At 47.0% G+C, this 144,179-nt stretch overlaps 3 protein-coding genes across 3 annotated transcripts in view; all 3 read left to right on the forward strand.

Moving 5' to 3' along the window:
- Window positions 1–244: 244 nt before the first annotated feature.
- LOC142792641 (vesicular glutamate transporter 2-like) lies at window positions 245–93,018 on the forward strand. The gene is made up of 11 exons (XM_075885654.1): window positions 245–1,330; window positions 25,226–25,341; window positions 26,206–26,320; window positions 29,704–29,791; window positions 44,465–44,542; window positions 50,924–51,057; window positions 54,380–54,511; window positions 74,129–74,288; window positions 82,982–83,080; window positions 87,317–87,447; window positions 90,155–93,018. Exons 1-11 carry the CDS (start codon window positions 1,211–1,213, stop codon window positions 90,398–90,400), a joined length of 1,419 nt encoding a protein of 472 aa, XP_075741769.1. The 5' UTR covers window positions 245–1,210; the 3' UTR covers window positions 90,401–93,018.
- Window positions 93,019–96,965: 3,947 nt separating this feature from the next.
- Window positions 96,966–144,179, forward strand: part of LOC119169665 (vesicular glutamate transporter 3) — a 230,896-nt gene continuing 183,682 nt past the window's right edge. The window contains exon 1 of the mRNA XM_075887091.1: window positions 96,966–97,093. The gene's annotated coding sequence lies outside the window, so the exon portion shown is untranslated. The remainder of the gene's footprint in view (window positions 97,094–144,179) is intronic.
- On the forward strand, window positions 131,461–134,350 carry LOC142786656 (uncharacterized). Its single transcript, XM_075884287.1, has 2 exons — window positions 131,461–131,747; window positions 133,639–134,350. Exons 1-2 carry the CDS (start codon window positions 131,477–131,479, stop codon window positions 133,806–133,808), a joined length of 441 nt encoding a protein of 146 aa, XP_075740402.1. The 5' UTR covers window positions 131,461–131,476; the 3' UTR covers window positions 133,809–134,350.

Below are 144,179 nucleotides of genomic sequence, written 5' to 3' on the forward strand. Positions count from 1 at the left end.
AGATCTTTAAAAAATGGTGGTTTTTTAATCTGCCGTAACATATCATACAATGAAAATTGTTTTGTATAGTATCAACTGATCGGCTAGCAGATCAATTTTGTGCGATAAAAAAGTTTTCTTAGCGTTCTTGGCTTTCGTAGCTTGTCATCGTCACAGTCACGGTTAGCAGAAACAAAAAACCAACTTCTAAAGCACTGACATTGCACGTAGAGGTGCATTTTTCAACGGAGCGGTGCAAAAATGCGAGTGTGCCGCCGCTAACCCGTTGGGTGCGTTGAACCGAAAGCCGTTTTATCCCACAGTTCCCTGCGATTGTCCATATTACCTGTCACGTATTCTCCGCTGGGAATCTTTGTCTCCCAACCTCTAAACGTTTTGTTAAGCGCTATGGTGTTCTTGCGGCTGTCACAATCGAAAACCACAGATCAAAGGCGGATGCCAAAGCCTACACGGTACTGGCAGCCGGTCAGATTTTTCAACGATTTCTGCTTGTGAAAGAAAATTACTGCTCGGTATCAATTGGACAGCACCGAGTGCCAACTTGAATGTCACGCGGAAGCGACGTCCAAGCCTGTCTGGGCCCAGCAAGCGTGTCACCCAGTTATTATACCGACGGCATTATTGGCACCGCTGAACATTCCCTACTTCGCGAAGCGTGACAGGCTGCAGACGGGCGCGACGTATGTGGTGAAGAACAAGACGGGCTCAACGGAAAAAGAGCCCCGGTTTTCGTCAAAGTCACGAGGGCATGCAGGCGCTGATGCGTGGCCCGAACGGAGACATACAGTCACACGAACTTGCACCTCACATGCAGACGGCGGTTCACAAACACAGCCCCGAACGGAGACGTCAACATTGCGAAACCAATGTATGCGATCTAGAACCAGTGCTGATGTGCTCACGCTGCATCTCGGTGGCATGGCCCGCCGAAAGAAAACGGAACAAAGGAGCCGCAACCACGATGACGAAGTGCAGGACCAGAAGCGCGTGCCTGTCGTGAGAACTAGATTGGGGAGATGAGGGCGCACACTCAGGTAGAGTACAACAATGCGGCGAGGAATATGAATTATACGTAGCCGGGCCTCTTCGCGTGTTCTGTGTGCAAGCCGGTGGCGTACGCAGATGGAAAGCCGAGTGTCGACGGGACTCGCTGGTGCTCGTGTGTGCCGTTGACGGACGTGTGTCGCACGTGCCCGGAGAGCAAAAAGCCATGAACGACAAGTGCAGCTGCGTCTCCGTGCCAAAGCGATATTTGATGATGGCCCTCGTGATTATCGGCGTCCATGTGGTCCTCTGGCAGACCGTCAGCTACACGGCGTACTGTGTCAAGGTTTGGGACACTTTTGTTTTCTTACTCGCTTTGAGCTGCGTGTCTCACGGGATAGTACACGCACGTCACCGCAGGGTCGCCATCGAAGGAGTTGAGATGCACGTCTTCTCGACACATACTGTATTTGTTGGTGGTGTCATGCTGTTATTCCCGAAGATTGTCAGATGCACATAGCGACAAATCATGTCCTTAGCCTGCATAAATTGAGAGCAAAGGTGACATGAAAAAAGCAGCACATGGATTAGACTTCAGTCATCTAAGCGCAGGCGAGAAAATGACGGGGAATCAATGACATTTGATGGAGGCAAGCGATTTCTTGACGCTTCACTTGTGCAATCAGCTGGTTGATTGTACGTATTTTTGTTGCTTGCACGGAATGCGATCGCGGGGCAGTAGAATATATATCGTTATGCGTAACAACAAGGTGCAATAACATAGCGTGAGTCCCGATAAGCTGTTTCGCAGAACACGTGCACGATGTAGGACACAAATGCCGAGGAATGAAGCATTTAATTTTGTTCACGTTTTTCTCCTAAAACGAGGCTATCGGTGCACGCACTTACTGTGATTAGGTAGCATCGCGTCGATGACGTCTCCTGGTGACAGCATAAGCACATGAACCTCAGTGAAATCAATTTAACGCCAGCCTAAGCCGTTCGAGACGATTAGCAGTGGCTTCCCGAATACCATCTAACTATCTTGTACACCGAATAATCAGCTTTTCGATTGCTTTTTTTCTTTGGCCAGCAATAGTTTACGCTCCATTAAAGGTTCATAACAGTTACGTCTTCGGCCACGTAAAAATTGAGCGATCCCTAAGCCTCGCCTTTAAAATTTGAACGTGATAGCGATATTCTGTCCCAAGGAGTACTTGAACGTCTTGATGCACACTTTTTATTGTATGATGTTACTCGAGAAGTTTACATTGCGGATTACTATACAATTTAATCGATGAAGTTGAAAGTGGCTTGTTCAGTGAAGCTTTCGCATATGGCTGCATTCAGTGTGATGGGTAGCATGCCTTAAACGACGAGTAATTAATTATGCTCGTGAAATGTTTTTCAACTTGCTATGCATGCACCAACGTTGCCCTTTGCATGGTCTAAACAGAACGCCCGATGGGTGTGTACGCTTGTACCACGAAATATTACTGCGATATTACGTGTATTGTGAAACCTATATGCATAACGCATGTGCTTATAGAGCATTTGTGTTAAATTCACTGAATTTACAAGCGTAGGATGTGCACCGCTATGGTGATCTAGTGGCTAAGGTACTCGGCTGCTGACCCGCAAGTCGCGGGTCAGCAGCCGCGACTTTACTTCCATGATGGAACCAGCTACCACGGCCTTTGTGAGATATCACTCTCGTTATATGTTGTTCGATATTTTTGTTCTGTTCCCCGCCGCGGTGGTCTAGTGGCTAAGGTACTCGGCTGCTGACCCGCAGGTCGCGGGTTCAAATCCCGGCTGCGGCGGCTGCATTTCCGATGGAGGCGGAAATGTTGTAGGTCTGTGTACTCAAATTTGGGTGCACGTTAAAGAACTTCAGGTGGTCGAAATTTCCGAAGCCCTCCACTACGGCGCGTCTCACAATCATATGATGGTTTTGGGACGTTAAGCCCCCCATATCAATCAGTCAAAAGCGTAGGAAGCTTTTTACACTGTATTTTCAAGCATGCAAGATTACGATCCCTTGATCCAACGTTAAGCTTACAGCTTCCAACAAAAATTCGACGAGGTGACGCTACTGCTCTGTGCAGACTATGGTTGGGAGTCGCGTTTACCCGTGCGTACGCGTTCCGCATAGGGATGGCCGACACCGCCGACTGTGCACACTGCGGAGATGAAGAAACAGTTTGACATATCCTGTGTGACTGCCCGAAATACAACCTAGAAAGACAACACCTTTCTAATACACTAAACAGGTTAGATGACCAGCCGCTGTCAGAAGAAAGAATACTGCGCCATCATCATGACTCATCGTCACAGAAGAAAGCCGTGCAAGCGCTACTGGGCTTCTTGCGAACTATACTGGCCTGTCGGAACACCTCTGAATGGACTGATTTTGTGTGTGCGTGTGTGTCGGTGTTTTTCTCTTATTTATTTTTTAACTCTCTCTTTCTCTTTCAACTCCCTATTCCCCATCCCCAGTGTAGGGTAGCATGCCGGATACTAGCATCTGGTTAACCTCCCTGCCTTCCTTTTTTCTCGTTTCTCTCTCTCTCTCTCTCAAGCAGATGCAGGGCTGTGTGGTAGAACACCTGCATGCTATAAGCAAACAGCCGGGGTTTCATTCTCACTCGGACTCAGAAATTTTTACTTATTTTATTTGCAGCTCTCTCGATTTCTTGCTCGCGGACAAGATGATGATATTTCACTCACGACCAACGACGCCGACACCGACGAAGACGCCGGAATTTCTTCGACGCAATATTTCTAACACTGTCACGTTAATACTAAAATGACAGCTACACCTGTTCGTTACAGGCTTGGTCATATGCCTGAACATGGATGAGGGGTCAAAGACAGGGTGGGGGTGGCTCTAATTACCTGAGATTGGGGGCAAGGTTTTATTAATATAAATGAATGTTTTTAGTGAAAATGGCGGCCGAAGACGGGTGGTTGTCTTCTTTTCCTTTTTTAGCCCTTCTGCTACCTTTTCCACACAAGTCATTTGTTATACTCGTGTCCATGTGTTTCGAGTTGTCGATGAATTCGCCCTCGAGATGTCAACAGCTAGATTTCTGGTTAGCCCGATGGAAAGAGCAACCGCCGCGCAAAGGCGTTGGCCCCAGGATCGAACTTCAGACCAGGACGAATTGTTCGGCAACTAAGAGGCTTTTCTTTCTGAGAAATCCGTATGGATTTTCTCGTGGCTTCGTGCTACGAACGGGTGGGTGTGTTCTTCCCCTTTACCAAGTGCTCAGGCACAGACAAGGAATGAATGGAGCTCATCACCTCGAAGAGAACAACCAGTTTATTTATTCACCGAGGTTATACAAGAGTTTCTCAGTCCAGACACATTGTAGTCAGTAATACGCAAAGAAACCACCTCATAACGAGGGAAGAAGAAAAGAAAATTCTATGGAAATATTACACAGAAAAGGTATTAAGAGAAAAAAATAGCATTGAAGAAAAGACTTGTGTAGAGATAACGAATATGAACTAGAGCAAACACTTTAAGCATACGAAACAAAATGCGCTGAAAAAATATAAAGAGAAAATTTGTAGGTACTCATCACGAGATATTTTAAAGAGCGTGTGTAGACGTGTGGTTGCATGCGTTTGTAGGGTCTTCAAGCCAATAGCTGGTAAGAGCTGAGTTGCCACATGGGACGTTTCGAAGGCCGTCGGTGCAATAGCGTACCTATAGAGTTTACGGAGCACCAAATTCTACGAAACTTCGATACCAAACGAGCAATCGACTGTTCTGCGATTGTGTGAAACACGACGCACACAGTCGGCGACTCGAACAGGAACTCCATACGCTAGATTGCAAGCGAACGTTTACGTGGGAGAGAATACTAGGCCCAATGCATGTTAATCTGAAATAAACTGCAAAACAATGAAGGTGCTGCAACGTTTTTTAGAAGACGCAAATATTTGGAACATTACTAAGCAGAGTAAGCTGATTGTGAGCGTGGTGTTTACGCATTTGTTCTGCCGAAATGAGAACTTTTGGAAATACCTATGTAGGACTGTATGGGTTTATATACGCTATTTTGTTTTTTAATTCTCTTTTGTAACAATCAAGCGGAAAGGGTAGCCTTCGCTAAGTAACGGTGACAACAAATCCTTCAGTTATTTTTTATTTCAATAAAAAAAAACGGAAAGGGGAACAGCGCTGATGTGCCCTCTCGTACACATTTTGCTCGTACTTGGAGATAAAAAAGAGAGCCAGGAATCTGGACTGTGTGTTGTCATATTCTGTTTCTATTTCTTTCACTTTTTGATAGAGAAAATGCAACCTATATTTCGACGATTTCCATAAAAACTACGTAATTCTTGGCCAATCCTCCACTGTATTTGTGTGCCACAAGTTAGAGGATCTGCTCTATATACTTTGAACTGTTCACTCGTGTCCGCGCAGTCCCGCCTTGCCTTCTTTCATGATGAAACCAAATGTTCTCCACGGCAACTATTCACGAGGAAGAACAAGTGAACTAGACCCTGACAGTACCTATTCTAATCGTTAATCAAACTGGACCAGTACAAACAAAAAACGACCACCAATAAAGTCGATGAATGTGAAAGACAGGGCGAATAGAGTGCTCGAGATATAGTGTTGTCTGACTTTGTGGATAAGGAATTAGGAACGAAACAATATAAAAGCTATGAAATCATTGCCGTCACACCTTAGATCAGTTCACAAGTACATTTGCGACTCCAACTGAGCGCTCGCTATATAGAGGCCATGCCTTGGAAAGGCGCTAACACAGTCAACCTTGAAAGGACATATATGTAACCACTTTGACCGCTTTGAGAGGCGGCCACATAGTTCTTTTATTTTTGCCACGCCGCACGCGCATGCAGGGAAAAAATCACAGAATATGCACGGAGTGAATGATGACGAGTGGGGCGAAGCGTCCATCCGTCCGTGATTCCATCACGCCCCCGAGGGAAGATGCGGGTGGCATTTTTATATCACGTCTAAGCATTCGTAGCGTGCGTTTTGTGTGGGTGCAGATCTCTGCTTTGATTATCAACTACCGCCAACACGGAAAAGCGAGTGTTCAGAAGCACGCGGTTTTATTTATTAGAGACGTAATAGGCGGTTCGGCGAACGAAATGAAAGGAACAATTGTATCACAATCGAAACTACAATTTGGCTTATCTCAAGATACACTGGCCCAGGCATAGCTCCGTTCTGTAATGATATGAACGGCATGCGTATTCAGCTTTTGGCGGAACAATGGAACTGAACGGAATACATGCAGGCGGCAACACTAGTCGCAGCGTAGTTACCTTGAAAACTGTTGAGGCCCTTGCCTGTAGCAGTGTAGCAACGCAGCGCAAAAGTGCTAGCGCCTTTCGGAGGCACCTGCTACATATGATCAGTTGCCTTCTTCAACCTCGGGCTCGCTACACATGCAGGTTCTTCAACGTGAAGGAAATCTGATGCGGTTTGCCTAAAAGACTCGACGTTTGCGCGCACAGCGCGCAACTTTATTTCCGCTGTTTCGCAAGTGAAATCCTTTATGCCGATGAGAATAAGGCGGTCTGTGGCCAGTACCCTTTCGCCTCCGACGAAGCAATGCGACCCGACATTACAATCAAGGAACGTCAGCACAGCCAGCACACGAACTTTTTCAGGATTTGCGAATAGATCCTTAGAATAAAAAAAAACATTCGAGAACCATACATGGAAGCTGAGATGGCGGCATAAAAAGTAGGGTTTATATAACGTGCCGAACTAGAGTTGTCGACGATGTCTGAACTGCCCCTGTGTGAAGCGCCGACGTCTGAAAGACGATAGTTATAGCGCGAGAACAAAACGACGACACAGAGGCAAGAAGGACACGAAAGACAGGATTTTGTCTCTGTGTCGTCGTTTTGTTCTCGCGCTGTAACTATCGTCATGCCATACCAACTAGCCCAAGCTGCCACACTTATAAGTCTGAAAGACCTTTCAAGCCGCTATTTTCCCGAGTCACCGTGGCCGCGGACACTCACACCCCTCCTCTATCCTGAGTTTTTGTGCCACTCTTCTGCGACGACGCGCCCTCTTTCACCGCCCTCTTTTACCCCTCCGACGCCTTTGGCTCTTGCAAAAGCTTCCTTCTCCCGTTCTCAGTTGTCACCGTAGAAAACTCCCGTGGCTCCATTTATATAACGAACTCGCTTCCTTCCCAGCCATATTATTCTGTGGCGAAGTCCTCGGTCACGTTGAGGAAATTGATTCTGTTTCATCCAGTCACCTACCTGATGACTTGCCATCATCTCACTTGAACACCATTACCTCTGATACCACTCCCACTTCATCTCCGGAGGCTTTTTCCCCAATTGATTGACCCTCAACTTCCCGCTGCTCAGCGCACCCAACTCCTGGCTCTGCTAGATCGCTTCAAGATGTATTTGACCATAGCCAACCTTCATTGGGTCGCACACCTCAAATCGTTCACCAAATCGACACCGGTAGCCATGCACCTTTGCACCAGCGCCCATATCGAGTTTCTCACGCTGAACGCCGTGCCATTGATGATCAGATGAACGATATGCTTCGACGTGGCGTAATACAACCTTCAAACAGCCCTTGGGCCTCTCCGGTTGTACTGGTAAAAAAGAAGGATGGTAGCATCAGATTTTGCGTTGATTACAGGCGTCTTAATAAGATCACGAGAAAAGATGTTTATCCACTGCCAAGAATCGATGACGCCCTCGATTGCCTACAAGGAGCAGAGTTTCTTCTTTAGACCTTCGATCGGGCTACTGGCACGTTGCTATGAATGAAGCCGACCGCCCCAAGACTGCGTTTGTAACGCCTGACGGATTATATGAATTTAACGTGATGTCATTCGGCCTCTGTAATGCGCCTGCCACCTTCGAGCGTCTCATGGACAACATCCTTAGAGGCTTTAAATGAAACACATGCCTGTGCTATTTGGATGACGTCGTCGTTTTCTCGAAGGACTTCGACTCCCACCTCAGCCGCCTCGCAAGCGTCCTGACTTGTTTTTCGGACGCTGGACTGCAGCTGAATTTGAAGAAATGCCACTTCGCTGCCCGCCAGCTTACCATCTTAGGGCATGTTGTTAGCAAGCATGGTGTTCGTCTTGATCCAGCCAAGCTTAGCGCTGTCGCCGACTTTCCCAGGCCAGCTACACTAAAAAAACTGCGCAGCTTCATCGGCCTCTGCTCATACTTTCGCCGTTTCGTGCGCAATTTCGCCACCATAATCGCACCCCTGACGCAGCTACTAGCCGACAACCAAGACATCTCGGCGTGGTCCCCAGCATGCGATGAAGCATTCGCCTCGTTACGACATCTTCTGACATCACCACCTATCTTACGCCACTTTGATCCAGACTCTCCAACCGAAATCCATATGGACGCTAGTGGAGTAGGCCTCGGCGCTATTCTTGCTCAGCGTAAATCTGGCTTCGATGAGTATGTTGTATCTTACGCTAGTCGCACCCTTACTAAAGCGGAAAAGAACTATTCATTCAACGAAAAAGAATGCCTTGCCATTGTTTGGGCAATCACGAAATTCCGACCTTACGTATATGGCCGCCCATTTGACGTCGTGACTGATCACCACACATTGTGTTGGTTGTCTTCATTAAAAGACCCATCTGGTCGCCTAGCTCGCTGGGCACTACGTCTCCAAAACTATGACATTCGTGTAATTTATCGGTCAGGCCACAAGCATTCGGACGCCGACGCTCTTTCTCGCTCGCCACTTCCGCACGATTATGTTACAGCGTCTGTTTCCCGCTACGAATGTTCTTCACTTGAACATGTCGACATGTCCTCTGAGCAACACTAGGATCCATGGATAGCGTCTCCCTTAGAGTACCTGTCTCAGACGTCTCCAAGTACCAACAACCGTTTACTTCGACGAAATGCTCGCCATTTTACCATCCGTGACGGTCTTCTGTACCGGCCAAAGTACCTATCTGATGGCCGCAAATGGTTGCTGGTGATACCTCGCCACTTACGTTCTGACGTCTGTGCCTCCTTCCACGCGGATCCGCAATGCGCCCACGCAGGTGTAGTGAAGACGTATGCTCGCCTACGAATTCGATATTACTGGCGTGGAATGTACCGCTTTGTTAGGCAGTACGTCCGTTTATGTACCTTGTGCCAACGCCGGAAGAGCTCCCCCCGCACAACCACAGGACCACTCCAGCCACTGCCGTGTCCTTCTCGGCCTTTCGGCCGCATCGGAATCGACTTTTACGGTCCCCTACCATACGCACCAAATAGAAACCGCTGGGTCATCGTAGCCGTGGGCCACCTTACGCGTTACGCCGAAACTTCGGCGCTTCCCGAGGCCACTGCGCGTGAAGTCGGCTTGTTCATTCTGCACAACCTCGTCCTCCGGCATGGTGCGCCCAGTGAGCTTCTTAGTGACCATGGGCGTTCCTTCTTGTCGGAAGCTGTAGAAGCCCTCCTACGTGAGTGCAACATCGTGCATAGAACAACCACCGCATATCACCCCCAAACCAACGGGATGACCGAGCGATTTAATCGCACGCTGGGTGACATGCTCTCCATGTATGTTTCCGATGACCATACGAACTGGGACCGCGTACTGCCATTCGTTACGTACGCTTACAACAGCGCAATTCAATCTACAACTGGATTCTCCCCGTTTTTTCTTCTTTATGGTTGGGAACCTTCATCGTTCTTGGACACTATCTTTCTGTACCGCCCAGACCCTTCAGAATCGACGACTTTGGCCGAAGCCGCCACATATGCCGAAGAATGTCGGCAGCTCGCACGTGCGCTTACTACGCACGATCAGGCTCGCCAGAAAAACTCCCATGACCAACGCTCATCTCCATAGTCATACGCGCCTGGAACAATCGCGTGTCTCCGCGTGGCATCGTCTGCCCCAGGCCTTTGCTCAAAGTTCACACCCAAGTATGACGGTCCGTACAGGATCTTGTGCCAGACATCACCAGTCAACTACATGGTTGAACCTATTCAGCCACCTACAGATCAACGGCGCCGCGGGCGTGAAACTGTTCACGTCGACCGTCTAAAACTTCACTACGACCCACCAGTCGTGTCTGTGCCATAGGTCGCCAGGATGGCTCCTTTTGCACCGGGGAGTCAATGTAGTGACAAAAATACGGGCTTGCTAGAGACGACGAAGAAGACGTCTTGTGTGGCAGAGGCTCGTGCTGCTGCAGCAGCTGCTGAAACCGCTGGCTGCTGTCTCGCTGCTGTTCGGCCCATTAAACGGTTGCATCACCCCGGCGTGGCCTCTAACAGTATTCTTACAAATCATTATAAGACATACCACATTGCAAGCATATATCGTGATGTGGTAAGAAGCTTGTAAGGAACAGCAAAAGCCTTTGTGCTTTTGTACAATGTATCGTCTTGGTCAGCTACATCAAAGAAAGGGGAAGGAAAGACAGGGAATCTAACGGAGAAAGGCTCCGGTTTGCAATAACCTGTACTTGGGAAAGGTAAAAGGGGTCATAGAAGGTTGAAAACGAAATCACAGCATATCCACAGAGTGAATTATGGTGAGTTGGGTGAACTTCGAAGGGCTTTATCAGTAAACCGTGAATTATGCACTGGCCGCGTCTATCTGTCTGTACCTATGTCCACCCGTTCGTTCATCTGTCTGCCTGTCCGTCCATCCGTTCATCCGTCTGTATTCTGTCTCTCTGTCCGTCTGTCTGCCGGCCTGCCTGCCTGCCTGCCTGCCTGCCTGCCTGCCTGCCTGTCTGTCTGTCTGTCTGTCTGTCTGTCTGTCTGTCTGTCTGTCTGTCTGTCTGTCTGTCTGTCTGTCTGTCTGTCTGTCTGTCTGTCTGTCTGTCTGTCTGTCTGTCTGTCTGTCTGCCTATTCATCCGTCCGTCCGTACGTATGCGTGTCCGTCCGACTGTCTGTCTGTATGTATGTCCATCCGTATGTCTGTATCCGTCCGTCCATTCATATAGTGAACCATCTAAGTACTGCCATCTCGCATCTTTCCATCATATATTCATCATAAACAAGTACTGCCATCCAGCGGAAAATCTAAGGACTAAAACTAGAGGTGGCTATTACATACAAAAAACGGACGACCCACACCTTAAGGAGCTTCAGCCCTAAAAGAACAGCAGGAACGTAGCCAAATTTTTTTTCGGGTGGGGTTCAAACCAACTTGACAGGGAGGTGGGGGGCAAGATTCAGCTTTTCTCTGTTAGGTCGCTATCAGAAGTAGTTTGACCAGATTGTGTACATGTACTGGTATATCAAAGTTATCAGACTCCCTCCTCTCTCCCCATGGGCATGCTTGCGAAGAGATTAAGTAAAATTAAACTAATCACACTGAAATACAGTGAACGACATGTGATTTATTGATTGATACGTGGAGTTTAACGTCCCATAAACCATCATATATAATTTTGAAAGATGCTGTAGTGGAGAGATTCGGAAATTTCGACCACCTAGGGTTCTTTAATATGAGCACATGGGCCTACAGCATTTGCGCCTGCATCGAAAAGACCTGCGGGTCAGCAGCCGAGTACCTTGGCCACTAGAACACCACGGCTGATGCAAACGACAGGTAGAGTCACGGTCGAAGCGACTGCCTCTCATTGCACCATTGAATGAACTAGTCTTCGAAAACGCATCATTACAATGACCCGCCCGATCGGAGAAGGCATTATTAATCGTTAATCTATTAAGCGTAGATGGCATAGTCCTCGTCATGGCGAAGTGCGTTTCACAAGACGAGGACAGCTCCGCTTACAACGATGAATAAGAGGTATTCGCCGCACGTTTTTGTACATTCATAATTACATATTGGTTTTGCTTACTTTGCTGAGCGAATCATTTCTTACTGTCGATGTTTGTGTCTGCCTGCCTATGAAAATGATTTTTATGGTAAGGTGTTAAGCTCTATATGCCAAGCAGCCCTGACGGAGTGATAGCTTTTAGTCAACATTTTGTACTTCACTGCGCGCACACAAGCATGCTTGGAAGCAACTTTTTGTAAGTTACGCTGCACGTCGGCAAAACGATTTCACACGCGTTATTGTTCGGGCACACTTTCTCGCAACCTTGGTTGACATTACAGTTGCTGTGTGACTTTTATAGCAATGAAGTACTCCAATGGTATACGTTTTATCGAGCAGCCTGCAAGGGCAAGGTACTCATTGTTGAAAAAATGTTCAGTTGGTCTCAATCGAAAGTGCACCTGAGACCAGACAATACCTACTCACAAAGTTAAAGCTTGTTCGCTGCGTATGAAACAATAACATTGGGGCAAGGTGTTTTTTGTTGTTAGCAAACGTGCAGCCATCATTTCCTTTTACGTCAACATATTCAGAACTGTACAGAATATTTCAAACAGTGAAGCGTGAAAAATCACTGGTTCTCTTGGCTGCTGCACCACGATCGCGGGCTGTGGCGCAGCAGTCGTCATCGTTGCCGCGGTCGAGGTCATGGCCTTGGTTTTCCGAGCCTTCTCTTGTAGAGGCTCGTACTCTGGAGGTAAACCCTGCTGCCTCTGGCTTGTTCGGCACTCGTGGCTGGCGTTCGTGTCTTCTTCGCGACGTGGGCTGGGTTCAAGGCTTGACGGGGGTGTCCGGTACATGAACGAAGCAGCACGTCCACCAGATGTCATGGGGTCATAATGTTAACGAACGGAGCGGAGTCCACGTCAAAGAAGAAACTGTTTATTCGGGCCGCCCTTGTGGCCACGCAAAAAGAAAGTAAGACATTGACACTGATAGCAGCGAACAGACCGTCGGCCATCGATCAACTGACAAGCGGCGAAGCGTGTCGGCATTAATACCCTTGCCATCGAATATTCTAGCATTATCGCTAGCGGCGGCGTAGGTTCTCGAATAATTTGTGATGTTCCAGAAGTGGGCGTAATCTTAACAAAACGATCTACTAAAGCATCGAAGCTTCTCTAACATCGTAGGCGTGGTTTGCGCTGAACGTAGTGTAATGGGGCGATAACAAAACTTGAGGAAAGGAGCGTGGAAGTATGGTGGTTTCGGGACGCTAAACACCACATATAATTAAATCAATGAGCTTTATGACTACCATATTTTTATTTATCAGTTTAAGTTACATAATGAGTATATTAGTAGGCTTTTCTAAGGTTGTGATTGGCCTGTACATTTGCCTGTATTGCACCTTCGTCATTAAACACTTCCGAGTGCTTTTAGCCGTTAGAGCATAGCAAATATATGTATCAATATATTCTTCACTCGCATACAAGCAAAGCCTGGTGGATGAGCCAAATATTCTGTGCGGTGAATAAGCTAAATATACGGTGGATGAGCCAAATGTGTGCGGGCGTGTGTGTGTATGTTTAGATGTCAGCAGAAAGAGTGAAAGTTCAATTGAAATGTTATTCTCTGGCTTGAGTACATCTTAGCACACGTACGAAGAGTCAAACTGTAATATGCTTGAACGTGGCCACGCAGGCCATAGAACTGTGTCTGGCTTTTACCATTAAAATGAATCTCTACCAAGTGAAAATCATCGTTGTGATCGGCTCGGGTGAGCTCTGTTCCGGCGGGTACACGTATGACCACGGTGTTAGAAGTAGACCACCACTGCAGTATTAATCCCGTCGCCGAGCCAACTAACAACAATCGTGGCCAAAATTCCTGCTCAAAATCTCAGAGTGCACCGCGACACGTTTTCCCGTGTGCAGACATCGTAAAAGCACCCAGGAATGATATTGTGACACTATAGCATAATCTGGTTTCTAGATCATGTCAACGCGAAGCGACGAAAGAAAATATGGGGAAATGGCAGTGGGAAAATTCAAAGGGAATTTACCCCCCCCCCCCCACCCTACTCTGGCTACGACACTGAAGAACAACCTTTTGGCGTCGATAGGGGACCAAACAAAGTCATAACTATAGCACCGTCTAAGTACTGCACAGCAACAATGCCTATGAGCAACGAGTTTGTCATTGAGTCCAGTTGGATGAAGAAACCGCAACATCCTCAGAGCGGCTGGTGTTGAAGACCAAGTTAGTTAGAGTCCTTGGATTTTGTTCTCTGTGAGAGGGCGATTGTCCAGCTGACTTAGTGCGGCTGAGAGCCGCACTGAGGGCCGCTCTTTTGAAGTTTAAGCGGGTGTTCTCATTGAGATTCGCTAAAGAACGCTACAACTGCATACATGATGGCGCCATTTAATGCATAAATGAATCGGTATTTGAGGTGGCCACTCCAAGCCACAGACGCACCAACAGGGTAAAGTCACGCTGTTTTATGCTGTGCGGGATACGCAGTGTGGAAATCATGGTCTAAGTTATGCAGCCGGGGGCTTGTGTTGATGAATTGCCCAAGTTCAACGTTATAATGACGGGCTATCACATGAAGTTCTTTAGTAGCGTCGGATCTTGAGAGGGGAACGACGACACTGCCGAGTGCCGACACAGTCGTGAACAAATCGGGCAGCTGCGTCCGCATGGTTATTTACAGGAATGCCAGTAGGAGTAGGCAGCCACTGGAATTATCAGTAATACGAAAGTTTATTGTGTACATAAACCAGACAGGCCCCGCAGGGGCGCCTGCGCAAGCAGGCGTTTGGTGTGTAGCGACACCACGGACCCGAGCTAACGGGGGAGTTTCTACTCCCTCCCACGCCTAGCCGTGCGTGGCTTTGCCGTGTCCGGGAAAGGGGGATCCTGGGGGTTGAGCCGACACTGGGTGATTGGACCTTTAAGGCCCCCCGGCAGAGTCAACACACCCCTTTAGCACCGGCTTCACGTAGACGGCAACCCTGGGCTGACCCACCCAGGGGAAATCGGCAGTCGCCTTTTCCTATTTCTCTCTCTCTCTACATCTTAGTCTTTTCTCGTCTTTAATTCTAACCTGTCTTCTTCTCTCTTCCATTTACTTCCGATTTTTCCTGGCGGCAAGGGTTAACCTTGTGTATGTGCTCTGTCTTGGGCACAATATATTTGGTTATAGCGGCTGTGTACAGCTGACGTTGGCATGCCTCATATAAATTTAGGACTTGTCACGTCCCCGTGTTGGGCTTCATGGTGGGCGGCTGGCATGGCTGCCGAACTCATATTTAGTTTATGGCTTTTTCTTCCCTCCCTTCATTGCACGATCGTCCTCTCTCGAAGAGAGGGCGCACCGAAGACTTTTGCAATTATTTCAGCAAACCGAAAGAAACCTTTCCCCGGTACCGTGTAATCCATTCTGAAACTGCTGAAAAGAACGCCAGAATTATTTCGCCTTTCGTTGTTTCCAAATGCCTCACCACTACACTTGGACCAGGTTACCAGGCTACAAGAATGGCCAGTGGGGATCTTCTCCTCGAGGTAAAAAGTCAGAGCCAGTATGAAAACCTCTCAAAACTAGAATCGTTTGGAAACATACCCATTTCAATTACACCACACCACTCACTCAACACTTCCCGAGGCGTTGTATCTGATCAAGACTTGCTTGGCCTGACTGAAGGGGAGCTCCTCGAGGGCTGGAAGGACCAGCAGGTGACACACGTACAAAGAATCAAAATTAGGCGTGATAAGAAGGAAATCCCAACAAAACACATAATTGTGACATTTTGCACCAGTACCCTGCCTGAACATCTCGAAACAGTATACTTGAAGTTGAATGTGGGACCCTACATTCCCAACCCACGACGTTGCTTCAAATGCCAGCGTTTTGGTCACGGCTCTCAGAGTTGCCGCGGCCAACTCACCTGCGGAAAGTGTGCCACCAGGGGACACGCCACAGACGAGTGTAAGGTGGAGGATGGGGCCCACTGCGCAAACTGCGATGGTGCCCATCCCGCATACTCCTGAACCTGTCCAACATGGAAAAAGGAAAAAGAAATTGTTACAATCAAAATCACACAAAACATTACTTTCCGAGAAGCCCGTCAACAAGTATCTGGTCTTTTCACAAACAAACCATCGTTCGCCGATGTAGTGCAACGGGGGGCAGCACTACAACGGCCTGCGGCAACTGCCCATGCCAGGCACAGTGTGCCCAGGTGGTTGCCAATGCCCCCAACCCACGGCGGGAACAGCCAAGGCTGCCCTGCCACTCGTCCTCACGGCGACAACCACGGCCGCTGCAAGCTCTTGCAGCAGCCAGGGTATCCCAGCACCAAAGGAAGTCCCTTCGATCTCTAGCCCAAAAGGACCGAAGGTTTCGCCCCCCGAGGTGAAGGAGACCCCAGGGTCGGCCGATATGAAGGCCTCGTCTCACCAGGCGAGGCCCCAAGCCCAAAACATCAGCTCGCAAATGCGGGCACGCAGTGCCTCTGAGGAGGCGATGGACACCACGGTACCCCTGGTGCCGAAAGATCGACGTAGCTCCCTGGAGCGCACCAAAAGAAATAAAAAGCCGCTAACGGGGCCCGGTGACGGCCCTGTTCTTTGAGTCTTAACGTTTACCTTAAGAAGCAGACACACCCATTTTTCCTTACACACAGCACTACGATACCTCCAATATGGCAACACAAATAATACATTGGAACGTCAGAGGACTGCTTAGAAACCTCGATGATGTTCAAGAGCTCTTTTGCAAACATTCGCCGAAAGTGCTGTGTGTACAGGAAACTTATTTAAAATCTGAAAACACGAATTTTTTGCGTCGGTATGTTCTCTTCCGAAAGGACAGAGATGATGCTGCGGCATCATCCGGAGGTGTAGCCATTATTGTTAATCAAAAAGTAGCATGCACACATTTACCGCTGCAAACAACACTAGAGGCAGTGGCTGTTCGAGCAGTTCTTTTCAACAAGCTCGTCACCATCTGCTCTCTGTACATACCCCCACACCACCGTCTTGGAAAACGAGAATTCGAGTCCTTAATAGATCAACTATCCGAACCTTATCTGGTCCTTGGTGACCTGAATGCTCATAGCAGTCTATGGGGTGATTCTCGCTGCGATGCACGAGGTCGTCTCATTGAACAGTTCCTTTTTTCCTCCGGTGCCTGTCTGTTGAATAGGAAAGAGGCAACATATTATAACCTTGCCAACAAGACCTACTCTTCCTTCACTTGTACCATTGCTCCAATGGAAAGTTCTAAATAATCCCTACGGAAGTGACCATTGTCCTGTCGCTTCGAGTACACAAACATCATACGAATGTCCTCCACGAGTTCCCAAATGGCTTATACACAAAGCCGACTGGGAACAGTTTCATAACAATGCTCAGTTATGTTGGACTGACATATGTGGGCTAAGCATAGATGAAGCTGTGCAGTACTTCACAGCTCTCCTTATTAACGCAGCAGCCAAATGCATCCCACAAACATCTGAATAGCCCGGCAAGCGACACGTCCCATGGTGCAACACTGAGTGTCGTAATGCGCGAAAGGAGCAGAATAAGGCATGGAGGTTGCTTCGGAACTCCCCGACAGCCGGAAATCTTGACACCTTCAAGAAAATAAAGTCTCAAGGCAGGAGAACGCGTCGGCAGGCCAGAAGAGAAAGCTGGCAGAAGTTTTTGTCAGGGATCAATTCAGACACACAGGAGGCTAAAGTCTGGAACATGGTTGCACTTACAAGCTGCTTCTGCAAAGTCTTCGAAAAAATGATAAACTGCCGACTTGTACATTTCCTTGAAACAAACAATTTGCTAGATGCTTCTGCAAAGTCTTCGAAAAAATGATAAACTGCCGACTTGTACATTTTCTTGAAACAAACAATTTGCTAGACCCATTTCAGTGCGGATTTCGAGAGAGTAGATCCACCACAGACCACCTCGTTCGTATCGAGGCACAGATCAGAGACGCTTTCGTCCATAAACAATATTTTCTCTCTGTGTTTCTCGATATCGAAAAGGCCTATGATACAACATGGCGCTTTGGAATTCTAAGAGACCTGTCCCACCTTGGCGTGCGTGGTAGAATGTTTTCCATAATCGAGAGTTACTTGTCTAATCGGACATTCCGTGTCCGTGTGGGCAGTGTTCTCTCCCAAACATTTGTCTAGGAAACAGGCGTGCCACAAGGTGGTGTACTTAGTTGTACACTTTTTATTATCAAAATGAATTCCTTGCACCTGTCCATCCCCCGCAATATGTTCTATTGTACATATGTTGACGACGTTCAGCTTGGCTTCAAGTCATGCAACTTGGCAATGTGTGAGCGGCAGGTTCAGTTAGGTTTAAACAAGGTCTCCAAATGGGCAGAGGAAAACGGATTCCGACTGAACCCACAAAAAAGCACGTGTGTTTTGTTCTCCCGAAAGAGAGGCATGCACTCAGAACCCGACATTGAACTGAACGGTCAACGTCTGTCTGTAAATGCGGAGCATAAATTCTTAGGCCTAATCTTGGACAACAAGTTGACCATCGTACCGCACATCAAGTATTTGAAAACAAAATGTTTAAAAGCCATGAATGTTTTAAAAGTGTTGTCACGTACTACGTGGGGTAGTGACAGGTAATGTCTCATGAATTTGTATAGAAGCCTCATTCGCACCCGCTTAGATTATGGGGCCGTTGTCTATCAGTCTGCGACTCAAAGTGCTTTGAAGATGCTGGACCCCGTGCACCATTTGGGCATCCGCCTTTCGACGGGTGCTTTTCGCACCAGCCCCGTAGAAAGCCTTTACGTTGAGTCAAATGAGTGGTCGCTTCATCTGCAGAGAACTTACATGTCCTTTGTTTATTTTCTTAAGGTGAAAGCAGACAAGAAGCACCCCTCATACTCTACTATTATTGATTTGTCGAGCTCCATTCTGTTTCAAAACAGGCCTTCGATGAGGCAGCCCTTCTCACTTCGCCTGAAGGGTCTAGCTGAGGACACTGGAGTGTCACTTGAACACAGTTTAATGGCTCCTGTAGCATACCCACCACCGTGACAGTGGCAGACTATAGATTGCGATGTGTCTTTCCTAGAAGTTACAAAACATGCGCCTATTGCCCATATTCGAACGTACTTCCTGGAACTTCAACACAAATACACACGTCCTGAGTTCTTTACAGATGCCTCCAAGTCCAACTCCTCTGTGTCCTACGCTGCTGTTGGCCCTTCCTTTTCGGATGCTGGCCCTCTACATCCAGGCACAAGTATCTTCACTGTGGAAGCTTATGCGATACTTGTGGCAGCTAAACACATCAAACAATTACAAATACAAAAAGCAGTAATTTATACAGGCTCCCTCAGTGTGGTAACGGCTCTGCACAGTCTTAAAAACAAAAAAACCCTGTCCTCGTCTCACTTTACTCCATTTTATGCACACTCTACACACTCAACCAACATGTTGTAGTGTGCTGGGTGCCAGGGCACCGTGAGATTCAAGGCAACGTAATGGCGGATCAGCTTGCTGCATCCGTCCACGAAATCAGTGCCACTACACCCATATCGATCCCGCCCCTTGATCTTAAGCCGTCTCTCAAACGAAAGCTCAGGCACTACTGGCAGAGCAAGTGGGATAGACACACACAAAACAAGCTACACGTTATCAAGCCACACCTTAGCCATCGGCCACCAGTATCAAAATCACGTCTAACAGAGGTAACACTAACAAGACTCTGGATAGGACACACATACACGACACACACACGTCTTTTGTCTGGTGGCGATCCACCATTGTGTGACAAATGTGGTGAGGCATTAACTGTTCTTCACGTTTTAATCCAATGTAAACAATTAGACACTCTAAGAAGACAACACTTTCCATTACCCTACCGACAACATATACCATTACACCCCGCAATGTTTGTCGGTAGGGAACCACTTTTTACCCACAAATCATTGCTAGCTTTTTTAAGAGATGTCGGTTTTTACCATGTAATATACCCAGGCATTGCGTAACGTGACCTATCAAGAGAGGTTGCTGCTACAGTGACTATATTTAAAAGCACTTGCCTCGCAGCTCTTGGACACAAGGGCGCTGATGAGGCGCTTGTGCTAGTGCCAAATATTTTTACATGTTTTTATTAGCAAAACCTTTGTCACCCTTTTTAATATGCATATCACGCCACTGTCATAATCTTAATACTTATGTTTTTACCCGCATTATCGCGAGGAATTTTAAGGCACCTACACAGCCACGCAACATATCTTTGTCCGCATCTCTACTCATCGAAATGGCGCTCTTTGGCCATCAATTGGCCCTTGCGCCACAAAGCGCCACACATCATCATCATCATCAACCAGACAGGCTAGAACTCCAGTGTCCTGTAGGAAATATACAGTGTGAAAGGCGTATAATATGTCCGTAAGGGCGGTGCCCCTATTCAAGGTACCCACTGGCTCGAGCCATCCGTTCAGCTCTGTGGACCAGTCACACTTGATCCATGGATCGAATGCGACTGTCTAGCCATCCCTGGTGCAACACGGCTGGCTAGACAGCAGCGCCAACCGTTCGTCCCACGTTCTATTCGGGCCATGCTCTTCGTCATGCTCTGAACACACCCATGTAATGTAAGAGTGGTGGGGTAGCTCCACACCACGGGCATATGTCTCGATATGCCGTAGGGTAGATCAGGTGGAAAGTGTGCAGATTTATATAAGTGTTTGTCTGTAATCTTCTAGCGCGGTTGATTGATATCTGGTGTTTAACGTACCAAAACCACCATATGATTATGAGAGACGCCGTAGTGGAGGGCTCCAGAAATTTCGACCACCTAGGGTTCTTTAACGTGCACCCAAATCTGAGCACACGTTCCTACAACATTTCCGCCTCCATCGGAAATGCAGCCGCCGCAGCTGGGATCTTCTAGCGCGGTTGGGACTCCTGTTGAAGTACTGTCAGTGGAGTGATGCGTGATGTCAGTGAACTAAGCGCGGTAAACGAGCCTTGGCTGCAATATCGTACGACAAGGAGGCAAGCCATGTATGAGGTAGCACCACCAAATTTCTTCGCTATCTTTTGTATGAGGTGCATTGTTTCTGATGCCTGCTGCTTGGCACTCTTGACCCAAGACCCTGAAGATACAGTGGCGTGAATTTTCAGGCCAAGCACACGAAGATCTGAGGCTCTCAGTAGTGGTTGCTGATCCAAAATTAACTGCCGAGGCCAGAATTCCAGTTTATGACGTCCGTACTTGTTCGCAACCGTCATGAACTTCGTTTTTTCTTTGGAGATTTCGAGACCAATCTGGGTGCACCAGTTAAGGTTAATGTTGAGTACCTCTTGCAATGATTGTTCTTGACAGCTGATTTCTGGATGCACTCTCCAAAGAGTGATGTCGACTGCATACATAATGTATTTTGCGTGGTGAACTACCGCTAGCGTCCATGTCATTGGGAGGAGGACCACGTTAAAAAAAAACTGGTGCGAGCGCAGATCCTTGGGGGACACCTCTATAGGAAACAAATTTTCTAAGTGGCTGACCAGCTAGGCGAATGGAGAAACGGCGATAATAAAAAAAGGCTTTAATGAACGTGCACACTCTACTGGAAAATTTGAGCCAGTGGAGAATTTCCACGATAGCATCATGGCTCACATTATCATATGCTTTACAGATTTGCATAGAGAGAATGGTGCGAATCCGTCGAGATAGACCTCCAACGAGAACCATGCATGAGAGGAAGGCAAGGCCATCCTCAATGCCCAGATGCAGACGGAACCCAATTTGGCCAGGATGATGCCAGGAGTATCTCTTGAGCCACCACGTAATGCGTGTCGCTTGCATACGCTGTGTTATTTTGCACAATGTTGACGTGAGAGCTATCGGATGCATCTGTGTGATATTTCCTGGAGGTTTTCCTGCTTTAAAAATGGCAACTACTTCTGCATGCCGCCAAGAGTGAGGAATGTTCCAGTAGCCCAAGCTTTCTTTATTACCTCTAACAGGACAAGTAGAACCTTGCCTTCCGTGTCTTTGTAAACTTCACAAGGTATGTTATCTGGTCCCGGTGCTTTGCTCGGTTTTGATAGGTCTATTGCTGATAAGAATTTGTCCATAGTGAAATCAGCCTGTATTCCCTGTACATCGGTAAGCGTGGGAAGCATACCTGCATACGCTGGCAGGCAGTTCTGAGCCGTGAATGGAGGTGGAGCCATGTCTAACGCAGGAAAGAATGTGTGGGTGATGATGTGGGCGACGGTGTCGGCGAATACGGCTGGAGTCTGGCCGGATGCTGATAGTGCGCAGGCTGTGGGGTCAGGAGGCCGCCGACCGCGTTCCATGGCTTGGAAGGTGTGCCATATAGAGGCACTAGACGCCGAAGGCCCAAGTGAGGAGCACCAGTTCATCCAGCTATCACGTTCCAGGCGGTGTTCATGGCATCGAGCTGCTGCTTGAAGGCGTTGGGCTTCCAAACTAGTGGCAATTGCTGTAGGGTCTCGTTTTGACGCTACTTCTGCTTGACCCCATAGACGCAGAAGCTGCAAATCGGGAGCAGGTCGTGATTAATCCACCCACCAAACACTTGTCGCCTGAGCTAATGTCGCACTTATGCAATCCGAAGGGTCTGAAACAGAGCGAGAGATCGCGTTTTCTGAAATCATTCTGTACTGGTCCCAATCCACCACTCGAGAAGGCAGGCGAAGACGTCGGATTCTGTCCGAATGTGAGCCGAGGTGAATTGGGTGGTGATCGCTACCCCAAGGGCTCAGGAGATCGCAATGCCACCAAGATAAGTCCGGTGAATGAGGCAACGCGTGAGGGTGGTCACGCCGACAAGTGGCCACTGATACATCATTAAGAAGTGCAAAATTTGCGTCCGTAAATGTACCGTGCACACTTACACCACGTGAACTGCAATACGCATAACCCCACGTAGTCTGAGGCACCTTAAAGTCACCTGCTACCATGATGGGATATCCAGAATGCTGTCGTCTTAAGTGCGTCAACCAACCGAGAGGCATCCGAGCCGCACGACCACTGTACGGACGGGCGTAAAATGAAACAGTGATGACATTGGTGCGTCGTAGACCAACTAAAAGAGCCGTGACTTCCTGCCATGAAGTACACTATCACGAAAGTCCATATGGGTTTGATGAAGAGTGAATCGCACATAAACTGCAACCTTTCCAGGGGGAACATCCTTCGTAGAGCACCGGTGATCCAACATTGAAGGCGAAGAGTACGTTACATAACCTGATATGGTTGGCAGGCCATTAGATTCCTTAAGAAGCAGAGCCCAAACACGCAGCTTCCCATTTTTGAGACGCTCGCGTAGCTCTCCCACATTTCCGGCAAGACCATGGCAGTTTCATTGCAGAATGCCTCCTGGTCAATGTGATTTGGAAGCCATAATGAATTGAGATTAGCCACAAGCACCGCAGCCAGATGCTGAAGTTGATACGCAACGAAGTACAGCAGTACTTGGGGTGAAACAAATTTAGACTCGGGTGGCGAGACAGGAGTTTGTGCCAAAGGGGCAGATGTAGACGCCGACAGTGTATGCAGCGAGTGCGTACCGTTTCGCCGACGCTGTAGCAACGCACGGTGTTGATTGAGACGCCGGCTTTCCCTTCCAAGGCTTGCAAGACGGGAATCTATCTCAGACTCATCATTTACTACAGGAAGAACCTGGTCTTCCAACACTGGAGGAGCGTGTCGGGGGGGGGAACTTGAAGACGCAACCACGGCACTAAACAAGGTGTGGCCGAATCTTGTGTCGTGGTTCCGGGAGCTACTTCAGTATAGTCGCTATTTCGCGAGGCTAGAATGTCGTAGTGGTTGTGTGTGAGAACCGGGTTCGTGGTTCAAGACTCCTTAGTCCGTAGCGATCTCTGAGGCTGGCGTTGCCGAGCTTTCTTGGTGGCTTTTTGTTTGGTTGGACATGAGGCAGAAGTGATGTCATGATCATTTGTATGGCATAAGCCACATCGAAATGATGCTAATGCTTCACGTTCCATGGTGTCATCCTCAGAAGAGTAAGGGCAGGAAGATTTTATTTAGCCTTCTTTAAAGCAGGAATGGCAGTACACAACAGACGGCTTGAATGAACGAAGACCTTAAACGCAACTGTAATATAGAATACGTTCTTGAGCGAACGAGGACGTTGAAGAGTGATAAGACAAGTGCGATCACTGCCCACGTAACGAGCAGCCACGACCTCATGGGTAGGACATGACAGTTCCCACAAGAGCGATTCAGGTTCCTCATTAGGGCCAACGCCGTTAACATCATAGCACCTTAAATCAGGGCCACTGGCGAGGTACGCATAATTCTTGGGTACCTGCATCTGATGCAGGTCCTTAAGCGTCTCCCCCCCCCAAAAAAACATGACAGGAAGCCATACATGTATCTGCACAGGCTCGATTTATTGTAGCGCAGGCTGTAGTACGGTCCCTGTACGGTCTGCGACTACACACACTGATTTCTCTGCGTCTGTCTCATAAGGCGCGGCGTCAGCGAATCTTGCCACGTTCATACATCTTGTCATTTCATCAATGTATTAGGCCTTTGCCTTTATTTTCCCAGCATGCAGAGTAGGATCCATGTTGCTTGGTATTGGCGATATGTACAATCTCTAAGTTCGCTTGGTACCTGTTAAGTTTCTTGTTGTTTTTTGTATCAATGTAGCACGCGGTAGTTTTGTTAGGACGGCTCTGCCAGTTGGGGTCTGGAGGAGGCGATTTCCTTGCGCTTGTAGCTGAGCCTCGAATAATTCTTCAATGGTGTTATGGAGACAAAGTGCCAGTAGCTTGTCGTTTGAAGCATTCCGCGGTAATGTTAGGGCTGTCTGTAAGCCATTCTTACTTGGTTTGCTATTTTTTTTACTGTTCATATTGCGTACGGAAGTGAGTATGTAACACGACTGATGACAAGACTTTCGGCCAGTCTGAGGGTATCTTGTTCTCTTCTGCCTTCACGGTTGTGTGTTATACGCGAGATCATGCGTGAGGTCTGCTGTGCCGTTGCTTTGATTTAGTGTGCAGATACCTCTGATTAGATAGCAGCCACATACCTAATATTCGTACGGTATCTTTCTCCAGATGATATTTCTGTTAAGCCTGACTTCCGGCTTTAGGCTCGGCTCCGTCCTTTGTTTTGTTTTTCTCTTTGTGAAGCGAATGAGCTCCGTTTTTTCAGATGAGCATTATTGACCCCGTATCCTTGTGTATTCTTCTATGGTGCTAGCTACCTGTAGTAATCTATATTTTTTCTCCGTTAGGGTGCCTGTGGTTGTCCGTACTGTGATGTCATCCGCATATATCGCATGTTGTATACGGGAAATATTTTTGAATTTTTTTGCAAGGCCTGTCATGGCTACGTTGAAAAGTGTATGTGAAATGACCGCCTCTTGTAGTTTTATTTTGTTTGGGGTTCGAACTATGTCGGATTCGTCATTCCCAGCATGATTATTACTTGTTTGCAGTGGAAAGACTACTTCCCGTACGAGCAGAAGGAACCTTTCGTCTACTCCCACCTGGTGGGCCTTCTGCTCTCCCTGCTGCCGGCATCACTGGTCAGCGTCGGATACGGTGCCAACAGGTGCGTATTAGATGGAATTACCATGCTTGTCTGTCTGTTCGAAGATAAAGCTTTTTGAGTGAAAAACATGAATATAGGCACACAGTATACACCATAGTAACCTTGGTGTCTACTATGTGCCTCTCTGAATGTTTTTCGTAACGCTGCACCCCCCAAAAAGGTTGGCCATGAACTGGCTCGCCCAAACTGAAGTTCTGCCAGTTTTCTAAGAGATGTTTGGTAGCACAAGTCAGGTGTATTTTTGTATTTTTATTACAAAACCATATCACATGAGCATTTCCTTACTCGGCAGTTATGTTTTGGATGGTAAATTGTTCTTTATCATGCTTACGAAAGCTGAAAAGAAGGTGCACGCACTTACCACGACTGTGTGCTTGGCAGTGGGAGTATGTTTCCTACTCACACATATTTTTATGGAAGGGCTGAGGACGCTTGATGGATATAATGTAGCACCACAGCTCTCGTGGTATGTACTATGTCTCTCTCTTGGTGCTTATATTATAGCGCTGCACCCTCAAAAGTTTTGACGCCAGAAATACTGGTAATACATTAACCTTTGCATCCATCGGCCGACTGTATAGTATCCCTGTTTAGTACCATAAAACGTCACATAGGTGATTGGGTGTTCACAAATAAGCATTCACAAGTTATCAAATGACTGTTCGGAGGGTTCCCTAGGGAGCTAAGAAACAACACCTCAGAACGACGGACGATAGACAGGAGCGCTGTATATAGTCTCTCTCTTGACCACTCCCAAGGGTGTGCTTATCCTACCAAGTATGCGCCAACCAAAGAGGCTTGTGCTAACCAACCCCAAACGACGCATAGTTGCCAGAATGTTGATACTGATGATGTCTTGTGCAGGGTGTTTGGAGCCTCGGTGTTGACGCTGTCGGTGCTGCTCGAAGTGTCGCCTATGGCCATCCACCTCGGCATACACGGACTGGCGGGTGCGCAGTTCCTCAACGGAGCAGCTGAGGTTGGTCATCGTGATCACGTCTCAGATGTCACTGCCGGCATTTTATGGTTGTGCTTGTTTAACTGACGTCATTACTTCTGCAATATGTTGCATGCATTCCATACATCTATTTATGACACTGAAAATAAAAACTTGGAATATTGTTGATTGTGTGCTACACTTGAAAAAAAAAACATGAGCTGAGCCGAACTCGACTGTACACGGACCATTCCTAAGAATAAACTTACGCGAGAAAAAAGAAAACGAAAGAAAGAAAAGCAAGAAAGCGAGCGTCCTACATTCACGTTTCCGCTACCTTGGTCGTGTTAAAAATCAAGTTCTTCCCAAAACAAGTTCGACATACGGCCACAAGCAGCTTTCACGTGAAAGCTCTCCATCATGCGAGTCTGAGAAAAACACAAAGTTTTAAGATGTTTGCCCTTGCTCAGGCTTTGCATTCTGTATTTATATATCGTTAAACGGGACAGAAAAAGAAATGTCAAGACTTTCCACTTTGCGCAGTCGACGCACCTATGCGAGCGCGAGAGCTGCGATTTGTATAAGAGAGAGGGAGAGAGACAAAGAAGAAAACTCTATGCAGAAAAGTCGGAAAATTTGGCCAACGTCTACATAACAGCTGACATGCACTCTTTACACGGATGGAGAATGACATTTAAAGATTTCAGAAGAAAGGCAAGTGAATATTAATAAGAATACAAAGAAGTAATGGAAACGAAAATGGGCTTCAGTCGAATGCCTCGAGATGTGATTGAAGCAGGGCGCTAATTAAGGTCATGATCATGCATGGCGATACTACAATGGTCTAGCTCCGACATAGACTGTGTATATACGTTGAAAACGAGGTATCACTTTTTATCGAGGGCCTCCGTTTCCCAGGTTTTTGAGGTTCACGGGACGGTTTCTTGCTCTCCCATTGTAGAGTACTAAGTACTCTAAATCGTTTACTACTTTTTTCTAAACATGCGCTGCCAACCACCCTAAGACCGTGAAGTGTGGGGCCCACGGGCTTGCTTAACGCTCTCCCATAGTAGAGTACCAAGTACTCTAAATCGTGTTTAGAAAAAAAAATGTGTAACGATTTCGAGTTCTTTGTACTCAACTATGGGATAGCACTGAGCCGTCCCGCCAAAAATACTACTGTCGCTGAAACAGTTGCTGTTAACCATTCTTTCTCAACACATGTCTACTAGGCAGTGCAGTAAAAAATGTGGCTCTGTAATTTTTGTGAATGTGCCCTCATCAAGTGTGAGGCCCACGAGACGGCTTCATGTTCTCCCATAGTGGAGTATATAGTACTCTGAATTGTTATCCACTTTTTCTAAACACCCCTTATGCCATGAGTGCAAACTTTTTATTGATATGATATAAAGGCATGTGGGCGCAAAAATTAAGCACGCGCCACTAGTGTTCAAAATTACATACCAATTAAAATTAATCAAGTAACCAACAACATGGGTTAAAACATTTGTGGTAAACGAAAACAAACATGTCTTCTTAACACTCACAGGCTGCAAGATGAATTAAAAAATTATACGATTAATACAGTCACGTAACAAGAATCTACCGTAGCATGCATTTGTGGCATCAAGTTAAGATGCAATGTGACAGTCATCATAACGTAAGCAACAAGACAAAGTGGCGTTAAGATATATTGAACATCAAAAACCTTCATCGGTCACGGGTTTATAACAGCTAACAATGCAGCTGTTTTCTAGAAAATGTCCTAATGATATTGGTCAGCATTATCAAGGCGCTTGTTGCCCTATCATTGCCTCAAGCAGAATTTCAATAAAGCGGATTTATGTCGCCGCTTTTTGTATGTTGTTTTGAAGGTTGTTTGCTCTAGATCGATAGATAGCTGTTTGTGCAAGAGGCTAGTAGCGGGCAGTTGACACGATTCCAAAATCTCGCCTTCGCACTCATTTAATAAGTAAAGAAATAAAAAGAACAATAACCTGCGGCGTTTCACAAAGGCGTTAATGTGTGACTGCAGCTATACTGGTGCTAAGCTATGCATTCATGTATGCAGATATCATAAAATGCTCTGAATTACTTGAGTGTGCCATTGGCTTAGTAAAAAAAAAACTTTAAAAAAAGTTTTTAGAACAAAAAAAAAAAAGAACTCTTCGCTAAGGCTCTAGTAAAAGTTTATTAACAAGCTTTTTGTTAGGTAATTTCCTGAAATTTATGTCCTCCGCAGCAAAACTTAGATTTTTTGCGTAGAAAATTTTGTGTTATAGCGCCGTACTTGATGTACTCATAGTGTTTAGATAAAAAGATCCGTGTATATACAGAGAGAAAAGCAAATGAAATCGAGGGAGCTGGACCAGGTTTCAATAGGTTTGCTACACTACATGGAAAAATCTGTAAGGCGCTAAAAGACTCTGTGCGTGATTGTTGGCTCGACTATGCGCCTGTCCCGGACTCCAGAAAATACACCTCATTGTGTGAAATTACGTCGATGAGCAGCTGGAAACATGGTGAAGAGGCTTTTTTTTTCGACGATGGCACGCACGCTGCTGGGACAGCTGAAGTTTCCAGTTGTTCCGTCCTAGCGAAGCACCCACTCTAGTAAGCATGCAGGCTTGACATTCTCTGCAATGTGAACGATTCGATCCGTCTTGTTGTTCTTTTAACTTGTCACATTCGAGTACGCAGAGATAAAGTTGTGTTCTAGTGCTCATTTGTAAAATGTATGCACTGTTTTTACTTCTATTTTTTGTTTCGTTTATTTATGTACAAGCTGCATGTACAATGAAGCTTCTCTTCTTCATGCGCATACGACCAGTAGCGTACATAAGGAGGAATTTGCTGAGTTCCTCTCTCTAGGTGGCGTGAGTAAGCCCACCGCCATAACCATGGTCGTCAAGCGATCCGGCGGATAATATATATTCTGATGCTTGGCGGCGCTGCACCTCCTCTACGACGTTTCTTTCAAAGAACATCGAGACAACTCGCACTGCCGAAAACATTGGTTGTAGTCTAATTACGACGCACGTGCACGAAACCAGGAAACTGCCGCGCTAAATGGATGACGTCATGCGAAAATTTCGCGTCTTACGTGTTTTCAAATGCAATTTCCATAGGTTGCTGTGGTCGTGTCCGCTGTCATTCTCATGAGCTTGCGCTTCATAGCGGACGCCGTGTCGTACCATTCGCCTCCCCATTTATAATCATCATAAAAAAGTTTAATGACTGTCTTTACTGGAAGCACGCATGGGAAAGGAGATGGACGGCAGCTTGTCGGAAGGACTGTTCTGATTTTTTTCTTTTGTACTTAAAAAGCTGTCTAGGTCAAGCTCGTGAAGTTCAATGTCCGCATATACCTACTTGCGGTCGCCGGTTGACACGCTATTTTCTTTTGTTTCCTTCTTGTATTCCAGGGGTTCCTGGTGACGTCCCTGTACGGCGTGCTGGCCGACTGGACTCCCGTCGACGAACGAACGACCATGGTCGCCGTCCTCGCATCCAGTATGTTCATAAGGTGGCTATATGCAGATGCACATCGTTCACACTAAACACTCGCTATTGATGAAAGCAGTTTTTCTGTCACGGATCATTAGTCTACTGAAAACAATTAACTATTCTCTCTTTCTCTTGTTAATCCCCCTTCCCCTATCCCCAGTGCAGGGTAGCAAACCGGACGCTCATCTGGTTAACCTCCTAGGCTTTCTTCCTCTTGCTTTCTCTCTCTTGGGCCGAGAGTTATGCCTTTGGCTGTGGTTCAAACATACGTCTTTTTTACTGGCTTGTCGCAGTTTTAGCGTCGCTGGACAGAGCTTCTGGGAAGGACTATCTGTCGACACGTAAAAGCACTGACGCGCGCTGTCATTGATTCTGGCAGTCTCTCTTTCACATCTCCTTTAACCGAAAGAAAAAAGTGGTGTGCGATTTCTTCGGGAAAGCAGCATCTGTTTCGAACATCACTGACTCGCCTGACGAGGCGTCGGGGCTTCCCCGAAATGCGTAGTTTCTCTCTAGCTTCCCGCGTGCGAACAGTACAATAGCTTTCTACCCGTTTATTTGAAATGATACACGACATTAATCGAAAGAAGAGAGCAGTCTGCTGAGGACCACCGGAAACGCTAAATTGAATAGGTACCGGGCACAAGACGAAAGCAGCGTTAAAGAGAGGGAGACAACAACATAATTAACGTCTTAGAAATAGGAATAAGAGAATTGGAGGGCCAGTTTTCCCATTTTCTTGTAATGTCTCCAAGGGAACTAAATTTTAGAGGAAACGAATGGTTATGCTTTTTTAACGAAGCGCGTAAATGATGTGAAAAAAAGAGTAATGAAAGTGGAAAGAGAGGCGATTTCCCGCAGGTGAGAGCCGAACCTGCATTTTTTCTCCCGACTCGTACGTGTGATTCTTTGATATTAGGCTACCACGCTGACAGTTGGATTACTAATCAGTCAAGCAGTTAAACGATTGCTCGTTGTAGACATCGAGTCACTGAGGAACTGTACAACACACTTATCCAACTTGGCTAATTGAACAGCACAAAAGAGCAGTCCCGTGGAATTGTAAAGGTACGCGTGTATGTACGAGTACTCCATCAAGTACGCTACAGGAAACTCCGGCACTAGTGTCTATGGGAGCAGCAACGCACGGCGTTTCAGCCAGCATGAGAATGATAGTTAGTGCATGGATATGTCTAATTCTAGTTCTTTCGGGTTCATTCGGCTTCGCGTGGCCTGAATCCGCTTTGCCACAAGGCGACGCTCAGCATAGGTTCAGAGGTTATGCTTTACCACCATCACTTTTTCAAGCTCACCATCAGATTGGCTCACAAAGTTTCCAATGGTACTATCGTTTATACGAAACAAAACCAACACACAACGATGAAGAAAACCAAAAGTGCGTTGGAAGCCCGCAGGCTCGAATACGATAGGCAAACTTATTGCCGTGTAGGCTGAACGATCGCAGCGCCAGAGTTCTCTCTAGTGAATATTTAAGGAAACTGTGATCTAGCCCCGAGAGTGTTAGCCAGTGCCACTGACGGCCTTGATTGTGTATGTGAGCCAAACTATCAGTCGCTCGCTTCGTTGAGCAAGTGAGCCCGGGAGAAGCTGCTTTTACGGCAAAATAAGATGAAGCTCCCCGCGCTTACAGAGCAAACGATACTGTAGAAAGCCGCGGTATCTCAATGCGTGGCTATGGCGTCCAACTGCCGAGCACGAGGTAGTGGGTTCAATCACGGAAGTAGGCGCCAGCATTCGAACGACGCGAGAATGTGAAAGGGCTAGTGTAGAGAGGGGAGGGGACGCCGATACGCAATGGGGAAGCGAGCGCAGGCAGGTGGTAGGAGAGAATTGGGGAGAGTAACGCGCAGCTGTTGGAGAGAGAGAGAAGGAGAAGAGTCGCGCATGCGTAGTGTGAGTTCGGACTACGGACGCGTGACGTATACCCGCGAGCAAGAGATGCTCCGCATCTAAAAAAGTGACAGCTTTGCCGCAATGGCGAAGCAATGAACGCGATGGCAACAAATGTGAATGTCATACGCAGAATGGCAAGTAGATTGAAACATGCCCCGCGTTTTTCACGCACAAATGACCCACAAAACGTACTCACAGGTACAGATGAACGCGAATAATACCCCTGTCGCACGGTCACCACCAAACTCTGTTATGGCCAAACCTCATAAGCGCGAAAATGCACGCGACAGCGGCGAGCGACGCTATGAGCGACGAAACAGGGCGTTCGCGCGACGTGTCGCGTGCTCGTTTTCGCGCGATCGCTTGGTTCTCCAGATTTAAGCCCAAACTCCATAAGCGCGAAAATGCACGCGACGGCGACGAGCGACGCTATGAGCGACGAAACAGGGCGTTCGCGCGACGTGTCGCGTGCTCGTTTTCGCGCGATCGCTTGGTTCTCCAGATTTAAGCCCAAACTCCATAAGCGCGAAAATGCACGCGACGGCGACGAGCGACGCTATGAGCGACGAAACAGGGCGTTCGCGCGACGTGTCGCGTGCTCGTTTTCGCGCGATCGCTTGGTTCTCCAGATTTAAGCCCAAACTCCATAAGCGCGAAAATGCACGCGACGGCGACGAGCGACGCTATGAGCGACGAAACAGGGCGTTCGCGCGACGTGTCGCGTGCTCGTTTTCGCGCGATCGCTTGGTTCTCCAGATTTAAGCCCAAACTCCATAAGCGCGAAAATGCACGCGACGGCGACGAGCGACGCTATGAGCGACGAAACAGGGCGTTCGCGCGACGTGTCGCGTGCTCGTTTTCGCGCGATCGCTTGGTTCTCCAGATTTAAGCCCAAACTCCATAAGCGCGAAAATGCACGCGACGGCGACGAGCGACGCTATGAGCGACGAAACAGGGCGTTCGCGCGACGTGTCGCGTGCTCGTTTTCGCGCGATCGCTTGGTTCTCCAGATTTAAGCCCAAACTCCATAAGCGCGAAAATGCACGCGACGGCGACGAGCGACGCTATGAGCGACGAAACAGGGCGTTCGCGCGACGTGTCGCGTGCTCGTTTTCGCACGATCGCTTGGTTCTCCAGATTTAAGCCCAAACTCCATAAGCGCGAAAATGCACGCGACAGCGGCGAGCGACGCTATGAGCGACGAAACAGGGCGTTCGCGCGACGTGTCGCGTGCTCGTTTTCGCGCGATCGCTTGGTTCTCCAGATTTAAGCCCAAACTCCATAAGCGCGAAAATGCACGCGACGGCGACGAGCGACGCTATGAGCGACGAAACAGGGCGTTCGCGCGACGTGTCGCGTGCTCGTTTTCGCGCGATCGCTTGGTTCTCCAGATTTAAGCCCAAACTCCATAAGCGCGAAAATGCACGCGACGGCGACGAGCGACGCTATGAGCGACGAAACAGGGCGTTCGCGCGACGTGTCGCGTGCTCGTTTTCGCGCGATCGCTTGGTTCTCCAGATTTAAGCCCAAACTCCATAAGCGCGAAAATGCACGCGACGGCGACGAGCGACGCTATGAGCGACGAAACAGGGCGTTCGCGCGACGTGTCGCGTGCTCGTTTTCGCGCGATCGCTTGGTTCTCCAGATTTAAGCCCAAACTCCATAAGCGCGAAAATGCACGCGACGGCGACGAGCGACGCTATGAGCGACGAAACAGGGCGTTCGCGCGACGTGTCGCGTGCTCGTTTTCGCGCGATCGCTTGGTTCTCCAGATTTAAGCCCAAACTCCATAAGCGCGAAAATGCACGCGACGGCGACGAGCGACGCTATGAGCGACGAAACAGGGCGTTCGCGCGACGTGTCGCGTGCTCGTTTTCGCACGATCGCTTGGTTCTCCAGATTTAAGCCCAAACTCCATAAGCGCGAAAATGCACGCGACAGCGGCGAGCGACGCTATGAGCGACGAAACAGGGCGTTCGCGCGACGTGTCGCGTGCTCGTTTTCGCGCGATCGCTCGGTTCTCCAGATTTGGAAACCATCACTCATCGCCCGGAAGTGCTGGGCTCAAGCAGCCAATAGCGAAAAACCGGAAAAGACAAAGACTACATAGGTGCACGTGACCCTGCCCGAGTCACGTATGCGCAACAAGAAACGCAATGTTTATTACGCATGCGCATATAAAAAATGCTGCAAGGCAATAATAAACACTTTCCGTTCCATTACACAACAATATATCTTATTTTTATATTGGAAACCGCTCGATACGCGGTTTTTTTGGTGCGAGTTGACGGCCTCATGCCAGCAACAGTGGAATTCGCTCGCCGAAGCCGTCGCGTGAATGAGGTTTGCCTGCGCTAGCGACTGATCGCGCGACGCCGATCTACGTCGCGTCGCTCGTCGCTGTCGCGTGCATTTTCGCGCTTATGGAGTTTGGGCTTTAGAAACCGTCGCTCATCGCCCGGAAGTGCTGGGCTCAAGCAGCCAATAACGAAATACCGGAAAAGACAAAGACTACATAGGTGCACGTGACCCTGCCCGAGTCACGTATGCGCAACAAGAAATAACTCAATGTTTATTACGCATGTGCATAGAAAAAGTGCTGCAAGGCAATAATAAACACTTTCCGTTTCATTACACAACAATATGTGTTATTTTTAAATTGCATACCGCTCGCTACGCGGTTTTCTTGGTGCGAGTAGACGGCGTCATGCCAGCAACAGTGGAATTCGCTCCCCGAAGCCGTCGCGTGAATGAGGTTTGCCTGCGCTAGCGACTGATCGCGCGAAGCCGATCTACGTCGCATCGCTCGTCGCTGTCGCGTGCATTTTCGCGCTTATGAGGTTTGGCCCTTAAACTCCGCTAACACAAATCTACCCTAGGGAGTACGACGGAGATGGAGTTGTGGCAGTGCCACACAGCAATAACAAGGTTGTAATAGTTGTCGCGAGGGGGCTCTGCCGGCACTGTTGATTTTCGCAGAAGTATTCTGATTCCATCTATAGTTGCTTTGTTTAGGGGGAATCTTCGTTATGTGGTTAAAAAAAAGATGATAATTGCTACTATTTGACCTGCGCAGTATCGCTCAAGTCAAGTAATGATTCTTTACTATCTATAGTTATAGTGTTTACCTACTAAAATACAAATACATCTTAAAGCATTCTTATACAAAAACTGCAGATAATCCGACATATCTGTAAGGCACTATCGCGATACTATGGGGCAGTATTTAGCGTTCTATCATAAAAAATGCAGCATATCCACGGAGTGAGTGATGGATAGTGGGGCGAAGCATCCGTCCGTCCATTCGTTCTTGCTTCCGTCCGTCCATGTGTGTGTCTGTGTGGCCGCCCGTGCGTCCATCCGCCCGTTCGTGCGTGCGTCTGTTCGTGCGTCCGCACGTTCATCTGTGCGTCCGTCCCTGCTTTCGTCCACTCAACCACTCCTGTGTCCGTCTATGCATCCATCCTTCCGTGCAGCCATTCGTGCGTCCGTCCATGCATCTGTCTGAGTGTCCGTTCGTCCACCTATTCAACACTCCAAGTACCACCATCTCGCATCTTTTCTTCATATATTCCTCATATAGAAGCACCGCCATCCAGCGGACATTCCGAGGACTGAACGAGAGGAGGCACATGCACACATTGTTATGGCTTGCGCTTCGTGTCTACTTCCCACCTTTAACCACCTCGAGTTCATGGTATATACTACTTCACTGTATTCATGGCACTGCGGCCCAACGCTCGCTAAACCTTTCTAAAACCTAGGAGGTTACGCCCAGCGAGTATAACGTAGCAACCCTTTCTTGTCTTCTGTGTGTTGTTGAACAATGAAAAATTCGCTGCATGCGCGTTAACTAAAAGCCGAATTATCTCTCATTCCCCCTTAGCAGCCATTGGCATGTACATTGAGCACTATCTTTTATTGTTCCACTACGCACAGAAGAAATCTCTCACCGGCACCACCTTGGAGGTCAAAAATGTTATACTTGTTACACACTACAACGGCTACGAGGGACGAATGGGTGCCGTTATAAGGAGCTTCGCCCCTAAAACACAACATTAGGTGGGTCTGAAGCAAAGATAGCAATAAAGCTAGCTTATTTTAAATGAATATGCATTCGCTCTATGTAGTGATGCTGGCAGCGACACTGGCCACCATGCGCAGGGTAGCGAACCGGCTGCCTATAGGCTAGTTAACCTCCTTGTCTTTCTTTTCCCTCTATTTTCCTTCCTTCCTTGGGCCTAACGCTATGTTTGTTTGCGATTGCGCCGTGCTCGACGACTAGTTGTTTTTCTAGCCCGTAAGTTACCCTTGAAATAGATTGGGTCGCATCACTCCTGCAGCCGTCGAAGCAGGTGACGATGATGCAACGCTGTCAGTCATTCCTCCCTTGAGCAAACGCAAGCACGGCGACAACAACAACCGCACGCACGGACGAAATATCTTTAAATACCAGCGCCCGACAATCTAGGCACGGTGTAGAGGGCATTGGTGTGGAGCGTAGCTGCACTCTGGTGGGCGTATATACAGGTAAAAAAACACACGTTATAAATGAGTACTGTAACAAAAGAACGTTGATTATTGCCATAATGTATTATTGTTCTCACTGTGGCAACTTAGTGCTCAAAATACTTTTCTGACCTACATATATTGGGGACGAGAGTACCTCGTTCCGCTGCAAAGAGAGATCGTCGAATGTCCTTTGTAAAAGGCTCCGTTTACCTTCGTTTGCGCACGGGTGGCCGTGTGACACGGGCCGCATCTCCCTTGTCATAAGGACGAGGGAGTTAAACGGTGTTCGCGGGCACCCGTGTGCCATGGGGTATAAGCTTCTCAGTTGTAACTTCGCTGTGTCTGAAAAGCGCGCCTTTTTCGCAAACGGAGACTGTGCAACGATTGCAGTGACCTTTGTGCGCCCGGTAACTACAATAGAATTGTTCCAGTGAAAGCCCAGCGCCAGCCAACACGTACGATCCTCCCCACCGCGAGATAAGGGTGCGCGAGTGAGCGTCTATCCCCCTCCTCTCCGCGGGGCGAAGTACCCATGGGAGATGAGAGCGCGCACCGCCGCGTCGTGACAATGTGGCGACGCGCGCTCATTGCATCATCTTGCTGGTAATGCTAAAATACAACGGTCCCTCGGTAGTTATAAAGAGCTGCTGTTTGAACATTGAAGGAGGTGCTCCTTCGTAGCTCATTGGTTAACGCCTCGCACTCACACCTCAATGGCTCCACGTTCGACTCCGCGCGTCGGTGTCTTTTTCTGAATTATTAAATACTATAGTCTTTCTCGGGGTATTTCGAAGCAGAAATTTCCGTCTGTCTGTCCGCACGTTTGTCAATTTGTCCACCGAAACGATACCCAAAACGGCCAAAATCCAACCCCACTCGCAGCGCCTACTAATATTGCTCAAGTTTCAGCGTTCGTACTTTAACGACTGTCAATTAAAAAGCAATTATGGCGCATATCTGAAGCACTACAACAACACTACAACAAACGGGCTAGTTGGTGAAGATTTATAATACTACAGAAGGTAAGCATAAGTAATTCTAAGTACCGGAGCGTTTATCACGCTGCGCTGACAATGAAACGCTATGCACAAAAAGGCAAGTGTTATCCAACGCTCTGCTAAGACGACATCAAGAAGGTTTACAAAAATATTACTTTAACCTCCTTGGACGACACAGTGGTGGCACCTACCCGCCGCTTTGCGTTGTACACCTTATCGCCTCCAAGACAGGCGCGCACGCCGCGCGCTGGCTATATTCAAGGAGGATTGAAAAAAAAAAATTGCTGGAGTGGAAGAAAAAAATATGGTATGAAGGAACACAACTTACTTCGTTTAGTCCAGGCTTTTGTAGTCAGCCGCATCGTGTACGTCACATATATTAAACAACACGCAGCCGAACAGAGCAAAATAGATTGCATCATTAGGAAAGCATATAAACAAGCAATAGGTCTACCGTTAAATACCTCGAACGACAAATTCTTGGCTCTAGGGCTACATAACACGCTCGCAGAGCTAAGCTAATAGAGGCCCACACAATAGCAAAGTATGATCGGTTAACCCAGAGCCCTACAGGCAGGCATATTTTGGACACAATTCTCGTCACGTACAATGTACAACATGGGGTAAAAAAAGACATTCCGTGGGAGGCAAGGGGGCATATTGTGGTGCATCCATTACCTAGAAATATGCATCCTGAGCATCACCATGCTGTAAGGATAGAAAGGGCGAAAACCCGAGATAAAAAGTTCGGCAACGCCCGGGACGTGGTCTATGTAGATGCGGCAGAATACGAGATGGCAGAAACATGGTAATCGTATCTACGAATATTCAACGGTATTCAAAAATCAGTGGCAGTGTACTTACAGATAGGGAAGAAGTGGTGGAGGAGGTGGCTATAGCACTAGCACTAGCCTCCACAAAAGCCGAAGTCGTGATCAGCGATTCCAAAACTGCTGTTAAAAATTATGCCAAAGTAAGGATCTCACCGGAAACGTTAAGAATTCTGGCTAACTTTTGCGACGAGCGGGTAGTCCATATTTTATGGGCACCTGCTCACTCCTTCCTTTCCGGGAAAGAAATCATGCGTGACCTGGCTCGAGAACTGGCCGGCCGAAAAGGCGCAGCGCGAAGTTCGGGGACGGAGTGGAACCGCATGATTAGTTATGAAGAGATCACAATACACTACAGGCTAGGCAGGGTCCGATTCCCCCTGGAACATACCTCGCTCAACAAGCAGCAGGTGACGGCATGGCGCCTCTTAAAAACCATCACTTTCCTGAACCTGGTAACTTTTCACTACCTCTACCCAGAGTTATACTAAGATTTGTGTAAATTCTACAATCAAAGGGTGGATCTCAATCACATACTGTGGGCTTCCCCTCAGTGACAGGGCAAAGTAGTGCAGTAACGGAGATCAATGGGAGGCCGCACTGCTAAGCGCAGACCCAGAGGTGCAACTCGACGTCCTTCAATAAGCCGAGGATGCCGCCAGAGTGCAAGACCTCATGACTGCCACCTAGGGGAAAGAGACAATGCTTCCACATCTTGCCGTTTTTTTCATTAATAAAGTTATTTCCTCCTCCTGGAGTGGAAGCTCCCGCAATGCCTTGCCAGCAGAAGTGAAGCTAGCTTTTGCCACTGCCGAGGTGGCGGAAACATGCTCTTCTCTGGTAGAGCCCACTTAAAAATCAAGTGGCTTTGATATGTTAATGTAAATGCTACGTTAGTTCGGTATGAAAAGATAGTTGTTCCCGATGAAATAACACACAGAAAGGAGTATGGGTGACTGAATCTCCAAAGAACTTTGCCTCCAATTAGAGGCTTACTATAGAAAATCAGTAACACTAAGACGTACTTGGAGCACTATGTGACCCGAAAAAAAGTTTCCACATTAAACTCGTTGGGCATGTTGCAATTACGATTGACGGACATGACGTCATGGCATTGGTCGACACTGGCGCGGACTTCGAAATAATGAGTGAGAGCCTGGCAGACAAGCTCAGGAAGGTTAGAATAGAATGGACAGGACTACAGATAGAAGGAGCTGGAGGGCAGCTACTCACACCTACCGGAAAGTGCACCGCAAGAATGAAGACAGGGGATGCATCCTTCGTTGCAACTTTCGTTATTCTTTCCGAGTGTTGCAAACAAGCAATCCTAGGGATGGATTTCTTGCGTGAATATGGTGCCATCATCAATATAGCGGACGGTGTGCTGACCTTTTCAGCGGATCAAAGCGCAGCGCTACACCGAAAATCTCTGCGAGTCATCGACGATGTGACCGTACCTCCGTTATCGTGCCGCCTTGTTTCGGTCACGTGCAGCGCGAAGCATACAGGAGAAGGAATTGCTGAACAAGCATTGACGCTTCTACTCTCTCGCGATGTTGCAATTGCCAGAAGTATCGTCGATGTTGTGTGCGGTGAAGTGGAGGTTCTGTTGACGAATTTTACCAACGAGCGACGACACATTACAGAAGGCACTACAGTTGCCTACTTCGACGAGATCACCGAAATCCGCGAGTGCTGTGCAGTGCAACAGGACGAGCCGCAAGCCACGTCAGCCCCACCACCTATTGACGTAAGCACGGATTTATCACCAGCGCAGAGACAGCGTCTAGTAGATCTTCACCAGTTCAAAGACTGTTTTTCATCGACCTCTAGGATCAGTCAAACGCCACTGACGAAGCACCGGATAATAACGGATGAGACGGCAAGGCCAATACGACAGAACCCATACCGCTTAGCACCGGAAGAGCGTGAAGCAATTCAGGAACAAGTGAAGAAAATGCTCGATGATGACGTCATCCAGCCGTCAAGAAGCCCTTGGGCATCACCGGTAGTGCTGGTTAAAAAGAAAGACGGAAGCTTGCAATTTTGTGTCGACTACCGCAAGCTGAACCATGTGACAAAGAAAGACATGTACCCATTACCACGCATCGATGATTCACTCGACAGGCTGAGGTATGCACGCTACTTCTCGTCAATAAACCTCAAAAGTAGGTATTGGCAAATTGAGGTCGACGAGCGAGATAGAGGAAAAAACGGCTTTCGTAACGCCTGACGGTCTTTATGTATTTAAAGTCTTGCCCTTCGGATTGTGCTCAGCCCCCGCAACATTTTGAGACTAATAGATACCGTTCTGTCAGGCCTTAAGTGGCTGACATGTCTGGTCTATCTGGAAGACGTCATTGCTTTTTCAAAAACATTTGAGGAACACCTGAGCAGGCTGCTATTGGTATTCAGGGCAATAAGGTCTGCCGGCCTGACACTGAAACCCAAGAAGTGTCATTTCGGTTTCAAGGAGCTCCAATCTTTAGGCCATGTGGTGAGCCATGAAGGTGATCGACCTGACGCCGATAAGATTGCGGCCGTCAAAAAATTTCTGGTGCCAACAGATAAGAAAGCAGTCAGGCGTTTCCTTAGCCTATGCGCATACTACCGAAGGTTTATTGCCAATTTCTTCCTCATAGCCTCGCCGTCAACACGACTTACAAGAGAAGACGTTTCGTTCACATGGGGCGACGATCAACAAGCGGCATTTGACGATCTCCGACAACGCCTGCAGACTCCGCCTGTGCTTGCTCACTTTGATGAGGATGCTCCTCCCATGGTCCATACAGATGCCAGCAACGTGGGTTTAGGCGCTGTACTCGTCCAGTGGCAAGACTCAGCCGAGCGTGTGATCGCATATGCTGGTAGGACGCTTTCCCGCGCCGAGTCCAACTACTCCACAACGGAAAAAGAGTGTGTTGCTGTCGTGTGGGCGGTTATGAAGTTTCGTCCGTACCTCTATGGTCGTTCCTTTCACGTAGTCAGCGACCACCATTTCCTCTGCTGGCTGACCAACTTGAAAGACCCGTCTGGTCGGCTCGCATGGTGGAGCTTACGCCTTCAAGAGTTTGATATCACGGTCGTGTATAAGCCCGGATGGCAGCCCGCTGACGCCGATTTCTTATCAAGGTCACCGATAAAGCGCGATGACGACACAGAGGATGACAACATGGCATTTGTAGGAGTCGTCGACACCACTACGATTTCGTGCAAGCAGAAGGAAGACAGCGAGTTGCTTCCCTTTATTGAATTTTTGAATGGCCGGACAACAACCGTTTCTATAATATTTGCAAGGAGCCTGCCGTCATTCTGCTTATGTAGTGGTGTTCTCTATAAGAAGAACTTTTCTCCCAGAGGAATCACTCACCTACTTGGCGTTCCGACGTCAATCCGTGAGGAGATACTTAGTGCTTGCCACGATGAGCCAACGTCGGGTAATCTCGTATACACACGCACATTGGCCAGAATCCAACAGAAATATTACTGGCCAAGACTTCCAGCTATTGTGAAACACTGCGTGCGCACGTTCCTCGATTGCCAACTACGAAAATTGCCCCCGTTAAAACCAGCTGGACTATTACAACCAATTCAAGTGCCCATGGTACCATTTGCCCAAATTGAAATGAATCTCCTTGGACCATATCCGACTTCCCAATGCTGGCAACAAGTAGGTAATAGTCGCCACTGATTATCTTACGCGCTATGCGGAAACAAAGGCTTTGTCAAGTGGCACCGCCGTTGAAACCGCATGAGTATTCGTAGAAAATATCGTCCTGAGGCACGGTGCTCCAACAATCATAATAACGGATCGAGGTGCCGCTTTCACGGCCGCGCTCCTGAAGACAGTGCTTGAGCTCAGTGGAACAGCCCATCGGAAAACCACTTCCTATCATCCACAAACCAACGGCTTAACAGAATGCCTCAACAAGACTCTTGCCGACATGTTGAGTATGTACGTTGACGTGGATCACAAGAACTGGGACGACATTCTACCGTAAATCACGTTCGCCTATAATACAGCGCAGCAAGAAACTACACGAAGAACGCCGTTCAGTCTCCTTCATGGCTGCGAAGTGACGACGATGCTTGACGCCATGTTACTGCACGACTGCAATGACATCGATTTGGACGCTGCATCTTTTACTGAACGAGCAGAAGAAGCGAGGCAGCTTGCACGCGTCCGAATCAACCAGCAGCAAAATCACGACGCCCAACGTTATAATCTGCGACACCGACATGTCGTCTATCAGCCCGGTGAAAAAGTCTGTGTATGGAGTCCTATCCGCCACCGGGGACTGTCTGAAAAATCGCTGAAGAGGTATTTTGGCCCCTACACAGTTTTGCAACGCCTGAGTGACGTTAATTACGAGGCGGTTCCTGACAACCCCTCGACAACTTGCCAGCAAAAACCAGAAATCGTGCACGTTGTGCGAATGAAGCCCTATTTTTTGGACTGATTTGCACCATACATCTACTGCACCGTTTTTTATAGAAGAACATCGGGATGCTGCTAAATCGTGCACGTTGTGCGAATGAAGCCCTATTTTTTGGACTGATTTGCACCATACATCTACTGCACCGTTTTTTATAGAAGAACATCGGGATGCTGCTCTCTGGAGGAGGGAAAATGCCACATGGAATATGTAGCACCAAGAGAACAACGAAGAACACGCGCAGCGAGAGAGAAAGACGAGGTTCTCATCCGGTCAGTGCATCGCTCCCTGCTCAGATATACTCCTTTTTCGATTTTCGGCTTTTCTTTCTATATATTTTTTTCAGCCCAAAATTACGTTGTGTTTGAAAAACCATAAGCCTTTTAGTTAAGATCCTGCCGCCCGATTCTTGGCCGATCCCCTTTGTGGGTGTATCAAGAATCATCATCATCATCATCATCATCATCATCATCATCATCATCATCATCATCATCATCATCATCATCATCATCAGTTTGCCAGTGTTCTGATACAATTAAAGCGAGTTGTCTGGTATTCAACTGCTGCTGTTTCTGCATTGTGACTATATATATATATATATATATATATATATATATATATATATATATATATATATATATATATATATATATATATATATATATATATATATATATATATATATATATATATATATATACGGTATGTGACGGTGACGACGTGACATATACCCGCGAGCAAGAGATGCTCCGCGACCGTGGAGCACTCTCCCGCTGGCCGGCCGTAGTGGACAACAGAGATCAACCACGCACCTTTAACAAAACTAGGCCGCTTTTTAAACTAAGCCAGACAGACTTTCCCCTTATACTCATGACGTTAAATAGAGCACAGGCACGGGTTCGAATCCTTGCTCGGCTTTTGTACATAACATTTCTTAGCACACCTATCCAAGTAGATTGCAGGCACTGCAACGAATTCGCTAGGTTAGACCTTGAGCTTTGCCCCTCGTTACGAGGCGTGGACCCTATCAACGAAAACAAATGGCTATCCGCTATCAAGAGCCCCGATGTCAAAGCTCAACTGTAGGCTGTTAAGAGGGCCCATGATCCGGCATTGAGGCATGTCCTGGCTGTCCCAAAATGGGAGCGGCGCATGCGCGGGACGTTGTCGTGCACCTCAGGGTTATCAATAAAGGTTTGCATCCATTCATCCATGGGTTACTACCTTCAGTGAGCCTTGGCTTATCATCTATGAGTCCACTTAAACAGACATGTTCATTCTCTTTTGTGTCCTACTACTCTCCTAAGAGTCTCTAAAGGGAGTTAACGTGTCTCTAAAGAAACTCATGATCGTGGCAAGCCAGGGCTCACAAAACTGAATCAAGGAACTATTTTATTATTAATAATCTTTTGAATGTACGCGGCGTGCATAAGAATCATATTTGGGAACGTATAACTCCTTAGTTATTTTTTTACAGGATGGTTCTACAAGAGGCGATTTGTAATGTGCCCCTATAAATGTCATCTTGTAGGCTGAAAATACCAGAACACGATGACATCTTTTTTGTCCGACGGGAGTTACACAGGTATTGTGTTTGGATGACTCCCATTTGATGGAGAGTTCTCGTACACTCCAAACGATCACACGCTTTGGGACACATTATGTTTATCTTACAACAAAGATCTGCATATATTTTCGCTTGCCTTCATTTTAAAGAACGCTGCATGTCGGTTACTTCCAAGTTCTGAAAGGTGTACTATATGCATTCCTAGCTTTGTGTGACTTTGATGACATGAAGAGTAGTGATCAGAGTGTTTTAGAGAGGTCTTAAACTCGCTGCTGAATGCTCTGATTGATGTTGACGAAAGTGACGAGAATGGCGACCGAGTGTGTCGAACACTGCAGCTGCTCGATAGAAAAAAGAACTGCGAAGAAAGGACTTTGTACGAGACGCTTTTATCGAGTATTCATTTCTCTCTTACATGTAAGCTACCCTGCTTGGAGGCCGGTGCATGTTTGAAGTGGTTGAATTCGATTTCGTCACGTCACCTGTGATATACGCAAACGGTAAGTGAATTCACTTTGGAGTCTCTTATGCACATTTATTTATTTATTTATTGAAAATACCTTACAGGCCAGAAGGCATTGAGTAAGGGGGGTTACAGTGAAAAATCGCATGTAAATTTCAAAATAAAAACGGTACAATGTCGGTTAGTAATAACAAAAAAAATTAACAAAGCAATAAGTCAGCAATACGTAAACATGGCGATGAAGTATATAAGAACACTCCGTAACATAAAAACCCCCGGAAAAGAAGTAAAAGAACGTCAAGATGAAATATTAAGGAAATGCGTCTGAACTTTTTGCCGAAACGTGTTGGGGTTGCTATCAGAGGCGATATCGTCGGGAAGATCATTCCACATGCGGATGGCTTGTGGTAGTGCGGATGTGTTGAACGCGTTCGTGTTTCCAAAAATGCGAGTGAAGCTGAGATGGTTATGTAATCTGCGTGACGTGTAGAGCGGGCGTTGAAGGTGCAACGACGATGTTTTGTTACTGTAGACGTACTTATGAAATAGGCATAACAAGGACACGTGACGACGAACATTTAATGCTTGGAGGGAATGATGGAGTTTAAGCTGAGTCACACTGGAATTGATGTCATAGTTTCTAGAAATGTAACGGGTGGCTCTGTTCTGGATTGTTTCCAGCATGTTAATTTGATACTGAGCGGAAGGGGACCAAACAGATGAGGCATATTCAAGTTGCGGGCGGACGAAAGTTAGGTAAGACATTTTGCGAATGTTAGTGGGACAACGACGAAGGTTTCGGCGTAAATACCCCAATGTTTTGGAGGCTTTTGCACAAACGTTAGTGATGTGATCAAACCAGGAAAGCCCTGGTGTAAGGTGGATGCCAAGATACTTGTAAGAAGTCGCCGTGGAGAGCCTGTCACATTGCATATGGTAAGTGAAGTTAGATATGACCTGTTTACGTCCAAAAGAAACAACTTTACACTTATTAGTATTCAACCTCATAAGCCAAGTGCTGCACCAATTAGAAATAGTGTTCAGATCATCTTGAAGGATGGAGTGATCGTTAGGACAGTTTATAGGTCTGTAGAGCATGCAGTCATCAGCGAAGATTCTGATATGCGATGATATGTTAGTTGGGAGGTCGTTGATGTAGATAAGAAAAAGTAATGGGCCAAGAACGCTCCCCTGTGGGACGCCAGAAGAGACATACGAAGAGGGAGAGGAAGAATTATTAACGATTGTGAACTGCTTGCGAAGTGACAGAAAATTGCGTAACCAAGATAAAGTGAGGGAGTCTAATCGGAGGGCAGATAATTTTGAAATAAGGCGACAATGGGCGACACGATCGAATGCTTTGGCGAAATCAAGAAATATGCAATCAGTCTGTAGGCCATTATTTATGTTGTAATGAATGTCTGTAGTGAATTCTAGTAACTGTGTTTCGCATGACATGCCCTTTCTGAATCCGTGCTGGTTTGAAAAGAAGAATTTGTTAGTCTCGAGGTGACTGTATACGTGGGAGGCGATTATGTGTTCGAGGAGTTTGCAACATATGCATGTGAGCGAGATTGGGCGATAATTTTTAGGTGAGTTCTTATCTCCGGATTTAAAAATGGGTACTACTTTGGCTATTTTCCAGTCGTCTGGAAGTTTTCCAGACGATAGCGACTGTCGAAAAATGTGGTATAATGTAATGCTAGATATGGAAACAGTATTTTTAATTACCTTAGAGTTGATATCATCTATACCAGCTGATGAGGATGCCTTAATCTGTTTAATTCGACACGCGATACCCTCCACCGTAATTTCAATAGGCTGCATGTATTGGAAGTTGTAATCAGGGATATGTGGTACGTCAGAAGAATCTTCTTGGCTAAATACAGATGAAAAAAAGGTATTAAAAGTAGTGGAGCACTCGTAGTCTGAAAGCGGAATGTTGTTTTCATTAAGTAATGACAACTGGTTGGAACCGTGGTTAGGGGATATGAGGCGCCAGAATTTTTTTGGATTATTTTGCAGAAGAGAAGGTAGGTCGTTGTGAAAATATTTTTCTTTGGCGTTGCATATTGCTTTACAGTAGTCAGTCAAGTACTGCTTGTATTTTTCCCAAGCGGAGGGCGTAGCACTGCGTTTGGCATTGCAGTACAGGCGTTTTTTCTTGTTTCTTTGCTTACGGAGGGATTTAGTGAACCAGGGATTAGATAGATCATTAGAAACAGTGATAACAGGGATATATTGGTTTATCAATGAAGACATCTTGTCTCTAAAAAGCACCCAGTTTTCATTTACAGACCTGTTGTAGAATGACGGAAAGAGGACATTGCTGAAAAATTCTTCGAGCTGTGCACTTATTTTGTCAAACTCTGCTTTGCTGTAGTCCCGAATTTTCTTTTTGGATATTCCTGCAAATGGTACAGGTAAGTCCAACGTTACCTCGATTAAATTGTGATCACTGAAGCCCCTTAGGCAAGAGACTGTCCTCACTGAATCAGGAGCATTAGTTAGTAATAGGTCTAACGTATTTAAACCACGGGTTGGTTGATCAATGACTTGCGAGAGGTTAAAGTCCAAGACTAAGTTAATGAATTCTGTGGAAAGGCAGCATGGTGATGAGAAGTTTGTCCAATCAATCAGCGGGAGGTTGAAGTCACCGAATAGGTAAACTACACCAGTAGGGCAAAGATCTTTGGCATTTTTGATGCTATGACGAAGATCACGTACAAATGTGTTATTATAATCAGGCGGGCGGTAACAATTGCCAACCAGAATTTTAGCGTGTTTGGTCACACACATTATCCAAATTATTTCAATGGGTGAGTCAAGATTCAGTACATACGAAGAGATTGTATTTTTTACACCAAGAAGTACACCACCACCTCTCCTGTCGACGCGATCTTTGCGGTATATGTTATATCTTTCACTGCCAGCAAGAACTTCGTTATTTGTGATTGCAGGGTATAGCCAAGTTTCCGTGAGCACGAGTATATCTGAATTGTTGTCTTCCAGAAAAGAGCAGATTGTATCGCGCTTGGGTATTATGCTTCTAATGTTAGTAAATGATATCAGAAAAGAAGGGGTCGCCAAATGTGATTTAGGTTTCTGGTGGTGTTTAGGTGGACATGTTTTGGTTGCGAGCTATCTTTCTGATAGAATAATGGTTTTGCTGGCATGATCAAGTATGTAGGTTTTGCCATCCATGCGTAGCCTGTCAACTGAGAGCTTAAACGGTTTTCTTTGCGTTTTAGCGAATTCAATTAGGCTTTTTCGTGCCTGTCGCGTAGCTAGAGAAAAATCTTCTCCGATAGAATATTTTGACCCTTTTAGTTTTGGAGCTGACGCAGGAATTTGCTGCTTATCTTTAAAGAAAGTCAGTTTGGCTATTATAGGTCTCTGTTTGCTGTCTCTGAATTTCCCCAGCCTGTGCACACGCTCGAATTGTGCGCCAGTCAAAGAAATGTTGAATTTTTCGGAGCAGAATTCGATTATTCTATTTTCAGATGCTGCCCATCCCTCCTTAGGGTCATCTTCTATTCCAAAAAAAAAAGCAAGTTAGACCGCCTCTGTCTGTTTTCGGTGTCGTTACACCTGGACGTAATCTCGGTCAAATGATCCGAAATTTGGTGCAGGGAGTTATTAGGCGTACCGGTACCAGTTGCCGAACGTGACGCGACAGATGTTTCAAGCGCTAAAATGCGTTCAGTCAAACGAGCCACTTCGTTCGTAGAAGCCGTCAGTTTTTCAATGGTCTCGCTCAATTGCGCTGACAAGGCTGCATGCCCTTCCTCTAATTTCTGTATGGTTAACATAGCTGCGGCGAAAGCCTCAGACTCGATCTTGCTCATAGGCCCTGGGTTCAATTCAATATCACCCGACAGCATGAGCAGCATATCAAAGATTACCAGACAGAAACGAGATATTCGTGACAAAGATCGTTTCAAAGCATCACACCATTCGGCTGGGCACGACACCGCAATCAAACAGTAATTGCTACTCCTAACACAGACGGCGTATTTGTAGTCACTGACCTGCAAATTGAGCGGTTGAAACACATGCATCTCTGGTGCGGTGCCGTGCCCGAGGTGATCTGCCGGTGATTCCCTTAAATATGCTGAGCCGGTTCCGTCAGGCGTAGTCGTCGATGCCCCTAGCGGCCAGATGTGCGTCCAGATTTGCTTGTTCAGCGTCGGCATGAAAAATGCAGACGCAGGCCAAGCCGGTGAAGTGCCATCGGGGACCAGTGCGCACGTGCCAGCAAGGTAGGAGCAGACAGCCCAGGTAATCGTGGCCTGCAAATTGAGCGGTTGAAACACATGCATCTCTGGTGCGGTGCCGTGCCCCATTGGAAGCAATCTCAAGTTGAATTCTAATTCTGCAACAAGAAACATAAAAAAACATGGTTGATTCCTCCGCCATAGAAATCGGTATAGCACGAAAGTAAAATGTCTCTTTACAGAAGTATAGTTTAGTGTTTACTCTACATTCACGTAAGAGAGCTTATGGAATGCCTGTGGGTGTTTGACAGCTAAATAAGTGTTTTTCATAACACATGTAGACGCTTAGCGATATATCTCCATCGCGAAGACTAACGTCCATGATTATTTAAAGATTGACTATTAGGGCTGACGTCGCCTACTCGCGGCATGTGAGTGTTAGTTATCGACACTGTTTAATTGAAGAGAAGCGCAACGCGCACTTTATTTTCCCTGTTAACCAGACACGAGTTTTCGAGGAGTGAGCGTGAGTGGGGAAAGTTGAGTTATATTCAGGCGAAGAAGGCGCGTTGCAGAGCTATTTTTGGTGTGAATGGATGTCATGAGCCATGCCGACGCTTTGGGTAATGCCGCTACCAGGTGGTGTGTTAAGACGATCACAAAACTGTACTACTACAATTGGGAGCGCGCCGAATAGGACGGAGGTGTAGAAACGACCCGTTAAAGGAGCTAATTATGGATGTCATGACCATGACGAATTACTACACTTTACAAAAAACACACTCAGAGAACAATGGTAGATAAAAAAGGCGGGTTCTTAAAGCCTACGAAGTGTGTGAGTTAATAGCGTGCCCGGAATTTCTTGTCGCCGACTGAGGTGTAATCGGTTCGACTCACGTTGACAGAATATCTTTGGTTTTATTTTGATCGTGTGTATTTTTTGACGTCATTTCTGAGACGGAAATACATCACAGAAGTCTTGGTGGATCCCGGCATAATACACTTTCTGTAATTAAAAAGTTCAGCCCGTTGTTACATGAGCTGAGTGTTCGTATAGAGTCAAAGGTCTCCTATATAAAAACAACGAATTTGCCATCAGCATACTTTATGGGGAATCATACTTTGGCCGCTCGAGAAGAAAACAATGTATATAGTCTTGGTGTCGAAGAGAATAATAAAAACTAGAGGCACAATTTATCTTCCCTAGAAAGAAATTGAAGCGCGCGGCCAGCGCATGGCACTCTTCGCCCCGTATGTTTTTTAAGGCTTCGCGACTGATTGTTGCATTGCTAGGTTTTGCTCACCCCATTTTTTGTTTGTTTTTATGAACGTTTTCTCGAGTAAGCTGACCAGACGCGACTGTTTCAAGAATCGTTTTTTCGTAATGCACCTCAGGTGGTCACATTATGATGAAACTTAACCGTAGAGCAAACTTTCTATGTTTCTGAATAGGCGTCTACATTTCAGTGATTGTAGGGAACGGTATTGATATGTTTCCGGAATGCTGGCGTGAAATACCCCACACAGAAAACCCCCATATGAGAAATAAGAAAGGTCTTTCAAACGCCGGTTGACATTCCGTTTTCCACAACTTCAGGGTCCCGGCCCAATACGGGACTAATTTTTGTGACTGCGGCCCGCTCACTGACGTTAGTCTCAGATCCCTGGTCTATGGGAACTGTTACTTGTTTAAATGCCGTGTCAAGCCCTGCGAGCCCATCATCTCCCTTTAGTTTTGAAATACAGACGCTCATTGCTGACTAAACGAAACATAGCGGAAATTTTAAAAGCTTGTTTTTCTCTGTTAGACAGAACCTTGACGATACCCAACAGGCAAGGAAGCCAAGGAAGGGATAGCAAACGTCCGTTGTACTATTTTAAGGACATCGCGATAATTGTGATATATATGTGAATAAATCGAAGTGGCGCGTCATCCGAAGCTCATGGATTCGGTCCATGGCGGGGGCAAGTATCCTTTTCGTCCACTTAGAGTTCTTCACGTTTATGTCATGATTACTAAAACAAACTTAAGACTACAACTAGCGTCCCCTGCTCTTTCCTTGGCGTCATTGTCCGTTGGTCTTCGTCGCTAACTGGTGACTGCTGTGAAGAAACACTGCAATTTATGTTGACGTGTGCTCCCGCGAGCTGCCTTCACCTTACGTGTATAACGGTAATGCACATTCGGCTCTCTTCGGCAGTCACTTTGGGTCTCGCCTGGTTTGGACTTTGGTACCTGCTGTTTTTCGACGATCCCTACAACAACGAGTCGGTTACTGAGGACGAGCGCCTTCGCATCACCGAGGGAAATGGCCGGACACTGTCGAACTTGCAGGTAACGAAACTGGTGGTTTGGTGAGCCGTCTGTTCACAGAATCTGTACAAAAAATAGAAAGAAAAAAGAACAAAAGAAAAGCCATACACGAGTGGTGCGAAGCTGGGCAGCCTTATTTGTGTCCCTTCGGTTTTGCTTTTCTTTCCTCCTCTTTTTCTTCCTTTTCCCATTTCCAGTTTGTTGTGTATTTTCTACTTCTATTTATATTGTTTCTGCACTTTTTTCTCTCTTTCCATTCCTCGCGTGCTTCTTTTTTTTTTCATACGTTGTTCCGCCTCCGTTACGCCAATTAAGCGATGACAGCATCCGACAGTACGGGCCCCAAAGATGCTCCGGACCAATGCGGCTGAAGAAGAGGAAGAAAAGTTTTGCGCGAGCGCGCTCTCAATATACTTGAGATAGCTACGCCGTACGTGTTTTTGCCAACGCTACGCCAAGCTACACGAGACAATGACAGCATATGTGACAGCGCACGGCGACCCGGGCCCTTAAAAAGGGTCCTGCAACACTTTTTGAGCGTGGTCAGAAAACGCTGCCGATCAGTAGTAGTGCCTCCCGACAAAACGCGAGCGAAATATTATAGCGCGGCACACGGCCTGGAATTCACAATAAATTATCAAGGTCAGCTAAAAATAGCTTTCTCTTCCCTCGACAAATCACGGAATCAGCCCAAAAATCACTCGTAGTGAGCCCATCTATCAGCCATTGGTTGATTTGAACACGGCGCGCTTGGTTGTTACAGAGGTCGCCGCGAGAGGCCGTCACTTATCCACGCGTGCGCGCGCGATCGCACTAAGGAAGCCGCGCATTTGAAGAAAAAAAAAAAAAGGAAAAAAGTGCTGAAGCTCACGATGCGCGAGTGACGTTTTTTATTTGCCCCTTCCATTCCTTTCTGTTAAGCTTCCAGCGCTTTCGTGGTTACGAGAGAAAAGAGAATGCGATTGCAGCGTGGGACAAATCTTTGCAACTTCGCTTGTACCGCACGCATTATTAAAATTTTTGCGTCGTTGAATTTGTGAGGTAATACGCTTTTGCAGTGAACTAATTCCATGGTTACTCAAAAAAGTGTTTCAGGGCCCCTTTAAAGTGCCCAGCACCTAAACGAGTCGCTCTCTTCGTATACATTGCGATGGCGCCGAGTGTTGTAGTGTGTGGGGGCAATTGAACACCACACAGCCTGTCACAGCCACGCTTTCCCCTCTCTTCTCACCACTTGGCTGGATGTACCTCCGCAAAGACACTCCCGCCCAGACTCACAATTTGGGTGTAGATACCCGTTGCTGTGCTCTTAATCACGTGCTTGTGACTACAAAGGCAAATCACTCCCAATTTCTTTGCCAGCGCTTTGGCCTTTCTGGAATGGGGTGTTGCGAAAGTGTTTATTCCATTTCCTTTATTTACCAGAATGATCCGGATGATCTTCAGGGCAAATAAAGTTTTTTCATTCCGTTCAAATAAAGTTTTTTTCATTCCATTCTATTCCATCTTCAGGACTAAAAGGTAGCAAAGCAGCCTGACGTGATTCCCGAAGACCCTACATTGACAGCATACGGCGTTCACTGTACAAATGAGTGAATGAGATTTTACTATAACATACATGAGTAATGCTCGGAATTCCTGTTAAGATTACATCAAGCAACAGAAAATAACATACGAAGATTTACCATAGGATTTGCATGAAACATTTTGTATAGCGGTGGCAGCTTCATATGATAAAGAAAGGAACTATACTTGTAAAAAAATATGCAAACACCCTTCTTTAAACCTTAACGTTGGCACGTTTCTCAAAGAATTAAAGCTACGAAAGTTTCGCAGAATAAGACAACTCGTAAAGACAGCAATATACAAATAAGACGCGAAAGTCACACGAGTAGCCTCCACGTGCGACTTTTTGGCGGTCGAAGCAAACATGTCTGTTGTGAATGCGATTCCTCTGAAAAAAAAAAAACAACTGGCAAAGTAATTATAAGAAATAAATTTTCAGGCGGCACTGAAGTGTTGGTGGTGGTGGGCGCTCGATATCACCCTGGCAACCACTGATGACTGTCTAGTTAGTGGGACGCTACAGCGGAGGAACGAAAGGATGCAGGGACCGTTGGCTAGCACGTCATTTTCTGCGTCAGAGCACGCGCTCAGTGCTTTTTGATTTTTAGCGCGCCGACTCTACAGGAAGATCTACGCTTACAGTGTGGTCGCATAACAATGTTGTGCTTCGCGATGCTGCTGTCGAAAGTTTGATACACAACTGAGGCTGTGACGGATTGACCGAGCAAGTGCGTACTTACTAAATGAACAATAAAGAGGAAAGCGATTCCTATTGTATTGTTAAATTGTTCTTCCACAATACCAAAGTCACCACGCTTGCCACAAGAACTCGCTTGCTAAGCGAGAGAAAGTGCGAACTAAAAATCCGGGTGGCGACGTCACCTTTATATTCCCGCAGGAAACGTCGTGATGTTATCAAATTTGGTGCTGTGTAGCAAGACCCACGTACAGTTCTTAATAGGTAATAATAAAGTACACTGACCTCTGATGTGCCAGAGTCTTAACGTGCAACGATTCAGGAAATGATGTCGAGCCAATGCCGCCAAGTAACCAAAGAGAACGCCCTATGATACGTGACGTGAACGGAGATTCGTCGCTAAATTAAAGAATGACACTTGGAGCTTCATTTTCTTGTGCAGTAATGAATGTATGATGGTAAAGTGAACGTAATGAGAGTTATCAGAATGCAATTTATCAATGTAGACCTACTAATTGCTTCACTTCAGTGTTACTTTTAAACTACTGGCAATAAGGTACTGCGTGGCAACAGGTACGCCGACTCTCAGAGATCATGCGATGGGAATACTTCCAAGGAAGGTGAACGGAGTTGCTCCACGGAACGTTGGCTGGCTTACACTGGCTGCTTGATGTAATGCCCTTTTTGTTGTTCTTGTGTGTTCTTCGCAAAGTACCTCCATGAAAGACGAAACGTTTTTGCTGGTGTGCCACTATACGTCGTTCGAAGTGGGACAAGCACTGCATACCTGCAGATGTACACCCAGGAATCGGGAAGATATGCCAAAACTTCCGAGTGTCGTCATCATCATTACCATTATCATAATTTTGGGCCTATTTAGGAAAATTGCGGTACGAAGGGATCGCCCAGTGATCTTCAGTTCGTTCTATCTTCTGCAGTCTCCGTTCATTCTATTTCCGCGGGCCTATTGATTTATATATCCGCATATCTCGCTTTTTCCCATGAATGTCTATACCGAAGCGTCAAACAGTGAAGTGGTATTGCGGATCGCTCATTGTACCTTCTTCGCTACACTTGCAGGGGCACTGTGTCCCATGGCACCAGATTCTTCGCAGCACTCCCGTCCACCTGGTGTGCCTGTGCGTGGCAGCCGGCATGGCGGAGCAGCGTCTTGGCAAATACAACTACCTCATGTACCTGGGAGGCGCTACCGTGAGTGTCCAGGGTGCTGTGTATTAGTAGTAGCGCGCACCCTATCCTTTCTAAGGGCTAGCAACGCTGATAGGCTCATATCACTGGTTCATGAGAGAATACTATGCCAAACAAACAAACAAACAAACAAACAAACAAACAAACAAACAAACAAACAAACAAACAAACAAACAAACAAACAAACAAACAAACAAACAAACAAACAAACAAACAAACAAACGAACAAACAAACAAACAAACAAACAAACAAACAAACAAACGAACAAACAAACAAACAAACAAACAAACGAACAAACAAACAAACGAACAAACAAACAAACAAACAAACAAACAAACAAACAAACAAACAAACAAACAAACAAACAAACAAACAAACAAACAAACAAACAAACAAACAAACAAACAAACAAACAAACAAACAAACAAACAAACAAACAAACAAACAAACAAACAAACAAACAAACAGACAAGCAAACAAACAAACAAACGGCTTTCAAATTGCTAATTCTGTTAGAGGGGAACTCCGGCATCATCATCATAATAATCAGCCTGACCACGTCCACTGCAGGACAAAGGCCTCTCCCATGTTCCGCCAGTTAACCCGGTCCTGTGCCTGCTGCTGCCAATTTATTCCCGCAAACTTCCTAATCTCATCTGCCCACCTAACCTTCTGTCTCCCCCTAACCAGCTTTCCTTCTCTGGGAATCCAGTTAGTTACCCTTATTGACCAGCGGTTATCCTGTCTACGCGCTACATGCCCGGCCCATGTCCATTTCCTCTTCTTTATTTCAACTATGATATCCTTTACCCCCGTTCGCCCCCAAATCCACTCCGCTCTCTCTTGTCTCTTAAGGTTACACCTACCATTTTTCTTACCATTGCTCGCTGCGTCGTCCTCAATTTAAGCTGAACCCTCTTTGTGAGTCTCCAGGTTTCTGCTCCGTAGCTAAGTACCGGCAAGATACAGCTGTTATATACCTTCCTCTTAAGGGATGATGGCAATCTACCTGTCATAATTTGAGAGTGCTTGCCGAATGAGCTCCACCCCATTCTTATTCTTCTAGTTACTTCAATCTCGTCGTTAGGCTCTGCGGTTATTACCTGCTCTAAGTAGACATAGTCTTTTACAACTTCAAGTGCATTATTACCTATCTCGAAGCGCTGCTCCTTTCCGAGGTTGTTGTACATTACTTTCGTTTTCTGCAGATTAATTTTAAGACCCACCTTTCTGCTCTCCTTGTGTAACTCCGTAATCATGAGTTGCAATTCGTCCCCTGAGTTACTCAGCAATGCGATGTCATCGGCGAAGCGCAGGTTACTAAGGTATTCTCCATTGACTCTTATCCCTAACTGCTCCCATTCTAGGTTTCTGAAAACCTCCTGTAAGCACGCGGTAAATAGCATTGGGGAAATTGTGTCCCCCTGCCTTACACCCTTCTTGATTGGTATTCTGTTGCTTTCTTTATGAAGCACTATGGTAGCAGTTGATCCCCTGTAGATTTCTTCCAGAATGTTTATATATACTTCGTCTACGCTATGATTCCGCAGTGTTTGCATGACGGCTGATATTTCTACTGAATCAAACGCCTTCTCGTAATCTATGAAGGCTATGTATAGTGGTTGGTTATACTCTGAGCATTTCTCTATTACCTGATTGATAGTATGAATGTGGTCAATTGTTGAGTAGCCTGTTCGAAATCCTGCTTGTTCCTTTGGTTGATTGAATTCTAATGTTTTCTTTACTCTGTTAGCAATTACCTTTGTAAATAGCTTGTATACTACAGAGAGCAAGCTGATCGGCCTGTAATTCTTCAAGTCCTTGTCATCTCCTTTCTTATGTATTAAGATGATGTTAGCGTTCTTCCAAGACTCTGGTACCCTTCCCGTCAGGAGACACCTCGTAAACAGGGTGGCTAGTTTTTCTAACACAATCTGTCCTCCATCTTTCAGCAGATCTGATGTTACCTGATCCTCACCAGCAGCTTTGCCTCTTTGCATGCTCTCCAAAGCTTTTCTGACTTCTATCATTACTGGTGGGTGTCATCTGGGTTACTGCTAGTTCTTATAGTATTAAGGTCGTGGTTGTCTCGGCTACTGTACAGATCTCTGTAAAACTCCTCCGCTATTTTAACTATCCTATCCATATTGGTAGTTATTTTGCCTTCTTTGTCCCTTAGTGCATACATCCGACTTTTGCCTATCCCAAGGTTCCTCTTCACTGCTTTGAAGTTTCCTCCGTTTTTCAGAGCGTGTTCAATTCTCTCCATGTTATACCTTCTTACATCGCATACTTTACGTCTATTATTCAACTTCGAAAGCTCTGCCAGTTCTATTTCGTCTGTTATACTTGACATTTTCATGATTTGACGCTTCTTAATTAGGTTCTTCGTTTCCTGGGAAAGCTTGCCAGTGTCCTGTTTAACTACCCTGCCTCCAACTTCCACTGCACACTCCGTAATGATACTCGTCAGATTATCATTCATTGTATCTACGCTAAGGTTGGTTTCCTCACTAAGAGCCGAGTACCTGTTCTGCAGCGACACTCTGAATTCCTGTACTTTTCCTCTCAGTGCTAGCTCATTGATTGGCTTCTTGCGTATCAGTTTCTGTCGTTCCTTCTTCAAGTCTAGGCGAATTCGAGACCGTACCCTTCTATGGTCACTGCATCGTACCCTGCCAACCACTTCCACATCCTGCACGATTCCTGGGTGTGCAGTAATTATAAAGTCTATTTCGTTCTTATTTTCGCCATTAGGTCTCCTCCATGTCCACTTGCGGTTTTCTCGTTTTCGGTAGAAGGTATTCAAAATCCGCAAATTATTGCGTTCTGCGAATTCTACTAGTAGCCCTCCTCTGGCGTTTCTAGTGCCGATGCCATAATCTCCTACTGCCTGGTCTCCAGCCTGCTTCTTCCCTACCTTTGCATTAGAGTCACCCATCACTATAGTATACTGTGTTTTTACCTTACTCATTGCCGATTTCACATCCTCATAGAAGCTTTCAACTGAAGCGTCATCATTGCTGGATGTAGGCGCGTAAGCCTGTACTACCTTCATTTTGTATCTTTTATTCAGTTTAATTACAATACCTACCACCCTTTCATTAATTCTATATTATTCCTCTATGTTGCCAGCTATGTTTCTGTGAATTAGGAACCCCACTCCCAGTTCTGTTCTGTCTGCCAAGCCCCGATAGCAAAGGACGTGCCCATTCTGTAGCACCGTATAGGCCTCATCTGTGCTCCTAAACTCACTGAGCCCTATTATATCCCATTTAACACCCTCTAGCTCCTCGAATAGTAGAGCTAGACTTCCCTCACTAGATAAGGTTCTAGCGTTAAACGTTGCCAAGTTCAGGTTACAATGGCGGCCTGTAGTACAGAGATTCTTAGCACCCTCTGCTGCGTTGCAGATTTGACTGCCGCCGTAGTCAGTTGCTTCGCAGCTGCTGGGGACTGAGGGCCGTGAGTTATTTGACGTATGCATGTGGGAGGTAGTGGCCAGATACTGCACCAGGGTAGCCAATCCTTGTCTGGTGAGGGAGTGCATTCCCGGCGGTGGTTACCAGTGAGGCCGCACCCCAGGCCTCATAATGCAGTTACATCAACCCGCGGATTCTTTTTTGTTTTTTTTCCCGGTTGGGAACTGCGCGGCACCGGGATTTAAACCACGGACCTCTTGCATGCGAGGCGGATGTTCTAACCACTACGCCATCGCAGCACCCGGATTGTTATGTTCTAAATGTAGGTTTCAGCGGTGGATCAGTCAAGTTTGTGGCTATTTTATAAAATGTTTTTTTGAAATGAGATTTCTGGTGATTACCCCCTTAATTAAGGGTCTAGAGAGGACGGAGTTGGGCCTCTAATTAGCCTATGGGGTGCTGTTTATTAATATATTAGGCGGACAAAATTTAAATTTGTTTTTTCGGTATTCGTTTTTTCGATATTCGCCGATTTCAATAAAACTTTGAACATGTGTTTGCGTTGGTACCGTGGGGATATGTGTCAAGTTATACAACCATAGGTCATTTAGTTTTTTTAAAATCAAATTTTAACATTGGCAGCCGATTCTGGAATCACACTTGTACACGCGGGCCACCCTGTGTACATGACGTCAGGGCCTACTCTTTTTTCAAAAGCCCCGCCTTTCCCAGCAGACGAATGCAGCGCACGTTTATTTTGTACGAGGTGACGACAAAGCGAGCACAGTTGAGTTTTGTCAGCTCCGTACAGCGTGTTAGTATTAGTTGACGTCGGGTCTTACAATATTGAGCAGCGAGGAAATCGATTCGGGATACGTAAGGTGCTTCAGGCGCCGGAGGGTCGAAATAATAAAAAAAAAACGATGCTTCCGCGCTCAGATAGCAGCTGCATTCATCCCTGAACTTGTCACTGGTAAGTTCAGACGAGCGGCACAGCTTACTTCCGCGTCAGATGACATCGTGCACTTGCTTTTTGCGCATCAGAAGATCGACGAACGTCAGCTATGTTTACTCTCTGGCCAGCCGTGGCGGGGTTGATTGATTGATATGTGGGGTTTAACGTCCCAAAACCACCATATGTTTATGAGAGACGCCGTAGTGGAGGGCTCCGGAAATTTCGACCACCTGAGGTTCTTTACCATGCGCCCCAATCTGAATACACGGGCCTGCAGCATTTCCGCCTCCATCGGAAATGCAGACGCCGCCGCCGGGATTCGATCCCGCGACCTGCGGGTCAGCAGCCGAGTGCCTTAGCCACTTGACCACCGTGGCGGGGCCCGTGGTAGCGTGTAGCGGATCTCGTGACGTCATCGGCCACGGATTCTTGTGACGTCATGGGATACCCACCATGAACAACAGAGCTGCTCCCTGTTTCGGTTTCTGTCGTTTTTTGCGTAATTAAAATTATTGACGAGTGCCTGGGCAAAATGAAGCACCCCAGCTTTTTCAGGACTGTAAATATTATTATAAAACTGCATTATCTCAATATGGATGAAAATGCACCAGAGTTCCCCTTTAAGGCATCGGTTTTTCAAAGCGAGAAAACGATGTTGCGAATCTATCGTCACGTCGCATTTCTTGGACAACACGTTCGAACAAGAGACATCAACCTATGAGTCATATGCATTTGCATTTTACAGCCGCTGGAAACAGTTCATCGATCTCGCCTGTATTGTCGGCAAGTCTCCTGTGAAACATAATGCGTGGAGGCTTTAAAGGCGGACCGAGAGAACAGCCCTTCGGCAGCTGTGCGAGCCCAGAACACGCGCCACTCTCGATAAATCAAATCAGCGTTAGCTTCCGGCGTCACGTCACGGGCGCCTAACGTTATCAAGAACTCGACTACACGCGAACGCTAACGAGTGATTGACGTGGGGAAGTCTAAGAGAGCAAGAGAGCGAACAGTGACTGGCACGCTGCCAATAAGCTTTCTTAGCGTCAAGAGACGCCAGAAACTTGAGAGAAAGGCATCGCAAACATTGCCCATAAGCCTCGGGCGAAGTCGACCGGGTTCTACGCGAATAATTTCTCTTTTTATTTGAAACTCCGTGCCATTAGGGCAGCTTAACGCGAAACGTCGAAAGACTTTCCTCTTGTATACCAGCGCAGTTTGTGTTTATGTGTACGCACGGCTATACGAAGCAACGAAAAAAAATAAAGAACACGTCAACAGTTTGTGCGCTCGTATCACGTTAACGAGGTAGAATGTGGTGGCGTCTCTCCGGTGTTTGTGGGTGAGAATCTGAGCTCGTGCACACGCTCAAGTTATTTACTCGTGCCTTGCTTTGACGTCGCTGCGTTAAAGTGCACGGAGCAATTACCACGACCCATCCGTCAGCGCCGACATGATTGAACGTATACGGTAATGCTCATAATGTGTTGAGCTTCCTATTTCTGTCACTAGAGAAGGCCGTAGCGCTGCGATCGTCTAGCGGCATGGTGAGTGCCGTGTATATAATGCGTAAATTTGGTTGCTGCCTTTGAGTATGTATTTAGATGCTCTTGAAGCTTGGTAATTGCACGCCATTTTTTACAGTGTCCAAGCAACTGTGCTTTTGCAAACTTAGCCAGTTTTACAATTATAACCGAATATTATAGGTTTAAGCGAATTAGCTTGCAATGTCACAAAGCATTTGGATTAACCCAGGGAAGTTTATTGGATACTAATAACAGACTAACAATAGTTCCGGTGAGTACAACAGCGCCGGGTAACAAGATGGCTTCAGTGGGACGTACAAAATAGAGCGTAGGTACGATGCAGCTTAAAGCCCTGCAATACTATCACATAACACTCTTTAAAGAAAGTTTTCTTTTCCGAAAGAATTCTACATGCATACACAGAATTCCTTCATCTGGTACAGTTGCGTACACAAGACATTTATAGTACACCATAATATACATGCATATGTACAATGAGAAATGTTTGCACGTGTCAAAGAAATTTCTAGCGTGCACAATGAAAACTACGTGCAGATGTACACACACTTCATGAACAGGAACAAAAATACATATATTATGCTAAATACAAGTTTCAGTGAAAGGGCAAAGACGGCTATACCTCTCAGTAATTAAGGAAAGGCATGGTCAGTTTGTTCTTTTTAAGAATAAATCGTGTTAACCAGCGCAGGAGGAATGCTTATTTCTCCAAAGTGACTAGCTCTTCCTTCAGATGTGTCAACATCAAGGCTCCTAAAGGATGTAGCAGAATAAACATGGCTCTCTGCGGCCGACCCCGCAGGTGAGCCGCTCCCCTCCGCTTCTATACAACACAAAAAATCACAGCATATCCATGGAGTGCATGATGAAGAGTGGCACGAAGCATCCGTCCGTTTGTTTTTGCTTGCGTCCATCTATCCGTCCGTCCATCCGTCTGTCCGTGAATCTGTCTGTCTCTCCGTCAATACGCTGCCGGCTATTGGCCCTGCGCTTCCTGTTGCGCCTCGTACAAGGAGAGAAATCCCCCGCAAGAACTCTGGCATATTATTTTCCAGGCACTCACCTTCGGTATTTAATGCCTAATGTGCACCTTAATCGGGGCCCACAAGCAGTAGTACTTCCCTCGTTTTATGTTTTGTGAAACAGCTGTCGCATTTTTTCGTCATATCCAGTCGACTTGCCCTGGGGTAGATGTGTTGGACTATCCAATCGTTGACACAGCAGCCGCTTTGTTGCTCCCATTAGTTCCTCTGGCAAGCCGCACCCGCTCAAGTCGTGTGTCTTGGAGCACGCTGACGGCATCATTTCTGCCTGGCCACCACCGGGACTTCATGTGGCGGCTGGAGTGGGAAGAATCACTCTTCCTACTCTTGACCGCCTCGAAAGGTGGAGAACGGTCCAGTCACCAACATGTCCGAACTGCTCCCTACGGGAAACAAATGGGCATGCTTTAAGACAACGCATCGTTGCCCGTGTTTCCTGGAGGGCTGTGCATGGAGGATTTCATGGCCTCGGAGTGAACCGCTTTGTTTCTTCTGGACGTTGTTCTCGAAGCCGCTTCGCCTGCCTTCTCGTTGTTGCTAGTGCCTACTCTCTTTGGCCGTTGTGAGGCTGATGCAGCAGGTCGTCGCCACCGTGCTCTCTTCCTGATTTTGGAGTGAGTGTACAAAGAAGTTCTATCTGTTTTGTCGGAGGAACTCTTCTTTCTGGGCGAGGAGGAATTCCTTCGACACTGGTCCTGCCCTTTTGTGTTCGTCTGCGAGAGACGTGTAAGGCTTGTTTTCATGCCTGCCTGGTATTGGTAGGTTATTATTTGTTTAATACTCCCACAAATACCTTGTAAATACTATGTAAATATCTGACATGTAGATCTTTACATTTCATTTGTGTGTTCTTCGTTTACCATGTATTGTGCAAATGTAGACATATATTTTTGTAACACTTCTTGTGTATCTGTGTATGTTGTGTTCCGTTTACATATGTAAACATATCTTTTTGTAACAACTTTCGGTGTGTCTGTGGATGTTGTGTTCTGTCGCGATGTTCTGTTGGATTGTAATTATTATTCACTGTCCACGAGAATAAATTTCTTTAAACAGCTTCGCCCCTAAAAAATTGGCAGATCCCACAGTGGGAATCGATGATATGCGAAGCACGAATGCGAAATGTTGATATGCCACTTTAAAATCAGCACAGCGTTAAAAAATGGAGGTAAATGATGCCTTACATGACTTCCGTGTCATGAATATCATGTTTGGATGTGTGGTTTACATTCGTCATCTATTCACCTGATGTGGTACCAATTTTAGTATATGTGGAGGTAGCGAAACGGCCTCGAGCATGGTATGAACGTGGTATGTTGTCATGTTCTTACATGACACGCGTGTCAGGATTATCATATTTGCACCAATCATATATTTCGTCATCCATTGAAGTCACGTAACACCAAATTTGGCATATGTGGAGCTAGCAAAACAGCCGCGAGCGCATCAATAATGGCCCATTATACTCCAATCTAGCGTTGACGCGAGCGCACGCTGGGCACAGTGACGCTACGTTAGCAAAACGCAAGCACTCTATTGTCTGACGCCAGGCGCGATCAGCATCCGTCGGTGCCGAGCGACGGCAACCGGCGCGAAAGGCGACATGCTGCGTTTCGCACCGATGCGTTACCCAGAAAACACTGCGTCTTCCTATATTCGTGATGGAGAGACACCGGACGCACTGAAACGCACCTGCGTCTAAGTAACGCAGCGCTGCGCGCACATGCGAGTATAGGGCAGGACCGGCGCCTGGCGTGGCAACGCCGACGTGACGCGACGAAATGCATTGGCGCCTTGACTGTGGCATGTAGTCATGTTCTCACATGACACGCATATCATGATCATCATGTTTGCACCAGTCACATATCTTCATCATCCAATGTCGTCAAATTATACCAAATTTGGCATATGTGAAGCTAGCGGAACGGCCGCGAGTGCATCGTTAGAGTGGCATGCAGTGATGTTACATGACACGCATGTCGTGATTATCATGTTTGGATATGTCATTTACCTATGTCGTCCATTCGCGCCGCGTAGCACCGAGTTTGGTACATGTGTACGGCCGCGAGCACATTATGAGCGCAGCATGTAGTCATGTTGCTACATGACACGCATCTCATGTTTTTCATGTTTGCACCAGTATCAACACTTCGTCATCCATTCACGTACTGTAATACCAAATTTGGTGTATGTGACGCTAGCGAAACGGTCGCGAGTGCATCATGAGCGTGGCATACAGTCATGTTGTTACATGACATGCATGTCAAAATTTTCGTGTTAAGGTCTGTCGCTTGAGTTCGCCATGCAATCATGTAATACCATACCAGTTTTGCAACATATCATGTGAACAAAACCACCGCAAGAGCAGCAAGACCATGACATGTAAATCATGACATTTATGACATTCATGTCATGATTTTCATGTTAAAACTAGACAGTTATGTTCATAATACAGTCATGTTTTATCATACCAAGTTTGGTATTGATACCATTATCCAAATTGCCAGGAGAGCTAAAAGTCGTAGGTGGCTAGATAGATAGATAGATAGATAGATAGATAGATAGATAGATAGATAGATAGATAGATAGATAGATAGATAGATAGAAACACTCAATGTCGCCGAAGTTCACTACGTAATGCTTCGCATTTAAAAACACAAAATTTGTGTTTAGAGAAATATGTTCTCACGAGCAGTGAACGTCAAATACGACGCAACAGAACATCACGATAGAACACAACATCCACAGACACACCGATATCGACCAAAGTAAGTGCTAGAACCATCGTCCACATACTGGCCGAACAGCGACTAGTCGCAGCTCCCGTGGACGCTATTGCTTGCGCTGGTTACTGCTATTGAAAGCATTCAGGAAAACTATAGAAGATGATTCGCCGTCGCCGCGAAGTTCCGGATAAAGACCGCACCATTCACGTCGCGTGGTATCTTATGTTGCGGGTACGAGGGACAACACGCACGTTTATCTGAGAATATTGGTGGTGTAATTGCACGCTGCCAGTTTTATAATCCTCCGCTGTAGCCCGGCGACGGCTGCGAATGTCTGTCCTATAGCGTCTGAGCGCACACGAGACCAAGGCACAACGTCTTGGAGAAGAGAGTTTGAGATATGGGGGCCCAAGACCCTGGGTCTCCAAGCTGAGTTGCGTAGGTTGCTCTTGCGTTCGGAGGATCAGCTGAGTTCCAGAGTTGGGCCAAACGCAGACAACATTGGGTCAAACGTATACGGGGTGCCACACGTGGGGAAGTTTACACTGGCGACGCAAGATTCCTGGGACCGACGCTAGTTTTCGCTTTCAGGGGCGAAGCTCCGTGAGCCGTGGGTCGTGCGTCCGCGATGTATGTATGTATGTAGTAGTAGTAGTAGTAGTAGTAGTAGTAGTAGTAGAAGTAGTAGTAGAAGTAGCAGTAGCCACACCTACTCAGCCGGAATAGAGGAGCGCCACGCGCTCACTCTTTTGAATGGAGGAGGAAACCCGCGCACGTTAATCATAAATAAAAATACAGTTTTTTCAATTAAATAGCCTAGCGAGACGAGTATAGGTAACATAATCTACCATAAAATTTGCCTAGTAGTTGATGCTTACTAAATGAAAAAAAAAACTGCTAACAGAAAAACGTACTTTGAGCACTATCTGACCAGAAACGGTTGGCACGTTAAACTCGCTGGGCGTAACCTCCTTGATTGTAGCGAGGTTTAGCAAGGGTTGGGCTGCAGTGCCATGAACTAGCGGCAGTTAAAGATGGGAGCTAGACAGTAAGTACAGGCCGTAACCCTTATTTCGCACTGAAGCATCCGCTTTCTACAGCGAGCGAAATTCTACTGCCGCCGAAACGCAGAGTCGTTCGCACTGGACGCACCCCGCGCCGCCGAACATGCCATCTACCACGGGGCGAACGCGGGATGAATGCGCTGTCTCCCGGTTGTTGTCGCGGCTCGCAAACGCCGCGAGGCTATCCGGTGATCTAGTCTTTGATGATTCTCGTACGCAGGAAGCAAGAAGAAGCTGTAGTGCTTACTTTGCTCAGCAAGTGGCTGTCTTGTAATGCATGAAGAGTAGGAAAAAGCACTGACGCCAGCGGCGTTGGTGGTTTCGTCTTGCCTTGGAAGACTGCGACAAGCTCGGTCACTTCTACAAAATACGACGTGAAATAGGCACAGAGTGGGTTAAACTCCCGTTGGTTACAACGTACAGTTACGTGCACTGCGACATGACAAGTGAATAGGGCTTCGCCGCCAATTTTCGAAATTCCTTGACTAGCAATCCCATTGGTCCACCGCCACCAATTCGGCGGCAGACGCTGCAGAAATCGGTCCGAGAGCGATCGGCACGGAGAGGGCCCTTTCGGGGGATTTGGCCACTGCCGAAAAGGATTTGATGCACTTTCGGTGACCGGAATGCTCAGTGTGAACGCGCCCTAAGAAAGTGCGTGCGTTCCGTTGCTCCAGCAGAGTCTCCAGGTGCCACCGAGCAAACAAGCGAACGGTCACCCCAAAACAAGCAAAAAAAGTGGCAGCGCTTCTACGAATAAGACCAAAATAAGCGGAAGGTAAACAAATATTCCTATTCTTGAAAATTGCGTTGTAGTACAGAAGAAAATACTACGAATACATCTGAAAGTTTTGCAAATATTTTACATACTGAGAATAGGTTCATGAATAAAGGTAGGCATTTTTCTAGCCTTGCACTCATCGTGTCCGACATCTGGCAGATCAGGATAATTAATCCATGGCATTCACGTTCGCAGAACCATACATGTTTTTTTTGCGTTGAATAGTTGCATCATTTTTGCGGCCGGTTGAAAGCCTCGGCAGCGAACACCACAGAACTTAAGGCTATAGCGAACGTGGAAGATGGCGCTCAATGGAAGAGTGCATGCAGCTTTAACTGGACGCAACCAATCCTGCAGCTGACGTTCCTTTTCCCACTCTTTTTACAATACTTCTTTGTCGTAATTTGACTACTTCGAAGCCTTAGCAATGCACTATGACGACACGGGGACACAAGAAAGGAACACACCTGACCAGTGCAGACGGACAACTGATCTTTATTCACTAAGAAACCACCAAATATACTCTTTTTCCACCCCTCATGAACATTGCGCGTGAGCAAATCGGCATCGTAGAATCATTCAGACAAAACCTTACCGTAGAAGGTGTAATCTTGCATCTTAAGGGCGTCATGTCTCATAAGGACATGTGCGTCAGTCACTCTACGGTCTTGCTAAATGATAATGAAACTGAATGGCCGAACAAGATAGGAGATTCCACGGTCCACAGCGAAGGTCTTATCAGTTCATGTGAATGATTGTAGGCTGCCGATTTGCTCACAATGTGCGTTAAAAAGTATATTTTGTGGTTTTTCAGCGAATAACGATCAGTTATTACGCGCTGGTCCAGCGTTCTCCTTTCTTGTGTGCCCTCGTGTGTGTGTGCTGAAGTTGCAATGTGCTAGAAGCACCGACTGATGTAGGGAAGCGTAGTTTCGCCACGTTTGATAACAAATTGCGTGCTGGGCGATGAAACATTATTTTCCGAAAGAGCAAAAGTAAGCCCCCCTCCCCCCGAAAAAAAAAAAAACACGACACGCGACCATAAAAATTTGCAAGCGTTTCGCTGAAAAAACAAGCCCAAATACGCTTATAATAAGTTGAATTGGCAACACTGTCCTCAAGTCCAGCCGTATCACCTCTCGTATAGTTCTTGGATTGTCCGTTGGATGGTGGTACTTTTATATGATAAATATTGGCCATGAGGACCTCCACTAGAGAGGCCAGCCAGCGTTGCGATCTTTTTAACGTCACAGATAGGATCAATGCGTGCGCTCGCCTTGCTGCATAGTAATTGAGGAATACGGCAGCCTTGCTTTCGCGACACCACTTGCATTATCCCCCATGACTGCACCGGTTCTTATTCGCGATTTGACGATGCAAATAAGACACGAGAGCGGCACCGGGGATCCCGATCCGTAGTTTGCTTGGCCTATTATGAGGTCTTATCAGTTCTTTAAGTACTGGTCTTCAAAACAAAAGGAAGCACGCATGGTGTCCACAACAAGTGTGCTGTAAGTGTGGTGTTCTAGTAGAGAACACAACCCGGCATCCTATGAGTGATGTCATCACGTAGGTGGCGCCACAGTGTGTCCTCGAGGCCAATATGATGAAAAGATGCAAGATGGCGGCACTTGGAGTGTTCACAAGATGGACGGACGGATGGAAAGACGCACGGACGGACAGACAGACAGACAGACAGACAGACAGACAGACAGACAGACAGACAGACAGACAGACAGACAGAGAGATGCACGAATGGTCAAATAGACGGACGCGCAGACGGAAGAACGAATGCACAGAAAGACACAAGGAATGACGGACGGACGGACGCATGATAGAACGCAGGGACAGGCGCACGGACGGACGCTTGAACAGGCACTTGGACGGACGCACGGATGGACGCAAGGGCGAAGGCACGGACGGATGAAAGCAAAAACGAAAGGACGGGCGGAAGCGCGGACAAACTGATGATGAGTGATGCTTCGCCCCACTCATCATCATTCACTCCAAGGATATGCTGTGATTTTTGGGCCTTCGATCAACACGAACGCAGGAGCCCAAGATTGCCTTTAGTTCTGCACGTGCGCTCTATAACGTCGCAAACTTTTTGAGTCCCCAAGCTCGTTGTGGCCCCAATTATCAAACTCTCTCTATATAATAGAGAGTTTGAGAATTAGGGGCCCAGGACACTGGGTCCCCAATTCATGACCACATGACCACATGCGCGCGGTGTTTCCCACGCGCCTAAGGTTTCCCGAAATGTGGTGGAGCGAGAGCGAAATAGTTTTTAGGCAGCGGTCATCATTGCTCTAGCATTGTGGCAGTATATCAACTAGCATTGTGGCAGTATATCAACTATGGTGTAGTTCAGCAGGTACATGATCTCACGCTATTAAGCTCTACAGGACACGGTTTCAGCTGCTGGTCACGACGGCTCCAGGGGCTAGAAACAAGGACACCAGTGTATATTTAGGCGTGCCCTTGCGAGGAGGGGGGGCAAGGGAGGCCATTACTTTCACAGGCAGCTTAGATCAATGAATGAGGCAGATTTTGTACCCCAAAGTCTGCCCCACACGTTGACCTAAGTATGAAGGGGGGCGGCGCTGCGATGAACGTTTGCCCCCCCTTTTTGTGTGAAACCCAGCGCACGTTTGTGAATGCGTATACTTAGATTTTGGTGCAAGTTAAAGAACTGTAAGTGGTGAAAATTAATCCAGAGTACACTAAAAAAGGCGTGCTTCATAATTATTTCGTAATTTTGCTCCGTAACACCTCAGAAATCATTATGATTGGTCATTATTGTGACAGTGAATGAATTCTCGAGGCCCTCTTGAGTTGCTCGGAGGATTTCAAGCTGAACGGTTGCGCCGCCCGCAACCTCCCACGCCATCTTAGCTCTTGCCGACTGGTTCGCTCTACGAGATCTCCTGACGCCGTGCAGCTTTCATCGTGTGGTGCCCCGTCCTCTGACTTCTTAGACCGGCTCCCAACTTTCCTATCTGCTCTTTTAGGGGCGAAGATCCTTATAGTGGCACCCATTCGTCCCTCGTAGTCGTAGTAGTAGTCGTAGTGTGTAACCGGTTTTACATTTTGACCTCCAAGGTGGTGCCGGTGAGAGATTTCTTCTGTGCGTTGTTGAACAATAAAAAAAATTCGCAGCGTGTGCGTTACCTAAAAGCCGAATTCTCCCTTCTCTCATTCCCCCTTAGCAGCCATTGGCATGTACATTGAGCACTATCTGACAAGAAAGGGTTGCTACGTTATACTCGCTGGGCATAACCTCCTTGGATTTAGAAAGGTTTAGCGAGCGTTGGGCCGCAGTGCCATGAATACAGTGAACTAGTATGTACCATGAACTCGAGGTGGTTAAAGGTGGGAAGTCGACACGAAGCGCAAGCCGTAAGAAAGTGTGCGTGTGCCATTTCTCGTTTAGTCCTTGGAATGTCCGCTGGATGGCGGTGCATATGCGGAATATATTATGAAAAGATGCGAGATGGTGCTACTTGGACTGTTGAATAGATGGACGAACGGACGGACACACAGACAGATGCATGGACAGACTCACGGATGGCTGCACCGACGGATGGATGCATGGACGGACGCAGGGGCGGATGCATGGACGAACGCAGGGACGGACGCACAGATAGATGTGTGGACGCATGAACAGACGCACGCACGGACGGGCGAATGGACGCACGGACGGTCACACAGACGGATGCATGGACGGACGGAAGCAAGAACGAATGGTCGGATGGATGCTTTGCCCCACTCTCCATCATTGACTCCGTAGATATGCTGCCATTTTCTTTCTGTTGCTTGCCTGTCGTATTTCTCTGTGTATATCTTTCAACTACCCTTTTATCCCTCCTTCCCCCATCCCTTACAAGGCACTGCGCCATGTAGCCCAAGAGGCAGACAGATTGGATTGTATAAACTTTTATTTGGTCCTCCAAAACACAGATCACTGTGTTGCGGGCCGCTTCCACGTGGGGAATGAGATGCCGAGCTTCTCAGCCGCATCACGGGCCTGGTGGACAGCCCAGAACTGATATGTCAAGGACGAGCTGCGGATTGCCGCCTCCCATCTGGCAGAGGTGATGCTCCATAAATGAGCAAATTTCGTACACTGCCAGAGCATATGTTCTAATGAAGCTATTTCCCCACAATGTAGCCAAAGATTACTTGGCTATAGGTCAGGGTGCTTGATGTGTATCATTTTCAAAGTAGGGTACATCCGCGTTTGCAAAAGCCCTAATGTAAGTGCTTGGGGCCAAGTTAGGTTTTTGTCAGGTGGAAGGGAAACCCCTTTAGACAGGTAGAAATGTTTATGGAGCTCGTTATATGTTGTAAGAATTTCCCAGTTATCCGCTTCACCGGTAGAACGCATGCCCGGGGAGGTGCGGTTGGAGAGGTGTCGCGCCGCCTCGTGTGGTGCTTCATTGAGATTGGGAGGGGAGTCGTTGATTTGTCCAAGGTGAGCTGGGAACAAACTCACAAGATAGTGCGTTATGCCCTTGCCATGTAGTATTCTCAGCGTTTGTTCTGATACCGTCCCCTTGGTGAAGGCCCGTAGTGCTGCCATGGAATCACTGTAGACGACTTAAATGATACCCATCTTGAGCGCTAAGGTGGTGGCCACTTGTTCAGCAATGATTGGGTTTTTCGTCCTGACCGTCGCTGAGTTGACGACACGGCTAGCCCCATCGACCACCACTGCCACAAAAGCTTTCCTATTGGCGTAGGAAGCCACGTCAACAAATACGACCCCTCATACCTTGTTTGAGACTTGACGAAGTATAGTCCTGTCCCTCGCTAGTCTTCTTCCTATGTGTTCTGGATGCATGTTTCGTAGTATAGGAGATACCATGATACTCTCCCTGACGGTATCGGGGATATTATTGTACTTGAGTCTAATCGTCATTGGGTGTTGGCCCAGCTCCTGCAAGATCATTCTCCCCGACCTTCTTGTAGATAACCTTGCAAACTGTGCTCTCTCTTGGGCTTCTGCTATTTCTTCAAGCGTGTTGTGAAGGCCAAGCTCAAGTAGACGTTTGGTGCTGGTTGTATGGGTAGGCTCATGACCTTCTTGATAACTTCCCTGTGGAGCACATTCAGTTTCTCGGACTCTGCTCTAGACCAGTTGTGCAATGCTGCCTCGTACGTCAAGCGGCTTAAAACAAACGCATGTATTAGTCGGATGAGGTTTCGCCTTGATCGTATTTCTTTTGTTGACCACTCTGTGAATTAGGTGCACTGCAATGTCTGTTTTCCAAGCTAACATGGCTATAGATTTGCTGTTAGCGCCGGTAGACTCCTACATGTTCAGGACTATGATGGAGTCGACCCTCTTGATGGCATCCCCTTGATTTGTACGAAGGTGGAGGTCTATCTGGTTTAACGTCTTGTGTCGCCTGGGCTTCGGTCCCCGGCATGTAGTCAGATACAGTAAAAATTCTGACTTGCTCGTGGAGCACTTGAGCCCAGAAGGACAAAGGTACTCTTCTACGGTGTCAGTCGCCTCTAACAGGGTGCTCTCAATCTGCCCCTCGCTCCCCCGTGTGCACCAGATGGTAATGTCATCTGCGTAGATGCTGTGCTCCAATCCTTCAATGCTCGATAATTTATTTGACAGTCCAATCATGGCAATGTTGAACAGCATTGGTGATATCACTGCCCCTTGCTGCGTGCCCCTTGCTTCTAGTTCGATTGCAATGGTCTCGATATCTGCAATCTTCATCATGGCTTTCCGATCTGTAAGAAAGGACCATACGTAGTCATAGAAAGCTTTCCCCAGACCAAGCTTGGAAATCGCTTCGTGTATGAATGAGTGGTGGATGTCAAACGCTTTTTCTAGATCTAGGCACAGAATGGCTCTCATGTCTTTGGTTTCATTGTCGATGACCTGGTGTTTTATAAGCTTCAATGCATCTTGTGTGGATAGCCCTGCCCTGAATCCAACCATACTGTGTATATATGTCGTTATCTTCCAAGTACTTGTTTATCCTGTGCAGTATGGCATGTTCTGCAACCTTGCCGATACATGATGTCAAGAATATTGGCTTCATGTTTTCCAAGTTAGGGGGCTTTCCTGGCTTAGGAATAAGGATTGTGTTGGCCAGCTTCAACTGCTCTGGCACCCTGCCTTCTCTCCATGCTGCATTGATCATATCCTCCAGGGTTTCAATTGAATCGTCATCAAGGTTACGAAGGGCCTTGTTTGATATACCGTCCGGGCCAGGGGCCGACCTGCCGTTGAGGTCATGCAAGGCTCTTCTGATCTCCTCGATGGTAAAGTCGCCTTCAAGGCCTGGAATGGGCGTTCCCTGGTACTGTCTACTTGGTGGTACCAATCCTATTTTAATTGGGAGGTACTTATGCACGAGCCGCTGCACCGCCTGCTGTTCCGTAGAGAGCCATATCTCTTGATGCAAAATTTGAGCGATAACATGCTCTTGATTAGTTTTGGTGGTGTTTTCGTTGAGGAGACGTTTTAACATATTCCATGTCTTGCCATCGCGCATCTGACAATCGACGGAGTTGCAGATTTTGTCCCATTGCAGCCTAGATAGCGCACTACAATGTTCCTCGACTAATCTGTTTACCTCAGCTATCTTCTTCCTCAATCTTCGGTTCAGGCGCTGACCCTTCCAACGGTTCAGTAGTTCTTGCTTTGCCTCAAGAAGATAAGCGAGCCGGCTATCCATTCCTTTAAACGGAAAATCTGTGGTAATGGTTGAGGAGACGGATTTGGTGTCCTCTTTAATCGCTTGACCCACTGCTCTAAGCCTGGTCTGCGGCCATCTTGTTCCCTTTCCATCCTTACCTTCCTGAACGTATCCCAGCCTGTGAAGTGGAATTAGACATAAACTATTTGCCGACGGCAATTAGGTGCCTTTTTTCCTACTCTCAAAAACCACTCATTCTGGAGTGAAGTACGTTCATTTTTGCTATAGAGTTTTCGTGACTGACGACTTCCGAGTCAATATAATGCTTATTCAAAATTTTCTGCACTTGATAAGGTGCGGATACAAGTTCGTACCTTAACTCGATCCTGTTGTTGCCCAAAGATTTGTAATCGCTGTCAGTGCTTCGTGTTTTGAAAAAAAAAAGACACCGATTTTGTAAAGGGAACTCGTGATAGTACCCGGGTTTGAGGTTTTAAAACTACAATATATGAAAGTCGCCGTAGTGGAGGTCTCTGGACACTTGATTTGATTGCTATGTGGGTAACATCTCCTTTTCTTTAGTAGTAACATGTACTCTTCATGAAATATTGTTCTTGAGCACGAGAGCAAACTGTCCTCACAGGTGGATGCAAGACATTACCTTACAGTGTGAAAGACCCCCTTGCTTGTACGTGTAGCCTGTACTGTTTATTTAACGATGGAGGCGGAAATGTTGTAGGCCCGTGTTTTCAGATTTGGGTGCACGTTAAAGAACACCAGGAGGTCGAAATTTTCGGAGCCCTCCACTACGGCGTCTCTCATATTCGTATGGTGGTTTTGGGACGTTAAATTCCACATATCAATCAATCAATTAGTGTTTATATAAGTTTCATCATCTCGAAGTGCATGAATGTCCTATCCTTGTAGAATTTTTGCATTGTACATCACTGCATACGCAAATAAGTTATTTTCGCTGTACTTAACAGCTTGCACTGCACTTACGCATGATCATCATTGTCTATCCTTCTACGTGCACGTAAGTTATGTGAGCTTTATCTCGTAATAAATTCTCTGAAACGGGTATCCCAAAATCACCCTATGATTATGCGAGACGCACCCGGCACTTGGACCATCTCGTGTTTGCCCACGGGATGGCTTTATGCTCTCTATCTATAGAGTATCAAGTACTCAAAATAATTAACCAATGTTTGTAAATTAAGGCGCACTGACATCGCACAGTGTACACGGGCCCTACCATTTCGCTTCTATAAAAATGTGACCGCCGCACCTGGCATCGAACCCGCGACCTGCGGGTCGGCCGGCCGAGCATCCTAACAGCTACGCCACCGCGGCGGACCGAAGGGTAACTTAGGATTGTACCACTGTCACGGTGTGATATTCTTTATTGACGCCTTCTTGCAGTGTACTGGTTACACTCTGCTTGCTTCCCAGAGCTTTCCTGCGCTATCTTCGGTGGTGGCGCTGGCAGCGGCCGTGCTCATGAGCGGCGTCGTGAGCGACCTGCTGCGGGACAAAGGCTGGCTCACCACCACGGGAACCAGGAGGCTCGCCTGTACCGGAGGTATGAGCACTTTACGAAAACATGACTAAACGTGTTACTTGAAGTCCCGGCGAAATCCACGGCCGGGAATCTGCCATAAAATGGACGGCACCGTATCTTAAAGATAAAATTGTTATTCCAGCGGAATACGTTTATATACGGATGGTTTAAAAATGAACGCATCTGTAAAACATGGATGAGCGCATGTGGGAACAGTTATAAAATGGTAACCTCTTGTTTGGCTTCTACGGCCCGCTTTCTCTCATTAGGCATATTGAGGTTCATGATGATTTCTGACCGAACATAACTTATCTCTAGTAACCTCCCTTCAAAAGTTCTCAACCAGAAGTGTTGTAAACTGGAAGCAGGTTAAACGCAGAAGGAAAGTGAGTGATGTGATATTAGAAGCTGTTAAACTGTAATTTCTTCAGACCAGAAGCGGAAACTTAAATTGACACGATGGAAAAGTAGTGGCACTTCTAAGCTAGCACTGTGTAATGGGGAAGTCCCGCAAGCACAGGACCGAGTTGAGTGGCCGAACTTGGGAGAGGCCTTTGTCCTGCAGGGGGCATTGTCAAGCTGATGATGATGATGATGAATGGTGAAATGATGTCATGGTGAAGAGTGGGATGCAACGTAAATGAAGTATTGAACTAAATCAATCGAAATGCAACGATTAAGCTGTGTTTAGGACTTTATCCTTTATGAACATCTCAAATAAAATAAGAGGCTTATTTTGCAAGTTTTATGGGGTATATATGGAATACTGCAGTTATGCCAGTGCAGAAAAACGCTGCTCGGGCCAGACGAAATATGGGAAGATATAGCGCCACTACTATACTCTGCTTCAGAAGTTCCCTTCAACACTGTGGAGCCTACAGTGCTCCCAGTGAATAGGACAGGCGATCAGCCCCTTCACAAGTATTCATCCGCGCCGTGTCGTCTGATCACCGTCTTCATGGCGTCTGCTCGCTGAATTGTCTTGCCCGCTTATTAAGTGTAACATTAGTAGTTTATTAACCTTAAAAGATAAATAAAGCTGCCAAACAAGCCATTACACTTCAACTTCAGGAAGTTTGACGTCCTAACTATATAATTTGTTTCTCTACCAAAGGTCGGTAGACGCTCATGCCGGCGGATAACTTCACTTTGTGGCTCTCCGACGCTGCTCGTGGCTCTGACATGACTGCTCTTCTTTCAACGCGTTACTTTCCGTCTCTCGTTGCAATGCTTCTTTTTTATATTTAGGGGCGAAGCTCCTTAAAGCGGCACCCGTTCGTTCCTCGTAGTAGTGCGTAACATGTCTTACGCTCTGACCTGCAAGGTGGTGCAGGTGGGAGATTTCTCCTGTGCGTCGTTGAACAATAAAAAATTCGCAGCATGCGCGTTACCTAAAAGCCGAATTGTCCCGTCTCTCATTTCCCATTAGCAGCAATTGGCATGTACATTGAGCACTATCTGACAAGAAAGGGTTGCTGCGTTATACTCGCTGGGTGTAACCTCCTTGGTTTTAAAAAGGTTTAGCGAGCGCTGGGCCGCAGTGCCATGAATACAGTGAACTAGTATATATCATGAACTCGAGGTGGTTAAAGGTGGGAAGTAGACACGAAGCGCAAGCCGTAAGAAAGTGTGCGTGTGCCACCTCTCATTCGGTCCTTGGAATGTCCGCTGGATGGCGGAGCTTCTATATGCGGAATATATGTTGAAAAGATGCGAGGTTGTGGTACTTGGAGTGTGGACTAGATGGACGAACGGACACACAGACTGATGCATGGATGGACGCATGAACGGACGCAGGGGCGGATGCATGGACGAACGCAGGGACGGACGCACGAACAGACGCACGCACGGACGGGCAGACGGACGCATGGACGGTCGCGAAGACGGACGCATAGACGGACGGAAGCAAGAACGAATGGACGGACGAATGCTTCGCCCCACTCTCCATCATTCACTCCGTGGATATGCTGCCAATTTTTTTCTAGCTCCACAAATACCAAATTTCGTGTTACGTGACATCAATGAATGACGAAATATATGAGTGGTGCAAACATGATAATCCTGACATACATGTCATTTTAAAGCATGGCAACATACCACGCTCATAGCGTGCTCACGGACGCTTTGCTAGCTCCACATATACTAAATTTGGTATCACGCAACATGAATGGATGACAAAGGTAAACGACACATCGAAACATGATAATAATGACACGGAAGTCATACAGGCTGCTACTTACCTCCACCTCGTAACGTTGTGCTGATTTTAAAGTGACACATCAAGATTTCTCATTCGCGCTTCAGATATCATCGATTCCCACTATACGTGGGATCCGCCAATTTTTCTTCTGATCTATTTGCGGATAGTTTTACTGACATCATTTCCCTGACGGAGATGGTGCTGTGAAATTTCGGTGGTCCCTGACATTTAACACTTTCATTTTAAAAGGGATATGACGGGACCTGCGTTTATGGTTAGGTCAATTGTTACACGTCTGAAGGTGACTAGCGTCACAGACTAATAAAAGGGAACGCTATTGCACTCTTTTTCTTGGTCCTATGTGTTGCGTGTTGTTTGCTTCCAATCTGAAGTGTACGAGGCATCCAGGAAAAAAAATATGGCAGATCCCACGTACAGTGGGAATCGATGATATGCGAAGCACGAATGAGAAAGGTTGATATGTCACTTTCAAATCAGCACAACATTACGAGGTGGAGGTAAATAGTAGCCTATATGACTTCTGTGTCACGATTATTATGCTCGGATGGGTCGTTTACCTTCATCATCTATTCACGTCACGTGATACTAAATTTAGTATATGTGGAGCTAGCGAAACGGCCGCGAGTACGCTATGAGCACGGTATGTTTTCATGTTCTTACATGACACGCTTGTCAGGATTATCATGTTTCCACCATTCGTGTACTTTCGTCATCCATTGACGTCACGTAACAACAAATTTTGTATATGTGGAGATAGCAAAACAGCCGTGAGCGCATCATGAAGGGCCCAATTTACTCCAATGTAGCCTTGACGCGCGCACACGCTGGGCACAGCGACGCCACGTTAGCCAAACGCAAGCACTCTTTACTCTGACGCCAGGCGCGACCAGCGTCCGTCGGCGTGGCCCGACGGCAACCGGCGCGAAATGCGACATGCTGCCTTTCGCGCCGATGCGTTACCCAGACAACACTGCGTCTTCCTCTTTTCGTGACGGAGGGACGCCGGATGCACTGAAATGCGCATGCATCAAAGCGTCACCCCCGGAAAATCTTTTCAGGCCTGCGCCCAGCAATCTGACGTCATTTCCGGCCGGCCGACTCTCGGGGAAGCCGCAGCGGCAGCGAGCGCAGCGCGGGCGGCGGTGGTGACGGTTCGGCGGCGTGGTGTTGACGGTGTTTCACGTTTGTTGCTTTCCGTTGTTGTTTTGCGGCAATTTCGTTTCCGTGCGTGATGCTGGAGTGATGCGACAATGCCGAATAAGTGTTGTGTACCCGGATGCACCGGCAACTACAAAACAGGAAAGAAGATACAAGTGTTTTCCTTCCCTAAAGACGCCGACGCTCTCAAACAATGGCTACGCGCCATTCCTAGGAAGGACTTCGTGCCGACTTCGTGCACTAAGGTAAGAATTTGAGATGCTCCTGTTCTTAGCTTGTCGTTGCTTGTTCGGGTAGAAATCACCTATGATGGGAAATACTTGAGCGTGTGGCCGCCGGGCCTCGCGAAGCGCTGACGCCAGCAGCGTTCGCAGAAAGGATGGTCAGCTGCGCTTTGTTCACTAACAGTGCCGTGGTGTCGTCCATTCTTGCAAGCTCTCGGTGGAAGCGCTTCGTGGAGTGCGGTGACATCACGCTCCCGTGTTTCCTTTCATGTTGCTTGTACCGCTTAGCGCAGCGCTTTTATTTAGATGCTTGCGAAACGTAGGTAGACTTTGTTTTAGCTACACGGACTGTAAACGCGGTCATGCAAACGGGAGTGCATTTTTTTTTTGAGAAGTGGCGTCTCAGACGTTCTTGAAACGTTTTTGCAGGTGTGCGCGAATCATTTCGACGCTTCATGCATTGAGAAGACGACATCGTAGACGGATCCAAGGACAGGGAGAGTTATTGAAGTTGCACTCCCAGTACCACGGTTGCGTCCTGGATCTGTCCCAACGGTATTTTCCGGCTGTCCGTCCTACCTATCAGTACGAGACCAGAGCACGAGAGAAACCCCTGACGCCAAGAGGAGCCGACAAGAAGCCTCCCAACTCGCCCGTGCTGTAGAAAAGTCGCTGGCGTCATATGAAGCGGAGCAAAAACGAGACCGGTTTTCGTCCCTCGAAGAACTAAGGGCTCGCCTGCAAGGGGTGTCAGTGTCTCCAAAGTAGACTGTGATTCATAAAGAAGAGTGCTCCATGTTTTTGAACATTATCGACTATCGTGAACCATGTTTGAATGCGTCATTGACCGTGTTTGCAAACCTTGAAGTCTTTGCCTGCTATCAAGGTTCACCAATCAAGAACCTTGGTAGCGCTGTTGTACCAGACTCAGTTCAAAAAGTAAGTTCCTTGTTGGAAATTTTGAACAACCTGTCGATGCTGTCTGAGGAGCGCTGCACTTATTGCCACCTGGCTCAAGCAATACATTCCCTTGTTTGAGCCTTGTTTCCAGTTTTGTATCTCTTTACAAGTTGTTAGCTTTTAAAGGTGCTGTACTTTTTTCTTTTTTTTTAACTCGAACTGCCTCGGTGCCCACTGTAGCAGTTGTACAGTCCGTTTTGGTACCTAAGCTGTGTACACTTTCCTTGTGCACTCTGTGTACAGACATGTTGTGCACTGTGATTTGTTTTTTTCTTAGATTTTTGTTTGATTTTTTCCCTAGGACATGCACCTACCTGTGGCAGTACAATTACTTTTCTTTCTGTCATTTATCATGCTGTGGACCACAATTTAGTCACCAGTGTTCTTTTGTATTGTATTTTTTGGCAAGTGTTTGAACCTGATACCTTGTGTTGCTACTGCTACTATGATAAACGAATGGTATGTTTTCCTCTAACCTACAATTTAAATGAAAGTGTGCTTTTTCTGTTCCAAAGCTCGGGGATGTTTTTGCTGTTACAATCTGTTTTGTTTTCTGAGTTTTATGTGGCAAGATATTGTGTTTTGTACTTTTGGCATATTTTCAGCATTAAGGGCAACATCTTGTGTTGCCTGTCGTCTGCCTGGACCGAGAACAATGTGCACTGTGATATTTGTACAGATGGCGTCTGGCTGTGATAAATAAATACGCATTATTCCATTCACGATATTCATTATTTCTTGATACCTTGATAAGTTCCCCCGCAACGGTGGCTCAGTGGCTAAGGCGTAGCGCTGCTGAGCACTAGGGCGCAGTTTCGATACCCGGCTGCGGCGGCCGCATTTCTGATGGAGGCGAAAAGCAAAAACGCCCGTGTGTACGAGATTTCGGCACACAATAAAGATTCCCAGGTAGTAAAACTTGATCCTGAGCTCTCCCCTACGGCGCGCTTCATCGCCTGCGTTGCGTCGGCGCGTTAAACCATACAATCAATGGATACCTTGATAAATCGTGCGGACATGGTGTCAAGGAACCTCGCCCGAGTCGGTAGGCGTGAAGGGCGCTCGCGGCTGGCGCAGCCACCCAGCGAAGGGCGGCCGGCCGGCCGGCGCGATGTGACGTCGTCGACGTCACGTCACGTGACGCGCAGGCCTGAAAAGCTTCCGGGGGTGACGATCAAAGCAACGTATCACGGCGCGCGCCTGTGAGTATATGGCAAGACCAGCGCCTAGCGTTGCAATGCCGGCGTGACGCGATGAAGTGAACGCCAGCGAGCACGCGCACCACATCCCGTCGAAATGTAATGGCGCCTTGACTGTGGCACGTAATCATGTTCTCACATGACATACATCTCATGATTATCATGGTACCACCAGTCACATACCTTAATCATCCATTGAAGTCACGTAATACCAAGTTTCGCATCTGTGAAGCTAGCGAAACAGCCGCGAGCGCATCATGAGTGTGGCTTGTAGCCATGTTATGACATGGCACCCATGTCGTGGTTATCATTTTTGGACGTGCCATTTACCTATGTCATCTGTTCATGTCGCGTAATATTAAATTCGGTACATCTGAAGCTAGCGAAATGTACGCGAGCGTATCATGAGCGTAGCATGTAGTCATGTCGTTACATGACGCGCATCCCATGTTTATAATGTTTGCACCGGTATCATACCTTCGACATCCATTCACGTAACATGATACCATATTTGCTATATGTGACGCTAGTGAAATGGCCGTGAGTGCATCATGAGCGTGGCATGTAGTCATGTTGTTAGATGACACGCATGTCATGATTTTTATGTTATGACTAGTCAAACATGTTCTTTATACAGTGATGTTATGCCATACCAAGTTTGGTATCGATACCATTATCGAAACGGCCAGGAGAGCTAAATGTCGTAGGCGGCTAGATAGATAGATAGATAGATAGATAGATAGATAGATAGATAGATAGATAGATAGATAGATAGATAGATAGATAGATAGATAGATAGATAGATACGCTCAATGTCGCCGAAGTTCGCTAAGAAATGCTTCGCATTCTAAAGAATAATGATGGAATTACGACGCTTCTAGGCGTACATGTAGGGGTTATGTAGCCCTGTTTCCTCACTAGACCTCATGAGTGACCCCTTCCGGAAAAGGTTCACCAGAGTAGCTAAACGGTGCGCTACCGAACTTGACATTACGCGTTGAACTTCATCCGCATTCGAATGAAAGCGAGATTCAAAAATTGCCTATAGTACACTTTGTACGCACATTAGAGAACCCTCAGGCATCCAAAACGAGTCGCGGGCCGCATTCCAACTGCGTTAAGCTTCATTCAAAACGTGGTTTTGACAGGCGAAACAGTATGTTAAATTGGGTATATTGGTCAAGAATAGCGATGAATAACGCAAAAAAAATTACAGCATATCCACTGAGTGAATGATGATGAGTGGGGTGAAGCATCCGTCCATCCGCTCATCCGTCCGTCTGTCTGTCTGTCTGGCTGTACGCCCGTCCCCTACTATGACAGTAGAGCACGCATTGGACGGACGGATGGATGGACGGACGGACGCTTCGCCCCCCTCATCATCATTTACTGCATAAACATGATGTGGATTTGTTATTATAACAGCATCATATTTCCTCTTTAATCGTCAACTATACGAAAACCGCTAACGCCGTCATGTGATGTTATTTCTAAGGACATATACACACACTGCCGTCTGGTGAGCAATTCATAAAATAAATGTGGTTGCATACTTACTACATACAAACGGATTAGGAAACTACCCACACCATAAGAAGCTTCGTCTCTTGGAATAGGACTACCATATCTGATACAATGTAACTACCGCTGTGCGCAGCAAAAACATAAAAAAATGAACTTTTGAGCGGTGCTACTCAACGCGACTCTCTTTCGATCCCTAGACATGCTCCGTGCAGTCTGTGACCATTCGATAAAGAAACGGACTTGTTAAGTTGTGGAAGAGAAAAAGTGAACGTAGTTCCAACGTCCAACGATAGTGTTTCTTTGGGCTGGTTGGCAGATGTTCAAGGAAACAAGAAACAGAGTTAGATCCTTCTACGTCACTGTCACGTGTGTCGCTTCGTTTCTCGTTTTATACTAAGTCCAAGCTTTCATACCTGCTGTACTAACGACGAAGGCACCAATTGCTACAAGCGGAGACATCGATTCGATCCTAGCTCTCTACAAGACGCTGCCGGGTCAGGAGAGTTTCCGCAACGGGCATCACGTATCGTTGAGCCTTGAAATCGATAACAGAGAAACAACGGAGTCTCATCGGAAGAAATTGGATCCAAAGCTCCTGTAAAGCGAGAGGCAAGTTAATGCCGTTAGTAGTGGAAAGGAAACGCGTTCACGAAGACTGGTAGCCCTGAGACATCCGCTTCAGTAACGAACTCTTCGTTTCTGAGCTCCAAGATCGATACTCCAAGAACTGCAGAAATTAGACAAACGTGAGTTGCTACCGTAATGTTACAAACGTCGGAAGTTCAATGTTTCACTTGAGTACTCTAACACTGTGTGTAACAATGGCTTCTAAAAGATAAGGTGTAGCTATAATTTTCGACGAGTCACGTAAAGAAGAGGCTTTTTAATCATGGGAAAGTTCCCTGCTTTGAACATGCAGTCTAGAAGATACTGTTTGAGAACAACAAATATTTAGAAAACCTTCTGAAAGACATTTTGTTTCATATTAGCATTCAGCAAGAAAAACTAGCATTGGTAATCGTGCCGAAATGTGATACAAGTTGACAATCAATTCTTCGAATCAAATTTCGGATAACGCTTAGACGCCAGATGGGGACATGATGACAAGAAGCATTTAGCACACAAGTTTTGGGTCATGCTGAATCGAAAGGTCTCGATTTCATCATGTCTACTATGTTTTATTAAGTTCTTTGTTACATGATGTTCTTTTAATATATTTATAAAGGAACAAAACTGTTGTCGTAGCAACCTTGTAATCTACGCGTGATTCACGAATCGCGCCTGAACATTGCTGAGGTTGCTACACAAACATTGCCATAACTTTTTGGTCTAAATCCGTGTCTTGAAGCTCGGTGCCTACCGAGCGATATCCGTTATTCATATCCATGTGCGCGTTAAAACTGATATCATCAAACCTACCCTTTCCAGGCCTGATTATCCACGCCTGCGCAACGATGCTACAAGGATTAAAGGAAAATCATTGGATAGAACACATAGCCATGACAGCATTGGGAATCTTCTTCGTAGGTAAGTCATGCTCTAAATAACAACTCGTGCAACTCATGCTGCCACTGCAACTCATGCTTTCACGTTGTGCTTCTTCAACCACTGAAAGCGCTCATTTTTATTTAACATACTCATTTTATTCATGTTGAGTGCCTCGTTAGACATGACCGTGACCCCTTGCCTGTATGTATTACATAGGCCTATGCCCACCGCGTGCATTGCCGGATGATCAGAGACCATGACATAACTTCAGCGTGCGCTAAAAACACATGTTGTTAAGGTATAGCGCATACAGGACGGGGCATAGAAGAAAACACAGAACACATACACGGCATACACAGCGCCGTGTATGTGTTCTGTGTTCTGTGTTTTCTTTTCTGTCCCGTCCTGGATGCGCTATACCTCGAACAACATGAATAACCAACAAGCCCGCCGTGCAACCTTAGTCGACTAAAAACACACATTTTTATCAGACATATAGCTGTGGTAGTTATTCCGAGGGAACTGGGCCGCACTGTTCAATGTTGTGGACTCTAAGGACAGCGTAGTAAAGGTAATGGATCTGCAGGTAATGGTTCAGGTAAAGGTCCACAGAATAAAGGCAATGAGCTCAAGGTAAAGGATTGGTAATGGATAGCGTTCGGCATTGTTCTTGCTCTATGCGGGTGCTCGTTAGGCGATAGTTAATGGATCTTTGGTTATGACTGATGAGAGACGGTCTGAATGTTGGCGAAGAAAAGGCATGCAGAAAGCAACGGCATTGCATATGAGCTAAAAACGATCATACATACATACATACAAACATACATACATACATACATACATACATACATACATACATACATACATACATACATACATACATACATACATACATACATACATACATACATACATACATACATACATACATACATACGAGCGTGCGTGCGTACGCTTTTCTGTTCATAACTTTTGAACGTGCGGCTGTAGTTTCCTGCAGTTCCTTCAAATCCACATTGTAGTTTCGGAGCACTTGTATAACGGGCGCATTCGATAATGGCTTCAGCCGCGACTCACAGTCTCGAGTGTGTGAGTGATGCGTTGGGATGTAGGTTGCCTGATACCCCTGACACGCGGGCACACGCGAACCTCGTTTAACTTCCTCGTCGTTTCGTCGACGGAGATGCTGCTCGTGTCACACGGCCTACCTTATGCCAAGAGGAAGGTAAACGGAGTGTTTCGCAAATGAAGGTCGGCGTTATCCGTTAGCGGCGGCACGAAGTACTCTCGTCCCCAGTAGTCGGAAAGTTAGAACGAACTTGGAACACTAAATAGACGCTGTCGAAACAGTAATAAATTTTGGCAATAGTAAGGGTCCTTTCGTTGCAGGACCCATTCATAACGTGCGTTTATTTATATATGTAGTATGATCCAACCAGAGTGCAGCAACTCTCCCCACCAATGCGCCTCTCTGTCACTGTGACTAGCACGCCGCTGTTCAAAAATATTACATCTGTGCGTGCAGTTGTTGTCGCAGAACATTACAAGGAGAATAAATATGCGCTCACGTGGCAATGAAACGCAGCAAGTTTTCTTTATGTGATACTAAAATACCCGCCGTCGAGCATGGCACATCTTGTAAACAAACAAACATAACCTTACGCACAAGGTCCATGGCCAGAGCGGCTATGAGCATCGCTACATTTAGTGAATGCGTTTTATATTGAAACAAATTTTTAATGTTCTTTTATTCACTTCAGACTTAATGATGTTATGTTCTAGAAAACGCTTAGCGGAGATTCACAAACCAGCAAATAGAGGTGAAATTAAAATCCTTCTGCGAAAACTAAATAGCGCCTGCTGCGCCCCCCGCAGCAGCTGTTACAACCTTGTCACTGCCGTATGACACGGCTGCAACTCCATCAGCGTCAAGCGTACTAACAGTTTTACACACACGGAGATGAACGAAATTCGCTGGGGCCCATGTGACCGGAATATAACACCTCGTAATTTGTAGATGCGAAGCAGCTTATGGTCGAGCTCAATCCGATGTGCGGCGTGACCAAGCATATTGCGCATGCGCGTCCCCTCCCCCCTCTCTCTCTTCTCCTACGCTACACCTCTCTCGCCTCACGATGCCGACGCAAGAAGTGTCTGCTAGCTTAAGCTCTCTCCCCCTTTTCTCTCGGGCATTCCTCCCCGCGGCATATACACTCTCATTGCGCATGCACGTCTCCTCCACCTCCTCTTCTACGCGCCCCCTCTCTCGCCTCGCAATGCAGACGCAGGCAGCGTCTGCTAGCGAGTTCCTTGATTAAAAAAAATGACTGCTCGGGCTGCACAACCGTTCACTGCCCCCCACCCCCGTTTACAGTGTGTTCCACGTAACTTTAGCCAGAGTTCCAAAATTTGGCGGAACAACTTCATTACGACGCGACCAAATTCATGTTGCTCACCGTTGCTTAGAGTTAACGAGACTATTTTTGTGTTCTGAAATATTGTTTTATCAGATCTGTTTAAATAACTAACTTTTGAAGTAACGAAGATGGATAACAAATTTCAATAAGAAAGTGGTAGATAGGTTTGCAAAGCGTCAGGTTAGACAGTTTTGAACTTTATATCTGTTAGGCATTAGTGTTTTTCTGCTAATTACAAATGCTCGCAAAATACAAAAATACCACGTGACAAACCCGCTCGCGCGTTAGTGCGCACGATGATTCTAGTGCTCCCTAACGTTCCGCGCACGAACGACACGCTTCCCTCGCACCGGTTTATGACAGCGATAAGCAGTCACAGCAGTTATCGTTTTTGTGGCCGATAGCAAAACGTGTTCATTGTAAAGCCACCGCCATCGTTGTGGCCCTGCCGAGACAGCACGATGGGGCAAAGGCTATGGTATTTCGTACGCGGAACGTTGAAGAGCACTAGAATCATTGCATGCACTGGCACACGAGCGGGTTTGTCACGTGGTATTTTTTTTATATTGCGGGTATTTGTAATTACTAGAAAAACACTAATACCAAACAAATTTAAAGTTCTATACTGTGTAACTTGACGTTTTGCAAACCAATCTACACCTTTCTCATTGAAACTCGTTATCCATCTTCGTTACTTCAAAAGTTAGTTAATTAAACATATCAAATTAAACAATATTTGAGAACACAGAAAGTTGTCTAACTCCAGGCAACGGTGAACAACATGCATTTGGTCGCGTCGTAATTACGTGTTCCGACATACTTTTAAACTCTGGCTAAAGTTACGATGGACACCCTGTATATAGGCTCTGGACTTTGGCCTGTAATTTAGTGCCAGTGGGAGATTTCTCCTGTGGGTCGTTGAACGATAAAAAAAATTGCCCCCACCTCCTCGAAAGAATTCGGGAGGAAATGCGAATGCATTTCTTGTGCCAGGAGTGCACGACGTAGTAATTTCAAGGGGGTAAGTTATTGACCAGATGAGGATTTGTACCGTAACCATTTAATTACTTATTTGTTAGGCAGCGAATGGCTGAGAGTGAGGCGTGCGCTCCACTACATTTATATATATGTACGAGCGAGCAGATGGGTGAGTAGGGCGGAGGGAGGAGAGAGAGCAAACGGCGAGAAAAGGAGTGGCGAAGCATTGCACCTAACCTCTGCTACACTGCCTCCACACACGCGGGAGCTCTGCCGAGCTCCCTAAAGAGCTCCCGGGATGCAAGATCCCCGACACATCAGAGCGCGCTCCTTCTCTCCACTCTCCGCTACTCCACCCACCCCACTGGGGCTGGATGCTAGGACCGAGGATGAGCGCGCGCACCCGCAGCTGTTGTTATGAGAGAGAGAGTGAGAGTGGAGAGGAAACACGTGCCGGTGTGCGGACGCCGCCGGACGCCTGACATAGCCCGACTAAGAAATGCATTCGCATTTTAAATTCGCTGTGTGTGCGTTTACTGAAAGCGGATTGCAGGTCTCGGTGTCCAGTCGGAGTCCTCCGTCTCTCATTGCCCCTTAGCAGTAATTGACATGTTCCAGTAGGAAACACCTGTCCATCACAGCATGCTTTGTGCCTCCCGAGATTTCTCTCTTGCGCAACGCCGCTGTGAGCACCAGCGTTAACGTGATCAGCACCAGCGTTATCTGCTTGGCACCAGCTTTATTTGCGCGATGCGTTAATTGCCGCGATGAGCACCAGCGCTAACTGTGTAGCTGTCCTGATTTTTTTCTCAAATAAACAGACATCCACCACTGAGGTGGTCGCCTCCCATCGCACATAGCTCTGCGTCGATTTTCGCAGGGATCGAGACCAGTCACGTGGATATGGCGCCTCAACATGCTCCCGTACTCAAAGCCCTTTCGGCCACCACGCTCGAGGTTGTGTTGGGCGGCATCAACGTGTTCGTCATCGCCGATGCATCCTCCCTCATGGTGAGCTCTCTTTCGCGGGATTTGTATTACTGCTTCGTGAACCATACACTCTTTTCAGGTATACTTGGTTACTTTTTTCATATTTTTATCTTCCCTCTTTTCTGAAATCTTTCAGTCTTCCCCATCCCATAAACAGAGTAGCGTGCCAGCGATATAAAGTCGCTGGCCAAAATCTCTGTTTTTCGAATGAAGAGGCTCTCTCTCTACACTCTTTTCTTTTGCTAAAATTATATATAGGATGTGGCTCGTCGAAATAAATCCATGATTACGAGACACGTCACAAGTACACATAGTGGGAGATAGCGGCATTATTTAAGTTATCGAGAATCCTGCAAAGTAGATCTATATCTAAACACACGAAGGTTTTAGGGGCGAAACTCCTTAAGCCGTTGGTAGTGCGTCTGCGATGTACGTAGTAGTAGTAGTAGTAGTAGTAGTAGTAGTAGTAGTAGTAGTAGTAGTAGTAGTAGTAGTAGTAGTAGTAGTAGTAGTAGTCATAGTATTAGAGAGCCACCTCCACGGCCAGACTAGAGGAGCGGCATGTTTTATTTGTGTCTCTTGTTTATCTTGCAATATTTTTTGTGGCTGTGTTTTTGTGAACCATCGGATGTACATGTTCTTTCAAAGTCATCTCATATCCATGTTCATGCTAATGACGTCCGTTTCGTCGTCATCGTTATTCTATGTCTAAGAAGAAAATGTTCTGTTGAATGTTATTGACGTTTGTGACTATAAATTTTTTTAAACAGGTTTAGCGAAGGTTGGGCCGCAGCGCCATGAACTAGCGGCGGTGAAAGGTGGGAACTAGGCACGAAGTGCTGGCCATATGAGAATGCTTGCGTGCCGCTCCTCCAGTACAGCCATCCCACCTCTCGTTTAGTCCTTGAAATGCCCACTGGATTGAGGTACTTCTATGGGATGAATATACGATGAAACAATGTGACATGGCGGTACTTGGAGTGTTCACAAAATAAATGGACAGATGGACAGACGCATGGACAGACAGACAGAGGCACGGAAAGGCGGACGAACGCCGGGACGCACGTGCGGTTGTATGCACGGACGGACGGAAGCAAGAACGATCGGATGGATGGAAGCGCGGACGGACTGACGGAGGCTTCACCCCACTCATCATCATGCACTCCGTGGATATGCTGCGATTTTTTTTACGCCATATGAAAAATGATAATGCCGTTGTGGAAATCAAACCCACGCCTCACACACGGCAGCTCACAACGTAAGAGCCACTAAACTACTACAGCTAACAACCCACACAGTCAATCTCATTGATTCAATTTGGAAGCTTCTTCCAGATAATAATTAGTTTTGATTATCATTGTTGCTGCACCACGTCTTCACTTTAAGTGCATTCGTTGTAGCTGCACTATGTGTTTGTTACCACCACATTCCACTTTCGATTGTCTTGTTAAACCGTTGTATTTTTTCCTCTTTCCATAATTCATGAGGCTTAGAATTACCGAGAAATGAGCTAGTTGGCACGTATTCATTCTGAAAGAAACAGGGCGCTCAAACACTGACGCAAGGAGGTCGGGACACCAGAAACGGTTAATAAGCGATTGCGCTATCATGACTTCCTTCTGGTGTACGTGTTTGTACGCCCTGTCTCTCTTCCAGAATGAATTCATGAAGCCTGTTTTCTACGTTTTTAGATGCGAAGCCTGTGTAACGCCATCCTTCCGTGCTCCCCCACTGCGCATGCGCGTGTCGTGCCGGCCTTAGAAAACACCCGCAAAGCTGTTGCTCCCCCCCCCCCCCCCCCCTTCTCACCTCGGAAGGCCGAAGCAGGCAGCATCTGCTAGTAAAATATCGACTGCTCGCGCTGCACAAGCATTCACTAGCCACCTTGTATAAGTAGGCACTGGATCGAACGTTGGGAATTCAGTCAGACACGTCTTTACTTGGCTTCAACTTGATGAGCGCCAGCGTCAACGTCGCTGTCAGTGTAAGCGTTAGCGTCCGCTGTTTCGCATCTGCCTATGGCTCCCTTTAGCGCGCGAGATAGTCCAATTTTTCATGTATGCTCCCGGGGACGTCAACATAATCAGCAAACAACCAACATCAACAAGGGCGTGTGTAGTCAGTAACTGCTGCTGCTGCTGCTCCTAATGATTAGGATGAACAAGTGACATGCAGTATCGAGAACGCCATAGTTCGTAACGAGCACGAAGTGGAAAGCCGCTACACTTGGGTTTCCAAAGGCGCAGTTATCAGCACATGTCTGGTGCTCAGGATAAAGCTTATTAGCGGTTTCGTGTTTCAGCATTGTCTCTATGAACGGTTAGTTGGCTGGTTCCCCAAAATATAGACGTAAACCACTACTACGGTGGATAGGCCATGAACCAGAAGGTGATTGGCTTTTTAAACTGGTTCACTCACTGTGGGAAAGGGTTGAAAATGAATCGATAGCCACTATTGAGTAAAAACTAAACTCGCAAGATTTCAAGACAAAAAAATATCTAAAGAGAAATAATATCAAAACTAAAAAGTACATATCTGTACATAAGACAACCTAATGAAGCTACACTTAACGTTAAGTTTTTTTACGACTCTTGTAAAAAAATGTGATAACCAAATATATCTGCACCAAAATATATCTGAAACCAAATATATATGAAACCAAATATATCTGCACAGTGATGCTGAACTACTATTCTTCTTCTTCTGAGGTCACTAGCTCCCCTCGCAGGCGCACCGACTGGCGCACGTCTTCATTCCGGTGGCGCAAGTGGTGGCCGCCCTGCTGTACCTGCTCTACGGCCGCGCAGACCTGCAGTCCTGGGACGGTCAGGTGGAGCGGGGCCCGGAACAAGAAGACCGAGACGGCTGCGACCAGTGCGACGACGCGTGCAACATCCAGACGAAAGCCTGCTGCGGCGACGTCGGTGCAGCTCAGCACCATTGCTCACGGAGGGACATTGAGGAAACAGTGTGATTGCGTGATGAGAGACTACATGCGCAGGTTGACGAGTGCCCGTTCAGGCCCTGAAGGCTTCGTCCGTTACCAGTGGGCGCCACTCTGGAGTAGTTCCTTTGTACGTTTTTTACCACCATGTTTCGACGTATGCGCCGTTCTTCTATGTAGTGGAAATATGGCGAAACGCCCTTTTATATCGGAGGCTTTCGTTCTTGCGATATGGGTTGCCCCAGTCCTTATCAGCACAGAAAAATGAAAATGACGGATATGAGTGGGGTCGGTGACGCATGCAATAGGTGGACGGCTCACATTAAAAGTAAATTTATCTGTAGGAGCTCTTGCACAAATTTTCGTATACGCATGTGGTTGAGCTCAACATGCAGGAAGGACCACTGCCGATTGTACCGCAAGGGGGAAAGAAATTGCGGATTCCTGCTAATATAATGCGATGGATATCGGCAAGTGCTTCATCTTCTGGGTCAAAAACAGCGACACACTTAAGACGGAGTACTGTCTTGCTTTTACGTCGTAGCCCAAGTGGCCTTGTTACGTTAAACAACGCATCAACTTTATTCGACCACTACGAAAGATTGGAAAATAACAATATGGTATTTTGGAGGTCGGTTTGTGGAGACCAGTGGTGTAATATTAATCTAAACTTATTTATTTAGGTCAACTATATTGGTGGTTATGAAGTAAACATAATGTAAATACGTGTTTTACACACACAGTGTGAATCAGACAGGTATGTTGTGACTCTGTCTCTTTGTGATGAAGGTGAATTTTCTTCTGAATGACTCTGTTTAAATTGAACTACGTACGCCGACAGATCTTCGCACACTCACCAACACAGCCTAAATCTGTTACATTTATTTAGCTAAAATATGTAGCTTTCCTGAAATATTTTTCAGGCAGCTCAGTTCAGTTCAGGATCCCTTTAAACGGCATGGCATAAATGGCAGGTTTACAGCATTAATTGACTGCAATGTGATTAGTTTAATATCGTTGAAACAAGAATGGGAAGGTACTTGCAGCAGCGTCTACAGAATAGCCGTTCCAGTATTTGGCTGTTCGTGGAATGAACGAGTCACATGGACATGTATGTGACTTGTCGCGGATGGGTTGTGATCTGGCCAGAGACTTATAGACATGATTCTTTGTCGGCACTCATCGAGGAGCTAGCAATAATGGTACTGAGTTCGCCACTACGCAACACGTACATACGCACACGCCATTGAAGAAATTTGGTCATAGTGTTTTGTCACACACACACACACACACACACACACACACACACACACACACACACACACACACACACACACACACACACACACACGCACACGCACGCACACGCAAACACGCACGCACGCACGCGCACACACACACAAACACATACACACACACAAACACACACACAAACACACACACACAAACACACACTTAGCCATTCGGAACCCACGAAGCAATGCGGTGGTATCTTTGTAACATCACTATCTGCGATTTACTTTTTATCTTCTTCGGATGGCTAAAATGAATTTATTTTTTATTGGTTTTTCTTTTGCCAAAAATCAATGTATAGATTGGTAATTCCGGAAAATTTGATGTTGCTTGTTTCGCACCGCAGTCTGTCTTAATGCTCGGAAAGAAACTGCGCCGTCGAGTCATTGATTTCCTGCTCCAAGCTCTACGCTCTGGTTATACAGTGGGTTTGAATTTTTCTAAGGAACAAATCAGTATTGCAGTTACGGTTTCATGAGGCATCTATCGTTCTCCATTGAAAATCCACGTATACGTATACACTGTACCGTCGAAGGTCTCCTGCGTCGTTGGTGCTGACACAATGCGACACTTCCGTGACCTAGCGAAGCGGTCCCCACGCAACACTGTGCATTGTGCCCGCTATAAGAAGACTGGCCGAATTGAACGGTGCTGTTGCGGTGTATAGCCGACGCACCGCTACTATCGTATTTTTGCCTGTTCTATCTATAGTTTCATTTGCCGTCACATCCGTCAAGCCACGCTGCGTAAGTCTACAACAAGAGGAAGCCAAGAAATGATTTTTTCCTTGACAGTGCAAATGCATTCAGTGGCTTACAGTAATATATCGAATGCAGTGTGCTTGCGAAACCAAACTCTCTAATGCCCTTCTAGTATTCTTGTTTTTCACCTATGCTTCTCAATTCCACTATCTATATTTTACAGGCGCCGTCCGCGCCACGAGTATGGCAGATCGCCTCTCTAGAAGCCCGCATGTATGTGGAGGGCGGGTTGGATGGAGGGTCATTAGCAAACGCACGCGCCCACTGTACGCCGGGCACAATCTATTGAAAGCTGCTTCGAATATGTCCATCTCTGCTCTTTGTTTGCATAGTTCACTGTTGTTCATCTGATAATGCAAAGAAAGAAAAATGACAGTGAACGGAAAAAATAACTGACGTTAACGATCTAAGCTCCACTGTCCACAACGCATTGCGTGTCTCCGAACCCAATGGCCTGGTGCGCCTATTTATACACACAGCGCTATCCCAATGGCCTCAACACAGGCCATTCTCTGCATGCTCAAACACGCACGCTGTTTGTTGACGACTGGAACTGTTTCCGAGAAAAAAATACAAGAAAAGTGAAACTGCGGACATCGTACTGTACACAGCACTGTTGCGTGTGTGTGTGTGTGTGTGTGTGTGTGTGTGGGTGGGGGGGGGGTGCGTGCTGGCGCTTGCGGTGGGCTGCTTCCACGATGCGGCCCCCGCTACTGTTTTCTGCGTGCAACGACAGGAATATATCTGCGGTCGCTTGCGCAAGTGGACAATCAGCGACGCGGGCACGGTTCATCACGGGAGGCGCTTCGCCCTTGACATCGCGATACGGTCGAGCTCTGATTTCGGCATCAACTGACAGCGGATGCCTGTACATACTCCCCCAGAAAATGTATACTTGGCCGTGCTCCAAAGCGAGTGAAAGCCTCCTACTTTTTCTATAGGGGCAGTGTAGACGATGGTGTTGCAGGAGGGTGAAATGTCGAAGGTGAGGCAAGAAAAGCGCGCCCGAAGAAAGTACCGTCAATGCTTTGCCTACTTTTCACTAATTACAATAACAGGAAAAGCTAAATTGCATTGTCGTTCGATCGCTTGCTCGCTAACTCACTCATTCGGCTCACCTGCTATTCACTCACTTGAAGCTGTCTCAATCACTGACTCACTCACTCGTTTGACTCACCTGCAACTACTCAAAGTTATCTGACTCACAATACTCGTAGTTTTGTTTACTCACTCACTCACTCACTCACAATACTCGTCGTTTTGTTTACTCACTCACTCACTCACAATACTCGTCGTTTTGTTTACTCACTCACTCACTCACAATACTCGTCGTTTTGTTTACTCACTCACTCACAATACTCGTCGTTTTGTTCACTCACTCACTCACTCACTCACAGTACTCGTCGTTTTGTTTACTCACTCACTCACTCACAATACTCGTCGTTTTGTTTACTCACTCACTCACTGACAATACTCGTCGTTTTGTTTACTCACTCACTCACTCACAATACTCGTCGTTTTGTTTACTCACTCACTCACTCACAATACTCGTCGTTTTGTTTACTCACTCACTCACTCACAATACTCGTCGTTTTGTTCACTCACTCACTCACTCACTCACAATACTCGTCGTTTTGTTCACTCACTCACTCACTCACAATACTCGTCGTTTCGTTCACTCACTCACTCACTCACAATACTCGTCGTTTTGTTTACTCACTCACTCACTCACAATACTCGTCGTTTTGTTCACTCACTCACTCACAATACTCGTCGTTTTGTTTACTCACTCACTCACTCACAATACTCGTCGTTTTGTTTACTCACTCACTCACTCACAATACTCGTCGTTTTGTTTACTCACTCACTCACTCACAATACTCGTCGTTTTGTTTACTCACTCACTCACTCACAATACTCGTCGTTTTGTTTACTCACTCACTCACTCACAATACTCGTCGTTTTGTTTACTCACTCACTCACTCACAATACTCGTCGTTTTGTTTACTCACTCACTCACTCACTCACTCACTCACAATACTCGTCGTTTTGTTCACTCACTCACTCACAATACTCGTCGTTTTGTTCACTCACTCACTCACTCACAATACTCGTCGTTTTGTTTACTCACTCACTCACTCACAATACTCGTCGTTTTGTTTACTCACTCACTCACTCACTCACAATACTCGTCGTTTTGTTTACTCACTCACTCACTCACAATACTCGTCGTTTTGTTTACTCACTCACTCACTCACTTACAATACTCGTCGTTTTGTTCACTCACTCACTCACTCACTCACAATACTCGTCGTATTGTTTACTCACTCACTCACTCACAATACTCGTCGTTTTGTTTACTCACTCACTCACTCACAATACTCGTCGTTTTGTTCACTCACTCACTCACAATACTCGTCGTTTTGTTCACTCACTCACTCACAATACTCGTCGTTTTGTTTACTCACTCACTCACTCACAATACTCGTCGTTTTGTTTACTCACTCACTCACTCACTCACAATACTCGTCGTTTTGTTCACTCATAAATCACCGCAACACACGCCTCGCTCATCGCCACCTCTGTAGCACGCGCTCACTCGCTGACTTTCTGCCTTTGCTCCCTCACTAGCTCGTCCTCCTCCTCTCTCGAGGGGGCACAATCACACGCCACGACGCGCAAGGTTGGAAAGATGCGCTCCGTCGCATGGCGTGCAGCTCTCCATTTGAGGCACCACAATGGGCCCCGCGCACGACAAACCCAAAGAGCACGCTTTTAAAACGTGACATTGAACTTTGGCTCGTTGCAAAGGGCGCACTCATCGACCTTTCCCTTCCCTCTCTCATCGCGTAACGTTGTCCACCAATCAGGACAGTCCATGCGGATGCTTAAAAAAAAATCAAGGATATTAGAACGACGTAACAAGTGTACAGCAAAAAGACTGTATAGCACGGCAAAAGCGCATTTTAGGGAGGGACGGTAGAATATAAATTAGATGAACGTACAAAATAAACAAAAGGGCTCGTCCCAGATGGCGCTTTTGTACGCACGTAAACACCGGAGCTTAAAGCGGTCATCGCTGTCGTTAGGGGGGGGGGGGGGGTTATTGTGGATGTGCGGTGTTGGGCTTGTTATTTCTGCGCACGCCGACTCCGCCAGAAAATGGAGGCGTCACGGTGCATATCCCCAGCGCATACGGGAGTTTAACGTCGCAGTCATAACGGTTGTAGGGATAAACGTAAGAGCAATCCCTTTTTCCCCTTCTCAGCAGATATGATCGCAACGTCGCGAGCGTCATCTGTCCACGCGCGTTTAAATATAGCGTCATTCCCCATAACACGCCAGCGGCGTGCGTTCGCGATGTACATCTAGAGGAGAAATGAAAGCTTTCGCCGGGGGAGTAATGCTTTGAAGGCCCCTAGAGTCGTCGTCGTCGTCACCGTCTTTGCTTACGTGACTCGTCGACGTCACCGAGATAGAAGCAACTTCTGCGAGGTGAAAAATAGGGCCATCACTCTCGCCTCGTACCCTTCCCCCTTTTTTTTTTAACCTTTTTTTGGGGTTCTTTCGTCGTCTCTCTTTTTCGTGTCGATGGGATTGCGTGATGGGGAGGGCAAAAAAGTAAGGACAGAAAAGGAAGTCAGCAAAGAAATGCCGAAAAGGAAGTAAGGAATAGAAGCATAAAGGTTATGACAAGTGGTGGCATATAGCGAAAGTCACGAAGCCCCGTACGTTACATATACGAGCGCTGCAAGTTGCTCGTCCAGGGAGCTGCAGGCGTGTCTCTTTTTATTCCTTTCTTTTCATCCGTGCTATCGGTAGGAAACTCGGCTCCGTTAACGCTGCGGTTCCCTCGCCGACTCGGTTCTGCGCTCCGTCGGATCGCCGCTCCGCTCCTGAGCGCTGGTTGCTGGTGGGTGCGCGCGTTCACGTGTGTGTGTGTGTGTTGTGTTTCGGTCGTCGCGTATACGGAGTGAGTGGACGGCGATAGCCGCGAGATTGAAGCCGAGCGTGTTGAAGGGCGGTGGGGCTCCTCTTCTCTGGCGATCTTATAACTCGGTCGGGACCATCCCGAGGAAGCAGCCGTGTCGAGCGATTAGACGAAGAAATGGTGTGAGAGAGGGTGAAACGGGAGAGAGCGAAAGGAGGCAGAGGATGCACGATGCTCGCGCTTGTGGTGCGGTCTTTGTGTCTCGGGAAGTGGCCATAACGACGGGAACGAAAGAAGAAAGACAAACAAGACGGGAGAACCCCGGGCGTCGACGCCTGAAAACTTGTGCTTTTCGTCTCCCTTAGCTACTGTTGGTGGTGGACGTGGTGTTCTTCTGTAGTGGTGGTGGTGGTTGTTGTTTTTGCTGTACTGCCGAGGAGCTTCTACTGTTGTGGAGGTGTGGTGCGTGACCGCGACCTGTCTTTGGGCATTTTGCGAGTGCAACTCCGTGGTCAGTTCCTCGCTCAGCTTCTGTAGACGATTCAACGAGACCTAGGCCGCCTTCGGCAATCTGTCTTTCCTATTATAATACTTCGCCTGAACTCACATCTTCGTTTTCTAGCCACTGTGCGCGTTTGTGCCCTCTACAGCGCCCACCACATGACAACCGAGGTCGTTTAGCAGCCGAGCGGCACGTCTTCCCCAAGCGGCGCGGTGTCGACGTCTGGGCGAAATAACGTGAGTGAAAAATTACCAACGAATGCGCGCCCATAAGCGAGGCGCACGACCCACATATAAAACTGGCAGTGCGTAATTCAGTTTTTTCCAACTTTTCTCTTTAACTTTCACTTGTGAGGGCAAAGCGGCGCCCACGGTAGGTCTGACATTTGGTCGTGGAATGAGTGTTGCGTTTTTTTTTCATTAACTTAGGTTTGGGACGAACAGTTCTCTTGAACGCTTACGGTCTGCGCGGAGACAGGCAGGCGTGGGACGGGGTGTGCGCTAATACAGCTGTCACCCGCAGCGTGCCCGATCTGAGCGCGCTTGCGAAACTGATTTATAAAGAGGGGCGACAGTTTTTCTCCCTTAATATTATTCACGGTGCCAGGAGCGAAAAAAAAAAGTTTTAGTTTCGTTAATGATAAGCTCGTGAGTTAAAATTTGGGATTCTTGTTGCCATTGAATAAAACCTTTTACCAGGGGAGTAGCCATATCTTTTTTTTTTTGGGTGGGGGGGGGGGGGGCTTTTGTAATGTTTTATGTATGCTCGTGTGTGCGTTTGTATCTGTGCTTGTATATAATATATACGCAAGCAAATTCGAAACATTTCAGGGGGCGAGATTATATTGTAATAGTGATATCAATTTCCGCTGCTCTTGATGATGCGACAATTTGACATGCTTTGGCAGCTGGTGTTTGAATATACCACTTAACCGTAGTAGACGGACGCGTCACTTTGACGTGTAGCCGACTATACATACCGTATTGATTACGTCTTCACTCTCGCTGCAAGCAGTGATGGTGAATCAATATCAGCCCGTTGTGAATGACGATTAGCGTCGTTTCAAGATAACATACGGCACATTAGGTCTTTAAACTGTATTGAAGTACAAAAGCGCCAGCATAACATTGAAGCGCCGATGGCGCTGATGTAAAAACGAGTTTGTTCTCTTACGCGCAAGGTGCAAGAGAACAGACTAGCTAATTCAGAGAGAGTCACGAAAAGGTCACGCTTCTCGATATTAGATTTTTGGCAAGCACAACCGGACCGGAAGTTCACTATTCGATGGCACTTCCGGTACTTCCGGTAAAGCGGCCTTCAGCATGTGTACACTGTTAGTAGATATCTCTTAGCTTTACTTAATTCTCAGTGACGTAACATGCGGTAAGTCATAGAGAGTTTACACCTATATGAGGAATCAGAGAGCGAGCATCTTGAGCTAGTCGGAGCCACATCTAATGGAACTTGCAGCAATGACACGTAGATGACCCAGCACCCATGCCTCATGTCTTCGTCCAAAGAAAGCCTTAGTGCTGGCTCTGATATGCACTTCAAGCGGATTGGCAGTGACTGAAGGGGCATTGCATAGTACTGCACTGCTGGGGAATATGTCCTGGTTGTACGCCCGAAGTAAATATGGACTGCACTTTAGTATATTATCCAGTCGATGCCCCCTTCTATCGTTTATGCTCACCGGCTTTTGCCAGGGAAGAATGGCAAAACGAAGAAACTTCGTTATTCCTTCAATAATATTCCTTTATTAAAGTGCTTCGGGTTCTCAAGAAGCAAACATGCCTTGCGGGCATGCGCGCTCACAGAAGGTTGATGTTCGTTACTTCTGCCTGTTCTTTAGTTTATACACCTCCATTATCAACAGGGTAGGTTCAGAACGAATTTTTTGATGGTTTGAAAATAATGGCCATTATAAATTTGTTATTTTTGCTGTGTTATCAGATACGAAGTAATAAAATTGAAGAATAAATTGCGCGGTCTGCAGCAGTCGGAGGTTACTTTTTTTTTTTCATTTTCTCGTTTCACTACATTGTTAGCGACGTCCCGTTCAATTCGGGCACCTACTCGCAAGCGCAGCCGGAGCCGCCTAATATGGAAGTCTCATTTCGTTAATTGACTAGCGTTGCACAAGTGTCTTCGCTGCAGTTCAAAGACGCAGTGATGCAATGCGCTGGGGTCACAGTTTTCTTCGGTACGTAATGAGATTCCCTTTGTTCGGCTACTCAGTCCATAGGCGCAAGTAGACTTTTCAAGGCAAAAGCCTTACACGTCTCATCAAACGCGAAGTTAGACCGTCGGCGAAGTCGACGAAGAGTGATGCAAAAAAATATATATATTGCTGCATGTTGTTAGGCACCTACCGAAGTCTTCCTCCGCTTCCTGCTCTTATGAATTCAGCCACGCCAACTGACAAGCCAAACGCGCTAAGCTAAACGCGCCATGCAACACTGGATGCACGTGTCACCACATCACGCGCTGGACAAGGAACGCTGGCGGTTTTACGAGGAGCAGCTCGAGGCGAGACGCAAGAGAAGTTGACGAGGTTTTGACTAGTGAGCTCACAACCTTTGTGTATTTAGTTGACGGGCACAAGTTCGCCATTAATAAATAGCTGTTTTAGATTCCGGCACTGTATTTGTTCGCTACAATATCGTCACGTCATTACGTCACCGCATTCATGTCATGATGAAGTCACAGATGACCGCAATTCGTGACGCCGTCGCTACGACTACACGTGATGATGTCAGCGAGTGGCATCGTAGCTTGATCTGATCATGGTGATACGATCACGGAGGCTATGCAATTAGACGGGTGCGGTGACTTCGGTCTTGGAGGCTGTGCAAAACCCCCTTAGGTGCAGGAAGTTTTCGAAGGGAGGCGGGCCAGGATAATAAGTACAGCGTCTGTCGAAAGTTCCCAGACCATTGCTGTTTGCATGCGTATGACAGTGTGGTCAGGGAACCTTTGATGGATCCTGTACATCAACAGGGAATGGGAAAAGAACATAGATTTCGCCTTTGTGTCGTCTTAAGTGGATGCATAAGAGACCCTTCGACTTTTTTTGGAGGGATGGAGGAGACGTTCTGCCATTTCTATTGTATGTCCGCCAGAGTGTGTTTCTATGTGTGCGTGTATTTTGCACGTGTAAATACATCCACAATTGAAAGATATGGGAGAGCTTACACTACCCACATTTCTGGCCACGCCAGTGATTCGGAATTGCGTAAGACGGGCCTACTCAGGCCTCCTGTCTGTCAGAATGGTGCCGGCATGGTTGTTCCGTGCGTGGTCCATTGCAAGTACATCGCGACAACCACAACGCGCTCAATGTACGTATTATATATTGCCGTATATGTTCACTCGAGTCGTGTTGTAAGCGGCTGCAGTACTCGGCCTGCGTGAGTGTCGTAAGAGCATCACCCGCATTACTGCGATGCATGCTGGAGCATTGGCCCGGGCCTCAGTCGCACATTGCGACCCGAAGCTCAGTGTACGTCAGTTGCGACACATTGCGACGAGAACGCGGTTGGAGGACGTTCCAAATATAGACGGTGGCTGCGTACGGGTGTCCCAGTAAAGTAGAGAGGGGGGCTAGTTGGAACTTAGATGCATTCTTGAAAGCGTTTCACCTCGCGACACATTGTCGGGCGTGTGGATGTTGACCATTCTACGATAACATTGCCATAATGCACAAAGGTAGAGATAAAAGAGCGTGGGAACTCGCGAAAGCGTATATACTTCATTCAAGATGCGAGAGAAGATTGCGTATCCGAGCCGTCTGTCCACCTTTTAGATTGTGAACTACGTAAGTTGTGCGACTTCTTCGATTGCAGGGTAATTTCTGCGCATGCATTGTTGGTTTTCAAGGTGGGTGAAATTTTCTTCATTAAACTTCAATTCTTACACAGCGCTTGTCTGTGTTCTCTTCTTTGCGCTTAATCTCGTTCACACTGAAATGTTTTCAAGGGTGTCCCAGCTATCGATTATTAAAAAAAAGAGCGAGTATGTTTAGTATGGGAAATCTAGTGCCCAGTTCACTGGTGATCCCACTGAAGTAATCACCAAAAATTCTGCCTTTTTAATGGAACTTATCGATAAGGGCGCAGTTTACGGATTCGTAGATAGCAAACTGGACGCATATGCTCCACTGAGACACCATATGTGCCATACAGCTCCTTGCATAGCGTAGCCATGCGTAATATAGTATAGCGAGAGTTATCGGCAAGGAGGCGAAGGTGAGAGAGAAGTAATAAAAGAAGGGGGAGGGTAAATTATGGTATCACCCTGTATAGTATAGATTATGAAGGTAATGGCGCAGGGAAGTAAACGCGAGAAGGAAGGATTATGGGGTGAGGAAGAGAGAAAGCAGGAGGTGAGAGGTTAAATGATAGCATAACCGTGTACTGTACAGCCTAGCAAGAGGGAGGGCAAATAGAAGTGAGGCTGAGGAGGACTGATGTTAGGGTGAGGAGGAGAAAAGAGCAGATAAGGCAATATGTGAAGAGATAAATAAAGGCGAAAGAAAAAAAAAACATCGACGTGTAGGGAGGACTCAATTTACGTTCACTTTCAATTTCACGGTTTTCGCAGGCACAAAACAAGGCTGAAGTTTTTCGAAAATTACAATAAACTTTTTAGCTCGGCTAATACAGACGTAGTTATCAAATGATGAATGGTGCATACATGTAGGCGTGTTCAAGGGATATCCGACAACGATCACTGCGTACGAAGACGGAGCTATGCTTATACTTTATAATAGGTGATTGCTCCATAACCCGTCAAATTCGCGTGGCATAATTCCAAGGCACTCAGTATTTCATTCCAACTATATAAGAAAACGAAAGAAAGCTTTTAGTGCAAGTTTTAGTAATTGAAGTTACTGACTCTGCTACTAATTGTCTAATCAATCTGCCACCAGTCAGCTTCAGTACTTACATAAAATAAATGCACAAATAGAAATGCGGGCACAATTTATATTTTTTTGGTCATACTTGTTTCGACCGCAGAAGAAAAAAAAACTTTTCCTGTTGGTCCTGGAAAGCGTCAGTTTTAACAACCGTCGAACATGGAAGTGTATCCGGGAAAGTTATACTCTGCAGCAATACGTAAGTTAATGAAGTTAAATGACTGCCAGTTGTCGACTCAGGAGGTCTGCATGAATGTGCAGACTAAATGTCAAGCCATTTGATGAAACAAGCGTTTTGTGACGTGCCATTGAAGCTGGAGTGTACATTTGGACAAACCACACCGTGACAGACGGAGATATATAATATTGACCCATACTAAACCTCAGCACACCAGCGTCATTTCTGTCCCAGCTCCATCAAAACGCACCGGCCGCCACCGGGAATCGACAGGGTGCTTTCGTACGAAGCAGCGTCGCGTTTTACGCAATAAGCTATCACGGCAGTTGCTTTCGTCGACATAGTCGATATTACGTACCCCACGTCATGGGCGCCACCACCTCGGGCTGTTAAAAGGACGTTTCCCTAGTTTTTCCGCTTGGCGACGAGGATTAACAAGGTCATAAAACGTCAAGTGCAGTAATCCAGCCGATACCATGCATACGCGTCCACTGTCGCGCTATTCGTTTCGGTTTCGTTGATAAATGATGAAAGCAGCAATGCTAAATCCAAGTGTGGCGGAACTGAAGCCACTGCATAAAGCTGTCTGCAGTTTACATTAGCAAACAAGTAAATACCTTTAGTCGTCCAAAACTCCACCGCTTTTGAGAGATGATAGCATAAAGAATTCTAACTGTGAAGCTGTTTACCAAATTGTTCCTTGTTCAACAAAAAAAAATTTGTTAAACAACAAACAAACTTCGTTCGCCTCGTACAATAAAAAGTTATCATCATCATAAATGAGTATGTGCCCTCGAAATCGGGTAGATACCACTAGTCACGACTGGTTCGCTTAAAAAGTCACAGCTTTGCCGCAAAGGCGAATCAATGAAGGGGATAGCAACGAATTGCAAGGTCACGTGCAGAATGCCGAGAAGATCGAAACGTGCCCCACGTTTCTCACGCACAAACGACGCACGAAATGTACTCACTGGTACAGAAGAACACGAATAAGTGTTTCAGTTGTTAGTTCTCTGTGTCCCAAAAGCACGCCCTTTTCGCAAACGAAGACTGTGCAACGGTTGCAGTAACCTTTGCGCGCCCGGTAACTGCAACAGAATCGTTCCACTTAAGTTCCAAGGCCAGCCAAGACGTACGGTCTCCTCACCGCGAAATAAGGGTGCGCGAGTGAGCGTCTACCCTTTCCTCTCCGCGAGGCAAAGTACGCGTGGGAGATGAGAGCGCGAACCACGGAGTCGTGACGATGTGACGACGCACGCTCACTGCGTCTTCTTGCTGGTAATGCTGAAAACACGATAGTCCCCCTCCCCCCCCCCCCCCCCGAGAGGTCCGTCCCCAGCGGTAAGTGGTAGATATAAATAGCTTGCCGTTTGAACGTTGAAGGAGGTGCTCCCATGTGGCTCAGTGGTTAACAGCTCGCACTCACGATTCAGAAGTCCCAAGTTCGCTTCCGCGTGCCGGTGTCTTGTTCTGGATCATTTTAGCGGTGAAGCTCCTTATGACATTACCCATTCGTGCCGTGATCGTTTATAACCACCAGTGGCGCATACCCTGTTGTAACCACCATGGGGTATGTGCCACAGCGAATATACTTTTAGGTTCGAAGCTCCTTAAAGGGGCCCTGCAGCACTTTTTGAGCATGGTCAGAAAACGCTGCCGTTTGGTAGTAGAGGCTTTTGACAACACGCGAGCCAAATAGTACAGTGCAGCAAGCGACCTGAAATTCACAAAAATACGATCAAAGTCGGCTGAAAATTCCTTTATTTTCTGTGGACAAATTGCGGAATATACCCAAAAGTCAAACGTAGCAAGCGCATCTATTACCCGTTGGCTGATTTGAACAAGCCGCACTCGCTGGTAACAGAGATCGCCGCCGGAGGCGGCTACTTGTCCACCCATGCGCGCGCGATCACACTGAAAAGCCGCGCATTTGAAAAAAAAAAAAAGGTGCTCAAGGTCACGACGCGCCCGTAACGTTTTTCTCTGCCCTGCCATCCCTCCCTGCTAAGCTTCCAGCGCTTTCGTCGGGACGAGAAAATACAGAATGCAATTGCAGCATCCGACAAACGTTTGTAACTTCACTCGCACTGGACGGATTCCTAAAACTTTTGCGGCGTTGAATTTGTGACGCAATAAGCTCTTCCAGTGATTTAATTCCATAGGTACTTGAAGAAGTGTTTCAGTGCCCCTTTAAGCCGTCACTCGTGTGTTCTCGTTGTAGGTAGTCACCTCTTGTTTACTTCTTGGAATACCGAAGCTTCCTAAGCCGTGGGTCGTGTTTACTCGATATATGTAGCAGGTAGCCACCTCTAGTTTAGTTTCTAAAATGTCTCCTAGATGTCGGCACTAGTATATAATCAATATAGGATGAAAAGATGCGAGATGGTGGTACCTGAAATGTTCACTCGACGGACGAATATACAGACAGACAGACGGACAGACAGACGGGCAGACGTACGCATGTACAGATCGACCCACGGTTGGACGGACGAATAGATGCACGAAAGAATGGATGGACGGACGCTTCGCCCCACTCATTACATTCAGTCCATGGATATGCTCTAATTTTTTCTCTTTCTTGCTTTTACACATATATAGAAACGCATACATATACGGTGAGTGATGGCGACGCCGATGTCAACGTCGACGCTGACGCCAGCGGCAAAATCCAGCCGAGAGTGTCTATATAATAGCTATCTCAATAAAATGAAGGCGGCGACAGTTAGCGAACTGATGACGGGAAGGCGAAAACCCATGTACGTACAGCGAGAGATCATTGGGGAACGAAAAAAAGCAGCGGCTGCATGCAAGAAGACTCCGAAGCAACTGAACGTCTACGGCAACAACGGCGGTCTGTGAATGCCCGTGGTTTGACTCAAACCTCAACGGAGAAACAATTTAGCGTCACTTAGATAAAGCGTATTAACAACCTAGAAGCGGCCAATAGAAACAACCAAATCGGACTCTAGAATCGCCCAGCATTGCTCTGTCAAGGCTTGCACGGCTCAGTGGGAGCTTGGCATTTTTTTCTTTGCACTCCGTATTCCGTATGCCATGTATGTGTATACCCCTTAACGATACGATGGTTTGAGTTCTCAAAACACTGTCGCTTTGCGCATTAACGTTGTGACATAGAACGCAAGCACTCACTAAATTTGTTCGAGCAAGCTTTCAAGAGCAGGCTTTCAAGCAAACAGCGCTCTTAATGTAAGAGCGTATAGTTTTCTACGGTAAACCCTTCCCGCCTACATAGTGCCCTGAAAGATAATCGGAGAAGACAGATAAAGACTTTCGAAGAATTCGGAGAAGGAAAGAAGTAAGCGAGAAAGAGAAATGCATTAAGCGCTTAGAGGGAGTCCACTCATCACCTGTCAACCGTTCAGGCTTTTATCTCTCGTACTACTCGGATCATCAGAACAGGAGGGGCCAAAGAAAAGCTTAGCGCCGCCATCTATTGATAATATTTCATCACCTTCTCGTTGCAAAATGGGAATGGATTGATTGATATGTGGGGTTTAACGTCCCAAAACCACTATATGATTATGAGAGACGCCGTAGTGTAGGGCTCCGGAAATTTAGACCACCTGGGGTTTTTTAACGTGCACCCAAATCTGAGCACACGGGCCTACAACATTTCCGCCTCCATCGGAAATGCAGCCGCCACAGCCGGGATTTGATCCCGCGACCTGCGGGTCAGCAGCCGAGTACCTTAGCCACTAGACCACCATGGCGGGGCTGGGCTCATAGCATGAGTGTTTTATATTCGCGTCTCCCTCATCTATGAGTAATCGTGACCATCAAAATAAGTTTGTCAATTGATATTTTCATCGTAATCGTCTGTTATCATCATCGTCGGATGCGCTGCCTTATCACACGCAAAGTTTGACCGTCGGCATACCGTGGCGTCGGGGGTGAATGACGCGAAAATAATCATCACATTGACGTCACCATATGACGTCACATAGTACCGATGCTTATGGCGTCATAATTACGTCATCATTGTGACGTCATGTAATCACGGATCCAATACAAAACCATTTGAGGAGGAGAAAGCTTTCGAAGAGTGGCGAGGCAGCATCGACAGATCGGCAAAAAAAAAACAAAAATTGGCAGATCCCACGTATACAGTGGGAATCGATGATATGCGAAGCACGAATGAGGAAGAGTGATAGGTCACTTTAAAATTAGCACAACGTAAAGAGGCGGAGGTAAATTATGCCGTACATGACTTCCATGTCACGATTATTGTGTTTGGACGCATCATTTACCTTTTTCGTCTGTTCACGTCACCTGATACCAGCTTTGGTATATATGAAGCTAGCGAAACGGCCGTGAGCGTGCTATGAGCGTAGCATGTAGTCATGTTTTACATGGAATACATGTCAGTATTATCATGTTTGAACAAGTCATTTACATTCATCGTCCATTCACGTCACGTAATACTAAATTTGGTATATGTGGAACTAGCAAAACGGCCGCGAGAATGCTAGGAGCGTAGGATGTAGTCATGTTTTACATGAAACGCATATTATGAATATCAGGTTTGCACATGTCATTTACCTTCGTCGTCCATTCACTTTCCGTGATACCAAATTTGGTACATGTGGAGATAGCGCAACGGTGGCGAGCACGTCATGAAGGGCCCAATATACTCCGACGCAACGTTGACGCACACGCAGGCTGGGCGCAGCGACGTTACGCTAGCAAAATGCGAGCACACTAAAGTGTGGCGACTGGCGCGAAATCCAACTTGCTGCATTTCGTGCCGACGACGTTGCTTAGCACCGTGTTTGCCTCTCTTCGTGACGGAGGGACGCCATGTGCGCCGAAACGCGCATGCGTCAAAGCAACGCAACGCGGCGCGCGCCAAGAGAGGCCCGGGAGGAGTTCCTGCTCGGCTGCTCCACCCGTGACGCTCAGCGCTCCCTGCTGGCCCGCGCCCGAGCAGCGATGACCTGCAGTGGACTTCTGGAATAAGGAGACCACCCAAGTGCATTTGTAGTGCAACTCTCTGTGCTTTTCTTAATGAATGTTTTCCACCACCACCACCTGTGAGTATATTGCATGCGGATCCACAATGAAGGTCAGTGGACAGATACAGATTCTCTACTAGGGGGATATCGGCACCTGGCGTGGCATCGCCGGCGTGATGCGATAAAACGAATGCCGGCGCACACGCGTGCTTGCTCACGTTGAAGTGTATTGGCGCCTTGAGTGTCGCCTGTATAAATGTTCTTACATGACACGCATCTCATGATTATCATGTTTGCACCAGTCACATACCTTTGTCATCCATTCACCTGCCGTAATACCAAATTTTGGCATATGTGAAGGTAGCGAAACGACCGCGAGCGCATCATGAGTGTGGGACGTAGTCATGCCCTTACATGACACGCATGTCATGATCATCATGTTTGGACGTGTAATTTACCTATGTCGTCCATTCGCGTCACTTAATACCGAATTGGGTACATATAAAGCTAGCGAAACGGCCGCAAGCGCATCATGAGCGTAGAATGTAGTCATGTTTTTACATGGCACGCATCTGGTGATTATCATGTTTGCATCAGTCATATACCTTCGTCATTCATTCACGTCCCGTAATACTAGATTCGATATATGCAAAGCTAGCGAAATGGCCGCGAGCACATCTGTAGTGTGGTATGTAGTCATGTTGTTACATGGCACACATGTAATGATTTTGATGTTAGGGTTTGTCGCTTGTGTTCGCCATGCATTAATCTAGTACCATACCTGTTTTGCAACATATCATGTGCATTAGGTCAATGCAAGAGCAGCAAGACCATGAAATGTAAATCATGACATTTATGACTACATGTCATGACTTTCACGTTATGACTAGTCAAATGTGTTGTCAATACAGTTATGTTATGCCATACCAAGTTTGGTATCGATACCATTATCCAAACGGCCAGGAAAGCCAAAAGCCCTAGGTGGCTAGATAGATAGATAGATAGATAGATAGATAGATAGATAGATAGATAGATAGATAGATAGAGAGATAGATAGATAGATAGATAGATAGATAGATAGATAGATAGATAGACAGACAGACAGACAGACAGACAGACAGACAGACAGACAGACAGACAGACAGGTAGATAGATAGATAGATACATAGATAGATAGATAGATAGATAGATAGATAGATAGATAGATAGGTAGATAGATAGATAGATAGATAGATAGATAGATATGCTCAATGTCGCCGAAGTTCGCTAAGAAATGCTTTGCATTAAAAAAAAGTGATGGCTTTCACATTGGAATCGTTTTAAGTTAACGTGAAAGAGACTGCGAGTTATTTTGATGCCGACTTCCGGGGTCGAATGGAAGGCTTTACAACGGCGACGTCGCAGAAACGCTTTGAAACGCTTTGCAAAAATGGGATTATATTCTTGTGCAATTAGGTTCTATGATGAATACTGAAGAAAAAAAAACAGACAATCAATGTTACAGTCATTGAAAAAGTTATACTTGATGTTTGACTTACTGGAATATTGCTAGCAAGCCCAATCATTGGTGGTTGGCTCGTATTTCAAATGTCCCGTAAAGGGAGAGGGGGTGCTTGGTAAGGTTAGGGGCCTTTCTCCGGATTTTGGCACACTTCAACTGACGCTACTGGTCCGATGCATTATTTAAGTTGTTCCACATTTGAGCGTAACTGCCTGATAAAAAATTGCTGCGCAGTTTATGAAAGTGAGTAATATTGAGTTCCAAAAAACTTCACGAGATCCGGCACAATTCGTTATGACGCTAATAGTGTAGTAATGTAGTGAACCGGCCATACTGAAATAGATGTTCACAGTCTGAGCAAAAATATGTATACGCGTTAATAATAGACATTTAGTTAGCAGTCTACGTTTATATGCGAGCATCATTCTTTAAGGACGAGTCTGGAATGTGTCCGCAAACTGCATAGGAATCGGACAGAGCGCGCGCACTCATTTATTAATTTTTTTCTTTTTTTCTTGCACGCGTCGTTACGAAGAGAAAGCCACATTAGTATGTTTACGATTGTTCACTCTATTGATCAGCGACGCAACGCTCTACACGAAAAAAATACAAGCGTCGATATCGACACGAACGGATTCGACGTATTTGTTCCTGTTTACTCCCACGATTCATTTCGCCGGTCTCCTCCATTCATTGGTCGGTCGTGTCCTTGGGCAATAAGGCTGACGACTCGAGCAGCGAACGGTGGTCGTTCTGTATATAGCCTATACGTGTCACTGGCTGCAGCCGGCGGCGTGTAATGCCGAGAAGCGATGGCAGGAAAAGACGTATTGCGCGACGCGCCGCAGCGAATGAGAGCACTGATGACTCGCAATCCCGGTCGAAGTCGTCAAGGAATTGGATTCGGAAACATACGTCTCTGGCTGCCTGATCGAAAACCGCTCATCGTAGTCAGCGTAGCGTCGATGCTACGCCAACGCTAAGGACTTCGCACCGGGTGGATAGATGGTACATGGATCGAAGAATAAAGTATCGCCGATAAAAGAGATGGCATCTGCTTACGAAAGGGTGGGGATGCAGCCATGAGTTCGCGTGCCATTGATCGCGTATTGAACAACAACAACAACAACAACAACAACAACAACAACAACAACAACAACAACAACAACAACAACAACAACAACAACAACAACAACAACAACAAAGCACGCAAAATGGCGAGGCACAACGGAAACGGGACGGCCACTGAGCATCATCAATATCGTCTTATCGTATACGCGCATACATGAAGCAGAGAGTCTTCCAGGCGGGGCATTTGTCGGACGCTAACGAGCTTGCGGGAACAATTAGGCCAATTGCGATGGATCGCGCATGGGTGTATCGATCGACAGGGGGTTGATTACCGTGGGGAGAGATTTTTTCGAAATAAGCATCGATCCAAAGATGATCCCTCAGAGCGGAACTCGAATTCCGAATGAGAAGTTGCGAGAAGGAGTAGTGCGGGCCTCAGCTGTCCTCCCTCTTCTTGCCTTAAACACCAAAACGCGTAGTTTGTCTACCTTCCAAGCTGCGCTGAGACGACGAAGAGTATTTACGAGAGTGGTACGTATTCAGAAACGGTCCTTGAATTTACCTTGACTTGCCGCAGCCTACAATGCAGCACAAACGCGTCTCAAACGCGGTGTGTTTAGTCAGTGCTAACGCATGAAGCGCAAACGCGTTCGAAACGCGCTGCATTGAAGGCGATGACAAGTCAAGTTCAAGACAAAAAAAAAAAAAAAAAGGCAGCGTATCCACGGAGTGAATGATGGAGAGTGGGGCGAAGCATTCGTCCGTCCATTCGTTCTTGCTTACGTCCGTCCATGCGTCCGTCTGTGTGACCGTCAATGCGTCCATCCGCCCGTCCGTGCGTGCGTCTGTTCGTGCGTCCGTCCCTGCGTTCGTCCATGCATCCGCCCCTGCGTCCGTTCATGCGTCCATTCATGAATCTGTCTGTGTGGCCGTTTGTCCATCTATTCAACACTCCAAGTACCACCATCTCGCATCTTTTCATCATATATTCCGCATATAAAAGCACAGCCATCCAGCAGGAATTCCAAGGACTAAACGAGAGGTGTCACACGCACACTTTCTTACGGCTTGCGCTTCGGGTCCACTTCCGACCTTTAACCACCTCGAGTTCATGGTATATACTAGTTCACTGTATTCATGGCACTGTGGCCGAACGCTCGCTAAACCTTTCGGAAACCAAGGAGGTCACGCCCAGCGAGTATGACGTAGCAAACTTTTTCAGTCAGATAGTGCTCAATGTACATGCTAATGGCTGCTAATGGGAAATGAGAGGCGGAGAATTCAGCTTTTACTTTCTTACGGCTTGCGCTTCGTATCTACTTCCCATTTTTAACCTCCTCGAGTTCATTCATGGTATATACAAGTTCATTGTATTCATGGCACTGCGGCTCAACGCTCACTAAACCTTTCTAAAGGTAAGGAGGTAACACCCAGCGAGTATAACGTAGCAACCCTTTCTTGTCAGATAGTGCTCAATGTACATGCCAATGGCTGCTAATGGTGATTGCTGCCTGCGCGTTAACTAAAAGCAGAATGCTCCTGTCTCTCATTCCCCATTAGCAGCCATTGAAATTTACATTGAGCATTATTTTTTATTGTTCAACAACGCACAGAAGAAGTCTCTCACCGGCACCGCCTTGGAGGTCAAAATGTTATACTTGTTACATACTACGGAGCACGAACGGGTGCCGCTATAAGGAGTTTCGCCCCTAAAATTGGCAGCGTATCCACGGAGTGAATGATGGAGAGTGGGGCGAAGCATTCATCCGTCCATTTGTTCTTGCTTCCGTCCGTCCATGCGTCCGTCTGTGTGACCGTCAGTGCTTCCATCTGTCCGTCCCTGCGTTCGTCTATGCATCCGCCCCTGCGTCCGTTCATGCGTCCATCCATGCATCTGTCTGTGTGTCCGTTCGTTCATATATTCAACACTCCAAGTACCACCATCTCGCATCTTTTCATCATATATTTTCCATATAGAAGCACCCCCATTCAGCGGACATTCGAAGGACTACACGAGAGGCGGCACACGCACACTTTTTTACGGCTTGCACTTCGGGTGTACTTCCCACCTTTAACCACCTCGAGTTCATTGTATATACTAGTTCACTGTATTCATGGCACTGCGGCCCAACGCTCGCTAAACCTTTCTAAAACCAAGGAGGTTGCGCCCAGCGAGTATACCGTAGCAACCTTTTCCTCTCAGATAGTGCTCAATGTACATGCCAATGGCTGCTAATGGAAAACGAGAGACAGGAGCATTCGGCTTTTACTTTCTTACTGCTTGCACTTCGTATCTACTTCCCACCTTTAACCACCACGAATTGCAACTCATGATTACGGAGTTAAACAAGGAGAGCAGAAAGATGTGTCTTGAAATTAATCTGCAGAAAACGAAATTAGTGCACAACAACCTCGGAAAAGAGCAGCGCTTCAAGATAAGTAATAGTGCACTTCAAGTTCTAGAAGAATATGTCTACTTAGGGCAGGTAATAACCGCGAAGCCGAAGCACGAGATTGAAGTAACTAGAAGAATAAGAATGGGGTGGAGCACATTTGGCAAGCACTCTCAAATTATGACAGGTAAATTGCCCCTATCCCTCAAAAGGAAGGTATATAACATTTGTATCTTGCCTTTACTTAGCTACGGAGCAGAAATTTGGAGACTTACGAAGAGAGTTCAGCTTAAATTGAGGACGACGCAGCGAGCAATGGAAAGAAAAATGGTAGGTGTAACCTTAAGAGACACGAAGAGAGCAGAGTGGATTAGGGAACAAACGGGGGTTAAGGATATCATAGTTGAAATCAAGAAGAGGAAATGGACATGAGCCGGGCATGTAGCGCGTAGGCAGGATAACCGCTGATCATTAAAGGTAACTTACTGGATTCCCAGAGAAGGCAAGCCAGGAGACAGAAGGTTAGGTGAGCAGATGACATTAAGAAGCTTGCGGGTATAAATTGGCAGCAGCAAGCACAGGACCGAGTTAAGTGGCGGAACATGGGAGAGGCCTTTGTCCTGCAGTGGACGTAGTCAGGCTGTTCATGATGACGAGGATGATGATAATGATAATGATGATGATCTCTATCTCTGGGCACGTAGCCTCCAACCGTCGGTGAAATGCCTGTAGAACTCGATAGCAGTTCAGTAGATTGGGGACCTTGGTTAATTTGGCTAGACAGCAGGGAGACGCGTAGTGATGGCTCCGGATGGTAGCGAGCCAGTGTCAGAGCGGGTGTGCCATCGTTGGTCAGTATTCGCAGTAAAGTGCGGAGACACAAGGTGGAAGCCGTGACGAAAACGTCTGGGAATGCCAAACCTCCTCGATTACGTAGTTGAGCGAACGCCGGACGAGACAGTAATTATGTGCCACTAGACGGAAAAAATGAACTGATGCAGCTTTGCAATTTCTTGGACGCGTGGAGGGGTCGTTTTACAAAATGGAAAAGGTAGCAAAATTTTTCGAGGTAAACCGTTTGGACTAAGTATCGGCGTTCCAAGGTAGAGAGCTCGAAATGTTTGGCTTTTTTATGTCACTTTGAAGAGTTCGTACAACAGATCACCAGATGCTGTGCTGTACACAAAATGCACAGAAAGTATTGCCCAGTATTGTAACGCTAGGAGACCACTGCAAAAGTGACGTGACGCTGATACGACCGTTGGTGTTGCCGATAAAGAAATACCGGCTTTCAGAAAAGTTTAACATTGCACCGGAAATAATGCCGAAATAATGAAAAGTTTCAAGAGCATGCTGCAGCGACTGCTCGTTATGAAAATATAGAGTAATATCATCTGCATATGCAGTGACCTTTACTTGAGTGTTATCAGAAAGGGGTAGGCCTCGTATCTGCTGGTCACAATCAACGGCCCTTAAGAAGGACTCTAATGCCAGGATGAATAGAACTGGGGAAAGGAGACACCCTTGACGAACCCCGCGCATGACTATCACAGGAATCTGTGTAAACGGTATTTTCTAAATTAGTGTACATTGCGTACATTAGGTCAATGAATTATCCGGGAATCCAAATGCATGTAAAACATTTGGTATGTAGCCATGTTCTACGAAATCAAAAGCTTCTCCTGATCCAAGGAAAACACCAGTCCTTGTGCACATCAGCTAGTGGTGTACTGGATGATGTCTCGCGTTAACCACGTATGGGTGTGCATTTCTCGGCCCGGAACGGAACATACCTTGTGGAGAGCGATTAATGGTGCAAGAGACGGTTTATTGGGCGCACCAGAATGCTGGTTAAGAGCTTGCAATCTACATTAAGCAGGGTAATCGGACGCCAATCTTCTGGTCACGTGGACATTTGGTCTTTCTTGGGGACTCGTGTTATATGGCCTCTGGGGAAGAAGGGTGGAAGGGTGATATCACGGAAACACTTGAGAATGACCCATGACATAAAAGGAACAATGATAGGCCAGAACTGTACATAAAACTCTGCAGGGAGTCCGTCAGGCCCGTGGGCCAAACCATTCTTCATTGCGTCCAATTCACCCTTTATTTCGCCGTCGGCTGGTGATGATAGCAGAGCGTCGCATGACATATTTGAATCATGTGGTAAAGCTTTCAACAGGGGATGCGAAGAAAGGAATCCTGCGTAACTGAAACCAGCAACAGACTGAGCCATTGTCTGAAAGTGTTGAGTGAACGCCTGAAAGTCACGTGTACCAGCAGCAGCTGGCGCGGTAGAGTTTAGTGAGTGGACTGGCGAACCTGGTGGACGAAGCAGACCTTTGCGTGCATACCTCAGCGCCTCAGGGTGCACAAACGGTGCACGTCTACAGCGTCAAGCTGCAGCCGAGAGCGAAGAAGCGCGCATAGTACGTTGGTATCGTTCAACGAACTCCTCTTGCCATGCCTCATAACGGGGGAAGGGCTGGGATCACGGTGGGCAATGTGTATTTTTTGGATTAACAATGAAGCATCTTTGGACATACGGGCACGAAGTCCCCTGCCGGACACCCTGCAATGGTGACGCCACTGTTCTTTGAGGCGATCCCAATCAGCTTTATCTGCACCAATGAGAGATGCGCATAACGCTCTGAACAATTGCTTTTGGTGACTGAGAATTTTGGAGGATGAGACAATTGAGACGCCACGGTCTGTGAATCGTCGGCGTCCACGCTGGCACAACCAACTCCTTCGCCTCTGTGAGGCGCGGCACAGCCTCGTCCACAGATGGTGCCGCCAAAAACACAATCGGAAACTCAAAATTCTTATTGCCGAGCTCACCCAACGAGTGGCTGAGTACGTGGCCCAGCTCGCCTACTCGATTTGGGTGAAACGATGCAACACGGCTGCTAGACATATGTTCAGACACAACACTTGGCGTCTCTTTCGCGCCTTGATAGATCCGACGCAAACCATACCCGAGACACAAAAACATCTCCAACAGGCAATCCATGCCTTCGACGCAGACACCTCAAAATCAGCATGCAAACTACGGGATCAATACCCATGTGTCCGACATGACACCCAAGGGCCAGCGTACTCATATGAAGGTTACGAAAACGTAGAGCTGGATCAACCATTCCAGCCCCATGACCTGAAGGCGGCCCCGACTAAAATGAAGGGAGGAACGGCACCGGAGAGAGACAAATTAACAGTGAATTTAGTTGCCAACCTTCCCGACCCGGCCTACGACGCACTCCTCGGGTACATAAACTCAACATGGCTTGGTGGGACACCCCTTCCAATCGAATGGAAGACCGCCCTGGTCACTTTCATTCCGAAGGCCGGCAAAGCCATAAACACGGACAACCATTGCCCCATCCCTCTCACGTCTTGTGCGGGAAAGCTGATGGAGACTATGGTGCGAGATTGCTTGTCCGAGGTTTTGGAAAACCAACACATATTTGCAGACACAATGTTTGGGTTCCATCCACACCGATCCGCACAGGATGTCCTGCTTCAATTAGACCGCGAAATTCTAATTCTTGTCGAATAGCCTCTTAATGACATGGCAGTACTCGCCCTTGATTTGAAGGGAGCTTTTGACAACGTTACACATGACATAATACTGAAGCGCCTTTCCCAAACCAACTGTGGGCACAGCATGTTTCAATACATTCGACGATTCCTCTCTGACAGACAGTCATACATCCGAATACAAGATGAAGAACACGGCCCCTGCCGATTAGGTACGAGAGGCGCTCCACAGGGTGCGGTCCCCTCACCCTTATTGTTTAATCTGGCTATGATTTAACTCCCGGCTCAGCTGGATTTCGTTGAAGGCATACAGCACGCGCTGTATGCTGAAGATATTACCATATGGGCTAAACACGGCTCGGTAAGATACATAGAAGCCAACCTGCAGCAAGTTGCGGAGATCGTGACGCTTACGGCCACCGCTGCGGCCTCCAGTGCTCCTCAACCAAATCGGAATTTGTGCACATACGTCCCTAGGCAAAGTGCACTACCAAAATTGAACTGTCCTTACAAAGATGACCCATCCCAGAACACTATGAGATCAGAGTACTGGGTCTGTTTATTCATAAACATCGCCGAGTCGATAAAACACTGAGAAAACTGCGTAACGTTGGAGACTGGGTGGGCCGTATGGTCCACCGTGTTTCCAACAAGCGCGGCGGGCTACGTTGCAAAAATGCCTCGCGGTTGATGCCTGTGTTTCAACCAGTGGAGTCCTCTAGTCGGCTCCTTACCTCCACCTTCACAAGTTTGACGAGAACGCCCTCGAGGTGATTCTCAGGAAGATGTACAAGCGTGCCAGCGATCTCCCTATAACCACGTCCAACCAGCGCCTTATGAGCCTGGGGATGGTAAACACTTTCGCGGAGCTCCGGGAGGCACACTTGATTAACCAATACACGATACTTTCGAACACACCGTCGGGTCGCCGCCTATTAGCCCGACTATACATCCACCACCTAACAGAGACGGAAGAGCGCGTACGCATCCAAGAAGTCTGAAGATACGCCCTGCACGTGCGCCTTCTTCCGGCAAACATGACACGTGACGACCACAATGGCAGGTGCCTTGCGCGGGCTGAGGCACTTGGTCGCCACTATGGGAACAAGCACGGCATATTTTACGTGGACGCCTCCAGCCCTCACCATGCGGGGTGGTACACGGCTGTAGTCACCCACCAAAACATCGCGGTGAATGGTCTCACATTCATAGCACAGGACATAACACGTGGGAAGAAGTCACCATCGCGATAGCTGCCACAGACCAGGACTCGCGCGTCATCATTACGGACTCGAGAGGGACCTGCTGAAATATCTTACGCGGGTACGTCCCATGCCTGGCGTACCGCATCTTACAAAATAGTAATTACGTCGGGGTCCCCGCATCCCGTAGCATCATATGGGCTCCAGCTCACACGGGCTTCGAAGGCAATGAAGCGCAGACGCTGCTGCCCGCGCGCTGACTCTCCGGGTAATGCCTTCAGACTTTTCCAGAATGAATCACGCATTTAATCCTGCCTTAAAATTTTGAGAAATTACTGAATTCTATAGATTCGGCCACGCCATTTATCATAAATCCTGTAAGGGCTTTACAAAGGCAGAGGAACGCTTATTCCTCCACCTTTACACTAAAACACTGCTCTGCCCCGCAGTGTTCAAAATCTTGATCCTGCGTGTACAGGAAAATGTCTGCACTGTGTGGAGAAGTCCTCTGACATCTTCCATATGGTGTGGGCATGCCAGTCAACTCCGAACCTCACCCTAAAACCAAATCCCACCCGGGAGAACTGGGAGGAAGCCATGTTCAGCTCTTCCGATCTGGCGAGCCTGAAGGCCTTGGTGAACCGAGCTCGAGTCGCGTTGTCAACCGATGTACTCCTGTAACGAGGAGCCCACCTAGTGTGTGGGCTCCTCGTTACAGGAGTAGGAGGGAGATGCCCGCACCGGGCCATCTCCATCCTACTCCCTGTATATATATAAATAATAGTTTTTCTCTCTCTGTCCTCCGGCCCTCATCATGAGCGGTGGTACACGGCTGCAGTCGTCTACCAAAATGTCCTGGGTAATGGCCTCACATTTAAAGCACAGGGCATAGCATATGCGAAGGAAGCCGCCATCGCGCTAGCTGCCACAGACCTGGACTCGCGCGTCATCATTACAGACTCGAGAGGGGTCTGCCAAAATATTCAATGTGGGTATGTCCCACGCCTGGCGTACCGCATCTTACAAAACAGCAATTACGTCGGGGCCCCCACGCCCCGAATATGATATGGGCTCGAGCTCACATGAGCCTCGAAGGCAATGAAACGGCTGGTGACGCCGCCGCCCGCGCGCTCACTCTCCGGGTAACGCCTTCAGACCCTTCGAAATGAATCTCGATCTCAATCCGGCCTTAAGATTTCGAGAAATTACTGAATTCTACCGACTTGGCCATTCCATTTATCCTAAACCCTGTAAGGGCCTTACAAAGGCGGAGGAGCGTTTACTCCTCCGCCTTTACACCAAAACACTGCTGTGCCCAGCAGTTTTTGAATATCTCGATCCTGCCTGTACTATAAAAAGCCTGCACTGCGCGGAGAAGTATTCGGACATTTTCCACATGGTGTGGGTATGTCAGTCAACCCCTCACCTCACCCCAAAACCGAACCCCACCCGGGAGAACCTGGAGGCGGCCCTGTTCGGCTGCTCCGACCTGGCGAGCCAGAAGGCCCTGGTGAACCGAGCCCGAGTCGCTTTGGACGCCAATGGGCTTCTGTATTGAGGATATACCACCACCCCCTTACATCATGGAGCTTCGCGCTACCATGAAATACTATGGCGCCAGTTACAGACCCGTACGTTTCCTACCCAATCTTTTCGCCATCTTATACACCCTGCGATATACCCCTCCCCTTTGTGCATTTTCTGTCAACAATGAGCTAACCTAGACCATATCATGTGGGGGTGTACTCGAAACCCACCACCCAATTCTCTACACATTAATAGTAAGAAGCAGTGGGAGGCTGCTATGTGCAGCTCGGCGCCCGAGGTCCAGGACCAGATCTTGGATTAGGCCAAGAGGGTAGCGGAGACGTACGCTGGGTAGGCTCCTCTGACACTCCGCCACCGCACCTTGCCCTCTTGGGATGAATGAAGTTTTTTTCCTCCTCCTGTATTGAGGAGCACACCTAGTGTTTGTGAGGGGTGGCTCGCACCGGCCCACCACAAACATACTCCCTGCACATAGATATAATAAGGTTTTTTGCCTCTCTCCATGGTGGCAGGCGGAGAGAAAGCATAACCGGGTGGTGGTCACTAATGTACACTGATGTTGGTGGCAATGACATTACCCCAGTGTCATGAGGAGGAAGGAAGCAACAAAAGGGACAAGGCAGGGAGGTTAATTAGGAAGACATTCGGTTGGCTACCCTACACTGGGGGATTAGGGAAGGGTACAAGAAAGATAAGAAAGAGGGAAGAGGAGGAAAAAAAGGAGGTACTGACAGTAATTTCAGTGCAGTGTGTAGAACTTCACCGCATGTCAGAGGCGTTCACAAAAACCCGTATTTCTCAAGAAACACAGCAGGGCTTTCACTGCCTTGTGGGTGGTCGAGGGATGTGGACGTTGTTGTAATAGCACCTGCACTTCTAGAAAGAGGCCGATCGCAAGGTAATTGACGTAGGCAGTGAGACCGGAAGATGCGTATACGCAATCAGCTCTGCTGCTCGACGCTGCTCCCCACCAAGTGTAGGCATAATTGCTACCATGTAAGATTTCATGCATGTCCGTCAATGTCAATTGCTGCACTAGACGCTCAACTTATCTGGAGTTCCACTTTGGCCAGCCGCGACCCAGACCTAGAACGTCTGCGTGCGAGTCTAAGGCGCAATTAAAGTCCCCTAAGAGTACCCTATGTCGTGAATTTGAAAGTAGTGCATCGAGAAAGCGAAAAAAAATGCCGCCATATCCACGAAGTGAATGATGATGAGTGGGCGAAGCTCCGGAGGTAAACCTGGTAAACCATGAATCCTCCGTACATTTTGCCCACTCGAGTTTATTGCAACGCTCCCCCTAGCGTACGTCCCCGCACTATATCGAACGATGACACGCGCCATATGTGGCATCATTCCTATTTTATAACACCTCGCATCTTTCATAATCAACTACACGTACCGCCGTCTAGTTTATAACATCTTGCATCTTTTGGACGGACGGACGGATGGACGGATGGACGGATGGACGGACGGACGGACGGATGGATGGACGGATGGATGGATGGATGGATGGATGGATGGACGGACGGATGGATGGATTGACGGATGGATATGGCTGTACCCTTTAGATCGGGCGGTGGCTAGCGTAATACTTAGAACTGAACGAGAGGTGGCTACGTACAGGGGACGCACAGCCCACGCCTTAAGGAGCTTCGTTCCTAAAAAAGTGCTAGATATCACAGACGCCGCTGGGGCGCACACACCAACAAATCTTATACGCAATGCAAAGAAGGTGCAGTCGAACACCAGCACGCGTCCGAAGGCATCGAAAGAAACATGATGATCACGCAAAAGACTTTGGTTAAATATGAAAAAATAACAGCATATCCACGGGGTGAATGATGGAGAGTAGGGCGAAGCATCTGTCCGTCCATTCGTTCTTGCTTCCGTCCATCCATGCGTCCATCCGTGTGCCCGTCCGTGCGTCAATCCGCCCGTTCGCGCGTGCGTCCGCGCGTGCATCTGTTCGTGCGTTTGTCCCTGCGTTCGTCCATGCATGCACCCCTGCCTACTTATATGCGTCCATCCGTCTGTGTAGCCATCTGTGTGTCCGTGCATGCATCTGTCTGTGTGTCCCTTCGTTCATCTAGTCGACACTCCAAGTACCACCATCTCGCATCTTTTCATTATGTATGCATCCGTCTGTATGACCGTCCGTGCTTCCATCTGCCAGTCCGTGAGTGCGTCTGTTCACGCGTCCGCACGTCCGGCCATGCGTCCATCTCTGCGTTCGTTCATGCATCCGCCCCTGCGTCCGCGTCCGTGCAGCCATCCGTGCATCCGTCCATGCACCTGTCTGTGTGTCCGTTCGTCCATCTAGTCAACACTCCAAGTACACCATATCGCATCTTTGCATCATATATTCCGCATATAGAAGCACCGCCATCCAGCGGACATTCCAAGGACTAAACGAGAGGTGGCACACGCACACTTTCTTACGGCTTGCGCTTCGTGTCTACTTCCCACATTTAACCAACTCCAGTTCATGGTATATACTAGTTCATTGTATTTATGGCAATGCGGCTCAAGGCTCGCTAAACCTTTCTAAATATAAGGAGCTTACACCCAGTGAGTATAACGTACCAACCCTTTCTTGTCAGATAGTGCTCAATGTACATGCCAATGGCTGCTAATGGGGATCGCAGCGTGCGCGCTAGCTAGAAGCTGAATGCTCCTGTCCCTCATTCCCCATTAGCAGCCATTGAGCTTGTACATTGAGCACTATTTTTTATTGTTCAACAACGCACAGAAGAAATCTCTCACTGGTATCACCTTGGAGGTCAAAATGTTATACTTGTTACAGACTACAACAGCTACGAGGAATGAGCGGGTGCCGCTTTAAGGAGCCTCGCCCCTAAAATATCTGGAGTGGAAATTCTTGCCCACGAGTAAAGCTGTGCCTACCATAGAGTTTCCTACAATACTTACTAGAGGGAGCTCTGACGCTAGTGTCTATGGGAGCTGTAATGCACGGCAATTCAACGAGCATGGGAATGATGGGTAGTACACACATTTGTCTCAACTTCGTTCTTCTGATCTGCTTTTGGCTTCGTGTGTGTTCGTGTGGCTTGGAGCTGTTCTCTCACAAAACAAAAATTAGCAAATGTTAAGCGATTGCGCTTCACCACCCTATTTTTTTTCGAATTACCTTTCCAAAGTGGGTCTCAAAGTTCAAAAGTGTTGAATCTTTCTTTCAAAACGAAATCGAAATACAGCAATAAACGAAGCCGCAAGTACGAGTCACCGCCCACAAGTACGAAGACTGGCCAAATGTGTGTACTACCCATCATTCCCATGGTCGCTGAACGATCGCAGCGCCAGAGTGCCGTCTAGTTAAACTTGAAAAGCTCTATAGTGCCAACCGTAAGATGGTGGCTGCGGCAGCCATCTTACTAGGGGCATGATGAGCTATTGGCGTTCGGCGACCGAGAAGGAGCGTTTTCCTCACACGCCCAATGAGTTTAACATGGCAACCTTTTTCGGTCAGATAGATGCTTCAAGTGCGTACTTGTGTTACCACTTCTCTTTAGAAAGCCTTGAACTCAAGGCTAGTTTTATTGGAGATGTCATTAATACTAGTGTCTGTGGATTATTTCTTCGGAAACAGCTACCTTTAACTTATTACGAACGTAGCCTTTATACTAACAAATCCGAGCCACTTGATGTCTAATGGGGCACCATCAGAAAGTAGCATGTTTCTGAGATCTTTGGAGGACAAAAGCTAGCTTCACTACTGCTGGCAAAGCATTGCGGGAGCTTCCACTGCAGCAAAATTTTAAACCTCCTTGATTGATAGTTTTATCAAGCTTGCCGCATGCGTATTCAATACAAACGTTCCACAATTCAGAGTATAATGAAGTCCAATCAAAGTCCATACTGGCCACGTTTTATTTTCACAAGTGAAGGAGGTGTAGCTCGCACTTATTTAAGTGCCGAAGGGCCTGCACTTGACTCAACGTTGCTGTAGCAATTTTGGTTTAAAAGGCTTTCGTTTAAATTCTCATATATGCTTGACTCAAATCAAATCGGTGTCTCACTTCCTAGCGCACACACCTCTTATTTTCATCCTACTCAGCACCGATTCTGCCGCAAGTATTTTAGCATCGAATTAACCCTCACAGCATTACTGCTTCGGTCGTCTCCTGCTGCACACCCGCTTCATTGGCTGTTGGCCCTTAAGGGGCCTCTCACTAAGTTTGACCATTCAAGATCACGCCTGCCGAAGATTGAAACGCTTCGCAATGCCGAAATTAGTCATCTTTCAAGGTTAACACCGCTTCCCCTTCTTCTCGTGGGCGCACGCCCAAAATTGAGGGGATGGTGTACACGACTGCATGGCCCTACGTAGATGGTAGTATAATGTGACGTCGTCACACTGCGATAATTATTTGACAAGACGTATAGTTTGTGTAATCTGTTACTTGAATGTGTTAGTAAAACTTGATAGAAATAAGAATTCGGTAGATCCCACGCACCTTGGGAATCCATGCTACGCGAAGCATGCACATCGAAGGCGACTGTGTTGTAATTCTTTGCCGAGTGAAACGTCACGAAGTGGCGCTAAGGATATGTGCAGATTCAAGCACATACATAGGTAAAACATCCACACATATATAACCAGTTGTTTATAGTTGCGTAACGATGCCAGCAGCAACAGGGATATTAGCAACACCAGATGCGGTAAGCTGATATGAAGTGCTAGTGCTTGCGAGGATGCTATAGCTCTGGATGCCGCTACATAAATGAACTTCACTGAATGGCCCCTAACTACAATTAGTGGCGTTAAATCAATGTGATAGCTGTATAGCAGGAGTGCCAGTGTAGTGGTCAGTAACTTCAATAGTCAGCACTGCAACCAGAATTTACGTTTCACGAACATTATGGTCTATTTGAAAAGTAGTTCCGATACCTGGCGTGGCTCTGTGGAAAATACTCGATTGCCACGCATAGTTCTGGATTAGATTCCTGCTTTTTATTCTTTGCATCGTTCGTGTCAACGCTGCCGATTTCAGCATTTTCTTAACGCTCGTGCATTAAAATTATTATGTGTTCTTGCCGTTCCTGAGTAGATATAAAGTGCCGATTACCTGTGGCACATACCCACACATGAGTGGCAGATACCCGCCCGCGGTTACATAGATAGATAGATTGACACAAAAAGTGCCTGCAATACGCAAAGAAATGCTTCGCATTTAAATTAAAATCTCACAAGTGGAATGCTTGTGTCTTCTTTTTTCTATTTCTACTGCTAATCAAAGTGATATGCGAGACTAAACCAGTAAGTATTAATCCTTTGCACATGCTAAGCCGTTGGAGAAACTTGAATAAAACATACGCAGTTAATTGAAAAACTCCATGCTTTGTTGCTACAATTTTTTTATCCTCATGAGCAACTCTTAATCTATCCTCAAAACTGTTACTGCGTACAATTTTCTAAAAAGCTTTCTTTTTTCGCGAACATGCGCTTTTTAATGTGTATTTACCATGCACCATAGACACATAATTGCTTAATTAAATCCACTATGTTTTCTCAAAACTTCCTCACAAAGTAGTGCTGCAAGGTTAAACGTTTCCTGAAATCAGCCATGTTTCACAAAAGCCAAATTCTAAGAATTCAGTACTGACAGAATAGTCTGGCACACAATCTAAATCAGAATAGGCCAATAACAACAGCGGCCAGTCAGTATAACACTGCTATTGAAAAAATAATATTAAGTATACGTAAACGCGTTCCATTAGGGGCGTGTACAGCAACCTCACATCGGCATCTAAGGCGACGCTGTTCCGGAAAGCGAGTGGCTACGCCGGCTGCCGACTGTCGCGTGTTCGGCTGAGCAGGAGGCGGCCAGGACACCTTGCCAGTGTGACAGCGCCGACGCCGCATCCGCATACTGCCACGCCAGCCAGTCAGCCAAGTGTTGAAGCCAAACCACGTTCGTCAGTGGCTCGAACTTGGTGGGGTTCTTGCTCAGCAGGTCGGCGATCCTGGTGCACACGGTGACCTCGTCTTCGGCTTTCACGAACTCGTAGAAACGCTCAAAGTCCATGAGCTCAACCCGTGTGCCAATGCGTATTCTCGCCAGTTGAAGCCCTTGAAGCCGGACCTTCAGCCCGGCACTGGGGATCCGCACGATATGGCCACGTAGCGTGAACTCGACGCGCGGTGAGCGCGTTGGGCGAACGAGCACGGCGCCGGCAACTGGGAGGCGGTGTTCGAACTCTAGCTCGGCTTCGGCGACGGCTAGGGCCCAACACGCTTGACCAAGCACGCTTAGCGCTTGTTCCGGATCGGTCAATGTGTAATTCGGGAGGGGGCTCCACCCGGGCTGCATTTCTGTCACCAGGTAGTCGGCTACCAGTTCCGGTTCTTCAGAAGCTGCAGCCGAACCCAGGATTTTGTCGTCGTACTGCATTCGGGTGTTTGACAATAGCCTCGGATACTCGTCCCTGACTAGAGTGCTTCTAGCGTCCACGAAAAAGGCCGAGGTACGGTTGTCGACGCAGACCTTGAGATTACTTAGCTCTCTGGCAATTCGGAGACGTGATGTATGCCTTGGGATATCCAATTCGCGAAGCTTAAGTACACCCACAAGCCTCTCTCCCTGACTTCCTAGCACGTGGAACACATCTCCCCTGCCAGGCTCCTCCCAGTGAAGCTTGGTCACCTGACAGTCTTCATGTATGACGTGCAGGAAATCGACGGGCTTGGAGCGCTTGCATAATGCCACAAGCGGAAGCCATGACCCCGTGTTTAACACCTGGTAGCAGCAGTCAGCTTCGGTAGGCCGCTCAATGCACTTGACGATGGCGGGGCTCTCGAGGCTGTCAGAAGAGCTGCTCTCCGGCAGAGGCGCAAGAGAGAGTGCGGGCTGCTTCCACTGGGCGCATGCCTTACGCGGCGAAGATTGCGTGGAAGTTGTGGTCGTACCGGCGCCAGCTGTGCGCCAACGTCTGGTTGTCTTCGTTAGTGACCGCCGTATAATCGTTGGCCGATGAAGAGGGGGCTGGTCGCTAACGTGATGCGAAAGTCGTCCGAGCCTGAGTTACACGGGCAACTTTCATGTGTGCTACTTGTTGGTCCCGTCGACGAGTTACTCGCAAAGGACCCCTCAAGGTGACGCGTTGGTTGCTCGCTCTTCGCTCGGCATGCGCCTCTCTTGATCGTAGTTACATCGCGCTGACCAGTAGCTGTTGGTTCAAACAGGCTCTCATTTCTAGAGTGATCTATTTGGCTGGTTATGACTTCAGAGTTTTCGTTCACTGTAGCGTGGGCTCTGTCCTCAAGCTCATTCGGGTAAGGGTTCGGGGAAAGAGCGTCATTGGAGCAGAAACGGCTGTCAGGGCCGAACATCTGGTGTACGTCCGAGCGGCTCGCAATAAAGGATTGCTGCGGGAAGACAGCCTTGTTCGGCTGCACGTGTAGAGACTGTCGTTCCTTCTCAGAGTAATAAGTACTACTCTCATGCTCGCTGGCCACAGGCGAAAACGTTGTTTTGGATATGTCAAGCTCGGTTGCCGGATTTGGTTGCCTTTGGGATAGAAAGCTGATCTGTTCAGGTGTAGCTGTATTTACTGAAGGATCTACTATTTCTCTCCCGTGCGGTGAGTCGTCAGCTGCCTTTGATGTCCACATAACGGGCTCCGAGATTGACTGGCCCGCTAATTTCCGGGGTAACTCAACTGTTTCTCTTTCTCTCCTAGACGACTGATGGTCGTCATCAAGTTTCGATGATGCTGGTCGATACGTAGGCCCATGGACAAGTGATTGGGAAGGCAGGTCAGGATCACTCGCTTCCAACGTACTGTAAAGGGCAGCGCCTTGGGTTCTGTACCGGCTTCGAAGCCAAAGGGCGGTATCACTAGACATATCGTTATGGCCATAAGGACGAAGCAAGCCACCAAAAGACACAGAGCTGTACGGCGGAATCCCCGCAGGTGGTGCTTGCGGCGCTTGGAAGCAGACGTCGAAAAATCATTCGGGTCCAGTGACGTGAAGCGGATGCTGTCTCGGCGTCGCAACCTGTCGGAGGCTCTCGGTCTTGTTATCACCGCTGCGCGGCCTTTGTAGCCAAACTGCCAACTCTCGGTCGTGCGGTTGTAAGGTATATGGGAAATGGCGCCGTTACCTTTCATCGCAGTTGAGCTGTTAGCGACGAAAGAGCGCTTGGTTACAGTGACTCGCACTGGGAAAACATCGAATTTTTTCACAGCCGTACTCGTAAAGGACGACCACAGGGCGTTTCCTGGCGCGCTTTCTTGAAACGAACGCAGGTGGCGAGTTCTAGGCCAGGGCCAACTCCCGATAGTGGCCGTAGTGTAGGAGCGTGGTGGTGCGTTGTATAATATGCGCACTTTTTTGCGTTTCTACTAGCTTCGTCTTCGCGACTTACTACGCTCCTGTTGTACGCGAGGCGCTCTTTGGCGATGTCGAACACGTAACGAACTGCAGGAATGCCGCGTTGCTTGAAAGCATGCTTGGATGCATCCGCATTCGTAGCGCTGAAGTGCGGCCCGTTTTCTTCAGAAATGCTCCCACCGTAGCCATCATCTCGGCGGGCGTGGGCGTTTGCGATAGAGATGGCGTACACGATGCAGAAGGTGGGGCGCAGTGTGCGAACGAGACGTACCATCATTCTCCAACTGGAAGAGAACGTCCAGCCAGGCGTCAGTGAAAACTGAAGCACTTCGTTACTTTCGCCAACGCCCCTTTCACAGCTTCTTCTTCCTTGAAACAGCCAAGCGGATGCACGTGAACGGCTCTGCGCCTGAATGGAAGCCACGTTGTTGTTATTGTTGTTGTTCCCATATTTATCGTGGCGCATAACCACTATGGGGGATTGCCCAAGAATAGTGTGACTTTAAAAATTATTGATCAGATTTGGAATCTTGTTTTTGTCGCCTAGAAGATCTTGGCTCATCATACCCACTATGGGGATTGGCAACACTGTATCTTATAATGTCAATTTTTTATACAATGCTTGCTAAAAGACAGAGAAATGAGATAAGAATACTATTACCATTCCTTTAAAAAAGTTGATTGCCTGGTTGATGATGATGATGATGATGATGACGACGATGATGGTCTTAAAATCGTTGGTACCTATCCACTCTGTGGGATCGGGTCAGCACAGTCTCGGTTTGGAGCTGGCGCAACCTCACCGCCTCCCACCGGGTAAGATCCCTGTGCGGAGGCGGGAAGCCACGCCGTTGCTCCCTGTACCACGCGAGGATGTCGCCGTAATCGAGCAGCTGCTCCTCGCCTTCTTCTTCGGTCGCCGTCGTGTCTTCGGAGGCGGGCGCGGCCGCGGTCCGGCACGTGGCGAGACCACGGGCCGCGGCATCCGCCTCCTCGTTGCGGTTCGGAGATCCTGGTATCAGGTCCCTACCCATGTGAGCCGGGAACCATTTTAGCGTCAGCCTCGACTTGGACTCGTCGCTTGCCAACGCCCTAGCAGCCGCCCCGCACACGGCTCCGCGCGAGAAGCTACGGATGGCCGTCTTGCTGTCACTGAGTATTGTCCGCACGCCCGGGGAGCGCGCCGCCAAGGCTATCGCCATCTCCTCGGCCTGGCTCGCGCTCCGCGTACGCACGCTGCATGACGTGACGATCTTGCCCGTCGTTGCGGCGACCGCCGCCGCCACGTAGGCGTCCTTGTTCTTGACTTTGGCCACGTCCACGTAGACGGCGCCCTCGTCGTTCTGATGTTGCAGCAGCAGCGCCCTGGCTCGCGCCGCTCGTCGTCCCTCGCTTTCGCCGGGACCCATGTTCTTTGGCAGCGGATACACCACCAGTCTTCGCATGGTTGACTCCGTGAGTGGAGACGTTTCGTGGTCTTGTTCCTCGGGGGAGGACAGGCCCACTCGTTCCAGCAGCCGCCTGCCGACCGCGGTGCGGCCCAGGCGCGTCAATTGAGCAGTACGTTGGGCCTCGCCGATCTCCGAGAGCGTGTTGTGCGCTCCCAGAGATAGCAAGGCCGTCGTCTTGGTGCCGTTGAGCAGGCCCATGGCACCCGCATACGCCTTGCGGATGGCCGCGTCGATTCGCTTCCTCCGAGACTGTGCTGACCCCATCGCTAGCGCGACACGTGTGCCCCGAACTCTACGTGAGTGAAATGTGCAGTGTGTGCGCGAGCGCGAGAGCCACCCTGGCTCACATACTCTGGGGATGTGACGCAGACAGCGCGGACGGTCCGGTGTTACCGCCGCAAGTAGAACAGCGTGTGGGGTCTACGGACCCAGAAGACCAGCGAAGGGCCGTCCGGCAGCTCGAGGTCGCACTGGCGCTGCAAAGGCGAAAGGGGGACACCCCCAGTAACCCGAGCGGCGACGGGGCACGAAGGCCTTGAGGTCTAGGCCCGCGTGACATTAGGACTTCTAGTGTAACGTGAGATAGGGTGAACCCCACGCCCTGCGCGGCCGGAGGGAATCCCGCATGCTGGAACCCAATAAAGTTTATTCTCTCTCTCTCTCTCTGTGGGATCGGCCATGTGTTGACGTAAGCAACGGAGAGAAAGCAAACTTTTTTCTTCTACGAGTTGGCAAGTTTTATCCAAAAGGTAAATTGAACATGCTTCTTTATTGATAGCAGCTTTGAAAGGTTGATCTAACCTACACACATTCGAACAATATCTCCAGGTTAGTTACATGTATTTAAGAGCAGTATACGTTAAAATTCAATTGGGAGGCATCGAGTATCCATGTTCCTGCAGCTAGATAGCGTTGTCGGTAAAAGTGTCTGCGAGTAGTATCGTTTCCAAACGTTATCTTTCGCTTCATGAAAGCTACCGGGTCATAATAGTTAGGCGCCAAGCAAAGCGTTTTATAACGACATATTGACCGTAAACTGAATATTGTAGATTCGTAAAGGACGATATGCGTGTTCGTCAAGAAAAATGACAGTGAGGCTTTCACAAAAAAAGAAACTTCGTCGCGAATGCGAAGCATTGAACGCAGTAGCAACAAATTGGACGGCCACGCGCAGAATGGCAAGCAGATTGAACCGTGCCCGACGTTTCTCACACAAATGATGAACAAAACATACTCACAGGTACAAATGAACGCGAATAAGCGTCTGAGTTGTTAGTTCGCTGTGTCTGAAAAGCACGCCCTTTTCGCAAACGGAGGCATTGCAACGATTGCAGTGACCTTTGTGCGCCCCATAACTACAACAGAATTGTTCCAGTGCAAGCCGCGGTGAAAGATGAGAGCTGCGCGTGCTCATTGCACCATCTTACTAATAATGCAAAAAACACGACAGCCCCCCCCCCCCCCCGAGTTGCCCGCCAACAGCGGTAGAGTGGCAGACATAAATAGCTTGACGTTTGAACGTTTAACGGGGTACCTTTCGGTGAGGCAGTGGTTAACGCCTCACATTCACGAAGCGGAGGTCCCACGGTCGATTCCGCGCACCGGAGTCTTTTTAAGATGATACTCTTTCTTGGGGACCTTCAACGCAAAAATTTTGGTCTGTCTGTACATTTTGCCATCCTTAACTGTACCGGGTACTCGGAACGGCACCAGCAGATACCCAAAACGCCCGACCTCATCCGCAGCGCCCACCAGTGTTGCTCAAGATTCATCGTTCATGTTTGTGCGATTGTCAATAAACGCAATTATTGCGCATACCTGAGGCACCATAACAACACGTATATATTATGCATGTGCGTCTCTTACTAGAAAAGGCATACATAAGTAATTCTAGGGACCGTAGCGTTTATAACGCTGTGCTGATCATGCAACGCTTGAACGAAGAGGCGAGTGTTTCCAACGCTGTGCTAAGACTGAGGTCCCTAGATGAAACAAGCTTCATCTTGGGACCTTAGCTAAGACGACACGGTCGTGGCACCTACCCGTCGCCTTGCGTTCTGCACTTTATCACCACTGAAAACTGCCAGATATCGCTCATGCCTCACGTGTGACGCGACTTCATGCCCTCGTTCGCCTCCGCTACACGCTCGAGGCACTCTAAGGCCGCGTTCACACTGAGCATTCCGGCCGCCGAAAGTGCTCCGAATCCGGTTCGGCGGCGGCGAGATCCGCTGAAAGGGCCTTCTCCGCGCCGATCTCTCTCGAACCGATTTTTGCGGCGTCTGCCGCCGAATCGGTCACCGCGGACCAATTGGAGCGCTAGTCGAGGAATTTAGAAAAATGGCGGCCAAGCCCTACTCACTTGTTATGCTGCAGTGCACCTAACTGAATGTTGAAACCAACGGGAGTTTAACCTACTCTGTGCCTACTTCGCCTCCGCATTTCGTGAAAGAGGTGACCGAGCTTGCTGTTGGCGTGACCGAGCTTGTTGCGGTCTTGCAAAGCAAAACGAACCCACCAACGCCGCTGGCGTCGGTGGTTTTTCTGCTCTTGGTGCATTACAAGACAGGCACTTGCCAGCAAAGTAAGCAGTACTGTCTTTTCTTGCTTCTTGCGTAGGAGAATCGTCGAAGTATACACCACTGGATAGCGTTTCGAGCCGCGACAACATCCGGGTGACAGCGCATCCATCCCGTGTTCGTACCGTAGTAGATGGCATATTCGGCGGCGCGGGGCGCGTCCAGTGCGAACGACGCTGTGTTTCGGTGGCAGGAGAATTTCGGTCGCTGTAGAAAGCGGATGTTTCAGTGTGAACTAGGCATAACGCCAGAATAGCAGTCACCCATTTATTGCGCAGAACGTCAAATATATGTTTTGTTCACTCTCTCCACACGCAAGACTATCGTCTTTCGAAAACATTTGCAGATTAATATGCAGATACGGGGCCATGTTTTTCTAGATCTTTTTTTCTTTTTTGCGTTTTGATATATATAGATACATATACTGTGCATGACATCAACGCCGACGCTGGCAGCAAAATCTAGCCGAAAGTGTCCATAATGTGCAATCGCAATAATTCATGGACTATAAATTTTTTCACAAACTTGATATAAACGCGCCATGAGCATGCCTCACCTGTCATTCCCAAAACTAAAAGTGCACAAAATATCCAGCACACGTTCGTTGAACCGGATGTTGAAGCAGTAGAGGTTTTTAGTTGGACGTTTTTACGCTCCGCTTAGCAGCTAAGCGGAGCGGAAACGCGAGTGCACATGCGCCCTCCGCTAAGGCCTTAAGCGGGAGACACATGGTGCGAATTCGGATGCGATTTGCCGTTCGGATTCGGATGCGATTCGTGCCAACAGCCGCATCCGACAGCCATCCGACAGCCATCCGACAAAATGCTGCGACGATTCGCACGCTGCGCATGCATCCAACTTGCTGAATGTAGCCGCAAGGCAACCGTGGCGGTCTGTCGTCCACAGCCAATGGCAGCGCTGCATCGTATGACGTCAGCGTCCCACTCCACCTCGCCAGTACAAGCTGCATGGACGCCATTTCGTCAGCTTCATTTCAACTGTGCGGACGTATATTTTTTCGCCATGAGTCAAGCCGCGGTGCAAAATGATCTACTAATATCGCTAGTTCATGAGCAGCGAGTGCTCGGGGACCAGCGGCTGGCGGCCTGCAAGAACATCGATGCGCGCACGGCTGCGTGGATTGCCGTCGCGACGAGCCTAGGCCTAGCTGGGACACAGGGTGAGTACCATACCAGCATTTCTAGGTGTGATTGTGCCGCCCAGCACGAGTTGCTACTGTATCACTGGTATTTCACTAATGAACAATACGCGCATTTACGAACTCTGCCGCCCCTCCTCCCCCAAAAAACGTACTACTGGCGCCGTACGCTCTTGTCTGCGAGTTTGTTCGCGACTGCCGCGTGTATGTACAATTTTAATATTGCTGTGCTATAGCGGCGGAATGCTGCATAGATACTTTTTCGATTCTCGTGTGTTGCGCAGACCGATGAGAAAAGCGGCCGCGGCGAGGCAATGTCTGTAGGGTGGTATTTGCATGTGACTCTGAACGAGCGCGTTTTGGAAACACCTGCGCACTAAAATGGAACACACACAAGCATGTTTGCGCCCACCCAGTGCGTGTTTTTGCATCACCCTCAGAGGAACATTTTTATTTATGTCCCCATCAGCGGCGGCGGCTCCGTTACCAGTTGTTTTTGCTAGTTGTCAACTTGTGGCTCACCAAGGAAGACAACTGGGCACGTTAATTCATGTTCAATAACGGTAACGTTGTGTGTGCGTGTGCAGGCCTTCGTGGCGTATCATTCTCAGTGCATTTTTGCCGTTCTTAATCAACTTGTGGCCGAAAGAGTACAGCATACATGGCTCATTAGACGAATTGAACCTCCTGCATTGTCAGTACATCTTGTGTGCTGTGTAGGACTGCAGCCGATCGCTTTAGTGAAAACACATTGTTCGATGGGTCGTTCGACGTGGCAGTAATCCAGAACTAATATCAAGTTTTTTTCGAAATGAAAGTAACCATAAACCAATTCCACAGACAGTTGGAACCTACGACTTTATTGTTTTTATGCCAGAATAAAACAACTCACAGCAGATGAATGAAATATTTTATTTCATAATAACTATGACTAATCACTGAAACTCACACAATGCTGTATAAGACTGCAGCTGATCACTTTAGTGAAAACACAATATTCGATGGGTCGTTCGGCGTGGCAGTAATCCAGAACTAATATCAAGTTTTTTTTTCGAAATGAATGTAACCATAAACTAATTCCACAGACAGTTGGAGCCTACGACTTTATTGTTTTTATGCCAAAATAAAACAACTCACCGCAGATTAATGAAATATTTTATTCCATAGTAACTATGACTAATCACTGAAACTCACACAATGCTGCATAAGACTGCAGCCGATCACTTTAGTGAAAACACAATGTTCGATGGGTCGTTCGACGTGGCAGCAATCCAGAACTAATATAAAGTTTTTTTTTTTCGAAATGAATGAGTCATAAACTAATTCTACAGACAGTTGGAGCCTACGACTTGATTGTTTTTATGCCAAAATAAAACAGCTCACAGCAGATGAGTGAAATATTTTTTCCAAAATAACTATGACTAATCTCTAAAACTCACACAAAACACCACATCGCTTCATTTTATTTTTAAAAATGTAATGCTCCATGTCTTGAAATTATTCATTGTAGGTTTGATTTATTTGAAAATAGTGCATCAAAATTCGTGCCTAAAGGGGAAATCTGTTTATAAAAGTGCTTGCCCGGTAAATTCGCTCTAAAGACCTCGTTCTGTACAAAATTTGAAGTGATTGTTCTTTTTATTTGCTTGCACACGGCACTTGCTTATTAATTGCCGTATAAAAAGCGCTCTCACATTTATGCTGCAATAATGTATTTGTACTACACAGTTACAAGCACTTAATTTGCACTAGCAACCTTTCATAACTGCAAAGATGCTTGCAAAATAAAATATACTTTAGAGGTACTCTTGAAGCACAAACTAAACAACAGTTTCTTCGGTGCTTCTTCTATTAGAGAATGCTAGGTTACCAGTTGCTATCCGCTAACTCGCCTACTCTTCTATGTTTGCAGGTGACACAGCAGCCATTCCCAAACGATGGCGCAATCGAAGAGACACGTTTTGCAAGAAGTTGCGCGAATCAAAAAAGAAGAGTGTGGCGCCTGCTGGGGAGCCAGTCAGCTCGTGGAAGCACTTCACTCAAATGCTGTTCCTGCGGGACATTGTGGAGCCACGTGTGTAAGATAATCTTTTCATTTTCCCCACGAGGCTTTCGAAACAGCTGACAGGTGCCATAACGCTCATGCTTTAGAGTTGGAAAACAAGGAAACCTTGGTCTATATCACTAACCCATCACTGACATGCATTAACTGTGTGCTTAGTATGATAGAAATTAAAGTAGCTCATAGCAGATTCTCATGCCCTATTAATGACTAGTATACTCACTGTACGTGTAAAGCAACACATACATAATTAACACTATTTTAAGCACATTTCTTTGCTTTACTTTTAAAATGAAACAAACTACCATCAAAACAAGGGTTTGAAGACATTCCAGTGAATTATACAGCAGATACTAAAGTGAAACTTAAAATAAATCCTACAGATCACAGTGAAGGTGTGCTGCAAGAGACTCCGCAATACGTCGACATTGTAATTATCAGCCAATACACACCTCACATCGATAGGCCTTACGTATATGCAGACACAAACAAATGTGGACTGTGCCACTCTGAGCTTCTAACATGGCGGTATGCACACGATGGCTGACAGATGGCAGCGTTTTCACACAATATCTATACAACCATAGCGAGGAATGCTGAACAGTGAAAATAGGTATAAGTGCATTAACGCATTACAATAACTACATTCAAAATAAAGTTCAAATACGGTCCGCTTACGAGCAGCCTAAGCGGAGCGCGGTGCGTCGCTGCCGTTTTTGCAAGCGGAAGGGGGACAACGCGCGCGCCCTCTCTCGTGCATGCAGCAACTTTGCTCATTTCAAGATGGCTGCCTCCGGAGATGGCACGCTTTCCGCGAGTGCTGTAGCTTCGCCGTCACTTGCCCAGCGCAAGCCGCGAAAACGATTTCACATCGATGAAGATTTGTGCCTGCTGAAAGAGGTGGTGTGTGCCAACCCATTCAGCAATCCCGCCGCGTGGGAGGACGTGCTGCGAAATGTCATGAGAGCGGTAAATCGCGAGCTCACAATTCGCGGCATCAAAGAGCGAGTGGTGCTCCTCATCGGCTATTTCCGACAGCAGGACACAGTGAACCTATGGAAGTGAGTGCTTGCTTACTTTATTAGTAAACGCTGTTCAAGTGCTGTAGATGAAACAGTCGCAGCGTAACGTGCTTCATTGCTCCGTAGGTCCGGCACCGAAGAACAATATGGAGAGCGGGAGCAGTTGCTTCAAGATGTATCGGACCTCATGAGAGAGGTAGATTATGCCCCCAGAACCGTGCCACGGAAGATAAACGGCATGGGGCCGCGACAGCCCGCTCAACAATTAGCATCGGCCAAGGCGTGCAGAGCCCAGACTCTGCTAATTAAGGATGCTGAAATCGCATCTTTACCCGCTGTCCGGGCCTCAGACGTCGGACAGAAAAATGGCAAGTAATCTGGAGTGGAGGCTAACAGCAACCCACCCCTAAGCTTGTACTATGAAATTTGTGAAGTGTTCATCTTAGCGATTTCTGAATCACGATTGACAGCATGCATTTCAATGGCAGTGTTCACAGAATGAATTGTTATGACACTGTAGTCACACAGGTTTTTTAGCTGGAAAGTTTCCACTTTAAATATTACATTATTCAGTAATATGCTGGCCACTGTGCATGTTCATTATATGGCATTGATCCTCAGGCAGTCAATATCCTAGACAGTCCCACGTTGTGGATGTGTGATGTACTTAATCGGCACACAGTGAGAAATGACTGAATATAAAAATAATCTTTGATTCAGCTTGCTGAATTTCTCTCATGACTTCAGTGAACATGTTTGTGAATTTTGCTCATTAACTGGGATAACAAATATCTATTTTGACAGATATAGGGAAGGAAGGTACTTTTTATTCTGTGTGAATTATTTCTTCAGGGGTCCTATAATATTACTAATGACCTTCTCATTCATGTGCCTCGTTTTCTATGTGCCTCGTTTTCTATGTGCCTCGTTTTCTATGTGCAGATGAGGCAACAGCAACAGGTCTGCTGTTGGCAATCTATGAGAATGACCTCAGTGAGCCACCACATAGAGTGACGGGACAGCAGGCGACAGAACCGCAACCAGCCCAGCTGGAGAGGTGCCGGCTGCTGTACCAGGCGTGCCGGCTGCTGCACCAGGTACGTTCAAAGTACATTGGAAGCGAAATATCTTTTTATTTACTTATTCACAACGTGTACAACAAGGCACGTTAAACAAATGTTTGTAGGCAAAATACACATGAGAAGAAAGCGCACCCTTACTACTATGTTAATGTATATTCTTTAATACTACTACTAGCACAAATTCGCACATGAAAGTGTTTATGCACGATGCTGCAACGCAAGTTGCACCGTGTAATCATTGTTGTGCAAAACACTAGAAAACATGAATTAAAAAATGCCGCCATATCCACGAAGTGAATGATGATGATTGGGCGAAGCTCCGGAGGTAAACCTGGTAAACCATGAATCCTCCGTACATTTTGCCCACTCGATTTTATTGCAACGCTCCTCCTAGCGTACGTCGCCGCACTATATCGAACGATGACACGCGCCATATGTGGCATCATTCCTATTTTATAACACCTCGCATCTTTCATAATCAACTACACGTACCACCGTCTAGTTTATAACATCTTGCATCTTTTGGACGGACGGACGGATGGACGGATGGATATGGCTGTACCCTTTAGATCGGGCGGTGGCTAGCGTAATACTTAGAACTGAACGAGAGGTGGCTACATACAGGGGACGCACAGCCCACGCCTTAAGGAGCTTCGCTCCTAGAAGAGATATACACAATACCTTAGCTAATATGTTCAGTTCCTAACTTGTGATGATCATTCATGTCCTTGTAGCACAGGATACATTGCAAGCAAAGACTATAGGGGATAGCGACGCTGACCAGGACGCTCAAGGGGCCAACGCTGCCCATCACGCTGAAGGGCTCCTTCGTGCGCCGGAACGGCGGCGTTACAGACAGTCTGCTGTTCCGACAGGTATTGCAAATCAAACTTGAATGATTTTTCAAGTTGCACCAGATCATGCATTGCTCTCATTGCATTGAAACAACATACATGTGCTACATGTGATTCGTTTGCTTGTTTTTTCAATGCCGATTTGAGGCTTGGCATTCATCATACCCGAATGTGATAAGATGGTCCTGATTCGAGAGTAAATTAGTTATGAGCTGTAACACTTTAGAAGTGTGTCATTTGTGCTCTACTTCAATTTATAGGAATCAGAGGCCTCCAGGCCCTTGGACTGCAGCTCCTTCTCAAAAGGGAAGAAAATGAGTTCCTTCTCCGGCAGAAGGACATAGAGCTAGAACACCGACGGCTTGACCATGAGGAACATCGCATGACACTATAGAAGAAAGAAAAGTAACATTGGAGGAAGAGTGCCTGAAAATGGAAGCTCAGCGCCAGAATGCTACTACTGAAATTCTCCAGGAAATGAGCAACAAGCTTGAACAATTAGAAAAAAAATTACTAGTCTACACGAATAAAGAAACTGTGTCGAAGGAAGCCGCTCAGTTCTTTGGTCTCAAATATTCTTCCAACTGAGGAGGTTCCACTTGAAAGTATTGCGATACCTTTGAGCTATACATACAAGTGTAGCAATTAGCAAGTATTGTACCAACTTTTACATGCGTGACACGTTCTGCCATTTGAGTCTCTGATTTTTACGAAAATCTAGAAAAGCAAACAAGCCTGCAATCTTTCCGAAATTCCATTCGACTGCTTGTCCAATGGAACTCATTCCATTGTTGAAAGCCCGCTGCTGCATAGTCACGTTCCCGCCATACGGTTTCAACAGCAGAGGTCGCAGTGGATAGGCAGGGTCACCATACAAACAAAAGCTGTGGCCTTTGGCAAGCTTCTCTAGCTTGGGATAGGTGTTGCTCTTTCGAAGGATACCTGGAAATACAGGAGCACATGAAAACATTTTGCCACACGATAAGCGACACTGAATGCTTCATAAAATGCTTGCCATTTCCCAATAAATTTAAACAGATGTTAAGACGACTCTGTAGTGTGCACTTTTTAGATGCACTCTCTTTAAGTAAAAAAAGAAAAAGCTTTGATGTATATCCAAGTAGGAAGATTTCTTCACAGTGCTATGCAGTAAAACACATTTATACTGCATTTTAAATAGAACCTGCATGGCATTACCTGTGACGAGTTATAACTGAAGACTTGTTGCACAGTAACAAAGAAAACTTGACCACGGCATTATAATCGTAACTGGGGCATGTATTTATCATTTTAGCTTGCACCTTATTTTCGAAATAAACAGTTCACAATTTTTTCAGGTTCTCTTTGCAACACCATTCAATTTGAATAATATGCTGCTTTCTGCTGTAACCACAATTAGTTGTCCCAGACTGAGTGTACTTCACAACATTATTACGAAGTGATAGCTTGTTTGCTGAAGTAGCACAGAGCACTCCCTCAGATAGGTGAGATGATGCTTTTTTTTTAAATTTGGACGAGTAGGACGGGGCTCAGTATAACAAAATAACTTGCCTGAATCATGCCGGCTGCCGACGTATGGACTGTTCAGTTGGCAAATGATTCCATTTGGACACATGATGGACTGAAATTTAAGGGCGTGAAAGCGCTTATGCCTTGAAAAGAACCGCTTCTGGTCCTTCGATGGACGGCAAATGGCTCACGCCGTCCTGTTGATGAAGCCCCAACAGTTGTGCAACGGCGCCCCTTCGGAATGCACAGCCCGCGATGAAAGGTTATATTAGATTAGAAGTAACAAAACAAATTAACAAACTTTATACCTCAGAAAAGAGTTGGAGTTTAGCGATGTCCAGCCAGGTGTGGTTATTCACATCTCGCAGCAGATGTCCAAACGTGCTGTCAATGTGCGCGAGCACTGCATTAGTGGCTGAAGAAATCACTGACTAATGCCGCCCGAACAGCGGCTCCAGTTCTCGCAGCTTATTGGGATAAGCCAGCCGCCGTAGCGTAAGGCAGAGTGCCTCAACTCCAGAAACTTGCACGCCCTGCGGCGTTGTCACATATTCTGGCACTTGTAGTGCATGGCACAGGCTTCGCACGTCATCTCTTTCAAACCTAAAATACGTGCGAAATTGTCCTCTGTCCATGTTGCCGATGTTCAACCGGCCATGTCGGGACAGCGGGTCTCGCCGAGGGTACTGGAAGACTTCAAGGCACAAGTCCTTGATTTCGGACCACTTTAAGTAACCCATCAGATATGGGTCCTCAAGCAAACTTGTCGGAGGCATCAATGGTTATGCAAACACAGTTTCAACGGTGAAAAATAAAAACGCCGCCACCACGCACGCGTCAAAAGCGCAAAAAAAACACACAGTGAATGCTTGCAATGGATCTGGAACGGAACCTTGCTGACTTTTGAGTGGCTACTATCAAGTCAGAGCTTGCTTCTTTGTCAAAAAAAGAGACGGTTAATGCTATAAAGTGGATTTTTAAATACTTCATGAACAAGAAATAATTTGTACGTTCTTCTATTGCTTTGTATACGTGAAAAAAAATGTTTTTTATGTTGTGTACCGACGATGACACGCCCAGAGGGCGCTGCAACTGCAAAAGGTCCGCTTCGCTGCCGACAACGAATATCTAAACAGAAAAATTAGCCGCCGCTCCGCTGCGGCTTCGCGGGTGCTTCGCATTTAAATGCTTCACATTTAAAATAAATAGGCCTTTCAGAACTGACTGGTGTGATTCGTAATATGTTAAATTTTGTCGTATACAGTGGGCTCTTCACAACGGCACTAGAAGCAGGTGTTCTGAGAGCGTTTTCTCCACCTATTGTTACGCGTATATACATTCCACTTCATATTTCCGATGGAGGCGGAAATGTTGTAGGCCCGTGTGCTCAGATTTGGGTGCACATTAAAGAACCCCAGGTGGTCTAAATTTCCGGAGCCCTCCACTACGGCGTCTCTCATAATCATATAGTGGTTTTGGGACGTTAAACCCCACATATCAATCATCAATCATTCCACTTCATGCGGCGTGGTTGAGGTGTCCAGCCAGAATCGATGCGTGGCCGCGAGAAGCGAAGCTTGAATGAGGAGGTGATGCGAATAGAGCCCGGCTATGCCCTCTCGTTTACTCTTGAAGGCAAGGCGAAACGTCCTCGGAATGTTTCAGCATACTGAATATACCTGAAAGGACTCAAGTTCGAAGTAAAGAAAACAGCTTTTTTCTTTCTTTTTCTTTGCCGCCCTGTAAAGCACGGATTGGCGTCCTTGAACATACTGTTAATCAGTCTTGTCTCGGCACTTCTTTGGAACACTTTGACTGACCTCTCTCTTTCAACCTCTCTTCGCAACAGCTACGACGTGAAATCAGGAAAAGGGACACCAAAACCAAGATTTTATAGCCTTTGAAGACTGGCCGCACGCTGTTCAAGCATTCACCGACGTCATCAGGAGCAGCGACACGCAACAGCCACACAGGCTCAGTGCGTGGGCACGATATGCGATGACGCACTTTAGTCCGCTCTATTTTTTTATGTGCAGATCATCGGATGCGAAACGTTTTTCCCCGCTTCGCTTTACTGCTGTCTCTTGCGTCGCTTCATCCTCCCGGCTCGTCCTACTGGCGTTACGTAAGTAACGCGCCCTAACGGTCTTCCGGAGGAACACTTATGCAACGTATACGGGTATCTGGAAGCGAGCCAACAAGCAAATGTGAGAGGGATACAAGAAGAAAAAAAGAGAAGATGCAGAGCCCAGGCAATAGACATAAAGAAATCACAGGGAAAATTGAGCCGTGTTCAGTTTCGCGGTCAGCGATAGCCAGCGAGAAACGCGAACCTACAACGCCATGCCTTCGCTTCTATCCTTGGAGCCCTCTTGGGAGGGCCATTGCGTAATGGCGATGGCATCTACGAGGGGGAAGTCAAAGGGAAGCCGCTACCTTTCTGGCTGTGATCAATGTCTACACATATAGTACGAAGCAGGTCGGAGCCGCGAGGTGAGGCTAATGACATTTTCATTCAGAGAGCCCATCAACAGGAATGTGAAGTGGTTAGCGGAAACGACAATGATGTAACATGGCAGAAAGTCTTCCCCTTTTTTGGTACTGTTAGGGGTTCTAATACTGTTCCAATGCGGGCTTGTGGGTTTGGCTTCCTGTAGCGCCGGGCACGTGTGTTCATGTGCATTGCGTCCCCTATAATCAGCGCTACCTAATAATTTCTTTAGTGCAGAAAAACTAGTGTTACACAGAAGGTCCACGCAACTAAATCAGCTTTTTTCCTTGTTACAGCTTTCGATAATTCCGGCTATCAGCTTGACGCAGACAGCATTCGGTGGAACGCCGCCTACGCGTCAACGAGGTCTGTCACTCAGGACGGCTCACTGCTCTCTCATAGCTGAGTACGAGGTATTCGAAATCGCTAAACACTTTTTCAAGCACACTTGGCGTGTCCAGCATGAAACTTTTTTTTATTTGGCTGGAACAGTAGATGGCAAACACAAACTAAATCTACAGCGTACATTGTTAACAGTGCACTGATATCGGCGCAGCTACAATTAACTGGTATGGAAATATGTGGCGTGTTTTTTTTAATGAGCCCCCTGCATTTTAACTGACACTGAGAAAAGCGCACTTTCTTTGCTACTGACAATAGGTTCTGGCCTGCTTCAACAATTTTATACTTCATCATCGGAATTCAGGAGTGAAGTTTGTATTCGGCTCATATAGACTGGAACACTTCACTTAGGCTTGAATTAACACGTAAAATGAGAATAAAACCATTCAAATTTACACTATAGCTATATTTTGCGATAAAATTAACATAATCTTTGTCCTTCCGTCGGTGCCGTGCTCGGTCACATGGACGTAGCGGCGTTTCCTCGACTTCAAGAGCAAGTGGTCCTTTCTGGCAAAAGGCACACTATTCTGGACTGTACACATTGTTTTATAGTTCTTGGCATCAATAGAAGGCCTTGAAATGTGCTTCAGCGCGTTTTACGTATGTCATGCTGTTTCGGACCACTCCTTTTTCTTATGGAATAGATCCGTGTCCAGTATCTCGCGGATCTCAGTGTATCTTTGTGCTAGAGCCACAAAGATACACTGAGATGCAAAAAGAAGTAGGAAAGTCGACACTTTACTCTTTATATTCACGTTTTGTGACAGAAAATCATGTCCTCCAGTAAGTGTACGCTCGCCCTAGAAAAACTAACAGGAGAACGCAAACACGATTGCAATGCATCTAGGGTACAAATGAAATATTTTGGTAGAAACCATGTTGGTTGTTTTGGTCGTGAGTGTTGACGAAATGCTGTTTTAATAAATATGGTTCAGTCTGATTGAAGCAGTTGGAGCATTCATCTGATTTTTTTATATTAGAGACAGCCTTTTTTGGTTTGAGGTTACAATCCAGAATTGCCCAATGTTGTTTCAAATTGTTGTAGAAGTTGAAGATACTTAGGCACGCTTTACTATATCGTGAAATTTAGCCTATTTTTACAGCGAAAACTGTTATGAGATCTAAACTCGGGTCACGCGCGGCGCCATAGTTATCTGCCGCCGCCACCGGTGTCCGTAACCACATCACACTAAATTATAAAAAGACTAGTACCAATTACACAGCGGGGCTCGAACCCGGGTCCACTGGGTTCCAGCCCAGTATTCTACCACTGAGTTACACCGATGCTTGGAACTTGTTGACAAACTTGCCTTAGGCAGGCTTTACGTCGGGAAATCAATCGCGTTAATACGACTTATAACGCGTTTTAATACAACGAAAGAATAACCAGTCGTCGTACAATGTGAATAGCATATGACTGGGTCGTCCAATGCTCCAACTCATTACAAAACGTTGTTCTTGTTCACCTATTCACTTTGGCGCCTATCCACTTCAGGCATAATTCCTCACCGTCGTCAGCCACTGCATGAACAATTGTCACAAAATTCCTTACAAGTTTTTAGCGCATACCACGCTTTTCGAAAGAGTGAAGAAGGATAGCTTAGCGAATGCCAGCCTACTACCCAAAATATTTATTATTAATGCCACAGTGGGCATCAAGCATATGTGTTTGCAGTAGTTATCCAATGAGTGTTTATAAAAGGCTCCCAAAGGCCACTCTTCTAGCTTTCATTGTGACTGTGCGGCGACTTCCGCGCAGGCCTGGCTTTTTTTTTTGTTTGTTTGTTTCTGCATTAGGCTTCTTATTAGAAGAACGCCCCACGTGAACACAGAGTGGGCGAAGCATAAATGGCTCAGTAGGTGAGGTGTCCTGCCTGCTGAACGGCAAGTCGTGAGTTCGATTCCCTGTGAATGCATTCCAGTAGGGCTCGAACACAATATAGTTCGGAATACAGCAGTTTCGATGCACCCGCTGCTGCGGGGCCAGGGCAATAACCTTCTGGCCGCGAGGAGCTCGGTCGTATGGTTCAATTGCTGGCTCATTCACACGTGATTCACAGCTAGAAAAGGGAACGGTGCGTATAAGTGCGGGAAGGCAGTAAAGCGCTACGTCGATTGATGGCACACTGCAGTTCCTGTTCGAATCTATCCTCGCCAGCTGTCTGACGGCGTGTGCTATTTGATAACCATCAGATTCGGCCTGTGCTCGATAAAAGGGGCTCGAATGCTGCAATTGCCGGGCCGCAGTTGTAAAGCCCCTTGAACCGTCTGCACCAAATGTCCTTCTTTGTGAGTGCGTGCGTGCGTGCTCTTTCGCTCTTTTATATATGAAAATAACTAAAAAATTGAGGGGGGGGGGCGCACCACCAGGAGGTTTAATGGGCTCCAGCCAATCTAACATAAATGAAGAGGGGAAATGTGTCACAGTAATTAAAAAAAACAATTTGTTTGAAAAAGAAAACAAGTGTAAAACCTGGGTTTGGCATGTGACTGTAAGCAATAAATTGATTAGGTTCTCAGGAAAAAGCAGGTCGAAATGTATCAGAGGTGTAATACCCAAAGTTCAGCGTTTGAGGTTCTTGTGCGTGCGCGTGCATGCATGCGTGTGTGTGTACACTTCCTTGTTTTCTTTCTTAATGGGGGCGGGGAATGAACAAGGACTTTAAGTACGAAAAGAAAACCAAATGGTGACCTTTTCACCGGGAAGCAATCCTACGGTTGCACTAAATACAGAAACAACAAAATGGCTGCATTCTACTTGCCTTTTGTGCCGCCATTCTTTTCGACAGAGCTTACTGCTTTGATCATTTCATGATAAATTTCATGGCCATTATCAGTCTCCCTCCTACGACTTCCCCTCCCCTTCCCTCAAAGCAGGAAAAAAAGTGCACAAAATTCTGACAGGACACAAGTTGAAGAAAGCGGGCTTTTTCGTCTTGTGTCTAGGGAAAATATCGCACTATTTCTTTTTTGCTTGTTATAAGCACGAACCTTCTAGATCAGTGGCGTAGATAGGACGTGGTCCACC

This window comes from Rhipicephalus microplus, chromosome 2 (genome assembly GCF_043290135.1).
Source record: "Rhipicephalus microplus isolate Deutch F79 chromosome 2, USDA_Rmic, whole genome shotgun sequence".
Lineage (NCBI taxonomy): Eukaryota > Metazoa > Arthropoda > Arachnida > Ixodida > Ixodidae > Rhipicephalus > Rhipicephalus microplus.

Coding starts and splice junctions, on each gene's coding strand:
- LOC142792641 (XM_075885654.1), top strand. CDS start 1,211: ATGAACGACAAGTGCAGCTGCGTCTCCGTGCCAAAGCGATATTTGATG. Junction 25,342..26,205: donor GTCGGATACGGTGCCAACAG/GTGCGTATTAGA, acceptor TGTCTTGTGCAG/GGTGTTTGGAGCCTCGGTGT. Junction 51,058..54,379: donor GGACACTGTCGAACTTGCAG/GTAACGAAACTG, acceptor CTACACTTGCAG/GGGCACTGTGTCCCATGGCA.
- LOC142786656 (XM_075884287.1), top strand. CDS start 131,477: ATGGCAGCGCTGCATCGTATGACGTCAGCGTCCCACTCCACCTCGCCA. Junction 131,748..133,638: donor AGGCCTAGCTGGGACACAGG/GTGAGTACCATA, acceptor CTATGTTTGCAG/GTGACACAGCAGCCATTCCC.